Source organism: Mytilus galloprovincialis, chromosome 5, assembly GCF_965363235.1.
Source record: "Mytilus galloprovincialis chromosome 5, xbMytGall1.hap1.1, whole genome shotgun sequence".
NCBI lineage: Eukaryota > Metazoa > Mollusca > Bivalvia > Mytilida > Mytilidae > Mytilus > Mytilus galloprovincialis.
In genome coordinates this window covers 15,649,409-15,793,266 of record NC_134842.1, presented here as the reverse complement: position 1 = coordinate 15,793,266, position 143,858 = coordinate 15,649,409, and the positions used below count along the sequence as shown (strand labels likewise).

Genomic DNA, 143,858 nt, shown 5'->3' with positions numbered 1-143,858 from the left:
AGCGTAATTTATAGGGGACGGAAAAATAACCTCTTTCAATATTCATATTGATTTCAAAATGAAACAAGTAGTTAAGTACATTCATTATTATAATGAAATGACATTGGTACTGTTGTTGTTTTTTTTTTAACATAGACGACAATACAATTAACCGAAAGTATTACTTTATAATGTATGTATCGTGTCTTTTATGTCTTCGCCTTTCTAAAATGCAGTTTCATTTATTGAGCCCTCAGTATCCGTTTTCAAGTTCAAAATAAATACTTGGATTCTTGTAAAATAAATGACTAGTGCATTCGTTTAAAACTTCGTAAATCGGGGGCAATACAATACGGAAGTGCTGAATAGTTGGTGTATAAAACATGATAGTGTATTGTTAATCCATCGATCATTGTGTCTTAATTGGTGTACCTACCTTTAAACTCCGCGACACCAATACATGTTTAGATAATTTTAATTTAGATTGATCGTCTATACCAAATTACTTTAACATCATCTCGTTAAATCCCGGGATACATTTTATTATGGATCACATGTACAATGATGCAGATTTATCATTCCAGTTGATTTTACTAGGTGAATTTTCATATGTCGAAATCGACCCTTTATCTAACATTGTATGTTTTAGCAATCCAAGCTTCATTATAGTATAGAATGTATAATGATATTCAACATTTGACTTTTCTTCTTGCTTCTTCGATAATCAAAAGTATCCTATATTATGGAAAAGTTGCTGTCTGAATATAGTCTATTAAATACATTTATATAGCTGTGTAGTATTTATGATAAAATTTCACTTTATCAAAAATAAAATAACTTTTTAGACTCCTGGAATTTAACAACCTTACCAATAAGCTTTGGAAAAGACATAGTTTTACGGTACTTCATTGAAAACGTAACGGTCGACAATGATTCACACTCAAAAGTACGACAATGGACAGGAGGCCAACACTACGACATGCTTTGTATGGATGGTGAATGCCAAATTCCATATAAATTTGAAATGTTAACACGAAACACCAGTAAATATTTTGAGCTGTTAATTCACAATTTTAGTGAATAAGACTTGGGCTACAAGTACACGTGTTCCTGTGGATGGCATGATTTCACTAAGAATCTTTCAGTCGAACCTAATCATGTAATATGTAAGTTTTTATTGATGCATATAATTTTCTAAGTTTTACAACTTTACATCATTTATTTCTTTCGATTTAATAATAAAGAAATAGCAGGAAAAAGTATAATTTCAAAAATACTGAACAGCGGAATATATAATCGTAAAGTCCATAATCACATGGCAAAATCAAATGACAAAACACATCAAAAACGAATGGACAAGAACTGTTATATTCCTGACTTGATGAACAGTTTGAAATGTGTCATCTAAAACAAGAACAGCGTGAAATTCATCACTCAAAACAGATTTAAACTTTCAAATCATGACAGTGAGGAAAGATAACATACTTAACAATTGGGTTAATGTATTTAAAATTCACAAAACAGAATTATATCTGATCATTCAAGATTTGTCCTTTCTTCCTCAAAGTGTACACAGGTAATAGTTTTCCTGACTAGGTACAGGCATTTTTAAATGTAAAAAATAGTGGATTAAACGTGGTTTTAATAGCGCTAGACCTTTCACTTTCTTGACAGTCTCTTCAAATTCCGTTATATTTACAATGATGCGTGAACTAAAAAGGCTTACTAAATAAAATTAACAAAATATGGATACAGCAGTCATCATCGTGTAACTATGTTAAAAGGAACAATTTAACAGAACACAAAAACATCTATCTACAAGCACTTTCATTAATTCGTGTGTCTGACTTCAGAAAATTGAATACGTTACATATTTTTGTCGTTTATGTTTATACAAACAATTTTGAAATTTCACATGGGCAATGTTAGCATACAGGGTTAATGTATACGCTAGTGTATACGATTATAGATAACTAACTTTAATATGTCCCCACTATTGTCAATAAAGGGTTGTTTTAATTTTAGTGTATTTGTCAAAGTCACACGCATACGCAAAGAAGTTTAGACGCAATAATATTGAGCCGTTTAGTATTGACTTTAGATACACCACGCAACTAAATGGGCATGTCCTATTGTTTAAAAAATTTCATTATCCCATATCTATTTGAAAAATAAATTTGAAGAAATACAATTTATGCTGACTGCTGTTCAATTCCATTGCAGCTTTACCAACTATTACAAAACTAATAAAAAATAAACATGATATCAACAACAACAGCATGGAAATAGAAATTATGCTTGATGAGGTGAACCCTGTTCCAAACTGCTCAGCATGGTTGAGGTGAGGAAAAAAATACTATTTTTGTTTTATTTCAATTGAATTCCGAACAAAAGGTTTCATTTAGCAAAAAAATATAAAAGAAAACAACTGAATATCCTTATTTTAGCAGTAATATTATTCAAACAATATTAATGTGCATTCAAATAGTTCTGATATGTGAGATAAACTGTATGTAAATGCAAATCAAAATTTTCTAAACACATTTGACTTTAAAGATACCTCTTCCTTTTTTTAGGGTCGGTTTATCAATGATACAACTGTTGATGTTATGAAATTGTACACGTATCATAATGATGTTAAAGTAATTTATAATTTTCCTGTGGACAGTGTCGGCTGTGAAGAAAGACTACAAATAGTTTGCAACCTTGTGTATCGTAATGTCACCATTTTTGACGAATACGTAGATATATGTCATGGTAAGCTACATCTAATTTCTTTATATTTGTTTAAATGGATCTTTTCCTTCTGTTGTGTCTTGCATTCATAGTTTTAATATTTTGTAATGATTCATTGCAAAACTTGGGTCGGGCAGCATCCTCCACAAATTAAACTATGGCAAAAGTAATATGCTTTGAAGACAGGACTTTATCATACCGAAACTATAAAACTTGATGAACAGTTTGAAATGTGACACATAAAACAAGAACAGTGTGAAATTCGTCACTCAAAACAGATTTAAACTTTCAAATCATGACAGTCAGGAAAGATAACATACTAAACAATTGTGCTAATGTATTTAAATTTCACAAAACAGATTTATATCTGATAATTCAAGATTCGTCCTATCTTTCTCAAAGGTAATAGTTGTCTTAACCAAAATGAGAGATGTTTGACTGCTTTTTTTCGTACCAACTTTAAACTTTTAATGCAAAGGGTAAATGGTACAGTCAAAAACTAATCATGTGACCGGGCACAAATATTTAACGTGTTATATCCTTCACGTGCACATTATGTGGAACTCGTTTTGCTCGGTTTTAGTTTGTTATCCCGATTTTGTTTTTTGTCCATGGATTTATGAGTTTTGAACAGCGGTATACTACTGTTGCCTTTATTTGCTTAAACTGTTTTGCACATATTCGCATTTAACTGTTTAACTCCTGTTTCGTGTGTTCTATATTTCTTCTTTAAAGTCTTTATACAAAGATCTTTGAACTTTGGAATTCAAAATCGTCATTAACATTTTGTTTTCAATGTTCAGAAAAAATAGAAGGCACGCTGACAATGATTTTGATGATTTGCATATATCTGGCCAAAAGTAAGTTTTAATACATTTTATATCAGTTCCATTCTACATTACAATATGCAAGTGTCTTGTCACTGGAAATTTGCATGATAGAGCAAAATAACCAAGATATACGGCTACCCAGTCACATGGACTCAGTTTTTCTGTTTCCGTTTTTGCACTTGTATCTATCTGATGAGTTAAACATTTTCAACTGATTTTACAGCTTGTTTTTATGTTGTGACTATTTCACCACTGTCTTATTTTAGGTGAGGGTTGCGTTTCCGCTTAAATGTTTAACTCCTCCGTATTATGTATCTGGCTTTCTATAGCAGACTATTTGGTTTTGGTTTTGCATACTGCTGAATGTTGTACGGTGACCTATAATACTGTGGATTCATTTTTTTCGTTGGTACCAATTTTCGTGGTTTGAGGAAAGATTGCATATTCGTGGATATTTCATATCGTGGTTTTGGCAAAGTCTGCATACAATCCTTTAGAACGCTTGTAATTCGTTGAACATTTCAATTCGTGGTTCTCCGGTTCCCACGAAATCCACGAAAACTGTTTTCCAACCAATAATAAAGAATCTACAGTACTTTTTATATGTAATCACACCAATTCTTCTTTTTTATAAGTCATATGTGTTCCGTGGAACTTTAAATTCAATTAATGAATCTATCGTTCTGGTCATTTTATTCGAGGTTTGAAGAACAATTACATTTAACGCATTCTATTTGAAAAAGAGAATTTCTATTTTATTCTCTTTTTTTGGTGGTTTCAAATTCGGTTGACGATGTGAATTGAAATAAACACTTTTTGTCAACAAATCTATAAGTTAATGGAAATGCGCTTACATGATTTTATCAAATTTGAGGAAATCTCCCCACTCAATGAAGAAAACTAGTATTCTTGAATTGAAAAACGTACCAGTGGGGAAAATCCCCACATACACTACACATATAAAACCAATAACATTAGAATGGGGAAATATCCCCACATTCACATCTACAACCAAAAACATCAGAATGCCGAAATTCCCACGATAAGATTATTAATTGGAAAATACAAGCTTTAATATTGCTGACCATCAAATGGGGAAATTTCCCCATAATCTCATTATGTTCAAATCATAGAAAATATTGTTGACTATCAATTGGGGAAATTTCCCCATAATCTCATCATGTTCATATTAGATATCGTTGACTACAAATTGGGGTAATTTCCCCATAATCTCATCATGTTCATATTAGATATTCTTGACTTCAAATTGGGGAAATGTCCCCATAATCTCATACGATTCAAATTTACGGCAAATCAAATAATTGTATGTACTAAAACTGTCATCCAAAGTCGTGAAATTTAGATAGTGTTTAGACAGTTGACTACTTATGAAACAAATGTGTACCAATGAGACAACTCTCCATCCAGGTCCCAATTTGTAAAAAAAACCAACTTTATAGGTATAAAAAGGTCATCAACACGGAGCCTTGGCTCCTACCGAACAGCAAGCTATAAAAGGCCCAAAATGACTAGCGTAAAACCATTAAAACGGGAAAACATAAGGTCTAATCTATATCAAAAACGAGAAACGAGAAACACTTATGAACCACATCAACAAACGACATCTACTGAACATCAGATTCCTGACAAAATGTTTGAATATTTTGTGGTTATCCGTATGAAGAAGGCAGAATGTTTTGAATACAGATTGCTTTTAAACACGAGGAGCTTACTTTAAATCGTCATCATTAGGAACAGACCTCCTTAAAAGAGAGGCAAATGATACCAGAAAAAAATTCAAACTCATAAGTCGAAAATAATCGGACAACGCCATGGTTTAAAAAGAAGACCAACAGACAAACAATAGTAAAAACACAACATAGAAAACCAAAGACAAAGCAGCAAGAACCCACAAAAACACAAGGGATTGTTATATTCTTACGAAATCACAAAAACCACAAAACGCACACAAACAAGGAACTTAAATCTATGGTTGTTTAAAATGTAATAAGCAGACACTACCGACCGCACTACTAAAAAGCAATTCCAATCAATTTGTTATACCAAATATCGATATTTTCAAATTTCAAATAGTTTTCCTGAAGCTGTTGATGTTCAGAAAATATCTATCCTGTATGTAAACGGTGGTTATGTTTTAGTGAATTTATAAAAGTAATTCTGTTAATGATGAAACTCAATAACTTGCACAAGTACATCATCATAAATTTTAATATGCTAGGATTGTGTTTACTAATTACTATAAAAAGTGCTCTATAACACATTGTTACATATTTTAATATTGCAACTATATTGAACAGCTTTATGTGCATAATGTTGTAACACACTTGGCGATTCTACGCACATCTATCTGTTGTTGATGATTTTTGCATACTTTTTCATCTATTTATTTTCGTCGTTGATGTTGTCTCATTGATGGTGTGATAATTACTTCTTATTCTACATACAGTTTGTCATATTAAATTACAAGCACATTCAGACCAAACAAGCTAATTATGTGAATGTTTGTTTTTTTGTCATTAAGATACCATGATAATGTCCCAATATAGATTAAATAACATATATAACCTTGTTCATTCTTGTATACATGTATAAATATATAGGATCATTTGACTGATGTTAAATGTCTTTTGTTCAAGGACAAGGAAATACAGCTTCCTTTTGTTGTTGATATTGTTTATTATATCCTGTTTTGAGAACATTATCAGATGACTTGTGAGTTTCTTGTAAGTTCATATATATATATGAAAGTGTTTTGTTAAACAAAACACCTTCAGCTGAATTCATTTCGATGTCTTTTGTCGTAGATTCTGTAGACCTAACACTCTTACTAAGTTGTCGTCTGCAAATACGACTTTGTAACCTGTAAAATAGAGACTATTCAATCAAAGGGACAGAAAACCAAACACAAATTATGCATATACAATTAGATCAAACATATATACATCTTTCCTTTCATATGATGTTTCCCTAGACTTTATCGAAATGTTGACTCCTTAGTGAGTCTTTTACTTCGAATGATATGTGCATTGTTTCTGTTGATTGGACATGTGATGCTCTGTGTTCTCTCCAGATACGCCAATTTTCTCAGCCAATAAATGCAAACGGTCATTTTTATATAAATTAGACCGCTCTTCGTTTTCCTGTTTGAATTGTTTTACACTAGTAATTTTTTTGGGCCCGTTATAAAAGGTGTCAGACCACCAATTAAAAGTCCCTATCTGTTCAACCAAATTTTGCAATTTTCATAGATTTCTAAATTTTTTATCTTAAGTTTAACCTCTTACAAACCAGGTATGTCCTGAATCGTACAGGTATCACCTTTCTTCATTCCAATTTTCGACATACCTTTAAAGCCATATAAGAAAGAAGAGACCTTCCGAATGGATGTACCACTAAAAATAACCCCTGGTTTTCTTGAAATCTTAAATTAGTATACTATGGAGCGCATTAATCCTCAATTTTTAATTTCAACTCATAGACAAGTAAATTTGGGCTCAAAATGGTCTTAATATATTTCTCTTTCACCAAAAGTTTCATTTCTGCAAATTTGTTGTGTATTTTAAGTAAACAATGACATCAAATGCACTATTTTTTGTTCCGAGTAGGCCTACTTTTACGTTCTAAATTTGAGGGAGTAATTGGTGGTCTGACACCTTATAGCTTGCTGCTTGGTATGAGCCAAAGCTCCGTGTTGAAGGCCATACCTTGACTTATAATTGTTTACTTTTATAAACAAAATTCATGGATGGAGACTTGTCTCATTGGCACACATACAACATCTTCCTGTATCTATGATATAGCCTAGAGTGCACAATGTGGCCTTAAACAACAACAAAAAACTACCTGACAATCAATCAACTCATTACTCATCGTTCTTTTGTAATCTCTCTTTAATGTATATCATGGTTTACCTGATTTAGTTTTTTCTAGGACTGTTGCATTATACCATTTCTTCTCCAGTTTCCAGAAGCCCATTACTTTTTCGTTCATTGCGAAATCCTGAGAAAAAAATTAAACAATGTAATCTTCTTTAGAATTTCACCTCTGTTTGAATGCTGCTTTTAATTTTATTAAAATGATATGTTTTAAACTAAATAGGAATACAAAGATGTGGTATGATTTCTAGTGACAATATCACATAGACGTAAATTGATTTGGATGTAAGCAGCTATATTTTACTGTACAATATTCAACAATAAGCAATCATATGCCGTAGTGTAAGCTTAAAAAATACGATTGAACATAATGTCAAACAAGAATGTGTCCATAGTACACGGATGCCCCACTCGCACTATCATTTTCTATGTTCAGTGGATCGTGAAATTGTGGTCAAAACTTAAAATGAAGCGAACGGACGTACGGACGAACGGAGGCACAGACCAGAAAACATAATGCCCTCTACTATTGTAGGTGGGGCATACAAATTTAAACGTGAATATCAACGGCCGATAAATAGAAATGCTTCATAGATCACAAACAGCAACCAAAACGACCACTAAATTACTGATTTGGGACAGACATTTAACATGTACAAATGTGGCCCAATTTAACGTCATGTAAAAAACAAACAAATATTTCAATTAAGTGTGAAATCATTCCAGCAATGACACATTACTGGAAATAATTATTAGATTATTTTTGACATGTTTGAAGTTCACAAAAAATGCAAATGTATCATGATGTTCCAGGTTTACACCCCCTCCCCACCTTTTCCGCGAACTGGATCCCAACCGGTTTTCCAAAGAAAGCTGAATTATAACACAACGTGCAAATCTGAACTTAAAAATAATATAAATATATGTTTTTGTTTTAGGTGCTCGTTGATATTTTGCGGAAAAGACAGAAATATAACGGTTGATAGCTTAAAACTACATTGCATACACATGTTATATATTTCACTGATTCACTTTGCCCAATTCATTACAATTTTGTAATCTAAGTTTCAGTAAATTATTTCATAATCCACGACATGGGACTAGCAGAAACAAATAAAACATACTCATACTTCATACTCACATTTGTTACTTCCAATGATCTGATGTTTATCTGATTCTCAGGTATCTTCATTTCCTTTGAAAATAATTGAGTTTGTAAATCAAAGTAATCAGTGTTTTGTTTAATTGACTAACCACACATACTGAAAAGTCTCGTCCGATTCACTAATCACTGATTTCATGTGGAAAATATTAAAGAATAAGCTCTAACTACAAGTATCGCATAAACTTGACATTTTAAAATATGATGACAATGAGCATGATGAGGTGAAGGTCAGATAAATCCTGTCAGACAGATATATACACAGAGTTCGAGTCAGCCTTATCCGGCCATCTTTTAAAAATCAAATATCTCGAAATGAGCTCCATGACATTTCAATGTATTTAGCTTATTTTGAGGCTTATCTAATGCTCTTCCGGGTAATAGTAACAATCTTAAATTCTTGCTTGATTTAATTTCACCTAAGTTCATCCTCAACTTACCTCGTTTGCATGTAAAGTTCTTGACTCGAGCTCAATTGTCATCTCTGTTTCCTATCAAAATAATATTTTGTTTTGATAAAAACTGTCACATTTTTACAAATAAAATAATATTTTGAGGTTCAATTTATCATATTAAAAAGGTTAACCGCACAATCAGCAGTAAGCATACACTGCAAACTGCTCAGAGTCTGAATTGACCAGTTTTTGTGCTCGACCAGTAAAATCGAACACACATTTTACTCGACTAGTCTCGACATTGTCTCGACTGTACTTAACTGTACTTTAGTGTACTCGACTATGTCTGGACTTTACTTAATTAGTCTGATTCAGTACTTGATGATCTTTGTGTAGTCTGAAATGGTCTTGACCAATGCTCGACCTGTCTCGACCTGTCTTGACTAGTCTCGACCTGTCTCGACTAGTCTTGACCTTCAAATTTAGTTTTGACTGGTGTAAATTAGCCCATCTAACTAAATTAGATATTGATCTTACAAAATTCAAGCTTATTAGGTAGTTTATTTTATTGCTGTGAAATGAAAGAATTTAATTTTACAATAGGTAAAAATTAAAATTATTATATAAATTCAGATAGGCATCTTTAATTTTTTTTATAACTTTTTCAAATCAACTTGGATTTTCATCAAACTATGTAGCTATCTTAGATATATATTAAGCTTACTAAATCCCAGGTCATTTTATTTTTTCTTGTATTGCTGTCAAATTCAAGAATTAAATTAATCTATTTATTTTTTATCTATTTGTGTTACTAAGGAAGCTACCATTTAATTTCTACATGTTCAATGACTAACAACATGAACAAAAGTCTTACCACGGATATGATTCCACGCCTTTAAGAAGGTTGATCTTGAAAATAAAGTCCCTTTGAACTGGTCTTTAAATAAGGATTTCTGTGTATCGAAATCTTTAAGCTGAACACTCTCCATCCACTCCTAAAACCTGAAATATTCAAATAAGTCAACGAAATGTATTGCTTGACCCTTATAGGTGTAATTTTGCAATACAGATTAGTATTAACAAAAACCATAAAGCCTTGAACCTGATCGCGTTCAGTTATATTTAGAAAAAAATATATGCTTTGCGAATTGATGTATATCATGTATTTAAGACGCCAAAATCTAGGACGCAATTACATCGGACATTTTAAGGGCAAACGTATTTACCCATTTCAAGGCAAATATTTGTAGTCAAATATAGTTAAAAGTACAATTGCATCAATGCCAATTTTACAACAACATAAATGAATTAATATCTTCCTTTTCTTAAAAATTGTATCACCTTTTAAATTTTTCTAGCTATTGTAGTTTTCAAGATTATAGGAAAAGTTAGCTTACTACCAGTTTAATGCTTTGAACTCTGGTGGATAGCTTTCGCATTCGCATTTCCTTAAAAACGTAAAATATTGGTAAAACTCATCCTGTTACTGATAATTTGAGTATTTGTAACTTATGTGCAAATTGCGTATTGTTGATCATTTCTTGCTACATCTATTTTAGATGTTAAAATAATTGGCTATAACGCAAAAGTCATTATTATAGATCATGTATATAGTGCTATAACTAAACTTCTAGATTTGATCTTTTCGGTAATGCATATATTGTCTTCATTATTATTTTTAATGTATCTTTTATAGTTACTGTAGACTATTTTGAAACAAAATGAAACTAGAGGCTCTAAAGAGCCTGTGTCGCTCACCTTGGTCTATGTGAATATTAAACAAAGGAAGCAGATGGATTCATGACAAAAATGTGTTTTGGTGATGGAAATGTGATTGTACATCTTACTTTACTGAACATTCTTGCTGCTTACAATTATCTCTATCTATAATGAACTTGGTCTAGTAGTTTCAGTGGAAAATGTTAGTAAAAATTTTCAAATGACTACTAAGGACAATAACTCCTTAGGGGGTCGATTGACCATTTCGTTCATGTTGACTTATTTGTAAATCTTACTATGCTGAACATTATTGCTGTTTACAGTTTATCTTTATCTATAATAATATTCAAGATAATAACCAAAAACAGCAAAATTTCCTTAAAATTACCAATTCAGGGGCAGCAACCCAACAAAGGATTGTCCGATTCATCTGAAAATTTCAGGGCAGATAGATCTTGTCCTGATAAACAGATTAATTTTGCTCTAAATGCTTTGGTTTTTTGAGTTATAAGCCAAAAACTGCATTTTACCCCTATGTTCTATTTTTAGTCATGGTGGCCATCTCGGTTGGTTGGCCGGGTCACCGGACACGTTTTAAAACTAGATACCCCAATGATGATTGTCGCCAAGTTTGGTTTAATTTGGCCCAGAAGTTTCAGAGGAGAAGATTTTTGTAAAAGTTAACGACGACGGACGACGGACGCAAAGTGATGGGTAAAGCTCACTTGGCCCTTTGGGCCAGGTGATCTAAAAAAGAAAACCTGTTAAATTCGTCAATTAAGAAAAATAAAATTTCTCGTTAACACATGACCAGTACTGAACCATTTCCGGTCATTATCGCACCCTGGTGGATAATGACGTTTAAAGTCTTTAACATTTCTAAAACAATAACTGAAACCAAGCAAAATGTACTTTCTTGAAAGTGAATTTTAATGAACTGTTGAAATTATAAGATTTATTGATTACTTGTTGGTGTTTAATGCAACTTTCATCACTTTTGGCTATAATATTATAGTGGATGTCAGCTTTTGATTGCCCAAACGCTAAAAATAATTGTCAATCAAAACTACAAAATGTATTGAAAAATGTAATTTTAAATTAGAAAAATGTGAAATTATAAAAAAAAATCGTTCTCATTTTTTTCTGCATTGGCATAAGCCAAGACTAAGTTAACTTAAGCTACAGTACCTTTTAAAAAAAATCCTAATCCTCCAGGTATGATATATTTTATTTTTCCCCATTTGAAACGTCCAAGCACAAGATAAAAATCACCACTGTTTAATACAATGTCCCAACTTGCCATAATGAATATCCTACCAATGAGTGTTTAATTAATAATATGTTCCCACTAATTTATACTTCTCACCCTAGCCTGCATGTCAATCACAGTAAAAATTTGACCCTTCTCTTGAAAACAGCCGGTATTTGACACGCCCACATCGGTCTAGATGTGTACTTTGAAATAATCGTCGATTTTATAATTCCACCATGGTTTTCCTAATTTAAAATGTGTTCTTTTTATTTCTTTCAATGCTTATGATATCCGATGCCGTATTTAGCGACAGCGAAGATGAGACAGAAAAGGGACAGGTATGTATAATTTTATTTCAACTTATTTTCAAATTAAAATCGTTATCATGGCGAATGTACGCATAATATGATATACACTTCATGAAAAAAAGCAATAAAGGTTACGTTCAAGTGCGTAAAACAAGTATTACCATTCCTTAAAACCACAAAGGAATTTCCAATATTGCAAACGTGTATTTTCAGCACATTTTTCATTCCACGCATGTATCTATTTTCTCCCCGAGTGTGATAGATATATGATATATGTACATTGTCGGAAAATATACAACTTATGTGTATGAGCATTCGAAACATGACGAAAAACTAACTTCGCCGAGCTTTTCTCAGACTCGTAGCAAGTACTTATATTTGTTTTCTCCGAAAATAAACGTATATTATTTTTATCCTGAAATTTACACCATTCACTTGAAATTTTAGTTGTATAAAATCTAAAAAATTTGTCCCTTATTTTTCAAAGAATTTGACATGTAGCTTAACGCGGACCCCAAAAATTAACTGTTACGTAAAAAAAGGAATATCCGCATTACCGCTCGTTCAATATGGAAGTCGGACAACAGAACATTAATTTGAACAAGTAGAAATAAAGCAACAACAAAAATATTAGTGTACCTGTTGTTTGTACAATAGTTGGCTGATTGCAGGATAAAGGAAATATAATATAAGCGAATATACAAACACCGTTTAACTTTATTTAAAAACGTTGATCGATTAACTGATAATTGCATGCTTAACGTTTAGTTGCATGTTTTTGAAATACAAAAAAGTAGCAGTTTATACTGTATAGCTGTCCATTATTAAGTATCCTTCAAGGCAACGTATTTATTCGTATACTAGATAACATTTTACAAATAGAACTAGACAGATGCATCTTATACTAGATAAGGGATCCTCCATTTGATTTTTATGGGGGGAGGGGGGGGGGGGGTGCTAGGATGAAATTTGAAAAAAATAGGCAAGACAGGAGTTTTGAGTTAAAAAAAAAAAGGCAGGATGAGACACTTGCAAAAAAGTCAGGATGACAATTTATGTAAAAAAAGTCAGGATAAACTAAGAAAAAAAAAAGCAGGACCGGATAAAGTGAAAAATAAAAAGGCAGGAGAGATTAAAACTAAAAAAAAATGCAGGACAAGATTTTTCATCCTAGCCCCCTCCCCCCCCCCCCATAAAAATCAAATGGTAGCTCCCTAACATTGTACAAATATAACTAGACAGATGCATCCTGATACCTCTGCACGCAGAATACATATGTATAGTATGTGATTCTAGTACTGTCAACGGTACAGAACATTTTCTTTTTTCCCATTGCAATGAATAAAGACGATAGAATGTCTATGTTGTCTAAAATTGCTAAATTGCAAAAGTTACTGACAGGGCTTTCAATAATGGCTAAAGTCATCACAAAATAATTTTGCTATCTAAGAGCATAAAACGTGTGTACATTTAGAATATATCATCTTTTAAATGCGTATATCTTAAAAAGTCAAATATAGCACATGAAGTTGACTAAAGTTCTTAAGCGTGATAAAGATATTTATTATGCTAATGTTTTTAAATTGGAAAGGTAGCAATGTTGATACGAAACTCTACTAGTACTGCCAAGCTTATGTTTGTAATGTTCATGTAACCCCGATTTAAACTTCTCATGGGCGGATCCAGCCATTTTAAATAGGGGGGTTCATGACCCACGACAAAAAAAAGGGGGGGGGGTCCAACGTCATGTCCCAATTCAAATGCATTGATCGTCCAAAAAAAGGGGGTTCAAACCTTGGATCCACCACTGCTTCTCTTCTCTTCTATTCTATTCTATTTATTCGATAGGACACATTTCCACACATTTAAAACTTGACGGTGACACCGTCAAGTTTTAAATGTGTCTAATGTAATTTAATTTTGTTTTAATCTTTAATGAGGTCTTAAATTATTGATGTTATTGCATTTGTCTATCGGTTGTCCTTAATTTGCACACAGCAACAGTTAAAATAAAAATAAGAATGGTTATGAATAAAGGAGGAATAAAGGTAAAACAATTAGACTGCCAAAATCATCCGTGAGCTAATATAAAAAAAAAAGGGCATTGACAATTTGGCGGGAAATCATTCTCTCTATATTTTTCATACATTTAACATTTGCACCTTTTTTCTTACAAAAACTTTTAAAAAAATAACAAGGATTTTATTAGATTTTTAAATAGAACTTTGTGTAATAACATTATGAAAATATATAAAAGTAGGGGTTAGCGGGCAAAATATTTTGGGAAAGTACATAAAAAAACCCAGAGGATTCCGAATATCTTGCAAAAATCCTAAAAACAACATGAATAAACATCCTAAGACGCTTAAAAAACGTTTTACTCACTTACAATGTACAAACGATTTTTATGAATTAATGTATAAATACGAATAAGCATAGAGTATTACATGGTATTCATTTGTTCCGCTCTTTAACGAATGGCCAGTTTAGGTGCATGTACAATGAACCTATCTGGTTTTCCAGATTTTTGTATACTACATGTAGTATACATAATTGTTTATTTATGATTACGATAAAATAGCTTGTGTTGTATCATAATATGTTTACTGTCTCAGACGCGAGATGTGGTAATGTTGTTATAATTTTTACTACAAACTTGAGTTTTCATCGCAGATAAAGATCAGTAATTTTACATAAAATTTTACAATGATTCGTTCGTTCATTAGAAACTATATTATCTCTGACATATATCAATACAATAACTAGTAATCGACTTGTCAATTGGTTTTACATTTTACATCATCTGAAAGGTGTATGCACTAAACCACTTCTTTATTCAGCTACACAAGAAAGATCCCATGTGGTTTGATTCTTCAACTGCCCGGAAACGTTTAATATTAAATGATATCCGTGTTATAAAATGAATGAAAGCTAGTGTATATATGAGTGGTTTACTATTTTCGACTTTAAAACTATTTCCATTAAACAACCATCTATGATGCATAATACATGTAATACTGTACTAGCTATCAAACACATACAAAACAAAAGCGTAAGAAAACTAACTATTATTTACGGTATTAAACTTTTTTCAGAGAAATTTTATCTATATAATATCATGGTAAAACAGCATAATTACTTTTTGGGATGTTTTATAGTAATTAGTCTAGATCTGATGTGTGACATGGCACAGTATTTAAAAAAAAAATGAACAGAACGACTGATGAAGATATTACATGTAAAGAATACTTATATGACGACATGTTTTTTTTTCATAACTATTACTTTTATGTATGCACGTTTTTTAAAATTAGTGTTATAAAATAGTTATTCTAAGTTAAATGTTGTTTGGTTTGTTTTTTTTTTTTTGCGTAGATTTAACATAACAAATCACTGCATTGTGTGCAAAGTGGCGCAACAGCATTACAATAAAGCGGTCGTAAGGATTTACAGGCTACCCGTAAGTCTTTAACAATGAGAAAAAAATATCACATACTATACTCATGGTCGATTCAACAAAACTTAATCTTCTTTTCTGTATTTTGAAAATATATATATTGAATAAAATTAAGGGATATCGAGATGAAAAATATGATCGAATGGAGCTATAGATTGTTTAAAAATAATTTAGATTTAAAAACTCGTTGGAAACGCTTTATAATTACTTCATTCAAAAAACAAATGCATACATTTTACGAACTGGACTCGACGATCTTTCAAATCGTTCCCTCAAGATACTATGTTGTTCCCACAAGATAAATATCTCGTTTCCTAAAGATGATATGTCGTTCCCTCAAGATGTTATGTTGTTCCCCCAAGATAGTCATCTTGTTCCCTCAAGATGATATGTCGTTCCCTCAAGAGATCATGTCGTTCCCTCAAGATATTATGTCTTTCCCTCAAGAAACGATGTTTTCCCCTCAAGATGATATGTCGTTCCCTCAAGATGCTATGTTGTTCCCTCAAGATAGTTATCTCGTTCCTTCAACATAGCAATATCAATACAATGTTAAAACTATGTTGAGGGAACAACATAGTATTTTGAGGAAACGACATAATAACATGAGGAAACGACATAACATCTTGAGGGAACAACATAGTATCTTGAGGGAACGACATAGCATCTTGAGGGAACAACATAACATCTTGAAGGAACAACATAGTATCTTGAGGGAACGACATAACATCTTGAGGTAACAACATAGTATCCTGAGGGAACGACATAGCATCTTGAGGGAACAACATACCATCTTGAAGGAACGACATAGTATCTTGAGGGAACGACATAATATCTTGAGGAAACGACATATTATCTTGAGGGAACGAGATAACTATCTTGTGGGAACGACATAGTATCTTAAGTGAACGACATAGCATCTTGAGGGAACGAGATAGCTACATTGTATCTTGTGGGAAGGACATATCATCTTGAAGGAACGACATAGTATCATGAGGGAACAACATATTTTTTTTTTCTTTCATGTTCGCATTCTGCCACCGTAGTTTCATGACCAAACTTCAATCTGAATGTTTTTTTTAATTGATATACATATTTAGACTAACTTAAAGACCTTATTGCTAAACAATTGATAATTCAATAAAAGGCTATTGTTACAGTTTTCAGTCATGATTTACCTCAAAATTTAGTGAGTCAGGGGCCTGGTTTTCGAAAGTATCTTATGACTAAGACATGTCTTATGATGGTCTTATGACATGTCATAGTCGTAAGATATGTTTTCGAAAGTGTCCTAAGTTACGAATTGTCATAACTTTTGTGGTAAACTTAAGACCCCTCGCGACATGACTTATGATGGTCTTATGATTGTAAACTAAAATTTTAATTACTTTTCATGTTTAATTTCATGTTAATTGCAATAAAAATATTTGTTGTGTATCTCAGTTAGCTTAATAGTAAGGATTTTATTTTTCTCAACTACGTGAACTAAAATTTGAATCTCCTGCGACATATAATTTTGAATTCTTTTCTAATAGTCATGGTTTTGTATAATACATATACATATTACTTAGTTCCTAGTATAGTTAATAGAACCATATCAACGTATGTGCACGGGCATTTCGATAAGCGGGTACTCGATGTACCGAATCTAAAAAGTATTCACATTTAAAAAAAAGTATGATTATACACGAAAACGAAGTTCAAGTTTATTATTTATCACAAACTAATTTTTAACAAATTTTCAAGTCAAATATCAATTCCTTTTTATATAAAATTTCTTGTCCATTATATGAAAGAAATAAACTATTCGTAAATATTAATATGTTCATACTTTTCATTTTAATTTTTATATTTATCACTTTTTAATCATTACTTAAAATATTAGAAAATATTGTTCACTTATGACAGTCATAAGAGCACCAAAGCTACGACTCTCTTAAGACAGCTTTGATTTACATCCTATGACATATCATACGATAGTCATACGATGATCATAAAATATGTCCTAAGATATATCTTATGACATATCTTATGATACTTTCGAAAACCAGGCCCCAGGACTCTAAATTTTTGTTGAATAATAAATGTTTGAATACAATATATATATTTCTATCTTTATAAGCATCTTTTCGTGCTTTTAGTTTGTTAAAGGAGAAATAGTGAACAAAATTAATAAGAACAAATAACACATTATACGTTTTTAGTAAGTTTAGGTAATTTTTTTTAACATTATACTTTTGTAAACTCCATGGTATATAATGCTACTTTGATAAAATATAATCTCCAAAGTCATGAAATAGTAAATACAGAAATGGTTTGATCCTTTTGGTAATTCGGTATTTTACAGATAAATGCATGGATTCAATTTTACAGTCATCATTACGCTTTCAAAATGCTAGCAGAAATTACTATTCCGTTGAAGCCTTTGCGATTTTCTTTTATTTTCAAGCGTCATAAGTTTATTTGTCTCTATAGATTTGACCACAATGTTTATCTAGAAACAATATTTAACTTATTAAAACTGCAAGTATTCTGCATGTATGATTTATTTCTCATGCCATAGTTTATTAATTTAGAAATATTTACATAGCCATGCAGTAGTGAACAGACAATTTGTGTAGTAATCAATCCTCCTGAGAAAATAAAATGACCAACGATTGCATGATAGTTATAAAGTAATGTACGAGATAACTAATGACCGCAAAATCTGAAGTTTATCCCAACAAATTCCCATCTGCTAATTCCTCAATGTCTTGTTTCATGATTTACATGAACGATCAGATTCAGTATAATTATTTCCGGAGTTACTAACATGACTGACATGTTTAACCCCGCCACATTATTTATGTGTGTGCCTGTCCCAAGTCAGGAGCCTGTAATTCAGTGGTTGTCGTTTGTTTATGTGTTACATATTTGTTTTCATTAATTTTTTGACATAAATAAGGCCGTTAGTTTTCTCGTTTGAATTGTTTTACATTGTCTTATCGGGGCCTTTTATAGCTGACTATACGGTATGGGCTTTGTTCATTGTTGAAGGCCGTACGGTGACCTATAGTTGTTAATGTTTGTGTCATTTTGGTATTTTGTGGATAGTTGTGTCATTGGTAATCATACCACATCTTCTTTTTTATATTCTCACTAAACATGCTCAGTATACAATATATGTTATTTCAATTGAACACAACACTACTGCACAAAAACAAATGCAAAATAAAACCGCGAAGAGCCTTAGGCCGCCATCATCGTCATTGTGTTTAACTAAAATATTTAAGTTATAATATGAAATCTACTTCAACATAATATGCTACGAAATGAGGCCTGTATGGTTTATTGCATAGGGCTACGTAACGTTTTCCCTTGACCTAAAATTATCCAGTTATGCAGGGTTCTGTTCGAAGAATGAAACCAAAGTACTGAAATACTGAAAATCGGATGACCGCAAGTTCTTGTGAATGGTCCGAGAAGCACTTGTCTCAGAAAAAAACCCATATCTATACCTGAAAATGAGGTTTTATGTGCAGAAATAATTTTTTTCTTGGACAAGTTCGTGCGTAGATAAATTAATGTCAGGGAATTCATCCTCACCGTAATGACTATTATATTGAAGTACGTGATACAAATCCGTATAATTACTCAGGTATATTATTGTTATATAGTATATTAATACTTGTATATTACAGTTACGTGTATTTTCATTGTATATCATTCTATTCTTCTATATTAATAATAGTGCAGTGCTAGTGCATGGTTGAGTTATCGTTGCTTAAGATTGCAAACGTTCTTGAGATATTCTACCGCATGTGTGTGCATATTTATTTTGAATGATTTTTCACTAAATGTTTATACGTATAACAAAACATTTTAATATTATTAATTTATCTTTTTAAAAAAAGTATGTGATGAGTATTCATTGAAGAAATGGATTTTTAACAAGCGATAAGGAATATAAGTTTGCACTTGATGATGTCTTCATCATGTTTATAGATCGGTTCAAAAAACCAAAACGAATATTACGTAATGGAAATCTAGGCGATAGCAATACACCGGAATGCCCTCATCCGCTGTAAAAATTGATAATTTACAACACCTGGCATTCTTGACCTTGAAATACATTTTAAAGAAACTATATCTATACACACAGAAATACAAAAGTAGCTGTCAATCACAGCATGTATTCCGAGGATTTATTATAGGTGAAGCAATACGGCAAATAAGAAATATAAGTGGCCATAACAAATCAATAAACGATGTAACTAATGTCAAAGTGAAATTATTAGATAGGGGTTATTATAACGTCTAAATATGTGAAATAAAATTGAGAATGGAAATGGGGAATGTGTCAAAGAGACAACAACCCGACCAAATAAAAAAACAACAGCAGTAGGTCACCAACAGGTCTTCAATGTAGCGAGAAATTACCGCACCCGGAGGCGTCCTTCAGCTGGCCCCTAAACAAATATATGCTAGTTCAGTGATAATGAACGCCATACTAATTTCCAAATTGTACACAAGAAACTAAAATTAAAATAATACAAGACTAACAAAGGCCAGAGGCTCCTGACTTGGGACAGGCGCAAAAATGCGGCGGGGTTAAACATGTTTGTATTTATATTGATGCTTTTTATCAATTGACGTAGTGAATTATTACAACAAAACAAATCGAAACAAAAAAAAAATATTCGGTTTTAATGATCTTTAAAAACTAAATATAACCCATATACATGTATACGTAAGATTAAGAAAAGTAAGTACTAAGTAAGTAAATTTTGTTTAGGGTCGGCTTATATATACACAATAACAAAACATGAGCTCTGACTACTGATGCTAAATTTGGTTGATTATGATATAGGGAATTACTGAAGCAGGACCGGAGCGGGCCCCCTCTTAGGCAGTCAGTGGGCCCCGGCTTGTGAAAAATTCCGAATCTGCCACTGATCAATGGTATAGTGTTTCATGTATACAAACCTTTGGATATGGTAATTAGGTGCAAATGTCAAAATAATCGGATTTATATCATCTATGACTAGCATCAGTGGAAATACTACATTAGAATAATAGAGATTAATTAGTTTGACAAATAGCTAATGCATTTACAAGTCGACTGTGGTTTAACCGCATGAAAAATAAATACTGGCATCTGATTTGTTTCAGATACTTCTGATATTATCAAGCAGGTGATAATATGAACCCATAATTGATATTTGAATTTATCAACTATTATATATCATGTAGCAAGAAATTTTAACCTATTCCAGCGGCCCATTCCTGTCACTCATTGCATAGTAAGTGCCCCCTCTCCACCCCCGAGTAAACTTAAAGCATATCTTACGATATCATTTTATTAATGATTTTATATTAGACATTGAACATTCATTTTTTGTGGAGGTGGAGGCGGCAAGAACTTTTTAAATAATTATTGTGGGTTCCCATTGAAAATAACAGGATTTAAAAACAAAATTGTTCATATTGAGATAAAAATCGAATGTCGAAAAAAATGATAGTCCGAGAATCAAAAATTCCTTAACACGCATGATAGTAACTACTTTCACAACGAGAGGATTTCCCTCAATAATCGTGGTTAATCCTTTAATAACAGATAGAAACTATTCCAATCAAAATGTACAAATGCATTAATTATTTTGTTTATATAAAAGCTTTAAGAAGTAGGCACTTCACATCGGTGTTAATATTTACGCACCCAGTGGCAAGTTGTCATAAATCACGCACTATGAAGCTGGGGTTATAAAACGATTTTTTTTTGGCACAGACATTTTATGAAGATAATATGGTATTCAAAATTAAAACTATGATTAATTTAATTGATCGATGTGTGCAGCCGATATGTTTTATTACTAGATGCTTCGTTGCATTGTCATAAAAGGAAAATTAACATAGTTTACTCAGACCTAATAGGCCTCAAAAGAATTTTCTACTTTTTGCGTGATACTTTTTTTATTGCATAATTGATAGGCATGGGATATACTTTTATTAAGTACAAATTGCGTTAAAAAAAGCAACAGCAACCTATATTTTTTTTTTTACTAAAACATACTACAATTTTCTTTAATACGGTTTCGTTCTTAAAATCAACATTCAAAGGCTGCCTAAGACATGTACTAAAAAAAAATGGCGATGGTCAGTTTATTTTGCTGTTGAGCATAGTTTACAAAGTCATTGCATATCGGTTTTCTTTAATAAAATAAAATAAATATATTTAGGCTAGTGAACAGGATAAAGAAGAAAAAACGGATTACTTTTGAAAAGTCACAAAATACATTCTCATGTTGTACCGTTGTACCACTGTCCCAGGTTAAAGGAGGATTATGATCCCGCGAACATGATTACCCCCCCCCCCCCCCGCCCCCCATTATGTATGTATGTGCCTGTTCCATGTCAGGAGCCTGTAATTCAGTGGTTGTCGTCTTTTTATGGGTTACATATTTGTTTTTATGAATTATGACATGTGAGAAGCAAAATGTATGTTTAACACGCATATTCATTAGAATATTTTTTGTATGGAGCGCGAGAGGGTCAAAAAGCGGAATTGAGTATTGTGTTATTCAAAATCAATTTCTCGACCATGCTTTCATGGCATCACTTAAGTATTGGCAGGCACACCAGCAGCTGCCCTTAGTCAATGCACTACTGTTGTGGCCACAAAAAACTTGTCCCGTGTTGACGTAAAGCGAATGTAGCGCTCCTCCCTTGACGATGGTTGTTTTTGGTCTACGACATATTGACCTATCCAGTGCTGTTTGTTGATAACTGTTTTTAGTCTATAAACTGTTGACTTATGCACATTAAATCGATCCACTACGTCAGTAACACTCATGCAAGCATCAACCATTCCAAGAGCCATCTGACGGTCATTTTCGGAGAGGCCTGGTTGACGCCCCATGCAATTTTTTCAAACGTTTGTGTGTTTTTCTTACCAATGGTGTGTTTCTGAACGTTAGTGCAAAAACAAATTAAATTTCGTCTTAAAAGTACAGGTACAGAAGGTAAAACATCAATTACACGCGTAAAGCTAAAACGGCGCAAAATCAATCACCTGGAAAAAAGTACGACTGCTTAAAAATACAGGTAATACTAAGGATTATATCAATGATGTTTATTAAAAAAAAATCCAGAAACAACCAAAAAAAAATTTAAAAAAAAGTGTTGCTAAACTTTAATGGCTCAGTATAGGTTAATTTAATTATTAAGGAATTGTTTAATCTTGTCATTGTTTTAATGTCATTTACAATGATTATTTTATTTGACGACACATTTGTTCTGCTATTTTACACACGATTATCTCTGCCTTTGCCTTTACTTGTATTGAGTTATTTGAAATAGAAAAGCATGTATTTCATAATCATAAATGATAAATTTATAGAAACCACCATTGCAGAGTGCTGGAATGTGACAAGAGTTCAATGCCACCAAATATTACAATTATAGATCACCACACAGCCTTCAACAATGAGTAAAATCAATGTCCATAATCAGCTATAAATATTACAAAACAACAATGCAAATATAGAAAAATTCAAACTAGAAAATTTCAAATAGCCCTCAGTAGAAATGATCCGAAATAGTGCGATACACAGATTATCAGTTTTGTGCATACATAATTATATTGACTGAAAAGATTCACATTATGACTGACTAAATTATGCTATTACTAGATAGTAATATCTATTCAACCGATTATCTTTACTTTTCCACTTTAAGGATGAACTACATATTTAAAAGTTCATGGTTAATCATGAAGAGACATAAAAAAAGAAATATCATTTTTTTTTGTTATCTGTTAGAAGTCAAGCCTACTAAAATGGTACAGCCTCGGTGGTTTAGTATTCTTATAGAATATTTTGCATTATAATTGAATATAAAATCTATGAAAAATTTATATGTGTTTACATGCATACGTATGTGTTTAAGTCGACTTCTGCGGGTGTCTGGGACATTCTTAATACAATGTATCTTGATATACAAAAAGCAACATGGATTTCAACCAATATTTTGTCTTTTCATAATTAATATCGAAGTTTAATTCGGTTATGTTACAAATATAGCATATACCATACCACATCAAGAAGGGGGAAAACATTACAACTACGATGACAAAACAACTAAAAGCAACACGGTAGGGAGGAATAACACATATTGGTGTGTATGTTTATTGGACATACTGTACTTGCTAAGGCAGTATTATATACTTGCAATTATTTTAGTCAGCTACAGCTATTTAGTGGACAACAAACTCCTGTTTTGACACATCAAGTAATGAATGAGCAAGATAAATAAAATAACATGTTTAAGGTTTGAATTATAATTTTTGCAGGGTGGAACGTTGCCTCCAGTATTGTATATTCAAGCGGACAACTGCTGGCGGGAAAACAAAAATAAATATGTTTTATCGTTTTGTGAGTTACTGGTGCACATGAAAGTATTTCAAGAGGTAGACATTTGATATCTTATAGCCCACAGTAATCATACTACTGTTAGATAATAGAATTCCTATCTAAAAAAATTCAGGGAATACAATCATGACAATGGACACACGTATTTTTATGCCCCACCTACGATAGTAGAAGGGCATTATGTTTTCTGGTCTGTGCGTCCGTTCGTCCGTTCGTCTGTTCGTCCGTCCGTTCGTCCGTCTGTCCCGCTTCAGGTTAAAGTTTTTGGTCAAGGTAGTTTTTGATGAAGTTGAAGTCCAATCAACTTCAAACTTAGTACACATGTTCCCTATGATATAATCTTTCTAATTTTAATGCCAAATTAGAGTTTTTATCCCAATGTCACGGTCCACTGAACATAGAAAATGAAAGTGCGAGTGGGGCATTCGTGTACTGAGGACACATTCTTGTTCCTACTGAATTGATCGGTGATTCCTCCTACCATTGTTATAAGGGTCGTATCATTATGTATTAACATGAATAACTGTATCCAAATGAACATGATGAATAAGATATAATAAAGAGAGAAAATATACCGACGGAGAATCATAATGAAAAGTCGATTAAAATAAATCATCTCAATATTCAACAGTAAAACAACTAAGACAAACCATTACATAAAAATATAAAGTAACTCCAATACCACCGGAAAACTCGGTTAACAGCTCCTCGAGGGACACCCGTCGTATTTTTAGACTAACTGAATTCATGATATGGAACACCGTCCCTGAAATAATGTATCAAGTGTAATATATAAATACTCCACATACATCCACTATCATGACTGTCGCAATATTGCTTCAGAGAAATGTCAAAACAATTAGCAAACGAATGCACATACAAGAATCGTAATGCGGACAGTTTTAAAATATAAATCAATATAAAATTTGATAGAATTTTTTATGAAAATATTTTTTTTTGCAGGTTCACCTTTCTTTTCTGTATGTTGGACACACACATGAGGATATTGACGCCGGTTTTCAGCAAAATAGTAGATTCCCTCCGTCGAAATGACGCAGAAAAAATCCCTGAGCTTTTGGATCTCTTACCAAATCCAAGCAACTTAATTTGGCAATACGATATTAGGAACTGGCTTCAACCATTTATTGCTGATGTACGGAAACATATCAAGCCATTACATTATAGATTTACAATGGATGAAGTATCTAATAAGATTAAACTGTGTTACAAATCCAATCATGCGGGGCCTTGGAAGATTTCAACAAGTGGAATGTTCATGTTTAACGATAAAGGTGAAGTAGAATTGCCAAAGGGTGTACCAAAAGTATCCACGCCAGTTTTTGACAAAATATTTATCGAAAAAATTGAAAGTGGAATTAATGACTGGAAATGTCTCTTCACGGATCAAATGTCAAACGCGTTGTCTTTGCTTGCTAATATCACTGAGAAAACTAAATATTTATCTTCTTTTCAAATTAAATATTTTTCATTTGAGCAAAACATCTGGACGTTTTATTAGCAAACTCAACTCGAAATCGGTAATTGACTACTTTATAATATTTATTTGTTTTTCTTTAATCATCAACTAACAACATTTAAGGTCGAAATCAATCGTTGTTGTTTCATGTATTTTCAGGAAATACGAAGAACATGACAACTAGATGCACCATATATAGCTCATATGTATATGGCTATATATGTCAAAAGAAACAGATATTTTATTCTATAATACAGGAACTAATAGAACTCATTTTCTTTTTTGATTTGATTTGTTATATACATGAGGTATCATATTTGTTGTGGCTATTTTACCTAGCAGTTGAACAACATATGGTTTCAACAGCAACAGAACAATTATGTTTTATTCAAAATAATGTGCATGCTTTAATATGTAATTTTCAAGAGTTTAAATTTTCTACTTGTGCTGTACTGACATTACACAGTTTGTAATTATGTTTTCTCTTGAAAAAACATTGATTTCTATCTCGTTTACTTTCCTTTAATTTGATGGATACACGAATACGTGGTAGCGTGATCACCCCGAGTGCGAGAGGTCGTAGTTTGGAACCAAGCTGGATGAAAACGGAGACTTTAGAATTTGTATTTGTTGCTTCTCCGCTTAGCACGCAGCATGAAGGAGTTTGATCAAAGGATTGATTGGCTCGAAGTGATAATGCTATGTCCGTTTCGGTGAACTGTTATCTTATGAACAACGTGACGGTTGTCACATGTGAAGCAGTATTTTCTTCCCTTTCGGAGTTGCCGAGATCACCCCAAGCTTTTGGTGGGATGCGTGTTGCTTGTAGGTTTTAATTTCTTTGACGTTTCTTCCTCACTATTGTTTGTCTTTTCTTTTGTAGCCATGGCGTTAGTTTACTTTCGATTTATGAGTTTGAATGTCCCTCTGGTATCTTTTACTCCTCCTTTATGAATTAGCTTGTTGAAAATCCGACTCTGCGTGTGGTTCAATTGAAAAGTAAAGTTATTTTTCATGTTACATTAACTTGTTCTTGTCCTGAATATGCATATTTATTTCCCACTGGACAGTGCGAATCACCAAGATTCATCTTTTATTTCGTATTTGAATGTTTCAAAGTCATTTAAAGTCTTGCACATGTACATTAGTTAGTGTTAATTATGACCTTCAAATCTAAGGCCCGCTATCTAACTTTGCAAAAAAAATTTAAAGCAGTATTTTCATTAGCTTGACTTGTTTGCAATATAAAAAAAAATCAGTCGAAAAGTGCATTGAGAATCACACTGCTTTTCCAAGCTTCACCTGATAAATGTTCGTCATTTTTATATTCAAGATTGACATATTTAGACGGAAAGTAAATCTTTGCAAAATGCTGTAGAAATGGATAAATACACATAATGGGGACATTTCCCCATTCCATGTATATTTTTTATTTCTTCGACATAGAAAATGACCAATTACACAGCTTGTTTTAAAGATTATTTTCATGTGGGGAAATTTCCCCAATATTGTTAAGTGTTCACGTATGTGTTGTCTTCCTGTATGGATGTTTTCCCACTACTTGTAATTTAATGGGGAAATTTCCCCATTTCGTATTCTTTTATCACCATATTGAAAGTCATATTTAATTTGGGGATATTTCCCCACTTTATTCATGATGTTAATTACAGTTACTTACACATACTTCTCAAACTTATAATTATATTTGAAGAAAAGTGTGGATATTTCCCCATTCTGAAGGTCTTTTTTCTGGGGATATTTCCCCAGTCTAAAGGTCATTTTATTCCGGGGATATTTCCCCATTTTCATTTATTTTTAAATTCATTATGATAATAGATGAGGAAAATTTCAATGAGTTTCATCATTCTTTGTTGCTGCATGAATATAAAGTTAACATCAGGTGTAAATCTGGATAAATTTTCACTAATTTTTAGCAACTGAATCGCCTCGCTTCTTCAAATAAAGAAGTTTTTTACAATAAACGTTGACAATCTTTTTGTTTACCGAATTTGAAACCACACTAAAAAGAGAATAAAATAGATTTTCCCTTTTTCAAATAGAACGCGTTATTTGTATTAAATGGTATTTCCTCAAACATTTACTTGAATGTTTGTAATTGGTACAGTTTGATAGAACCAGATACAATTTGAACTCATTATGTTTCAATTTCTTATGACAGGACACGAGCTACTGTTTGGTAGACGGTGCTGGACCAATGGAAAGACGACACAAAGTGCGAATATCAAGCAAGATCCCTTAATAACTGCAGACGAAAGTAAAAAAGAATATGACACGTCATCAATATTAAATGTGCAGTCGCAGCGTTTTCCAATATATTTTCGATGTCACTGCTTGCGTTATTACGAGACAGATACACTGAGTTCCTCGAAAATGTCATTTACAACCGAAGACCTCTGGATAACCGGTGTTACGCATTGATATACAATAGCAGGAGATTTTTGTAAAAGGAGTAGGTTCGGTAAGGCCCATTTTTGGCCCAAAAATATAACAGTTTTACAAAATTGTTAAAATGTAAACTTTTAGTTATTTATTGGACAGTTGAATGCTTCTGCTACATAAATATGGGCTGTTTTTGACAATACAATGCACATATATCGGGTTGTAGCACTATTAAGTCATGCTAAATTACTGAAATCTTCAAAATTCTATCATTTTAGTAAAATTTTAGACGGTTTCCGTGTAAAACGAAAGTGGCCGCATTCGTGTTCATCCTTAATATTGCAATGTAAGTTGTATTTTATGATAATACATAACATATATAAAGGTTGTGGATGAACACGGATGCGGCCACTTTCATTTTTGACAAAAACAATCTGAAAAGTGACGATTTTTGGCATATTTGAGAGATTTTTCATATTTTAGCTTCAATCGGATCGTTTTTAATGACTTAATCAGTTAAAATCTTTCACATAAACTAATTGAATCAAGTAAAATAGACACTTAAGTGTTTAAAAAGTGGTCAAAATCTTTCTTCAGATGAAACTGAAATTTGAGGCCAAAATGAGTCCTTACCGGACCTACTCCTTTCTGCTTAAATGAAATGTCACTATTGTCATGGCAAACGACCATTCATTATGTACACATCAGCGTACAATTTTATGATTCTCATAATAAAAATAAAATCAAAACGACACTACACAATGGTAAGGAACTATTTTTATGTTTGTTCATTTATAAACTTTTTTTTTATAAGTCTTCCTTTATTTTTTCATTTTTTTTTTATTAGGGCAGAAGTAAAAAATCGGCAAGTGACTTAAATGTAAGAACAGGTAGTACAGAGAAAAAAAACCAGTTATTAATGCATTTGATTAAATTAAAATCAAGAAATCTATATGAAAGGAATACTAATTTCCATAAATATTGACCTGTTGTTGCAACAGCATCGTATTATTATACTGTTCATTTATCGCCGTTTTAGATGCACTTTATTGAACAACCCTCGTCAGTATTACATCTTATTTATTCAATTCCACACAAAGTTCATATATTTTGTGTAAGGGATCTAAGTAAAACTTTATGTTAAAGTCACATCCTTTAAAAGGAACTAGAAGCAGAGTTTGATAATGTAAATGATACAGCATTGGTATAAAAAACCCACATAAAAACATTTTCAACATACAAGATCATACGTTCGAAAGTTTACTAATATTCATATTACTACTTTTGTTATAAATACATTCACTACTGTACTATTCTATTTTGACGTATCATTCATTTAACGATATCATTTGTAAATATTTCCTATTCAGCACGTATCATTTCATATTTCAATCTGTAGCTAAACGTGTTATAAGTGTAAATGTTTATGAATATAACGTAAGATGTTAGAATGATCATGTTATAAATCATGTGAGAATATTATTTATTGTTTATGTGTTTATCGTAGTGTTATTGTCCAAATGAATGTAATAAATACAAACGAAAGCTTTTGGCCAATGCTTATATTAGGCGCCATTTACAATCTTTTGCGCACATCAGTTTGATAAGACGAATATATAATCTTAAATGTGTATGATTTTGTTATTGCTCAATATTTTTGTTTATATAGCAATTGTTCAATTTTCTTTAATCCGAATTATTTATGCTGAGTAACCAGATATTTCTTTCGTATGTAATGTAGTTAAAGTCTTAAACTTTATCAATTTTGCGCATCTAACTTGCTTTTCTGCATTTGAAACATTTGAAACTAGGGATGCATACAAGCGTAGGAACTTAAGTTGAAATATAACATACTGGAAACTAAAACAGAATAGCTCCTTTTTCCTAGTGTTGCAACTACATTCCAGTGCCATCTTCTCGATTGTGACCTACTGAATTGGATTTATTACCGGTTTTGTACTAATATAAGCATAACGAAGCATGCCACATGTGCAACATGATCTGATTGTCCTTCTAGAGCACCTGAGATCACCCGAAGGTTTGTGTTAGATTCGTGGTGCTCAGTCTTAAGATGTCTATTAAGTGTGTTGGGTACTACTGTTTGTATGTTGGTCTTTGTCTGTTTTATCAATGGTGTTGTCAGTTTATAAATGAGTTTGAATATCTTTTTACAATCTTTCGCCTCCTTTTTACTGATGATTGTTAGTTTAATGATCAATCAATGGGAAATGTTAGTGAATGAAAATAAGTTATAAACATGTTCAGTAATAGAGTTATGTCTCTCAAACTGGTGATACCTTCTGGAACACCCTTCCACAAGCAATGGTATTGACCCAGTTCTATTCAACAAAAATAAATACTTTATAAATGTAGCGCCTTTGAAGCCATTTCCTGGATTTCCTTCTTTAGGAACGCTCAGACCCATATACTAGCAAACTAGTTATTTATAAAACGATAGAAATGTTAGGAGTAACATAATTTAGGAACTCTCAGACCCCAATACTAGCAAACTAGTGATGTATAAGACGATAGAAATGTTAGGAGTTACATAATATAGAGGGCTCGCAAAAAAAATACCCATAGTTAACCAAGGTCAGCTTCGTCATTGGTAACTAGTAAAGTGTGTTTAAGATATTGTGTATCTGCACAGGTATATAACATGCAACCTGTGATGTGTGATTACTGTTTTGTTTACATTTATTAAATAGACGCATTTATACCATTAAAATGAGTGCAATAACACACAAATAAAAAGACGACAGTCCATATACACAACAGTAAAGGCGTAAGATGCAAAAGACAATGAATTGTTCATTTTTATTGGGTTAGGTATACAAATGCAGTAAAGAGTTCTTGTCACACAATCGCCCTCTGTTCCTATTGACATTGCATTTCAGTTTGTGTATTGTTGCTGATCCTGTATGAACGAGAAAGTAGGCTTAATGAAATGTGCACAGATGACAATGGTTATGTTCCAAATGTCGATGTCACAGTCCTGTTCTATTCCCCCATGTGTTTAACTATTAGCTTCCACCTTCTTTAATAAATAAAATAACATACTCTCATAACTTAATTGGAACAATATAATGCAAACACAATATTATCCACTGGAGGTCACTTTTATAACAAACAAAAAACCAGCTGGGTGTGATTCCGTCATTAAAATGTTGATACGGTCATCATAAATATGTATTTGTTTCTTTATTCATGAGAGACACATTTTCTTTGTGTTAGATCTGAATACATAAGAAATTATTAGTCGTCTGATCTTACAATTCACTATTTGTATGCATTTGGTTATTCTGATTTTATAATTGTTTCTTGTAATAGTTAACTTTATTGATTGTGGCTTCCTTGTTTTAACTAGAATATAACCTTTTTTAATATTAAGTGTTTATGTGTAATATTATTGAACTTTTTTTTTATGAATATATACTTTAGAACACATGCTACCTTGATATTCTATAATCCGTACTTTATCTGTATTTTTAAGAAAACGGAACTGGCAGATGACAACCCGACTATCGTCTTCTAAATGTAAAATAATTGTATCCACAACTTCACGTATGGAGCTATAACATTAACATTATCGTAACGATGTAATAAGGAAAAGGGGTATTTGCGAAAAATGTTAGTATTGAAATCAGATTTCACACGCATATCGTGCTGGAAATTTGACTATCTTCATCTTAATAGTTGTAGTTAGATAAACACATGTTAAACAAATATCTATAGAATAGTAGTATATAATTTATTTAAAACGATAAAAAGTTTTTTAGACAAATTTGTACACAAAATATCGGGTTCGTTACACCTGTTTTGTTTATGCTATAATTAGAGCATTTGCATTTGCAATTTGTAGCTGTTCAAGACAACACGTGTTTAATGATACAAAATCCACAAAAACCCATAGATAATTGTTGTTGAGGTCAATAAAGGTCTACATGTAGTATTAGGTCACTTCAAGATTGGCAACTGGATGGTGATTTCCCTATTTCCTATCGTTTATGTTCGTAATATCAACTTATATGCACGGATATCAAATCAATGAACAACATTTTAATGCATTGAATCGTACTAACTAGTCTTAAAACTATCGTAAAACGCACATATATTAACTACATGTACTAGAGGAAGAGAATGATAGCTTTGTAACGCAACTCCTCTGAAACAATACTAAATTGGTAATATTTGTGATATGACGTAGGAATGCAGTGTTTTGTATTCCTAAAAGTTTTTGAAAAAATCCTTTTCACAATTTCTTTTTTCAGAAAATATCCCTATTCGAAGATCGTTATCGATCCATGTCTTAAACGCTTTCGCCCATACGCAGTCGACATACTGCATGCGAAATTCATTTTTCTTTCTTTCAACACTTCCCCAATAGTATCGCGATTTCGCGGGCATCTTCTAGTAATAATAATACTAATACAGGAATTCGCTACGGGTTGTGCGTGTTTTAAACTGCAGATAGTTATTTGTATGGATAGTTGATGCTGTAGTACATTTACTCTGATAAAAGAAAACGAACTAGCAGCTTCGTTAGTTTTATTTTTTCTTCAGGAGGTTGCCGTTTGTTGTATATAATAACTGTTTTTGTTTATTGTTTGATGCATAAATCAGTTTCCTTGTTTTCTTGTTGTTTTTTTTTATTTGTGCAATATCCTATATAAATCCACTTAGCAGTTGCATGACGTGCGCAAAGGGAAGACATAATTAAAATATCCTGGTAATTACCATAGGTCATAGTACAGCATTCAACAATGATTTAACAAATAAACAAACATATAGTCAGTTATACAAGGCTGCGAAATGACTAACATGAAACAATTCAAACGAGTTCTTATTAAAAATACGAAATTCAATGCAGAAGAGCTAAAGTTAAATACTTTCAAAGAAAATCCTATCTTGCAAAGTTGAAACATTTCATTTTCAGTAAATACAAATTAGCCATTTGTAATTGTGTTGGCTCTGCTAAGAAAAACTGATGGATCTCCTATTGAAAATATATGGGAGTAATAATTGATGCATGCAATATATCGGCGGCGAAAAATTATGACTAATATCTTTATAAATAAGTTGATTTTATAAAATGTATGGGTAATAATTTTCCTCTACCTTATAATTTGGATAAAAAAATCGGTTAAGGTCTTTACATCAAAGGCATAATTGAGATGTAGTGTGAGAAATAGGTCATTTGTATTTAAAACATTTTTAAAGGACATCTTAACTAGATAATTGTTGTATTATCTGTCGTTAAGATAGTATTTAGTGCAGATGATTTAAATTTGATTTTTGTAGGCCATTTGATATAAAAAAAATAATGCACGGGTGATTTATCTCGTTTATCATCAATTGAAGTAAACTAAAAATTATATTTTATTTATTCAGTATTACAATTCATAACATTATCATGATTATTTATTTGACTAATACAAGAACATGTATATTTTGCAATATTTGTTTTAGTATAAATCAGATCATCGAAATCTTACGTTATTAATTATTGATTGTAAAGTTTGCAATTAGAATAAAGTTAAACAAAGTATATATGTATATTGTTAATGCAGTCTATAATAAATTGAAGTCTTAATCACAACCTTATTTGGTAAAAAAGTGTAATATATAATTTGGCAACACACCACATGTATACAATGAAAGTAAGATAATAACTCCCATATAGAAAAATTACCCCCTGTATGTCCTTTTGTTTGTCATATTGTTCATAACTCAAATCCAAGCATATGTTGGATTTTCAAATGCTTAAGTTATAGCGGTAATGAGAAAGATGTGTCCAGAAAAGCGACGTGAACCAACGATATATAGGAATTCGTCATTTCATCTATGTCAATAGACCTTGTAAAATAAAGAAAACCCCATCATTACATGTAGGTGACGCAAAAGAACTATATGATATTAAGACCCATAAAAACCAAACAAAAACACAGTTAAAGTCTTTTCTAAATTACATTTTCAGTCCGTTAAATAATTTATTTATCACACACAAACTGTTTCACACCCTGCAACCGATCACTGCTATCTTGTTTCAAGCTCGATAGCTATGACTATGCACAGTTTTATACTGAGAGAGCTTTTCAGACAGTCAGTTTGTATTTTCATGTGTTTTACTTTTTTACACAACTTAGACTGGTGATTCAGTTAGTTTTTATACGTGTTTTTTACGATTATCAATGTAGGATTTTCTAGTATTAAGTCTTAAAAAGAATGATAAATTTATTGGTTTTTTTTCAAATTGATAAAATTATTATTGGTATACCGATTTTCACAAGTTATAAATTGATTGAAAGAAAAAAAAATGGGTTGAAACCTAAAACTTTGGGAAACACATCAACTATAAGAGGAAAACAACGGAACAACTAAATCACTGAGGTGCAAAAAATAAACCAACGGCAACATAAATAGACATGGACTATTTGATAACTATATCAGTAAAACACGTCCTTTTGCTCTAGTGAATTTATGAAAAACGGTTATAGTTGTGATATATGTATGATGACTTGTAATTTTCTGTGCTAATAATTTTCTAAGATAAACCATGTACTGTCGTTTAAAAGACGAATAACTTTGTATGTATTTCCTAACATTAAATACCTTGTAAAATATCCTACTCCAGGTTGTTTAGTTTAGTTTTGTTTAGTATTTGTTTAGCATTGATGATCTATGGCAGCATAATACACATCAAAGGTATCAGGATTATAATTTATTACGCCAGACGCGCGTTTCGTCTATATAAAACTCATTAGTCATGTTAGTGACGCTCATATCAAAATATTTATAAAGCCAAACAAGTACAAAGTTGCCACTGCAGAAAAATTAACTCCACAATGGCCCTGTGATTTATCGGATAAAAAAGAGTGAACAAGGTGCAACAATTAAAGGGATCTTTTTAAATCTGGTATAAAACATTAAAATAACACAGGTTTATTTCTTCATTCAAAAAGATCAATCAGGGTCCATTGCATTGTTAATGTCATTGGGTACAATAATGACTCAAACACATTTAAGATAATACATGACAAAATTAAAACGTTGTATAAATTTCTATCGTCTAAAGCAGTCTACTGGACATACTTTCATTAGACAAAATAAAACCCTATTAATCTGTACTGTGAAATGACTACTTTCATGTATAGGAGGTATAGTATTTGTAGCTCTTTTCTTACATATACATAGATAAATAAGGAGATGCGGTATGAGTTCCAATGAGAAAAATATCCATGTATAAAAAGTTATCAATTATAGGCCAAAGTACGACTTTCAACAACAAGACAAAAAGGGTCAAATAGACATGAAATACATATGTTATAAATTTTGTGCTAACGACAAAAATACTGTACTCAGAGGAAAATTCGAAAAGGAAAGTACCTAATCAAATGGAAAAATCAAAAGCTACAACACATCAAACGAATAGATAACAACTGTTATATTCCTGACTTGGTACAGACATTTTCTTATGTATGAAAATGTCGGATTAAACCTGATTTTGAAGCTACATGAAGCTAACCCTCTCACTAGTATGACAGTCGCGTCAAATTCAATTATATTGACAACGATATTTGAACAAAACAAACAGACATAATAGGTTAAAATGCAAAAAAATAGGGACACAATAGTCAACATTGTTGTATAATCTTTATCACTATAAAAATATGTAACATAGAAGCACAAAACAGCTTATAGACAAAACATGTTTGCAAAATAAAGACAAAAAATATGCAAATTTACCATAGCACAATAACGGGGTGTTAAAAAAAGGCTTATAAACAATGCATATTAGCAAAAATGATAGACAAGAATACATTTTTGTTTTACAATTATATTTAAGCACAACAACGGGATGTATAATTACAGAGCTAAGGCACATGTAGCGAAGTTACACAAAAAAGCATATATATAGAAAAATCATAATAGCAAAATTGATAAACATAAAGACGAGATTTATCATAGACCAATGACACAATGACGGGATGTATAATTAAAAGGCACGTCAAATGGATATCAATGAAAACAGACTAAACAGTAAAAGAAACATTTAAGACAATTGAAAGAATATTGTAACACGATATCAAAATGATAAACAACGTCAATACCCAGAATCTATATAAAATTCAAGACCATCGTGTATTATTTCTGAAGTTGATACGGAATATCTATCAACAAGGTCTTGGTCTATTACATACCCCTGGTTCATCATCTTTTTGTGCAAACACTGGTGACGATTTAAAAATTTCTTACTTACCGAAGTGATTTTCAGTGACAACACCGATTAACATATGCATTGTTTTAAGAGTACTAGAATGCATTTTCAAAGGTATGTTAATTGAAAGTGATCTGGCTATTTAGATGCAGACTAACAAATGAATAAACCATGTGGTATAAGTCATAATTATCCGAAAAAAGTTATGTCATTAAATGCTGCGTAAATTTGAAAGTTTGTTCAATTAATACGCATAGTTTGTAAATTTGTTTACACAAATACATATTAAAGGGGCCTGCTATTCGTGGCACTTAAAGACTGTTCATTTTAAGTTGTCAAAAAATCAAAGGTGACTGTGTACATCGTTTTAATGTACGACAGGTATTTCATCACAAATACGTTGTATTTAAAATAGACTGAAACGATATTAAAGGGATTTTGGATGTCCAGCATTGGAACAAAACTTGATTTTCTATTCCTAGCTCAAAATGAGCTCATAAACACCATTGAATAATCGACTTTGTACCTTACAAGGAATGTTTTACTGAGATTACAAGAACAAATTGACATTTATTTTTTTGATGACCATTGGGGCATTTTGTATGGACTTCCCTCTTTTAAAATTAACTTTGACGTTTGGTAATTTAGTTTTATTGTTCTTTACATTTTATGGCAAATCGTCTACACGTTTGTATTACATACACGTGTGATTATTCGAATGTGTACCCGAATTCAGAATTTTATTAAGAATTGAATTAAGGCCTTATCAGTTACGAAATATATTACAAAAAATGGGTTAAAAAATCCTTTCGTTTTAAAGCTGTGTTATCTTAAAAAAGGTATTCAGTAATTGAATATATGTTTTGTGATTATAATATAAACCTGTAAATATCAAACTTAAATATTTCGAGAAGTCAATGTATTCAAAGATATATGTTCCTTGACAAAGTACGATAGTGCATATCATAAAAGACACCGTGTTGAACTTTAAAAGAAAACAAAAGGATCGTTTTTGCATTGCATGCCCTTTAAACGTTATTTGTTCAACACCTGGATCTAATTATGGTTTAGTTTTCTATGTTGTGTCATGTGTACTATTGTTTGATTTTGTTTTTGTTTTTTTTTATTTTTAGCCAAGGCGTTGTCAGTTTATTTTCGATTTATAACGTTGACTGTCCCTCTAGTATCTTTCGTCCCTCTTTTAAACCAGAATGATGGTGTATATTGGCATTGCTATATCCCTAATGCTATATAACTTCACTACAGATGAGTCGTATGAAGACAAAAGATGCGTCTGAGGAACCAATTTATCAACTTGGTGTTCTTGATGATTTTTGTGTACTCAAAGGGTCGACACTACTCCTGCTAGACGTTTTGTCCTCAAGGGATCACCATCTTAAGATACTTGCTTATCTAAATAAGATACCTATATCATTGTGTTTAAAGAATCACTTTACGTTCAGTTTTATTGATCATAAAATAAGGTGTCCCAATTTTAGGAGTTGAAGGAATATTTGTACAATTATACTATTGTTTTACTACTCATTGGATGTCTTGTTTTTCTTATAATTATATCGATGTTCATATGTTTGAAAGGAAGGAAGTCTTATATTAATAATGTTTTCTCTCAATTCGATCCTCACAACATTATATAAGATAAAGGTAATTTCCCTTCAACTGAATACAACTGTTTGTCAAATTAAACACTTTACGAAATTTCAACTTGAACTTTTTCGTGGAATTTTTTATTGCATTTAACTGATCGATATATGGAGTACTCTATTCAAAGCTTTCCACAAGATTATATGATTCAATTAAGGAAAGTTTGCAGGTATATGAAATCAAAATTTCGTATACAAAAATATATTTAATAATAAATATTTTATGAATATAAAAGAAAGCAAAACGTTGCAAAAAGACTTTAGAATTTGGTGCGCTGCAAGTGTTTCTACTTGATTCAAATCTAACTACGAATGCTGCAAAACACACACTGCGTCGAATAGAAATATATATTATACACATCCAGGGCAGGTGACAAGAACTTGATAGGAATGTAATGCATTTCAAGACATTTAAACTCAAGTGTTAGGTTTTTATAATATATCACCGTTACAGACTGCAAAGAGATTGATCAACCTAAAATAAGTTTGAAAATGTATTTTATTGAAACAAAAGGCAAAATGTCTATCCGCTGAAGCTCAATTATATCAATGCTCATGCTACTATATTGAACTTAAGTTAGGAGCTATAACAACGATGTTTATTTTTTAAGCTCTCAAATATTTCGTTAACTAGAGCCTTGTTAAAAGATGTCATAATTACCTTGAGATATTTTCTTTCGTTATTATACCACAAACATCTTATTTGTAAATATGTCTTCTCATTGAAATATTACTACCTTATGACTTACTTTGATTTTGCAGAAAGTTTTCATTTAAATTTCTTGTCTCACTTGACAAAGGTTGAAAGGATTCACATTTATAACATTCAATTTTATTTAAAACATTTTTTTGTAAATCTAAAACATACAAATGAGGCATTTGTAACTGTGTATTCTACATGTATTTCAAGTTACTAAGCAATGGTTAATCAATTTGGACTGATTGACTCTAATATATGTACAAACATGTGATTTTTCGTTAGTATTTTCGTAGTATTGTGACGGGAAAAAAATGATCATTACCTACATTTATATTAAATCTTGGTTTTCTGAAAGTACAATATTCAGATGATTTTTAAATAGATATTTTTAATCCTTTCATTATATGATAGTAAACATTAGTCATGTATTCGTATATTTGTGCTGGGCTGTGCAAATCAGTACATTTAAAACTGTTTTTAAATTGTAAGTAAGGATCTGTGATCCAAAACGATTTGTGCTTAATATGTAGTTTACGTTATCACTGATAAATTTACTAATATGAGTCGTCTTTTTGAGAAGGTCCGAAAGGACAGGAGTTGTATCGAATTAAATTTATTATTTGCACCCTGGAAATTGTTTTAATCATTGAAGACGAATTGAATAATGATAACAGTATTATATTGTTTTTATATTATTTTGTTTATAAAATTGTTTTTGATCAATATGTTTTAAAATAATTCTTTAATACTAAAGGTCAACCAGTGCTTATTAAATACATTATAATGATATAAATTTTTATAACTCCGTTTTAAACTGTGAGTAATGACAATTAATAAAAAGTGTTCACCAAAAAAAAAAGGAAAACAAGAATTGAGGGTTATCCCGGAGCTTCTGATCGGTTGTAAGTGTTGGTTATTTAACGAGTCCTGCTTTCTTCATTTGACTGTTTTTATTCTTATTTGCCATTAGTTTAGTTAGTTTGCCTTTACTTCCCTCATTTCGGATCAATCTTGAAGATATTTTGATAGTACATTTTTTTTTCTGCTTTTAATTTGGCCTTGTTTTGAATTTGTCAGGAAATCATTTCTTAATTATTATCTTGCAAAGTTTAGTAAATACAAATTTGCCATTTGTAATTGTGTTGGCTCTGCAAAATAGGAACTGATAGATCTCCTATTGAAAATATATGGGACTAATAATTGATGCATGCAATATATCGGCGGCGAAAAATGATGACTTATATCTTTAAAAATACGTTGCGATAATAAATGTACGAGTAATACTCTTAATCTTGATAAAAATAAATCGGTAAAGGTCTTGACATCTTAGATATAATCGAGATGTGTAAAACAGTGCATTTTTATTTAACACATTTTTAAAGGACATGTGTAATAGATAATCATTGTATTATCTTTCGTTTAAATGGGTATTTAGAGAAGATGATCTATATTTTATTTATGATTGATTTATTGTGATAAAAAAAAATCACCCATGGGTCATTTGTATCTTTTATCACAAATGAAATAAACTAACAACCCTATTTTATATATTCGGTATTCCAACTTATAACAAATATCTACTCGTTAAACACAATCATGTTGGTCAATATTTAGTTTAGCATCAAACAGATCATTGAACTCTTACGTTACCATGTATCGATTTTCAGGTTTGTTATCAAATTGAAGTTAAAACATTTGTATATTGTTTTGGCAGACTATAGTAAATGAACATCTGAATAAAAAAAAAGTATACAAAGATCTAATTTAGCAACCCCTAATATCAAACTAAGGTTGTAAATTCCATTTAGCAATAAAAACACAGGTGCAAGATTTAAAAGGACAAAAAGTGTGATCCAATTATTATATTGCACTTGTTACCACATGTTTTATATACTTATAGTTGTTTCTTTACAGATGTTGGCAGTAAAGACCCGAGTCCAATCGTTTAAATGTGTTATTGTATAAAATTAGACGATATGTAATTTCCATTATAACATGTTTTTTACATCCTCATTCAGTATGACTAACAATATTGCAGACTAACGGCGACAGAAACTGTTAACTACGATTACTTATAGTCCATCGTCCAATTTGTGCAGAAAAGTTCATTTCATAGAAAAAAACTTTACACAAATAGATTGTACGATGCATGATGCAAGCTTAACATATCTGCACTAAAATAAAGTATATTTTAGAGGATGTGGTCGAGTACTTGTAAAACCCAACATTAACAAAAGCCACGAATTACAAATCTGAGAGTAATCGCAGTCACTGACAACTAGTTCGAAGTCAATAACATCTTATTAAAGAAATTATTCATCGAAGACCATTTTACAAATCAATACACATCAAACAGCAAATGTATTAAAAATTTCGGATCCTAAACAGTCAGAGAAAACATGTATTTAATATTTTCTACTGAAGGTCGATGGTTTTCTGTTGGTAATCCGGCCACCTACACCAATAAAACATGCCGCCACAGGTAGCACAGTAGTGTAAAAATTAGCGTTACAAACTAACCAATCAATTGATCAATATATTTAATATTCATCAATAAAACTTATATCGAACTAATCAGTGAAGTTAAGACTTTCTAGTTTAGTGTGGTAGAAGTGTTTTTGTAAACGTATCATCTCATTGAAACATTACTACCTTATAATTAACTAATCAGAAAATTGTAATTAATCAAACCCAAATAAATACCTTGTAGATAGTTACAATATTGATTTATTCTTTTTCTTTTTATTTTTAAAAGCCAACTTCAAATTACCGATTGGGTTTAATAATATTTACCGATTGACAGAGGAAGCAAAATATAACCTATTGATTCCTAGTGCAACCAGTACTTTCCTTTAAAACAATCCTATAGTACTTGAACTGTCAACATGTAGAAATATCAAGCAAATATGTTTTTTATCGGTATTATTGAAATAAGGTAAAACCAAGAGAGTAATTATGATCATAAGTTCAAGAAATTATTCCATGGCATACATATTATAAAATCAGCCTAATCAAATAACAGACATGTCACGCAATTAAAATAATTTTATCATTATGTTACTTACGCTTGACCATATAAGTATATATACTATTCTGTTAAAGTTACAAACACGCATAGAACAAAACACAAAGAGACATGTGTAAAAGCACTATTCAATTGTATAATATTGCAAAATAAGTGGACTAAATGTTTTGTAATTCAAGAAATAAAAACAAATGAAAAGTCTATATTTTCAAGTGCCGGAATAAAATTCTAGAAGGGTCTTTGGTATATTGGTCCCTTGAATTGTACATTTTAACATGTTTAATTGATCGAGTAAAGTAAAAAAAAGTTATTTAGACGTATTACTTGTAAACAAAACTGCATCTGCATGAACGAATAAGTATAAGTAAATACTACAGTTTTCTATGATTCAAACAACCACTGTAATGAAAACCTATTGGTGACCTTCTGTTGTTTACCACTCTTTAGTTGGATTTTTGTCTCTGTGACACATTCTTCATATCCATTCTCTATTTTTACTTCTGCATCATATATTTTACCAAAAAAATAGGGAATTTTTGCAAAACGCCTCGTTTTCAAAAATATTGCGTTTTTTTTTCTATTCAACAAGCAGTTTTTGAAAGAAAAACATCTTTCTAGGAACAGCCAAAATTGTTAGGTGTTGTAAACGGTTATATAAGTTTACTTGACAGAAAACAAAAAAAAATCAAAAGTTACACCGATACTCGATAAAAGTACCACAGTCACATCGATATCAATGTAAATATATCTTGCCCCTCTGCACATAATTTATGTACTAGTATATCCTTTTATATGTGTCATTATAATTTGTTTTAGAAAACCAGTAGAAAGCCAAGGCAGATCATTTGTAGAAACCTTTCTATAATTTACTATTTTGCAGTTTTTTTTTGTGCATTCAAAATAGACAGTATACGATTTGTTCACGGGAGGCCGTAATAGATAGTTCACCTTTACATTTGCTACTGGGTGCACGACCTTGACAGAATGATTTATTACTTCATTCATAGGAATTTTCGTATTGTCTTTACGTCATAAAATATTTCATCGTCTCGTCCTTTTTATAGTGATATGATATACAACATATCTTAAGCAAATATTTGCAATTCAGCATGTAGATCTTGTAATAGAGATACAGTGATTTGTTAATAAAGTATACATTTCCCTTCAAAGCTAAACATACTTTTATCAGTAGTATAATTATTCTGAGAAGCATTTAATGAGTTGTTTAACGTTTTCCTCTTGTAGAAAATTGATATAGAAGAAAAAAGCTCACGGAATAATTCATATTTAAATATTGTGAAATAAAATCTGTGGTGATTCATTTTATTATTTTAACTACACAGTGCGTTCGTCTTCTTTGCAAATAGTTGAAATGTTCTAAATGCTTTAAAAGGGATTAATGGCAAAGACCTGTAAGAAAACATGCAATTTTAGTTCTTTTTCACTATCAATAAAACATGTAATACAACGCATTCTCAAATATCTTTGAATTGCTAGCAGTAAACTATGTTTAAACTAAACTCGTACTCAGAAATCGAAAGTGAAGACTAATTGAAAAAATATGTTTATGACAGCTAAGATAACATTCCGTTTATGAACATGTTATAAAATATAAATGAGCCTAAATTTTAGAAAACAGATTGGCTCATAACTATCTTAGCAATGCCTGTCTATTGAACGTGAAAAAAAGTTAACCATATATACCAAACATACAGTAAACATGTTGCAATCCTATATCGCGATGTCTAAACATTGACAAACATTTTCTATGCAGAAAGAACCTTTACAACCAAAGAGATTGTTCAATTTATATTTTAAACTATTGTGAACTTTTCTTTTCTCCTTCGATCTAACTGCATGTTGAGTACTAGTGCACATATCCAACTGCAATATTCGATTTCATCTGCAAGAAAAATGTTCAACCATGGTTGTGCCTTCGACTTCTTTCGGAAAGTATATTATGATTGAACGTTTTGAAAAGTCATAGACACAAATGATAAGTAATATGTTTCTCGTTTCGTCGGTAGAATGAAGACCTCAATTTCGGTATCCAATCATTGTACTTATCATCCATGCTTACCATGACTTTGACAACATTATGGATGCAACTAAAGGAACAGAAACTGTTTCCTCTTGAAATTACTGCTTTTTTATGGATTTATATTTCCTCATCTTATTATTTGACAGTGAATTGTGTTATCAATTATTTCATATTTGTGCATGGAAAGGTTGCATCCACTTTAATGTTATTCATATTTTATTTCCCTGTTGATTAAACAAATCTGGAAGGCTCTTTAGCATCTTATGATAATATTTACTATCAAATAGTCACCACAATAACAGCTATTTCGTTTAGACCTTATTGATATATTTGTAAATGATAAAATTGAATAACAGTTTAATATAAAAATGATATAAATGCATTTGGAATACACTAATCAAGTACCAATTAGCCAAGTTAGGTCCGCAGCAGAGAGGTTCATTGACTTCTTCTGCTAAAATGCTTCTGTCCCTATTTGAATAATAAATTAGTCATCACTAAAATGTAAGACATAATAAACGTCAGTCCAGAAACTATTTCTAATGTATAATATGTATCACTCATTAGTTTAAGCACAGATACATATTTTAGGTCACCTACTGCGTGTAGGTGATCGTAAAATTAAATTGACATTAAAATAGATGGTGTGCGTCAGTTAATTTTTGTTTGCCTTCTCTGTCGGAAACGCCAAAGACGGTCTTGTACAATGTATTTAAGGTTTATGGATAACTTCTTCACAAAATTGCAGAGTTTTCTGATACAAAACATGAATTTTTCATTGATAATATCTTGCATTTATACGTAATGTCTAACGGTCACGTTATTTTGTCATTTTAGCATTATTTTAAACATTGCAATTAAGCGCGATGTTTGGCTAGCCATAAAACAATTTACTATACCAATATGGCGGCTGTTATCGAATAGTAATATTCTATGTACGTTACATTGGCGTTTGATTTTATTTCACTTTAGAGGATTTGTCGTTTTGCTGTTTTTCTCTAAAAGTTGAATTGTTTCCTCTGGTCTAATTAGTTACCCGGATTTGTTTTCTCTAAATTGATTTATGAATTTTGAACAGCGGTATACTTCTGTTGTCTTTTTGTTTAGCATACTCGCACATACAAATCATTATTTAAGTTACAAAGGCAGATATTGCAGACAAAAAGTTACCTTTGACGTCTTCGTGAGGAATACAAAGCTGACAAAGGAACATCCGACCAACTGATTGAAATATAAATCATTAATAGAAAATATAAACTAACGTAACGACATGAAGTGACACTAATATTTCATTTTTCATTTGGAATAAGTTCTTTTGATTCACATTTATTAGTTAAAATTTGATTTAAAACCTATTTTGCAATCATATGATTTTAAAATGAACATAATAATTTGATTCTTTAAAGTCTATAATATACAAATGAGGCATTTGTAACTATGTAGGTAACATGAATTTCAAGTAACAGAGCAATGGTTTAATCAAATTGAACTAATTGATTTCAATATATGTACATGCATCCAAATATTCGTTATTTTTTTGTGACAGAAAATGAATGTCTAATATCTAGATTAAAACTTGGTTTTCCGAAAGGACAATATTGAGATTAATTTTTTTTAAGTAGCATTTATTCTTTCAATGATATGATTAGTCATGTATACGTATGTAGATATGTCTGCCGTATTGTGCACTTACAAATGTAGTTCATATCGAACTGTTTTTTTTGTAAATTTTAAGTAAGGACCTGTGATCAAAAGGATTAGTGCTTGATATGTAGTTTAAATAAGGATTTGTATAGGTTTTGATATGAGTCATCTTTTATAAGTAGGTCAGAAAAGAGAATCGAATAAAATTCAATATTTGCATCCTAAAAATTCTTAATCACTGATGGCGAATGGAATAATGATAATAGTACCACGTTTCCTTTTTTTGAGATTTTTTTTATTTATAAAGATTTCCAATAAACATGAGATTATACTTATAAAATATGAGACGCATTCATTCTTGAATACTTAAGATCAACCATTGTTTATACAATACATTAGAATGATGTAAATTTTAGAACTCGGGTACAAACTGTGAGTAACACATGACAATTCAAATAAAGTGTTGATGGTAATTCCAGAGCCTCTGAGTTCAATCCCAATAATAAGTTTTGCATGATTTCGTTTTTTTTGCATTTTTCTTGTTTTTTTTTTTTGGGGGGGGGGGGGGGGGGAGGGGTGTGTTTTCGTTTTGTTTTTTTGTTTTTTTGGATGATCGGTTAAGTAAGCTACTTCTCTTATTTAGGATGAATCTTGGAGTTCGGATATATTGATATAACATTGTTTTCTAATTTTTGTTTCACAATTGTTTTGAATTTGTCAAGACATAATTCTTTTATTGCCATTTTCATGTATTTTATCTTGTATCATATATTTGATTAATATTATTTTTTTCTTACAAGTATTACGCTATTCACACAATCTGTTTCCTTGCTGGTCAAACTAGACTTTCTTATATATTTTAGTAATTTAGACGGTGTATTCGGCAACGTGCTTATTCCGTGTTATAAGCCACTATCCTCTGTATTACTTTATTTTATTTGTACTTAGATGTAGTCCTCTTCGTGGTGAACTGCCAGTACTATAACTTCTGTGAAAATAAAGGCTACCACGTGATACTTCTAAAACTATACCACCAAAATGTATTATACGGTAGCAAAGGCAGTGGATTATTTTGAAAATTTACTGCTAAAAGTTAAATGCAAATATTTCAAGTTAGTTCACATAAACATGATAAAAGACATCTTTTGTTGTCAATTTAAATTATCTCCTTACAAACACCAGAAGATCCATGCCTTGCTTAGTTTTTATTGCACGGAATTATCTAATTCATTTGAACTGATAAAACTATTGTTTTGTTTAGCAATATTAAATATATGCACTTATAGAGGGTTAATATAACAAACAGTGTGTTTGAACATTAATCAGATTTTGACTGATAAAGATATGAATGTTGAACGTATCAAATTTAAAGTTTTTTCAATAATATTAAGTTGAATCAGTGTGTGAAGTAAATAATGAACATACTTATGATAAATCAAGTGCGAAATAAAAGTGAATACACTATGGAAATATACAAAATATATGTCATTGGACATAACGAAATAAAAAGAAATGATGACTCTGTAAAAACAGAACGAATATCAACTATTTAATAAAACCAAGGTAAAAGTGAACTAATAATATTAACGATACCAATTTTTCTTCAACAGATGCGCGTTTCGACAACACATGTCTCTTCAGTGATGCTCGTGGCCAAAACATGTAAAATCCAAAGCTTATATAAAAGATGAAGAGCTATAATCCAAAAGTTCCAAAAAGTATAGCCAAATCCGTGAAAGGAATCAGAGCTTTGCATGAGGGAGATACATTCCTTAATTTATAATAATTTTTAACGTTTTGCAACAGCAAATGTAATAACACAAAAAATCCGTATTTTCATGCCAGTACTGGCTACTGGGATGGTGATACCCTCGGGGACAAACAGTCCACCAGCAGAGGCATCGACCCAATGGAAGTGATAACATTAACGGTACCAATTTTTCCGCACCAGATGCGGGGATTCACATTTTGCATTATTGATATTGATCAAACCTGGGCTTTGGAATTTTACGTTTGGCGAACTTGCAAAGTCTGTTGACGAGACTTTTGAAATATTTGGGAAGGGAGGGGGAGGCTGTTTATTTGTTTTCTTGTCTTTATCATTACATGAACAGTAAATTGTACAAACGAAAAATAAAAAGTTTAAACTTAAAATTAACGACTGAATTCATAGGGAAACATACACGTGGTCAATAAATGTACTAATAAATTGTAATATTTTAAAACTGAATCAATTGTGACAGCAAATCGCAAACAATCTAGTTTCAAGCATAAAATCAGTATTGCTGTGTGGTTTGTTAACACATCAAATTAACCAAAACTAAGTACATTCATGTTTATTAGTTGTTTAGATTTATTTTCAATTAAAGTTTGATCTGAAATAGTCATTGCAATATTAAAAACTTTCTAATTTGTCAGTATTCCAGTCAATTTTCAATTAGTTACTATGAAATCATCCCTTGGTTATTTTAACGGACGACATGTCACCAATTATTTGACCGTTATAAAATGTCTTTTCATAGATGACAATGAGTATGTTCCAATTATCGGAACTACAATTCCTTCCACTCTCGCCTGAATGTGACATACCGAGTTATTCTGCTCACCTGGTTTTTACATACATAAATAGCATAATGGGTGTCACATGTGGAGCGGAATATCTTTAACATTACTGAGCACCTGAGATCCTTCTATTTGTTTATGCTCATTCTATGTTATTTTTGTCACTATTGATTGTCGATGATCTAAGTGCGTAGACTCACCGTCGTGTGGACTGACCTTGAACGCGTCTCTGTAGCCGGAACTATGGATGAATAACATTAGTACATTAAAGTTTTAACTTGAAAAAAATCAGAAACTATTGGAATTAACATAGAAAGAAAAGCTAGGCAGAATGAGATCGTAAGCCATGTAAGAGAAACATCTGTGAGACAATCTCAAACAGCAAATTTGAACCTGCAGGTTATAGGTTTTTTTCATTGGTACAAAAAAAGTATTCATAGATAATTGTGGAAACCCAAAGATGCCTTAAAATGCTGAACGATAGATGAGGTGAGTTTGGTAAGGTTGTTTTTCAACGTGAAATATAATACATGCATCATTGATATTGCTAGAAAAAATCCATCAAAAACGTAAAGCTAGTCTGTAATTAACTTTACTGTTCTAATTTTACTACTTCAGATGGGCATTACGATAATAAATGTCTCTCTATTGATGCCCGAGGCAAACTATTTGAAAATCCTAGAAACAAATTGAAAGATACAAGCTTAAAAGGACAAAATGTAAAGCCTAATTCAGGCACGGAATCAGACATTTGCTTATAGGGAAATATATTTTAGAAAGTATATCAATCAGGCAAACACTAGTATGGATATTTCATATTTCTGTCACCCGCATTTAGATAAAAAAAAAACATAACTTATAAAAATACAAGATGCCACCGAAATGCAAGCGAATTTAATTTTTCTTGATATGATCGTTACGCAAAAGATAGATAAATGGCAATGTATTCTTAAAGTCATCACCCTGCAGAGCATTGTTTTTTTTATCATGTTTTAAAACATATAACCCAAGCTGATAACATTTTTCAAGGAAAAACAAATTATATGTAAATAAGTAGACAAATAAGTTTTCGAATCAGAGGTTGCATGCAAAACAATGAATAGATTATCTAAAATAAACCACCAGTTGATTGCATTTATAAATTAGTAGTGAAATCATAAACACATAACAAAGTATTTTGACTTTGATTTTGTGTCTGACAAAAAAAATGATCAAATTAAGTATATTTTTTATCTAGTTACGTTACTTGTTGCGGAACACTTGTCTACATTATTTATTAACTATCACTTGCTCATCTTCCGTGAGAAATGTTGCATTCTATTCTGTAATACGTATGACCTTAAAATATTTAAAAAATAAATGCAGTGATGCATGTTTAAAACTGATAGCTATATGAACTTCGACATGAAAAGATGTCACCGTCTGATAACGAATATGTCGGTGTATTATATGCATGAGCCTTTATTCAAAGAAATTGTGAATTTTCAAATTAGTCATAGTCAAAATTAAAGAAAAAAGTGTCATATTTTGTAAATATAACATTGTACATCTTCATTTATAGAATATCACTAGATTAAACGGAAGGTGCTTTCACACCAGTATATGTGCTGTGGTAATGTATTTATTAGTATGTATAAGATAATCATTGTTAAAAAACAAAAATCACACTCAAGATAAATACAGTTGTTAGTGTGGATTGAATTCTCATATATAGTTTTTTCTCTCTACCGTATTCATTTCTGTTTTTTCTATATTATTTTTTTAGGAAGGCGTCGAAATTTTGATAGTATTTAAATAGTTCTTGATCTATTAGTATTGCTTACACTTAAAACGTTATAAAGATGACTTCTACAAATATAGTTTGCTGATGAATTTAAAACGCTGAAATCACGCATTACAATTGCATTGATATTCTAACGATTGTTTATTTGCAAGTGATTTGACAAAGTTCGGTTGTATAATCCTGTTTTCTACATAAATTAAGCCTTACCGCCATGAAATTTAAGAGGTTATTAAAGGTGATGTTAAACACTCACAATAAAAAGGATTACATTTGGAACCATAATATAATTTGTACAGAATGCCAGTAGCACTTAATGTATGTTATTGATACTTTCATCAAAGTGATAAATTTCCTACCCAACCTTATGCTATAAAAAGAGAGGGTTGCCTGAATTGTCTATTTACCAAGATATAAACCTAAAATAAAATAGTAATGTGCCATAACGAGATGAAATGAATAATCAGTAACATAGAACTGTATATGTTCTTTGGAAAATACAATTTATATTAGATTTCAATATGATCAACACGACGATTAGATGACATATTAAAAGCATCAAAAAATGAAATTAATATAGGCGAATGGGCCTTTTTATATAGGAAAGCAGGAGATAACATTAATTCACACAAAACTTAATACCGGAACAATTTGCAAAAATTCAACACTTTATTTAAACATAAATCACTGTCTTATTTGTGATGTTATCAGTTAGTTGTGGCTTGAGTATCTGTTTAATGTCATATTTGGTAAGAATTAATTAAATATCAAATGAGACATCGGTTAACCAAACCGCAATCTATATCTATAAAAAAGCTATCAGTATATATGTAAGTAGAAATTTAACGCTATCATACCCATTTAAATGAATTGATATAACTTTAAAATAGGTGTATAATTCACGGTAAAAGATATATTGTCAATCTTTAAAATCGTTTTAAGTCACAGACGGGACAGTTATTTGTTTTTGTGGTTTCTTTTTTTTTATAAATAAGATCAAGGTTACAGGGCTACATGTAAAACAAATAACAGGTGCGCCAATAATTTAGGTCAAATATGAATGAGATTGTTTTTTGTTTTTTTTTTAAATTTTAAACGTATGTGGTTTTTTTTCTGTAATTATGATAGACGGATAAATATTTCAACACTTGTTATGATTCTTTATGACATTACAAAGGCAATCATATTTTTGTCATGTTATTTTCAAACGATTGTCTTTTAAGCCTAAAAAAGGTGCACATTATAGTATCGAATTTGCAATGTTAATGCGTTATAGCAGTATCGTAAGGAGTAAAACAGGTGCTATATTTAAATTGAATCTTTAAAGTTCTCTCTTTCCAATTATCATACCTGTTTTTAGGTAGACATGAAAAAAATGGTGAAGTCCCTGTACGAGCTTACGTCATTGTATAAAAATAGAAAATTATGATATTTAATATTTACGTCCATGTCGCATCCTCATTTAGTTAACATAGATTATTAAAGATGCATGGAGACAAACATCATTATAACCTTCTCTTCGATAATAATTGGTAGTTTTATTAAACGTTAATTCGTATGCAGAACATATATTAACGAAGGTAAGTCTAAAGATAACTGCAATTGAGGATTTTTGATGCAAACTTAGGCAGTTCTACTAAATAAAACTATCGTTCTAAGGGGCACACAGTTTTATATATGTACAATGTACCTCAAAAACGTTCATAATATCCGCATGTAATATGTCGACATCTCCATAAAATAGGCATGTTTACTCATCGATTAAAACGACGATTTCCTGAGAAGAAAAACAAAACAATGAAAGAGTGTTTGTTTTCTTTTTTATATATTTTCTACGTTAACGTTTCCTCTTGTTTTTTGTTTATTATTATAATTTTAGTCAAATAGCCAGTAATTAAATCTTTAAATTACATTGTTAACGTGAATAACAAGAGCAACGAGACAAAAACATTAAACATTAAAACTTCATATATCATTTACAATTGTACCAAATCATCTTGGTTTGTATTAATTTTCTTTTAATGATGACGATTGGTAAGCTCATACTATTTAACACGTCGTACTGTTGGCGGTTTATACATGTACTGAACCGTAGTATATGATTGAATATGTTAACAAACCGTAAGCTTGAACTAGTGCATGAAATACTTTTGATTTTTAACCAAAAGCAAATGGTTTTAATAGCGCCTGGTGAAAGTTGTGGTTATATTATAGTTTAAATGTTTTGACGGGTTAATTTATGACCAAACCACTAGTATTGAAACACTTTAAAAAAAAGTACAAAGGTATATATTTATAGCGTTGGTACCCCTTTAAATTTACTAATCGAAATTAAAGAATTAAAGTATGATTGAAGGCTTGATTTTAATACTATTGATAGGGTTTACTGACAAATCAAGTTGTAAGACGGTGACAGGATAGTGCTTTCTTTTGTTTGTGGTTTGATTTCCAACATAATCAATTGAATAAATGTATCAAATTGTGGGTGAACCCAAAATAAAAATAATGAATAAGATCGTTATCTGGAAAATATTAGAGGTTATCTAGATAAGTGTTGTTGTTTTGTTTTGTTCTAAAACACATGTAAAATCATAGACAACAAACTTCAAAAAGATATTTTATTGTTAGGTAAGTTAGCTCTTTTCATGAAAGTGACAAGATAGTGTTTTCTTTTGTTTGTGGTTTGATTTGCAACATTATGAATTGAATTTATGTAATAGATATAAGGGTGTGTGTTCATGTATAGTTAATTTTGATAGAGCGATCGAATATCAATCGTACTGTTATGATCTTATTTAAATACTTAAACAATAAAAAAAATCATTTTGTCAAAAACAGATTGTTGAACATATCACGCATCTATATTCAACAAATTCTACTTTTTTTCTAGATTGTTTTAACGACCATATGAATAGAATGTTGGTTCACGTTGTTATGATTGTATTAGTTGCTGGTAAAGCATCTACGTCTGGTAAGTGTTTCATTAATATTTACACATATAAAAAACGACGATATTCCACGATGCTGAGTGGTTTTGTTTAAATACGGTTCCTTAACAACACAAGCGTCACCTGGAAGAGACACACAAATCAAACCAAGTTCATTATTTCAATAAGTTGAGTACATACGTTAGCATAATGAAATGATCTTGTGATTGTTTCATATAAAGTCGACGCCAATATAAAGAATTATAACAGGAAGAACTACTTCCACATATAGGTAAACGGCATGAAATGTCTTAGCCATGCCAAACTATAGACTCATATTTTGAAGTGTACGTATTGTTTCATAATGCATTTCCTTTTACCACTACGACACCAATACAGGTTTTGATAACATCATTTCAAATCATTTATTTTCTATAAAATTTTCTTTGAATCCGCCTTTTTAAATGTCACTCTTCTATTGTTTCTAAAATATAAGTTAACAATAAAGTGTAACATATTTGAGAAAAGTCGTTTTCCGAATATAGTCAGTTTATTATTCTAATGCATACATGTATATACTTTTAAACAGTTGTAATTAAAAATTGCTTTTAGGTACATGGAAACTGACTAACACTAGAGTAACATTTGGAAAAGATGTTTATCTGATGTGCCTTCTTGATGAAGTGGAATGTAATACTTCCAAACAAGAACCAGACCCAAGAGGTTGGACAGGGGGTCCACAATACCAATTACTGTGTATGGACGGTGATTGTCGAAACTCATCTAAGTATGAAATGGTTACACAAAGTACCAGTCTAAATTTTGGATTATTGATACACAATTTTAGTGAATCAGATTTAAACCACTCATACACGTGTTCCTGTGGATTCAATGATTTCCATGGAAATCTTTCTATTGAACCAAAACAAGTTATGTGTAAGTACTTGTTAAGTAATAAAAATGTATATCAGTTCGAGGTTTTTTTACGTAAAATACATGTAAGGGGACGACCATTTGATATTCTGGGGGTGGGGGTGGGGGGGGGGCAGGAGGATTTGTGTTTGATCGGTTATTTTTTTTTGTAAACTAAGAGGACAGATTTTTTTTTTTTTAAACCCATGATCAAGTTCATAACAAAATTACTATGCAACACTAACAGAATACAGAAGGGCAATCGATGAAAAAGACAAATAAATAAGAAACATTGATCCGGAAAAATCAGGGCTATAAGTCTGGGGGAAAACAGAACTTTCTTCTTGCAAGCCGTGAACACAATTTGATATGGAGACAAGCGTTTGGTTTTGAAATTTCCTACATGTAGGTACGGCCCAGGTAAAATAAAAGTGAGGTAAGGTTTCCTGAAACAATATTCCTCAAGTTTAATGAAACCAATTTTCAGACATTTCAAGTATATTTAAATAATATTTAAACTTTTGTTTTTAAAAAATTCGGGAAGTGTTTCCCGATTTTTTTTGGGGAAAAAGATGAATTTATGAAGAATCTGGTGCCATCTCATACTTTAGATTAGACCTGCTGAGGTATTTATTTTCAATACATAGCAAGTCAGGTAATTTATTTTCAAACTACCACAGAACAAACCATTTATTTTTGTGAGTTATTTATTTTCAATATCCTCATGCCCCCTCCCCTTCCCCAGAATATCAAATGGTCGTTCCCTAAGCAGGAAGTCAAAAACTTAAGTTTAACAGTATAGCTAACAAACTCTAAAGAATATATCAAATATCGTTAGAAAGATTCGTGGTATACCGCCATCTTGAATCGACAATTCGACAAAATCGGTCTAGTTATTTGAAGACAGACTTGCAATTTATTGGTTAGACTGTGTAACGCTAAACAGAAAGCTTAGTGATTTCTTGTATAACTCAAAATATGTAAACAAATTTCAAATTTTATGTTTTTAGAATGTGTTTTTTTTCTTCAAATAGACCATTTAAAGATAGATCATTTTTTTTAGTAAATATATACTGGACTGATAGGATTTTTTTTGTTTTTTTATCGTAGCACGGACATAAGTTCGGTGACACCATTTTTATTTATATTTTCTTAGTATAAATAACATATTAACATGCTTATAAAACCTATATTCTCACAATCTATTTCAAATTTCTACTTCATAGAATTTTTTTTATGCACACAAATGTGTTTTTTCTTCTGAAGAAACAAACCAAATTTATACAATTTTCAACGACTCATAGCTTGGACAATAGCACGGTGACCCATACTTTTTATCATATATTTGAAAAATGCATTGTAAAAACGTCATTTTGGCAAAGTATTAGACAATTCTATCTCAAAAAATATATATACCTATGATCTACCTTAAGTATAATTCATTTTAATCATTTGACAACGTCATACACAAGAGACAAAGATTAAGCGCGATAATAATGAGTCCTATGGTATTAATTCTAGACACATCTATCAAGAAAATGGGCATTTCTCGATCGTTGGTTAAATATGTTGATTACCCCATATGAAATACTTGTTTTCATGTATTGAATTTAAAGAAATACCATTTATATTTACTACTTTTTATTTCTGTTGCAGCGTTACAATCTATTACTAAAACAATAAAAGATAAAAACAATATCAACAACGACAACATGGCAATAGAAATAATGCTTCACAAGGTGAACCCTGTTCCAAACTGCTCAGCATTGCTTAAGGTGAGAAGGCATAACTACTTTATGTTTTTATTTCATTTCAAATGCATTCCAAAAAACTGATTTCACAAGTAAAAGATATATATCACAATCACTTGCATTGCCTTATTTGGAGATACATCTTATTAACAATAATAATGTGTATTTAAATAGTTCTGATACGTTAGATACACTGTATGCACAGGAAAAAATTGAAGAGACCTCCTCTTTTTTTGCAGGGTCGGTTTATCAATAATGCAACTGTTACTGTTATGAAATGGTACACGTATTACAACGATGTTAAGGTGGTTTATGATTTTCCTGTAGACAGTGTCGGTTGTGAAGGTAGACTGCAAATACTTTGCAACCTTGTGTATAGTAATGTCACAATTTTTGACGAATACATAGATACATGTCAAGGTAAGCTTAATTTAATTTCTACAGTTTTCTAATTCGATGTTTTCCTTCTATTATGTCTTGAATAGGATCGTGATGGTTCATATTTTGTAAAGATTCAGTGTGAAACTGAGGTGTAGCAAGTATCGTCCAAACACTAACTTCAGCAAAAAGTAATCTGCTTTGTAAAACAGGACTTGATCATTTCTACATGTATACTATTCTTTTTTTTGAAGGATGGTGTGAATTCACATACAACAGTGAGGAAAGATATCATACTCAAAATTTGTGTTAATGTATCTAAATTTAAGATAGGTGTCGAGTGCACCTGCAAAAGGGGGGTTCGAACTCACAACCTCATTGTTAGCCAGTGATTACTGTAGTAGAACTACATAGACCACTTGGCAAACGAGACCCCTAACGCGTGTATGAAAAAGTCTTATTTCGTTTGTTCTATATTGAAATAAAACTCTTTTTTTATGTTTATTCTATTTTTGTTTCTAATTTTTAGAAAACAAATTGAGCATGCGGACAATGGTTTTACCAGCCATCGGGTGTTGTGTGTTTGTTATGATTTTGTTGATTTGCATATATTTGGTTAAAAGTAAGTTTTAAAGTACTTTTTATATTTCGATATCGTTCGAATCTTACCTCACAATGAAAAATATAACACGTGTCTTGTCTCTCGAAATTCTCATGAAAAGCAAAATTGCCACATCATAATTGTTCCGTGAATTTTGATTTAAATGTCTTTACTATATATTGATTCTTATATGAATTACAGAGTTTTCTGTCTAAATTATTAATATCAAAACAGAAGCAATATAAGATTGTCAATGAATTAAATGCATAAAATTCATCAACGACTTTAGGTTAATACATTCATAAACAATATCAAAATATCAAAAAAAAAAAAAGACTCAAATAAGAAAACAAAATAATAAAATGATATCTAACACTTTGCCGTCGAATGTCTTAAGTGTGTGTAGATTGTATGCATGCTGCATCGTTTACAGCTCTTTTTGGTAAAAACAAAAGCTGTTTTTTTCTGGATAGCGCTATTTTGATTTGTATAAACTGGACAGTAAAATTTGCATTGTATGTATTTACTCCATGCCAAGAGTCCAAATGAGTACTTGTTTTAATCGTGAAGTGAAATGATATCGGCGTCATTCGAATATATGATAAAAACGATTAAAAGTTGAGATGTAAATTCAATTACTGAATCTATCGTTCTGGTCATTGTATTAGTTGAATATTTTCTTGAATAATTACTTGAAAGTTAAAACACTAAAATGTTTACAATTTTTGCAGTTTGATAAAAGTAATTACTTAAATAATTTGAATTCATTCATTTTTCTCGTCCTCAGGAAATGACACGATGTACCATTTGGCAGATAATGTTTGACCAATGAAAAGACGAAACAAAGTGCAATAACCAATCAAGATCAATCAATAATTGCAGACGATAATAATCATGAAACTGAAAAATCACTACACCAAATGTCAATATATTGTTGGTATCGGGACGTTTATCCGTACATTTCCGATTACACAATGCTTGCTTTATAACGTCACAGTAACACTGACTTATTCAATTATGATATTTACGATCGATAACTCCAGCCAACCAGTGTATAGCATTGACAAAATAGAACAGGAGATTAGTTTATTTGTTACAACAAAACATTAAGCAAATAAATACAGTTGTATCGCTAAATTAAATTTCGGCTAGTAAGTATAATCAAATATCATTTTTGTATATATCATTTAGCTAATTTAATTGACTTTTTTTTGTATTTTAAATTTTTTATGCAGACCAAAGAAAAACAAATTGTCAAGTGCCTTTATTTCTCTATTAAAGGTAAAAAATGTAGGTTAAAGACAAATACAGTTATTATGCATGGGATTGAATTAAAACAAAGCAATTTTTATGAAAGGAAATACATTAATTTCTATCAATATTGATTTGCGTTGGCCATGTTTGCAGCAGTATCATATAATGTATACTGTTTATTGAGCATCATTTCGGATACATTCCATAACACGCTAAAACAGAGTTAGCATCACAACTCATTTGTAGAATTTCACATAAGTTCAATCTTTTTTGTGCAAAAGATTTTAGTATTAATTTACCGAATTTTACAGCTAACATAGTCTTTATCAGGAACTAGAGGCAGAGCTAGGTAATATATAAGGAACAGCATTCCATTGGTATATCAAACAAATAAAAACATTTTCTAAATAGTTACATGATCATACTTTCGGATGAATACTCCGATTCAAAGTAAGTTTAGCACTTTTGTTAATAATATATTCACTGCTTTACTACGCTATTTTGACATACCATTTCCTTGCTTGATATCATCTGTAAATATTTCCTACTAGCAAGTATCATTTTATATTTCAATGTGCAGCTAAACGTGTTATAAGTGTAAATGTTTGGGAATATAACGTAAGATGTTCGAATGATTATGCTATAAATCATGTGCGACTATTATTTATTGTATATGTGTTTATGTAGTGTTATTGTCCAAATGCATGCAATCAATAAAAATGAAAGCGTTTGGCCAATGCTTGGGCGTCATTTACAATCTTTTGTGCACATCAGTTTGATAAGACGAACATATAATTTTCAATGTGTATGATTTTGTTATTGCTCAATGTTTTTGTTAACCTGTTTTAAATAAATGCTTTAAAAAACCTGTTGTTTAATTTGCTTTAAACTGATTTATATTGACCGAGTTACCATTTCATACGTAAATAAACCAATTCCAGATATTTTGTCGTTTGTACTAGATACTTATTTCGTTGTCTAATGAAGTTAAACTGAACGGAAATAAAGTCTTAAACTGTAATTTGCTTTTCTGCTTTTCAAACATTTGGAAACCAGGGAGTATACATGAGTATGAACTTAAGGTGAAATATGACATAATAGAACTAAATTAGAATAGACTCCTTTTCCTAGTGTCGCACAAAAATCCAGCCCCCTCTACCCGAATTTGACCTTCTGAATTGTACTTATGGTCGGGATTTTACTATCGTAAGAATTACGAAGAATGTCACATGTAGAAACTGTTCTGTTTATTCTACCGGAGCACCTTAGATCCCCCGAAGTTTTTGGTCGGGTTCGTGGTGCTCAGTCTTACGTTTTTCTATTTAGTGTGTAGTATATTATTTTTTAGGTATGTTGGTCTTTATTTGTTTTAGCTATGGTGTGGTCAGTTTGTTGATGAGTTTAAATATCCTTTTGCTATCTGTTGCCTCCATTTGACTGATGATTGAAAATCTTAGTTTCTCTTTAATTTATTGATCAGTCAATGGGATTTTTAGAGATTGAAAATAAGATATAAATCATTCAGTACAAGAGCTGTGACTCTTAAAGTGATGATATCTTCAACTAGTAATGTAATCGACCAAGTTCTAATCAAACAAAAATAAATACTTGATAAATGTCATGCGTTTGGGGCCCTTTTCTGGATTGTCCTTCGTCAGGAACATTCAGACCCAAACATAACCAAACTAAATGTAAAAAACGATAGAAATGTTAGGTACTACATTATATAGAGGGACTTACTTAGAGGGAATAGCAACCATAGTTATCTAAGGTAAGCTCCGTCAGTTGTAATTAGAATAGTGGGTTTAAGATATTTTGTATCTGCAGAAGCATACAACATGCATCCTGCGATCTGTGATTACTGTGTTGTTTACATTTATTTAAACGACCACGATAATGAGTCCAATAACAGAAAAAAAAGAAGAAAAAACGACAGTCCATAAACACATCACATAAAGCGTAAGCTGCAAAAGACAATTGTTATTTGTTGTTGTTTTAGGTATAGACTTGCAGTGATAAGTTCTTATCACTCAACTGCCTCCTGTTCCTGTCATTGCATTTCATTTTCCCATGATACGTGACGTTGATGATCCTGTTTGAACGAGACAATAGGCTTATCGACATTTTCACAGATGACAACGGTCATGTTCCAAATGACGATGTACCAATCTGTATTTTCCCCCGAGTTTGGTGACTATTATGACATAATAGAACTAAATTAGAATAGTCTCCTTTTCCTAGTGTCGTACACAAATCCAGCCCCCTCTCCCCGAATGTGACCTTCTGAATTGTACTTATGGTTGGGTTTATTAAATTAGCAAAATAGCAAAGTTTCTAAATTATTAACATCTATTTTATCAGCAATCAAAGACGGGCTTCAAAGTTATTGTGAAACTGCCGATTCTAGAGGTGACGTGAATCAGATGTGGATACTTAAAAATTCCAAAGATCTTTTAGAGTACACACACTCTAACTCTCTTTCATCTTGTAACAGTATTAAAACATTTGACTTTTCTACTCTTTACACAAGTATTCCACATTCCAAACTAAAAGACAAATTGAAAGAGTTGGTATTACTTTGCTTCATAAAAAAGAATGGCCAACGTAGATACAAGTATCTTGTCTTAGGGAGGGATCAATCATACTTTGTTAAGAATCATTCTGATTCAAACAAAATATTCTCTGAAACCGATTTTATCAAGATGCTTGATTTCTTGATTGACAACATATTTGTAACGTTGGGAGGACGTGTTTTTCAACAGACTGTCGGCATCCCAATGGGAACAAACTGTGTCTCTCTACTTGCCGACTTGTTTCTTTATTATTATGAGGCTGACTTCATGCAGGAACTTCTTAGGAAGAAAAATAACAAATTAGCAATATCCTTTAATTCTACTTTCCGCTATATAGATGACGTTCTTTCACTAAACAATTCAAAATTTGGTGACTATGTGGAACGCATCTATCCCATCGAATTGGAGATAAAGGATACAACAGATACAGTTAAGTCGGCTTCGTATCTTGACTTACATCTAGAAATTGACAATGAGGGTCGGTTGAAAACAAAACTTTACGACAAAAGGGATGATTTCAGCTTTACAATTGTGAACTTTCCATTTCTAAGTAGCAACATTCCAGCAGCACCTTCATACGGGGTATATATCTCCCAATTGATACGATATTCCCGTGCTTGCATTTCCTATCATAATTTTCTTGATAGAGGGTTACTGCTCACAAGGAAGCTATTAAACCAAGAGTTCCAAATGGTGAAGTTGAAACCATCCCTTCGTAAATTTTACGGACGCCATCACGAGTTGGTTGACCGTTATGGAATAACCGTTTCACAAATGATATCGGATATGTTCCTTACGTCGTCACTACAATCCCCTTCCCTTTCATGAATGTGAACTACCGAGTTAGCCTATTTACCGGATTTGTAATCACATAAGCAACACGACGGCTGCCACATGTGGAGCAGGATCTGCTTACTCTTCCGGAGCACCTGAGATCACCTCTAGTTTTTGGTGGGGTTTGTGTTGTCTATTTTTTAGTTTTCTATGTTGTGTCATGTCTACTATTGTTTTTCTGTTTGTCTTTTTCATTTTTAGCCATGGCGTTGTCAGTTTGTTTTAGATTTATGAGTTTGACTGTCCCTTTGGTATCTTTCGTCCCTCTTTTAGCTTCCACCTTATTTAATAAAACATATGTTCTCGTCTCTCAATTGGTTCAATGCAAACACAATATTATTAACGGGAAATGCTGTGGTGTGATTCTGTCACTAAATAGGTGATACGGTCAGCATCAATATGTATTTGTCTTATTATTCACAAGAGACACGTTGTCGTTGTGTTTGATCTAGATAAGAAGATATAATAATAGTCGTTTGATCTTACAATTCATATAAAGTGTGCATTAGGTAATCTGATTTTATAAGTGTTTCTGAATATGGTTTATAGTTTTGAGGTGTAACAATTTTTTTTTATATACATATATACTTTAGAACACATTTGCTATACTCCTTGCTTTATCTGTATTCTAAGGAAAACGAAACTGGCAGATGAGAGCCCAACTGCCACCTTCTATACATAAAAGAAAAGTATCCACAGCTTCACGTATGGAACTTTAACATCTCACTATCATACTGATATAATTAGGGAAAGGGGTATTTGCTAAAAATGTTAGTCTTGAAATCAGATTTCACAAGCAGATCGTGCTGGAAATTTGACTATCTCCCTCTTAACTGTTATAGTTAGATAAACACCTGTCAAAAAATATCTATAGAATAATAGTACCTAATTTATTTAAAACGATTGAAAAGTCTTTTCAGACAAACTTTTAGACGAAATATCGGGTAGGTTATATCTGTGTTATTTTTTTTATAATTAGAGCAGATGTATTTGCAAATTGTAACTATTCAAGACAACACATGTTAAATGATAACAAATCAACAAAAATCCATAGAAAATTGTGTTGACGTCAGTAACGGTCTACATGTAGTATTAGGTCAAGGTCAAGATTTGAAAGGTGAAATTTGGAGGTGATTTCCCACTTTCTATCTTTGATGTTCGTAATATCAACTAATGTGCACGTATATCAAATCTACAAAAACCATCCACATACTTTGAAATGTTATTCACTGTTGTTTAAACGGCCATAAAACTCACAGATATTAACTAATTATGGGATACGCCACGGGCACGAGTTTTAAACTGCAAATAATTATTTGTATGGATAGTAAATAATAATGTATATACTCAGATAAAAAAAAAAAACACGTTAGTTTTGCCTTCAGATGTTTATCAAAATTGTCTTTGCTTAATGTTTTATGCATAAATCAGACTGCTAATTTTCTCGTTTGAATTGTTTTTATATTTGTTCCTTCTGAGTCCTTCAAAGTGTGTAAATGTTTTGCGCATTGACCTATTGCCTCTCAATATAATTTACGTCATTTGGTGTCTGGTGGAGAGTTTTCTCATTTGCAAGCATACCAAATTTTCTTATTTGTATTATATCCTATAGATGAAACAGACACACTTGTATTTAACAGTTGCACAACAGACGGACGACCGACGAGAGTAAAGTGAAGACAAAATGAGACAAATATTCAATAAATACAAATTGTCCTGGTACAACCCATGGCCTGGGTCACCGTTCATCATTCAACAATGATTAAAAAAATATTGTCAGTTATGTAAAATGATGTAAGGCCGCGGAATGACTAACATGAAACAATTTGAACGATTCCTTATTAAGAATACGATTGTTGAAGGGATAAACGTATAAACCATGTTCAAAATACTTATTTTGCAGTCCCAGCTCTGTTAATTACAACTGGAGGATCTCATATTGACAAATATCAGACTTATTATTGATGCATGCAATATACCGGGGGGGGGGGGAGGGGGGAAGAATTATGACTTATATCTTTATAAAAACGTTGAGATACTAAATGTATGAGTAAAAATATGCCCCTATTTCTTATGATATTTATACAAATAAATCAACAAAGGTCTTGATACCAAAGTCTTAATCAAGATGTATTGTGTGATACAGGTCATTTTTATTAAAAACATTTTTAAAGGACATGCTTACAAGATAATTGTTGTATAATCTGTCGTTAAAAATAAGCATTTAGTTCAGGTGATCTAAGTTGGTTTTATTTGGTCAATTGATAAAACAAAACATCCACGGGTCACGTATCTCTTTTATTATCAATGAAATAAACTTACAACCCTATATATTTTGAATATTCAGTATTTCAATTTATATCATTATCTATTTGTTCAACTTAATATTGGTCAATATTTGTTTTAGCATAAACCAAATCATTGAACTCTTACGTTATCATTTATTGATTGTAAAGTCTGCAAATAAAATAAAGTTAAATAAGTCCTGCATGTCCTTTTGTTTTTCATATTGTTCATAACTTAAATTCCAGCAAATGTTTGCCTGAATAAAAAAATCATTACACAACGACATGAAGTGACGCAAAAGAACTATATCATATTAAATGGGCACTAGCTGTCAAATCATGTCACCGATTTGACTCAAAATGTCATATTTGTCTTAAAACAATGTTAAATATTTATCCAAATTATGAAATGTATAAAAAAAAACAGTTTATAGGGCATGGGCATGATAATATATAGCTCCGTTTCGTGTGCATGTAGTCTAGACGCCATCTAATTAACTGTCGAGTTGACCTCCAGAATACCACCGATGCCCATATAAGCGATATAAAAACATAAATATAGATATAAAAAATAGCAGAACTCGTGGAACTGGATTCCTCTAGGTCTATTTAATTTCATTTATAGATTTAAAATATATGTTAATCATCAGTTTTTTCTGCATAATAATGATTTGATTTGAGGATGGAATCAGTCGATCAAATTATTTACTTTTGTTTCACTTTCAATGTTGACATTCTGTTCCTTCGAATAATCAAACACGTACAAAATTAATGCATTATTTATCTCGTTGAAGTCGAATTATTCACTTGCAAGTGAACAATTCATCATCAATGTTTTTTAACTTATGTTGACATTACAAAAGTAGACCATACTGACTGTTAAAAGCTAATTATCATTCCCATATGTCACTTTTATTAATGTTTGGACACAAGACATCATATTTTATATTGGTTATGTATCTCGTAGCTAGTGCACCTTTAAGACCCCCTCCCCAAAAACCCTATTACAAACAAACACTCAATGTATTTTCAAAATTAGATTTCAGTCTGTTTAATTATTTTCATATCACTCACAATAGTTTTCGCATCATGCAACTGATACTTGTCATCTTGTTTCAAACTCAACAGCTATGACCTTGCATAGTTATATACTGAGACAGCTTTTTTGAAAGTCAGTTTGCATTTTTATTTCATGTGTTTGACTTTTTCACGCATCATAGACAGGTGAATCAGTTAAAGTTTTCTTGGCAAGTGGTATTTGTGTTTTTTACACTTTTTCCATGTTACATGTTCTTGTATTTAGTCTTAATCATTTGTTAATAAGAATAATCTATGGATTGCTTTTCAAATAAATAAAGGCAACAATGGTATACCGATGTTCAAAAGTTATAAATCGATTGAGAGAACACAAATCCTGGTTACAAAATAAAACTTGTGGGAAATACATCGACTAGAAGAGGAAAACAACGGCACAACTGAATCTCTGAATAAACAAACACCAACATACAAAGACACGCACTATTTGATAACAATATCAATAAAACACGTCCATTTGTGCTCTAGTGAATATATAAACCAACATAAATATTTGTGATACATGCATGATAACGTGTATTTTCATTAGGTCATAGATTTCTAAGATATTCCAGCACGGTGACTATATACTGTCGTTTTAAAAGACAATTCACTTGGTATTTTATTTCTGATCATTGCATACATTGTAAAATATTCATTTTTTAGGCATAACAGTTCAAGTCTAGTCTACGGGTTAGTTTGTGTTGTTGTCTTATTAATTTAGCATGGAAAATTTTTGACGACATAATACAGATAAAATTATATGCTGTACAGTCATAAACCATATACAAATTTACTAAACCCTTTCTCAATGAAAAATGATTAACTTCGCAATGGCCCTGTGATTTTGGGGATTAAGAAAGAGTAAACAAGGTGCAACAATTAAAGGGATCTTCAAAAATCTGGCATCAAAGATTAGGAAGACACATATTTATTTCTTCATACAAAAAGATCAATCCGGATCCTTTTCATTGTTATGTTTATGTCATTGGGTAAAATTATGAATTGACTGAAACAAATTCCGGTTAGTGTACGACAAAAAAGATTGTATAAATTTCATTCGTCTAAAGACCTCTTCTAAGCATACTTCTTAATTGTCATAATCAGATTATCATTTAATATTTATTCTTCAAGATTTAAAAGTAGTTTTATATTTGTCAGTGAACAATATTATTCAAATTAATTGTTCTTAATTGATATGTCTATACTTGTCAATTCAATTGTGTATAAATACTTGTGTATAATTTTTATATGGGAGATTTGGACTCAGGACTTTACACTTAACACAGTCCATCTGTAATAAAAGTACTAGTGTTCCATGCTGAATTATTGGTTTATTCATCGCTAGTTCCAGAGTCTCAGTAGTTAGTTTTCCCCAGAACTTTATTATTCAGAGTTCTCATTGCTATTCAGAGCAATCGTTCGTTGTGTGATCAAGTGCATCACACAGTTTCAGTAACAAGAGGCTATTCAGTCAGGCTCTTGTTACACAACCCGAGAAGTCACCAGGTTTCCCCGGTGACAGATTTTCCTTGGTCACACATGCAAAATTCATTGCCAAACGCAATATTGTGTCAACCAAGCGTACAGTATAAAAAGGTTTAATGACAACGAAGCGTACACAACATAAAAATAAAGACACGTTAAAACGTGTACTTTTCTGTTTCTAGACACAACATAAATTACGATATTAATAAGTGTGTTAATTTTAAACTATGAAGTTTTCAAAAATGTATGATTTAAAAGCTATGAGGTACGAGAAACATTAATTTTTGAATATTTCAAAAATACCAAGCACGTTTTATCATTGATATCGTTGTGCGTTTTTTAATGTTTGTATATAAAGAGATCACATATCTGAAAAACCTTTTATTAACTAATGAGTATTATGGCAAAGAATATATTGGAGCAAAATATCCGAAGAATAGATATTGGATTTTCTTTAAAATAAAAGTATTATATTTTAACTGTCTGAACTCAGTGTTACACGGTGTGTTCGATTCGAACGCATCAACGTCCGGTTTCTTTGTATCGGGGTTATACAGTGTGTAGATGTTTTTACAAGAAATGATTATATCTCGATTTAAACGGTTTAGAAGGTTAGTTTACTTGGTAAGTTTACAAAAGTAATATTATTGAATATTGCATATATTTAATCCTAGTGTCTATGATTAGTTTATTTATATGTTCAAACGTCTTTGCAGTGTTTAAATGGATACTTTATTCATCATTTTAGTTGTTCGTCTACTTACTTTTGCTAACTACTTTCATTTACTAGGAAAATACGAACCTACCGGATAAGATTATTTACCGGATTTGTTATCACATAAGCAACACGACGGGTGCCGCATGTGGAGCAGGATCTGCTTACCCTTCCGGAGCACCTGATATCACCCCTAGTTTTTTTGGTGGGGTTCGTGTTGTTTATTCTTTAGTGTTCTATGTTGTGTCGTGTGTGCTGTTATTTGTTTGTCTTTTTCATTTTTAGCCACGGCGTTGTCAGTTTGTTTTATAGTTTGACTGTCCCTTTGGTATCTTTGGTCCCTCTTCTAAGAAACTATGAATTTTAAAAAAATCTTTGCTTGTATTTCATATTGTGACTGTTAAACAATGATAGGCCATTTGATATTGATGTTTATGATTTGAGGTAATGCTTTATAAGACCATTTGTTTAAAATTAATTAAAGTAAGTATTTTGCAAAACCGATTTAACTGCGAATTTCGCCAATTTAAACATTTAGGAATTCAGAGTGAGCATATATATAAAAAAAAGATGTTGTATCATTGCCTATGAGACAACTCTCCACAAGATACCAAGTGACACATAAGTTAACAACTATATGTCATCAAACGGCCTTCAACAATTATCAAATTTCATACCGCATAGCCAGTTATAAAAGGACCCGAAATGTCCAATGTAAAACAATTCAAACAAAAATAAACGGCTTAATTTATGTACAAAAAATTATGTAAAACATCAACAAACGACAGCCACTGAATTACAGAATCATACGGTTATCAGATTATATAATTTGATAAGAATATTGTGTTAAAAGCTACGGAACAGTCAACATGCAGAATACAAAAAGGAATCGGATTGATTTTAGCTCTAGTGAAGGAAAATAATGTTCTATTTATTTAAGTTCCCAGGCCTCTTTAAACTAAGATACATCAGTATTTTTTTTCCACTTTGTGAAAGGACATTTTGTTTTACACCCACTTATCTTACGGCACCATGTAATATATAACAATACCTTTAAAGTTTTTAATTGCATTTATTAGGTCTTTCCACTTCTCGTGGAAAGACCTTTTTTTTTCTTTTCTGATTATTATTTTTTTTCCCTGCCGTCTGAGATGCTTTTTTGACTTACACCATATCGAATGAATTTTTGGCCAATGATGTTGCACAGTAATAGGTTTTTTTTTTAAAACTCACCCTGTTTGACCGAACACTTATTCTTATAGGAGTTATCTCCCCACGTCCCCTTTTTCTTGTTATCGCTATACCTCTAAAACCGTAAAAGATTTTAGCAAACAGTTTTCACCAAATTGTTCGTCTACTTTCAAAAATGATTTGGTTAATTCTGACTTGAGTGATCGGGGAAGACATCTTAGGGAAATTATTTCCCTTTGAAAATTTAAGATAGGCGATTTATTGGATACATTCATACGTTATAAGTCATAGAGGTCTACAGTCTTTTGATATGAAGTCTTTGGTCCATTGGAAGGAAATTGAGGTCAAGGTCAAAGGACAAGGTCGTGTAATAAATTTTGAATTTTGCTTGTCATCGTTATTCCAAAGAAACTATGACAGTAAATCATATAATGTGTTTGCCAAGTAACTGTTTACAAAATGGCGCAACTTCAACCTATTTAAGTCGAAGAGTTTTGGTTTACCCTTATAGGAATTTTCTCCCCTTTTGTATTTGAAATCAGTATTTCTCCACAACCATATTAGTGATTGACCTGGGGTCTTTTGATTTGAGATCACTGACCTATGACCTCAACATTGAGGTCAAGGTCAAAGGTCAATTTGACGTTCTAGATTTTGTTCTTTGATAAATAACCTCATCATAGATACCAGGATTAAATTTAGTATATACGCCAGAAGCGAGTTTCGTCTACAAAAGACTCATCAGTAACACTCGAATCCAAAAACGTTAAAAAAAGCCAAATAAAGTACGAAATTGACGAGCATGGAGAACAAACATTCCTAAAAGTTTTGCCAAATACAGTTTAGGTAATCTATGCCTGAGGTAGTAAAGCCTTAGTATTTCAAAAAATTCAAAAACTTGTAAACAGTAAATTTAAAAATATAACAATATCAATGACAATTCATGTCATCACAAAAAGTGCTGACTACTGGGCTTGTGATACCTTTGGGGAAATAACTCTCCACCTGCATTGGCATCGACCCAGTGGTTGTAAATAAACTCATCATAGATACCAGGATTAAATTTAGTGTATACGCCAGACGCACGTTTCATTTACAAAAGACTCAGCAGTGACGCTCGAATCCAAAAAAGTTTAAAAGGCCAAATAAAGTACGAAGTTGACGACCATTGAGAACAAAAATTCCTAAAAGTTTTGCCAAATACAGCTAAGGTAATCTATGCCTGAGGTAGAAAAGCCTTAGTATTTCAAACAATTAAAAAATTTGTAAACAGTAAATTTATAAATATAACAATATCAATGACAATTCATGTCAGCACAAAAAAAATGACTACTGGGCTTGTAATACCATCGGGGAAATAAATCTCCACCTGCATTGGCATCGACCCAGTGGTTGTAAATAAACTCATCATAGATACCAGGATTAAATATAGTGTATACGCCAGACGCACGTTTAATCTACAAAAGACTCATCAGTGACGTTCGAATCCAAAAAAGTTTAAATGGCCAAATAATGTACGAAGTTGACGAGCATTGAGAACAAACATTCCTAAAAGTTTTGCTAAATACAGATAAGGTAATCTATGCCTGAGGTAGAAAAGCCTTAGTATTTCAAAAAATTCAAAAATTTGTAAACAGTGAATTTATAAATATAACAATATCAATGACAATTCACGTCAGCACAAAAAGTGCTGACTACTGGGCTTGTGATACCAGCAGGGAAATAAATCTCCACCAGCAGTGGCATCGACCTAGTGGTTGTAAATAAACTCATAATAGATCTCAGAATTGAATTTAGTATATTCACCAGACGCGCGTTTCGTCTACAAAAGATTCATCAATGACGCTCGAATCCAAAAAAGTTAAAAAGGCCAAATAAAGTACGAAATTGACGACCATTGAGAACAAAAATTCCTAAAAGTTTTGCCAAATACAGCTAAGGTAACCTATGCCTGAGGTAGAAAAGCCTTAGTATTCCAAAAAAAAAATCAAAAATTTGTAAACAGTAAATTTATAAATATAACAATATCAATGACAATTCATGTTATCACAAAAAGTGCTAAATTCTTTCTGGTTCATTATAAAACAATTAAGTCTTCTGCATTAACCTATTAATTTTATTTCTTTTATATCAGTTCGATTTACCACATTACATCAACACAGAGTAAACGTTTTTTTAAAATGTCATTCTTATTATCGAGGTGGAAAGACCTTCAATTGTTCTCCATGTTCTCTGAAGAATTGGTTTTTAATACTGTTGTAATAAGGTTGATAATGCAGTCATCCTGATACATAGTTCATTATTAATAATGAAAATTAAAAGATGTAATATCATATATGAATTGAGTTTTAGATAATTCCGATAATAATTTAAAGTATTTATGTTAGAAGCATTCTGTACGCCTCTACTAAGTATAACAATATGTCATGAGCGATTCACAAATATATCTTGCATGCATTAAGTCATTTAGCGGAGTATTAGGACATAATAAGATTTCAATTGCAGAAGGTGATAATTGTATTTGATACAATAATTTTTTGTATTGACTGTGTAAATGAAAGGACATTTGGTTTTACATCCACATATCTAACGACACTATGTAATACAATCCTTATATATCATGGTGGTCTTTTTCAATACAAAATAAACGGCGGATGTAGCATTATTCTTCACTTCCAACTTTTAGATAAACAGTTTTTAGCGTAATTTATATTAAGTCGTAATATTTAACAAATGATTTGAAACTAAATACATCATTGATTTCGTTTAAACGTATTTATTTATGTTGGATTGAGAAACATGTTATTGCAAATTAAATTAATCCCTTTCCACTTTGCAGATGCGAGTGCTGCCTTGTAGCGGCATTAGCCTGCTTGTTTTTCGAAATTTACAAGGGTGTATTTTACGTGCAAGATATATGACTCTCTCGTAACACAGGTCAGTCGTTTATCGTCCCCTTTCGACTAGCATCGTTTCCTCAAGACAATACTCACAAATGGTGTCAAGATAGAACCGAAAATTAAGCCCCAGAATTTTTCTCTTTGGAACAGAGATCGAAACCAGGAACCCTTGTGTTAGTAGTCCGATGCACTAACCACTACACCACGGCTCTCATATTATCTTTTTAGATGAATTAACACCTGTGGATCATTGTATATCATATTTATTTAAGACTAATTGAATAAAAAAAAATACGTCTTTGAACAAATAACAATATATTTGCACAAACAGCAGAAAATTTAAAGTACCTTTTTGAATATGTTGAATGACCTAATATGTCTTTCAAATATTTGTATAATTAATGATTAAAGATAGATGGTCCATTAGACCTTTTCTAACATTATTTACTGTTAACAGAAAAGATTTTTTTTTGAAGTAAGTGAAATGAAATATTTTTCGATGCATGATAATGATAAAAAAAAAAGAGTAATAGAACATCAAGTTATAGGCATATAAATACGGTTAAATGCAGGTAATGCCGTTACTATGTTATGTTTTGCTATGTAAAACAATGACACATCAAAAAGTATCATGTGCTATTTAGTAATAGCTTCGATCCCTCTTTTTTAACCAGATTCAGTAAAAAATCATGTCTTCCAATTCATATCAAGACTTCAACTATGATTTTTTTTAATTAAATGAATTTACAGCAAACATTATCTAAAGGAGTTTATGTTTTGAAACAATTAGTTTAGGAAAGACATGTCCAAGAAATAGAAATTATAGGTACATGTAAATGATTTAATTTTGACCCCATGCATCTCTAAATCTAGCACATCAATGTATTTTTTATATAACATATATGCTTGTATGCACGTTTTCGTAAAATAATCATCGTGAGATCAAATCTATATCGTATTCCCTTAGGAAAATAATACTGACGGGGATTTTATCACCTTACTCTCACGATCGTGCGAAATATCAGACCGGGTTAACATATGAACGCCGTATTCCTTTTTTTCCGTTTATAAGTTTTCTCACAGATTTTAGCTTAATCATAATCTTGTATTTTATTAGATTGAAAAAGGAGTTAAAACGGTCAAACATTTAAAGGGATTCTTCATTATTTAGCAAAAGATATTGAAAGAAAATGGGTTTATATCTTTATACAAAAGGACCCACCCGGTTCCTTAACAGTTTTTATGTTATTGGGTACAAGCATATATTAAAAGAATTGGCCATCAGATACGCTCAACCGAAAAACATATTATATGGTAGTACCAGGGATGGCTATTGGCTGATTTTATCTCGAGGCGGTATCGCTCTGTTACCTATAGCTATTGCAAGCTATTTTTTTTTTTACAAACAATGTTATCATTTGGCATCCCATTTGTTATAAAACATAAATTATGACGATTGTAATAGAACTGTTTTAACCGGAAATCAATGTTTAGTTTCATCTTAATAGATAGAAAAAAGATAATACATCCGGTAGATTCAATGTTAAAAATGTATTCTTTGTCATATCTGATAGACAACCATTCAATCGAAATTGTATTAACCTTTGACAGTCGTTCCTCTATTACCATGCTCCTTTAATTTACAAATCAAGCAAGACTTTAATATATTGTTTATTTAAAAACTTCTGGAAAAATGTACAATCAGTTAAAGTTTATAAAATGATTCAAAATTTGTAGCTAATAGTCGACAATGTAAACAGCAGTACAAGTTACGAGATGGAATTTTAATTAACCAATATAATTATATAGTAATAAGTAATGTTGCTTTGGACCTTCGGAGAGTTGTCTCATTGACACTCATGTCTCATCTTTTCATATCTTATTCATACAGGAAATAGAAATTAATCTCCATAAATATCTTACAGTACGAAATAAAAATTTAAAGCTCCCATATTCACTTAATTGAATTGGTTGTCAGAATATATTGGAGACAATAGACAATAGACAATATTTATTAGTATAAACACATTTACATTTAATAATTATAGTTTATAGTATTGACACAATTAACTTACAAAAGTTAAACTGACTATAATTACATTAGAGTAACAGTATGTACAAGAAAACAAATGACCTATAAATATGTGCGTTCATCAGGGCTCACCTTATTAATGTTCATGAACAAAAAACAAAAACAAAATAAGGATACATATTAAAAGACATCAAATAAAAATATACAGATAATCTCAATAAAAACAATCATTAATATACTTTATGGTGATTTTTATAATGACTGACAGACTGCGTTTTAAAAGTGCGATCAGATGCATCAGTGTCATAGCTGACTGCAATTTAATAAACTATATCTTGTCTATATACATCTACGGTTATAGGTTGATATTATAAATTATAACCTTTGTATGACGTCGATACGAGGTTATATCGACCTAAGAGAAGCATATTGACTGAGGATGAAGTCCGAGGTCGATATGCTTCTCTAGGTCGATATAACATCGTATTGACCTCAACCAAAGGCTACAATTGTTATATTATTAATCAACAACTATTGCATGAACAATATAAATTTGGGGATTTTTAGAATGTATTTTAAGTAACATGCTGTATACCCTGTTCAATATGCTGATTTGACCTACGAAAAACTAAAAACAACAGTTTTGGCGTGCAAACTGAGTAAATGCAAATGTTCATGTGATCAAGTTTTAACGAATCACAATTCCTTAAAAATATTCGATTAATTATAGTTTTTAGTTATAGACATGCTTGTTTTTACTTTTAGTTTTCTGTTGTTGGATAGATTGGTTCTAGGTAACAATGACAAAAACATGGGTATGACCAAAGTTTAGGTCAAACATGAATCATATTATGATTGATTAAAAAGGTTAAATATATATATTATTCTGGTTTAGAGGTGTACTCGTTAACGTTATTATGTTATATCATTTATTACAAGCATTACATTCCAGAAAGATGTAAGTTCTTTTTCATTTATAGTCATATAAAGGAATAATATAGGGTTATTTCATGAATATTGGGGAATATTGTCTCGAGTAGAATTTTATATATGTTCTACGAGGGATAATATTCCCCGATATTCATGCAATAACCCTTTTATTGTATAGTAATATAATATTTGAAAGTACAAATGTGTTTAAACTAAGATTTTGTCGTCGATCACGTCATGAATTTTGAAAATTTATTGCACTAGTGCAATATTGGAATTCTTGGTTACTTTCTGTGGAAATATTATATTGCAATACAATAATAAGTATATTATACTACTTCCTGGTAATATAGAGTGCATTTTTGTTCAGCCACCTGCCTCCCAGACAGTTAGTTTCAAGTGTTAACGGGAATACTCAGTTTGCATTTAGAGCAACTACAGAAATGGTAAGATGTGAATTTCTTTCACATCAAAACCAATGACATATTCTCAAGATAGCAAAATATTGTTTTTTTTATTATTTGTGTGTATATTGTACTGAAAGGTACTAAGGGTTGTGATTATCGTTAGCAATGATTAAAGATTAGATCAAAGGACAGGTGAATTAAATATGATTTTTGATAAGACTACCGTCGAAAAATTGACCAATAGTAATGCTGTGTTTATAAGAACCTTGTGTTCTTTTCGATTATCAGTAGTTAACACGGTGTAACTTTTTAAGGGATTCTTGAATATTTTGCATAAAATATCTAGAGGAAATGGGTATATTTTTTATACAAAAGGACCCACACGGTTCCCTTACAGTTTTTATGTCATTTGGTACAATTGTGAAAGGAATTGGGCCTACTTTTATCAGACACGCTTAAAATAAAATATAAATGAAATTATCAGGGATGCGTATTGGTTAATTTTATGCAGAGGCGGTATCGCTCTGTTACACATTGAAAGCTACTTTCTTACAAATACACAATCAAGAAACAAACACTTCACAGGTTTCAACTGCTTATCGTGGGTAACACGACTTTAAGTATGCATCGTTTTTAGAATATGTTATTTCAGAAGGTAGGTATATTTAAAATGATTTGACTATTTAGGTGCAGGATATCAATAAGACATGCAATGAATTATCCACAATAAATGGAAAATCAGTAACTTCATGATATTTGTTACGTAAGTTTTAAAGTATTTGCACCTTGCACATATTTTGAAAATGGAAGTACCGTATGGAAGTACCAATGATGTACATGACGATTTGAAGATGAAGGTAAATTGTTTAGCGTTCGGTTCTACTGTTTGCGTATAAATATTTTACATGAAATTTAACAATACATTTAAAATGTATATTTCCGATTTCGATTGGTCATTTACAAATTGACCTTGTGTCAAACGTTTAATAAAAAAAATCAACAAAAAGTTCGTTTTTGTAATGTAGTCCCTTTAAACGCTGTTTATTAATCACCTGTATCTAGATGTTGTTTGGATGTCATTTAATTTAAATATTTTATTCAATTCACACATCTTTTAGTCAAACTGCAGTTTATATACATAAACAGCTAAAAGTATGTACAACATGTAAGAAATAATTAAAGCTCTCATATGACCTGAACGTATATCTGTATAGCGTATTGTTAAAGAATAAATATTGACATGTTCGATGTCAATGACAAGATTGCAATGTCTCCCGTCCTATGCTTTTAATCCATATTTGCTGTCTAAAATTTGATAAATGTAAACAAAGATATGTGTTGTCAAAGTGCGCCTGTAATGAATCATAAATGGCACTGTTTATATAATGGGATTGTAATAAAATTAAAACGAATCAATCAAATATGATGAACTTTTTAAGATTCTACGTTTTGAACCTGGTCTATTTTGTTTAGAGATGTGTATATAGGGTCAGAAATAAGAAAGTTTTTTGTTATTCCTGCTGTTCGTTCATAACGTTTTCCACTTCTCCAAATAATGTGTCTAGTTATTCATTTACTTTTGGGATCATATTTTGCTACCAAGGGCATTACCTAGTCTATACGTTTTTTTTATAACTTTGAAAATATTTTGAAAATGTTTTTGCATTACTACTTTTATAGCTTTCATGAATCGGATTATATTTTTACATTAAAAGATTGCACATTATTATTAGTTTGTTCTTTTCTTCTTATCGAATCACAATGTTAGAATCCCAATGCAAACTAATGCATGTAGTAGAATTAATGTTTCACTGATGTTCGTGTCTTATTCTCGGGATAGTGATCAAGTCTCTGACAAAGGCTTAAATGATTTAATTTAGAAATGCAAAACATTTCGGACTTCTTTTTGGACAAAAATGATTAATTACCGTATATCGTTTGATTCCTTCAATAGATTTGTTTTTGATTGTTCACTTTAGCTAGAGAAATGCGAAATTTGAACATGAGTAAATTTCCGTTATATTATTACGTCTCAAAATATTATATTATTCTCTGCTAAATCAGTTGTCTAAATTGAATTGATCTACAGAAAGTGTACTTTTTTTATCAAGATCTCTGTTTTCACAATTATTAAATTAACTAATCATGTATAGGCTATTCTGTTTTAGAACACAATAATCAGGAACACGATCAATAATGTTAATTAGCAACAATCTTTTGTTTATCATGATTATTGTCAAAACCTAAACATTTTGCATAAAATATAAAAGTTATATCTTCACAGATATTTGCATAGTCACATATGCTTGATAAATGTTTTCTTATACATCATGAAAATAACACTAAACATTTATGCATTACAAATACGCATTGTAATACATTTACTTTTCCTGAAATTCAACAAGACACTTCGAGGTAATCCTTTTGCAGGATAAACAAGAAATAATGTTTGATCCGTATGTATTCAGCTACCTTTTCCTCATGACTTCAGTGCTGAATACATTTTATAAAAAAATCGCCGAATAATTCGCGCAATAAAACATCATACTATTTCAACCATTCGGTGAACGTAGGAAGGAAGTGACGATTTACATAAAAGCACGAATGATGTTCAATACAACCATCATTATTGACGGAAATGCAAAATAGCGAAATAAAAGGGGGGCTTTTATGTGTAAAACAGTTTGAAGGACTTGTATTTTTCAAAATAGTCATCGATTAATTATCAGTCAATCAAATTCTTGTTTTTTACCTCTGTGATTTTAAATTGCAGTAGGTATTTGCATGAACTTGCGCAATAATTGGAAATTAAACCAAGTGAACATTAAACTGTCCAGAATCGCAAATTAAACAGTTTTATGCAAACAAATGTGTTTTAAAATTAAACATTTTATCATCAAATTATGTAAAAAGTGTAAGCGATATACGGTATCAAAATCGTATCGTCAGTATATACTTTTTGTAATATAATGACATTAAAATATTAGAAATTAGATGCATGGGTGCATGTTACAAATGATATATGACATCCATACGTTAAGAGAATATATTTTAATTGTGGATAGGTCGGGGAATTATGCATGAGGCTTTATACAGGGAAGTTGTAAATTCCCAATTCGTCACAGTGCTATAATTTACGGAGAATATTTTCATGATTTGTAAAAATATCTCACATCCTCATTTGTATAATGTTTGCCAGATAAAGACGGACGGAGTATAATTTATTGCTAGATAAAGACGGACGGTGTATAATTCATTGCTAGATAAAGACAGAGGGCCCTTTCAGTGTATAGTCTGTGGTAATGTAATACTTACTAGTATTTAAAAGTGTTTTGAATTTTCCGCGGAGTTAAGCATCCTTGTGATTTTATCTGTGTGTACCAAGTAATGATATTATTTTTTTATAATTTCTTCTTGAATATCAAACTTATCATAAGACTCAGTCTTCATAAGGATACATTAGTACATTAGAGTTGAAATTCCAATCGTATGTTTGGAGCTTTTGTTTCCCCTTTGGTCGACATATATAGCAACGATTCTCATTCTTGTTTTATATCGACTTTTGTAAAATTGAGATCAGTAGTATAATATTTAAATATTGGCAGATAAGAATAAGGTATATGATAGTTTATAGGACAACAACGACCAGAGATTAAAAGCTGTGTCTATTTTAATATCATTTTACTTTACTTTCCGCTTTACAGATGATGTTTTCTCCTTAAATCATTAAAACTTTGGTGGCTGTGTTGAATTCGTCTATCCTATTGAACTAGAGATACAGAATATGACAGATACTGTTAAGTCTGCCCCATATCTTGGTTTACGTCTAGAAATTGACAATGAGGGTGGGTTGAAACAAAACTTTACGACAAAAGAGATGATAATAGCTTCCCAGTTGTGTGAACTTTTTATTTCTATGTAGCAACATTCCAGCAGCGCCTGCATACGGAGTTTATATCTCCCATATGATACTATATTTCCAGATTTGTATATCCTATCATAAATTACTTGATAGAGGATTTATGCAAACATTGTAGCTATTAAACCAAAAGTTCCAAATGGTGAAGTTGAAATCATTTCTTCGTTAATATTATGGACGCAGTCACGAGTTGATTGACCGTTACGGAATGTTATTTTCACAGATGATACATGTGTTGTTTGCCTTATGTCGTTACTACAATCCCTTTCCCTGTCCATGAATGTGGATTAACGAATATTACTATTTGACTGGTTTGTAAAAACATGAGCAACACGACGGGTGCCATACATGGCGCAGGATCTGTATATCTTTCAGGAACATCTGAGATAATCCCCAATTTTTATTGGAGTTGTTGTTATCTGGTATTAATTTTCTATGTTGTGTCTTGCTAACTGCTGGTTTTCTGTATGTCTTTATTTCTTTTTTTAATCATAGCGTAGTCAATTTATTTTTGATATATGAGTTTGAATGTCCCTCAGATATGTTGCACCCTTCTTTCGTACCTTTTCTAAAAGCTTTCCAAGAATTGCAAATTATTGAATTGAGTTCCTCATGAATTGTATGTATCGAGCAAACGATTGTAAACGAGCCCGAAAAATCCGCAACATTTTGCCTATACGTTTGGTGTTCCTCTTATTATATCGCTTATATCATTTTGAATTTGAGTATGATGATAACGATATAAATTCTAATTGTTAGTTAATATAGTCTATAATACTGTGCAGATCGTAAGTACAAACTGTTTATCTTTAAACAAAAGAAAAAAGATTTCAGGTGCTGAATATATGTACATGAAGCTGTATCAAGCATATAATACAACTATTTTAACCGGAAATCCAATTTTCTTTATAAAAAAATATAGAAGAACGGAAATACATCCGATTAGTTTACAGTGTTATCAATTATTGTATGCCATATTTGATAGACCCCTTCAATCGAGATTGTATTCACCGTTTATTATTATCAATTTGCGTCTTCATTTAGAGATCAATTTATCTTTAATACTGTTAATTTATAAATTTCTAGGAACATGTAATTTTTTTTTATAGAGTTATTGGGTGAATATTTTCGCTTTTTAAATGATGCGAAATTCGTGGCTAATGGTGGAAAATGAAATTAGTATTATTAGTGACGAGATTAAAAAACCTTGATAATTGATCAATATTATTATATTTAGATAAGAAGTTGTGTTACTCTACGTGACATCCGAAAAATTGTCTCATTGGTACCTTCTTTTTTAATATCCAAAATTTAATAAGCAAATAGCAATCTATCTCCCTAAATATCTTACAGTACGCTATAAAAATATTAAGCTGTCATACTCACTTAACTGTATAGGTAGATTACTGATACAGCTTTATTGTAATATTTTTAAGTCATAGACAAGCTAGTGCTTACTTTTAGTTTTTATGTCGTTGGATATATTGGTTCAAGGTTACAATAACAAATACACAGGTGTTAATACAATTTGGGTCACACATGAATGAGATAATTATTGTTTAAATACATTAAAGATCATCATGTTATGGGGCTGTTTTTGTTCGATAATCATAATGGACTGATAACATATCAATTGCAACAAAAACTATTACTTTTGATGACAGCAAAAAAAGCATATCACAAAATCGATCTGTTTTGTTTAAACAAAAATGTCTTTCAAATCGGAACAATTTAAACATCATTGTTCTGACTTTGGCAGAAGTATATCTTTAACAGTTTATTTATGAGTGTATCACATTACAATTGAATCTTTAAATACCTCTTTATATTATATTGCACTACATAGAATACGAATGATTCCATACCTTTATATAGAATGATAAAAATATGTGAAACCCCGATCGGTCGTCATTTAATAAAACAATTTAAAAAAAAATGAGAATTTGCATTTACATTCATTTCGCATCCTTATTACGTTCAAAAGAGAATATTAAAGATACACGGAGGCAGAAATCATCGATATAAACTGGTCTTCGACAAGATATTACCAGATTCAGATAACAAGACTAGTCTTTATGGTACATTTAATGCAGAACATATAATTTCGAGGGTATGCTATAGTATAAACATGATAAACCTACTCTTTAACTTATTCAAGATAAATGATGCAAATATACAATGTAAGTAGATCCTGTAAATGAAAATATTAATAACTATCAACATATATTTTCCTCGAATACGTTTATATTGAGCATCCGGTTTCAATTTTCCTTGACATTTTGCATTTTTGATATTTTACTTTTATTATACTAGGCAGATGACACAAAGGAACATGCATTGTTTTCTTCTACTTTGCTATCGATTTTCACCAAGAGTTTAAGAGGTACTTTGGTTTGTTTTTTTTTTTTTTGCTTTTTATAATTGTATTGCTTTAACCATATGTTTTTGTCATTGTTTCAATATTCAAATAGGGAGCACTTATTACATTAATTATTGTTCTTAATAAAAAAAAATAAAACGCTTCCGTTATCGTTTTGTCAACAAAACAGATTAATATTACATTGTAAGAGGTTAAGATTGATGTTATTTTTAAATTTTATAACTTGACAAACCGCAAACTTTAAAAAAGTTCTTGGAAGTATAAGTTAGTTTAATTAGGAGTATTTGGTTTATTTAGCGCCTAGTTAATGTTTAATTTAAATATTTTGTTAGGTTACTTTATAATCAAAACGTAACTGCAATACTTTCAAAACTAAATGTACAACACATCTTTATATATCTAATAGTTAACATTAATAGTTTTTGGAACCTTTATTTAATAACCGATATAAATGTCAGAGTAGTAATATGATTTGAAGTTAAAGTTAAGACTTCTGATTGATATACAAAAAGAAATTGTGGTATCATTTAAATACAATATAAATGTTAGATCTATGTCTTTACTCTCATGACTAAACAAAGTGACAAGATAGTGTTTTTTTTTATTTTCAACAAAGTACGCTAACCTATAGAAACAAATATACGGGTGGGCTTACACCGGACAAAAATAAGCAAATTTTAGTCGTGAACAAGATAAAAGGATAACTAGACCAGTAGTATTGTTTTTGTAATATTGATAGACCGATCGAGTAATAATTGTACTATTGAAATATCATTCAATTCCGGAAAGGCAATGCAAATCATTTTGATAATCAATGACCTTCTGTTATGAAAATTCATCGAAGTTTCACATTCACATCAAAAAGATGTCCATCGTTGAAGATTGCGTTTGGTGAATGGTGTGTTTCGATAATCGAATGTTGTGATTTTTACCATTTTGTTAAATAATCCCCAATTTGTAACAGTGGACCTGTCATTAGTTTAATGTCGTATTTTTTTAAGACCGAATTGTATGAAATTTGACATCTGTTAAACCATAAAATACATTGGTTAAATGCAAACAGTGCACAAGTAGCAATTGAAAACGTTCATATCCATTTAATATATGACTTGGAACACGGGAACGTATAGGTTACAGTAAGAGGTAGATTTATGATGACAATTTAAACATCATTTTATTTTTTACAGTCTTTGTCATTTTCATTTTATTTGCTCCACAGAAATTATATCAGTTTAACACTTTCAAAACACGGGAGTGATCATAATCTAGTTTAATATGAATCCCATTGTTATTGTGGAAAGGTTATCTATGTTTGGATTTTTAATTGTAGTATATCGATATAATATCAATTGTGACAATTCCTATTACCTTGTATTATTACTTTTGAACAAAATCTCTTAAATGTCTAAACATTTACGCACACGTTTGGGGTTATTATTCTATTTGTACTCAAAATGGCAGTTTCCTTAATTATCTATGTTTGGATTTCTAATTGTAGTATATCGATATAATATCAATTGTGACAATTCCTATTACCTTGTATTATTACTTTTGAACAAAATCTCTTAAATGTCTAAACATTTACGCACACGTTTGGGGTTATTATTCTATTTGTACTCAAAATGGCAGTTTCCTTAATTTCCTTTGTTTATTAGGAGGACTATAGAATCACATCTTAAATGAGGTTTAACATCTGAATGTAAAGAAAAATCAAATAAATTTGACATATTTTAAAGAAGCAAAAAGTTTGTATATCATTGTATTGACTTGCTCCCCGACCATTTGTTTTAAAAGTAGTAAATGGAACAGGTTAGACATTTAAATTGAATCTGTAAAGACCTATATGCAACTTTAAACTGCACTTGAACAAGACAACATAGATATTGAAATGTCCCGGGTACGATCCTTCGTCATTGTATAAAAATAGAAATTTATAGTATTTATTATTTAGATTATATTATATCCTCATTTAGGTTACAAAGTATAGTGCACTCAGAAATACAAAAATCATCGTTACATACTGTTTATTGCCACTTCATTTATAGCTACATTTAGGAAGAGCTCAGTCCACATTTGATGCAGAACATATAATATTGCAGGTAAGATTTGAACTAACTGAATTAAGATGCAAACCCGAGTATTATATACAAAACCTTTAATTATTACACAAATGTTTCTCGAAATTGAAAACATATATTATATGAGACGGAACTTTGGAGAAAAATTCCAAAACTATTTTGCTTTTTTTATGTGAGCATGTAAAAATTCATATAGGGTATACTTAGTGCACTGTTGAATTAATTGAACCCCTTTTAAGACACTTCTGTTGTGTCGAATATTCAAGGAATGCTTTGTAATAGTTCATTGTCAGTATGAAAAACAATAGCAAAGAAACATACAAAATGAGTATTAATTAACGGCTCAGTAACATAATAATGCGCTTATCTTTCAGTCACCACAATTGGTGCTGATCGTCTTAATCAAGATGTTGTACATTTTTTTTATTTGTAAATTTCAGCGAAGTGAATAATTTTATAATTTGACAAACCACAATTAGTAAATATATATTGTTAATTTGTGGTTATTTGGTTGAATTATCGCCGGTAGAATTTTGCGATCACGGTAAACTTTAAATGTTTCAGCTGGTTAATTATTGACCAAAACGTAATTGATATACTTTGAAAAAAGAATGTAATACATTTATTACTGGTGCCCTTTAACAGAGCGAACTTTAAGAATCGATAAATTTAAAGTTTAAGTTAAGCCTACTGATCAGTATTTACTTTGATAGCTAACAAGTGACAAGATTTCTCACCTTTTTGATTTGCTTTATAGTTCACTGACTTAAAGTAAAAAGTATTCGGGTATGCCCACACCTAAAAAACAAGAACATGAATGTAATTTTAATAGCCATCAAAAGGTAACAGGTTAAAAACTATTTTTATATGCCAGACGCGCGCTACGTCCACACAAAACTATTCTCAGATGTAAAAAGTTTGAAAGCCAAAACAACTACGAAGGTGAAGATCGCCGAAGAACAAAAGTTCCAAAAAGTTGTGAGGCCAGGGTGATCCGCCTTGGACAAAAACATCATTTTTGATAACATTATTGTTTTTTCTAGAATATTGTTAAAACCATTCAGTATGAAAATAATGTTGATTAACATTGTTATGATGATATTCGCTGTGGATAAAGTATCTCCGTCAGGTAAGAAGAGAGTAAAATCTTAAAATTTATGAACTGACTTTTTATCGCATTAAACATGGTGATCTTACAACATGAATCTCTGTGCATGTTACACCTTCCTTTTCCCTCTACAACACCAATCAAGGTTTTTGCAATTTCCGATTCAAATAAATTTTCTATACCAAGTAAATAAGGTATTTTTAAGTTATCACCAGAAAAAATTCAACCTCTTGTATAATTTTTTGATGAACAGTCATATATTTCATCATAGTAACAAATGTATCTACATGTAATTATATCTAACAACAAACTTATCCTCTTAATTTAAAAAAAAATAGTAAAAGGTATCACATATTTGGGAAAAAGTAGTTTTCCGAAATGTTGTCACAATCATAGTCTTGTTCATAGTTATAATCAACATCTGTTTTATCAAAATTTAATTTGCTTCCAGCTTCGTGGAAACTAACAACCTTGCCCGTTAGCTTTGGAAAAGACGTTATTTTGTGGTGCTCCATGGGTGAGAAAAAGGAAAACAAGTTTTCAAAACAAAGAACAGATCTTCGACAGTGGACAGGAGGCCAACAATACGATTTGCTTTGTATGGATAATAAATGCCTAAATCCATTTAAGTATGAAATGTTAACACGAAATAACACTCAAGATTTTGGGTTATTAATTCATAATTTAAGTGAATCAGATTTGGATTGTCAATACACGTGTTCATGTGGATTTTCTGATTTCACTAAGAATCTATCTGTGGAACCAAAACATGTTATGTGTAAGTACTTGTAAAACATGTATAGAACTTTTAATTGAGTTGCATACCATCCTATATTTGTAACAAAAGAGACCGGAAATACGAAAAAAACACAACCACAGTATACCAAATCAAACATTATGACATAGAAAAAATATTTAAAAGAATATGTTAATTCCATTTTTCAAAGGTTTTATGAGTTTCATGGAAAAGACAAATAAAAGACAAAATGGTTTAGCACAATTTGTTAACCCGTATAGTATTGACGTCAAAGACATTTACCAATTAAATGACCATTTCGCATTATTTGAATAGTTTTATTTTTGTATGCGAATTATCATGGACATTATTTGAATGTAAAGATATAAAATTGATGTTGTTATTTGTTTATTTCCTTATAGCTCTACCAGCAAATGAAACATCAACAACATTTGGAAAAAATATCAGCAATGACAAAATGGAGATAGAAATTATGCTTTATAAGGTGAACCCTGTTCCGCATTGTTCAGCACTATTTAAGGTGAGAAGGCGGACTTCTTAACTCTATTATTTATCTCAATTAGATAGCAAAAAAACTGTTTTCATTGAGCAGAAAAATAACATAGAAACAAAACATTACCGTACATGTTCCATTAATTCTAATGAAGAAATCTTATATTGTGTTTAAATAATAAGTGAGATATTTACAAAATCGTGCATAAAATGAAATATTATGAGTGGAAACCTCATTCAAGACGGATGTTGTTTTTTTTTTTTTTTTTTGCAGGGTCAGTTTATCAATGAGACAACCGTTACTGTTATGAAATGGTACAAATATTATTACGATGTTAAAGTGATTTATAGTTTTGCTGTTGACGATGTCGATTGTGAAGGTAGACTGCAAATACTGTGCAACCTTGTGTATCGTAATGTTACCATTTTTGACGAATACATGGATATATGTCAGGGTAAGTTGTTACTTTTTTTGTCTGATTTGGTGTTTTTATTCTAGTTTGTCTTGCATTTCACAGTTATCATAAGTCATAATGTCAGTGCAAAAATTGTTAAATTGCGCGATTTACTTGTATCTAGGTTAAGCTTTAATATCATGTTATAAGTCGCAAAAGGTTTTTCTCCAGTTGCAAATTATATAAATTCAAAACTTTAAACTTCAAAAATAATTGAAGAAGACAAAATAATATGTGAACGTAGCATTTACAAGTGCTTTGTAATTTGAGTTTTAAATTGTTCTCACTATTGATGGCTTTTTAACTGGGAAATATTATGTTAATTTCATGTTGTTTGTTTTATTGAAGAAGAAGCAAGCATGCTGACAATGACTTTACTAGTCATCGGATTTTCAGGATGTGTTATAATATTGTCTATTTGCATATGGTTGACTAAAAGTAAGTTTAATAATTTATTTCATTGAGATACTCTCATGGCAGTAAGTAAAATTGTTACGGCCAGAAATCGCCTTTAAATTGTAGCCAACAAAAGACACAAATCAATAATAAAATTTAACAATATTTATTATACAAAAGTTTACAAGAAGTATTACACAAATATTACTGTTAACTTAACTGTCAAAATATAAGTCCAATCTTTTATCTTTATCTGTATCCGGATATCTTTCGGAATCCAATCTGAATATTACGGTCACAATCCAGTATGATGTTGTTTGTAAAATAAAAGTGTCAATCCAAAGGCTATGAATATTAATGTCTATCGATGTCTAAGTCCAAATCCAAGAGTGAGCCTTTAACTTTAGTGTCTGCATATATATATAATTGTCAAGGAAAATTCTAGAACAATCTATACTGGAACATCCTAGAAAGTTAAATGGAAGTTTCTAGTAAAATGTAGAAGTTTATATAACGCATCGTTTATTAGGATCATTCTGGAAAGTTCCAATCATTCTGTAAATGTTCCAGAGATTTCTAAACTGCACAATTCTAAAATTATTCTGTAAACAACTATCAGGCCACACAATACAAATCAGGCCAACATAAATAAATACAATAATTACAATATCATAACACCTCCCCCCTTAAAAGAAGTTTTAGTGTAACAAAAACTTATCATGAATAAAATGAACAAAAATACATAGTATATACAAAGTGTTTTAATAAGCTCTAGATAAAGCATCTGCTATTACATTATCTTTACCCTTAATATGTTTTACAATTACATCATATTCCTGTAACAATAAACTCCACCTAGTCAACCTCTGATTCTTGTTTCTCATTTTATGTATGAAGGTGAGAGGATTATGATCAGTACAAACAAGAACAGGATATACAGTGGGATTCAAATATACATCAAAATGTTGAAGTGCTGACAACATTGCAAAACACTCTTTTTCAATAGTTGAATAATTTTTCTGATGTTTATCTAATTTCTTGGAAAAATATGATATAGGTTTCTCAACATAATCATCTGTCTCTTGGTATAAAACAGCTCCAATTCCTACATCGCTTGCATCAACGGCAAGTTTAAATTGTTTTTCAAAGTCTGGAGTAATCAGAACTGGACTATTAATTAAAAGTGATTTGCTATTTTCAAAAGCGTTTTGACAATTTTCACTCCAGATAAATTTAGAATCTTTTCGTAAAAGATGAGTCAGTGGTTGAACCACAGTAGCAAAATTTGAACAAAATTTTCTGTAAAATCCAATCATGCCTAAATATCTCATAAGTTGTTTTCTATTTGTAGGAGGAGGAAATTTGGAAATAGCTTCCACTTTAGCCATAATAGGTTTCACTTGACCTTGGCCAACTGTATGCCCTAAATAATCAACAGTGGCCTGACAAAATTCACTTTTACCAAGATTAACAGTCAAATTTGATTGTGACAATCTATCAAAAGTATCATACAAATGTGTTAAGTGCTGTTCCATGCTATCACTACATACAATTCGATCATCAATATAAGCATAACAACAGTTCAAATCTTTTATAACATTATTGATCATTCTTTGAAATGTAGCTGGTGCACTTTTCATGCCAAATGGCATTACAGTATATTGAAATAAGCCATCTGGTGTAACAAAAGCTGATATTTCACGAGCTCTCTGTGTCAATGGAACTTGCCAATAACCTTTCAACAAATCAAATTTGCTCACAAATTTTGCTTGACCAATGTTGTCAATACAATCGTCTATCCGTGGAATCGGATAGGAATCAGATTTTGAGACTGAATTTACTTTTCTGAAATCAGTCACGAAACGAAAGGTTTTATCTGGTTTTGGCACAAGGAGACAAGGAGAGCTCCATTCACTGTTACTCGGCTCAATAATATCATTGTCAAGCATATATTTAATTTCTTTTCTCATAGCTTCAAGTTTGAGTGGATTGAGCCGGTAAGGATGTTGCTTAATTGGAGAAGCATCTCCTACATCAACATCATGACAAACAGCAGTGGTTTTGTGTGGCACATCTGGAAAAAGATTTTTAAAAGAAAATACCAAAGTTTTTATTTCTTCTCTACAATCAAAAGACAGATGTGCAAGTTTTGAGTCTAAATTTGACAAAATTTCTGAATTTTTCAATCTAACTGTCTCTTCGATAGTTTTAGAACTAAAAGGTGGTTCAACTACATCTGGTTTGTCATGATGGTTCTCAAATTTAACCATGCCTAAAGTGGCAACTGGTTTACTATCACATTCATTAGTACGCTCAAAATATGGTTTTAACATATTAATATGACACACTCTGTTTTGTTTACGCCGACCTGGAGTTTTTACAATTTTATTCAAATCATTGATTTTACTCTCTATTGTATAAGGACCACAATATTTAGCCTGTAAAGGATGTCCAGGGACTGGCGAAAATACAAGTACCTTATCACCAGGCTCAAAAACTCTATCCCTGGCATCTTTATCATACCAAATTTTCATCTTGTTCTGTACATTTTTTAAGTTTTTCTGAGCAATTTGACATGCAGTATACAATTTTTCTTTAAATCTAGATACATAGTCTAAAAGATTCAAGTCAGTATGTTCAGTAAGCCACTTTTCCTTAATCAATTTTAACGGTCCCCTTACAGTATGGCCAAATACCAACTCAAAGGGACTAAATCCAAGGGATTCTTGAACAGCCTCTCGAACTGCAAAAAGTAGAAAGTGAACTCCATCATCCCAGTCTCTGTCAAATTGAAGACAAAAAGTTCTAATCATGTTCTTAATGTTTGATGAAAACGTTCTAAGGCACCTTGAGATTCTGGATGGTACGCACTTGATCTATACTGAGCAATCCCTAACTGGTACACGACTTGTTGAAATAGACCTGACATGAAATTTGATCCCTGGTCGGACTGTATAGACTTAGGAAGTCCTACCAACGTAAAAAAATTGATAAGAGCTTTGACAATAGTAGGTGTCTTGATATTTCTTAGCGGAATAGCCTCAGGAAAGCGTGTGGATGTACACATGATTGTCAATAAATACGCATTTCCAGTTTTGGTCTTTGGTAAAGGTCCAACGCAGTCAATTAGAACTCTGCTGAAAGGTTCGTCAAAGGCTGGAATAGGCAGAAGTGGTGCTGGTGGTATTTTCTGGTTAGACTTACCAACAACCTGGCATATATGGCATGATTTGCAGTATTCTGCGACATCATTTCGAAGTCTGGGCCAGTAGAAATGCTGCAAGATCTTAAGGCAAGTCTTCCTTATACCTAAGTGTCCAGCAAAGGGGGTGTCATGGGCAAGACCAATAATTTCTTGCCTATAAACTTTAGGCACCACCACTTGGTATACCACTCTCCATTCCTCCTCTGGGGTAGCATCAGGAGGCCTCCACTTCCTCATTAAAATGCCGTCCTGATGGTAATAGCATTCTGCAACTTTGTCTGCTTCCTCCTGTGGTTGAGCCCGCTGGTTAAGCTGAAGAACCTCAAGGTCTTTATGTTGTTCTTCAAATAAATTCTTTCGGTCTAATGAATGGCTGTTTACGTTTGGCCATGGCATAATAACATTCTTGTTAACACTAGGTGGTCTTATTATGGCCTTTTCTGAGCTACCAGGACCTTCAATGTCAGCTAGGAAAGTGTCAGAAAGGTCCATGTAATCAAACTGGTCTTCTTGCAAATTCTCATCTTGTTGTTTTCTAGCCATCGCCCTAGTAACAACACAAGCTGGATACAATTCAGCATCATCTGCAGGTGATTTAACATCCACCACTGGTTCACTGGTAACAATTGGTTCAGCAACCACTTTCTTCCTAGCTAGATCATTTCCTAGCAATAATGTAACACCCTCAACAGGAAGATTAGGACGAACACCCACAATAACTGGTTCAGTTATCAAATCTGACTTCAGATAAATACGATGAAGAGGAACATCTATACAACCCAACTCTACCCCTTGTAACAAAACGGAGGCACCAACAGAAGTCTTCTCGGACAAAGGCAACACACCTTCTAACAATAAAGACTGAGAAGCTCCAGTGTCCCGTAAAATCTTAATAGGCTAAAGAGTGGTATCATCAACAATAGAAATAAACCCATCAGACATAAAGGGTTTATATTCCTCCATGTAATCACAAAAACTGGACTTAAAAGCCTGACTCGCAGGACATTCCAACGTACTGGTAATATAAGGTGTCGTACAAGCACTGGACTTCGGCTTATCATCTCGTTCATTCTTCTTCTGGAGTCTAAAACAATCAGCCATCAGGTGACCATTTTTCTTACAATAAGCACAAATCAGTGACTTCTTCTCAAAAGTATCAAATTTTGGACTAGACATATTATAACTGGACTGACTCTTATTCTGTGCAACCGGCTTACTATCAGTACGCTCAGTGCTTTGATTTTTGTAATTTCCACTTGAAGTATTAACATTTTGACCCTTGAAACTTCTTTTATGTGAAAGGGTATAATTATCTGAAATTACAGCTGCATCATGTATTGTCCCAACAGTTTTGTCGTCTAAATGTGTTTTTAAGTCTAAATGAACACATTGTTTGAACTCTTCTAATAACATCAATTGTCTTAGGTTATCAAAATTGTTATCTGTTTTCTTTGAAGTAAGCCATTTATCAAATAGATCTTCTTTTTCCCGAGCAAATTCCACATAGGTTTGCGAATCAAACTTTTTATAAGATCTAAATTTCTGTCTATATGCTTCTGGTACTAGCTCATAAGCTTTCAAAACTTCCTGTTTTACCGTGTCATAATCAGAACTTTTTTCTGATGGAAGTGCAGAGTATATTTCGGCGGCCTTACCCTCAAAAACACTTTGTAGCATCGTAGTCCAATACGGCATTGGCCATTTCAAATTATTAGCAATTTTCTCAAACTGTGGAAAATATTTATCGACTGTTTTTTCACAAAATTTGGGAACCAAACGTATATTTTTTGCTGCATCAAAATAATCTGATTTCGACTGGACTTTAGTGTTATTTTCTTCTTTGCCAATTTCAATTTTTATTTTTTCCATCTCTAGCCTTTCCCTCATTTCAAGTTCTGCCTGTTTTAATTTAAGTTCATCTTGTTTTATTTTAAGTTCATCTTGTTTTTTCTCCATCTCCAACCTTTCCTTCATTTCCAATTCTTTTAATTTAAATTCATCTTCTTTTTCTTTCTTTTCCATTTCTAACCTTTCCTTCATTTCCAGTTCTGCTTGTTTTAATTTAAATTCATGTTCTAATTCAAGCTGTTTTAATTTAAAGGCATCAACATTTTCGACCTTAAGTTCAAGAGCCTCTTCACCTAAAATTTCTGCGTCAACTAATTTGTCTATAACAAAAATTTTTATAATTTGTTTTCTCAAAGATACTTTAAAAACTAAATTGAGATGTTTAGCAAGCAACACTAATTCCTCTTTCTTTAAATTATCAAAACTCTCCAGGTCTGGCGTTTTCAAAAATTTACCGGCATCAAATGCCATTTTGTAGAATTTTGTTGGCTAGTTCTTATAAAAATACTGAATAAATTTTGAAAAATATATTTTCAGTATCCCGGACGAGCCCCCAATTTCTGTTACGGCCAGAAATCGCCTTTAAATTGTAGCCAACAAAAGACACAAATCAATAATAAAATTTAACAATATTTATTATACAAAAGTTTACAAGAAGTATTACACAAATATTACTGTTAACTTAACTGTCAAAATATGAGTCCAATCTTTTATCTTTATCTGTATCCGGATATCTTTCGGAATCCAATCTGAATATTACGGTCACAATCCAGTATGATGTTGTTTGTAAAATAAAAGTGTCAATCCAAAGGCTATGAATATTAATGTCTATCGATGTCTAAGTCCAAATCCAAGAGTGAGCCTTTAACTTTAGTGTCTGCATATATATATAATTGTCAAGGAAAATTCTAGAACAATCTATACTGGAACATCCTAGAAAGTTACAATGGAAGTTTCTAGTAAAATGTAGAAGTTTATATAACGCATCGTTTATTAGGATCATTCTGGAAAGTTGCAATCATTCTGTAAATGTTCCAGAGATTTCTAAACTGCACAATTCTAAAATTATTCTGTAAACAACTATCAGGCCACACAATACAAATCAGGCCAACATAAATAAATACAATAATTACAATATCATAACAAAATACAATGTGAACTAAGTCACAATGGACACCAGCATTAATATTTTGTAAGATGGACGCGTGTTTCGTCAACATAAGACTTATCAGTGACGCTCAAATAATAAAAAAAAACTGAACAAAGTATACAATTGCAAAGCATTTATAATCGAAATTCCGAAAGGATTTACAAAAACAGACCGGGTTATATTTTGTTTGGATATCAATCTATAGTATTTCGAGAAAAAAAAATTGTAAGCGATTAATTTACAAGTATGCCATAATTGTAATAACTCATGGCAACAGAGTTGTGCTGAATAATAGACAGGTAATACTGCCGGAGGCGAAACCTCTTCATCTAATAGAATAAAAATTTGGAACGCCAGATGTCTGTTTTTTTTTACCAAAGACTTGACACTGATGCTTGAATAGAAATGTAAAGAAGGCCAAATAAATCGTAGTATCAAGTCGACATCTCCTTTTGGGTTAAAAAATACTTCTAAATGTTTTTTTATTGCACATTTGTGCCTGATGTCAGCATAATTAATTGCTTTTTTAAATCTCGTGAGGTAATTGAAAATAGCGTCCAATGTACAATGATGTTTATATGTTCAAAACGACCAAAAGTTAATCGTAGAATTCGATAACTCTATCGTACCGTAATGGTCAATTAACTATTTATTTTTTTTTTTTTAAATCGTACCAAAATATATTTCTTTTAACAATTATTAATTAAATTTTGAAAATGTTTGGACTTCATTGGTATAAAGTTTGATAAAAAAAAACATATACATTAACAGTATAACTTCAATATATTTCTTTTTCTTTCGAAAGGACGTAAGGATCGGTTTGGTGTGCGATGTTGGACCAAAGAAAAAAAGACACAAGTGGAAAAGATAAATGTCAATCAAGTGCAATTACTTACTCCTTCAGAAAAATACCAACAGGAAAAGGAAACATCAACAATGATGAAAATCTAGTCAATATTTGTTTGTTCTGATGAACATTTTACAGTACGATTCCTATGTTGCAATGCTGATTGGTTCATCAATTGTGTCATATACGCATATTCACGTTGATCCTACAGGATAAACTCATTTATAACTTAGGGAATCGAGATATACGTATTGATTGAAACAACATGTGTTGTCCACTTATAAGATAGAAATATACTGCTTATTAAAGCATGACTGTGCTTGTTTGTTTCAGCAGAAGTCATTTAAGTCAGGGTAAAGCATCCATCAATATGGATCAAGGTAGTTAATATTAGTTTAAGAATATGCTATGAATGAATATCATCAATAAATAAGTAGAATTCTATTTTGTGTCTATTGTCAAAAATCTTTTCACTAATATGCTATTTTATTTGATTGACAACGAGTTTTTTTGTTTTGTAACGACTTTGACTACCACGAAGGTCTTGCTCGATCCGTTGATCCATGAGCATATAATTCCATTAAGTGAAATCATCTGTAAACATTTACTATTCATCTCCGGCAAGTTTTATTTCATATTTCAAGGTGCAGCTAAACGTGTTATGATTGATGTAGATGAAGGAAAGTGTTAGGATTATTGAAATAATCATGTATAAATGTCATAGTCTATTTTATTGATGAATATAACAGTTTGATGTCATGAATGCATTTTGTTAAATCCCAACCTTTTGACAGTTGACGATTACAAAAGACGTAATTTAAAAGCTGATGAACATGCGTGTACAAGTATCAGTTTTCAAGAACGACATATGATTTTGAACGTGTAAAGTGCTGTCTACGATTATGTTACTGCTCAATGTTTTTCAAAATATGTTTTTATTAAAGCTTTTCGAGAATAACTATTGCTTGTTGGAATATTTTATATTAATTCTTTGTAGATACAAAATATTATTTGGAGTAGTGGAGACTAAGACAAACAGCAGCGACAGGACATACAGCAGTACCGGGTGATTTACTGTCTTATTCAGAAAACATTCGTGTCTGTTGAATTTTTAAATAGAAAGGAATAATAACATAAAAAAATCCATGTGTCTGAAGGGCTTTTTCGGATTTCAAACATTTCCCAACCAAAGACAAACATATAATACTAACTTCCAGACATGTGGACTTCCAGGATTAAATTAATCAATGTGTGTGTTTGTCGTTTGCTTGGAGTGATTGCAATTTGATATAAATCAACCCAGAATTAAATAGTATCAAAATCAAGATGAATAAGTTTTATACCAGAGCAATGACTTTAAAGCTGACGATAGCCTAATACTAACCGCTCATTAGCTGTGGTTTCGAGTAAGTTTAAGTAAACAGAAATTACACTTTGTCTTGTTTATGAAGCGTCTTACAGTGACTGTCTTTGGAAAAAAAAATAGGCCAAATATGAAAAATAAATATTGTTACGATACCTGTTAGTTAGGTTCACGTATCTTTCAATTGGTAATTGCAAACATAATACGGATAGCTTTACGAAAAAGCCACAAAATGCAGGGGCTGGAAACAGACTGTACATTGGTTATACAGTAAGCATCGATACATATTCATCACCTCACAGAAGAGAGATTGTCCCTGTCTTAGAAGTGCAGACATGAAAATAGCTCTCTGATTCTGCATTTACTCTTTGCTTTAAACCGTGCCTTATCTATATTTTTAAGCAAACATCTAATTATTTTGTTTGATATGATTTGCTAGACATATGATGACAAGTTTAAGTTGCTGATTGGAGGGAAATGGATATTTTGTAGTCTTGATATCAGATTTCACACGCACAACGTTCTTGAATATGGACTACCTCTTTATTAACTACAAAACACGAGTACATAGTGTATTTAAAAATAATTAAAAATCAAACATATTCAAAGTAACTCTTTGAAAGAAATATTGGTTAGTTATATATATGTTCCAGACCGTATGAGTATTTGAACCGTACGCGTACGGTCTGGACCGTATGCGTACTTTTTCAAAATACGCATACCGTTGGACCGTACGCGTACGGTCTGACTTATATTAAGAAGCTGGTCAAGTTTATTTGATACAAATGTATATGGCAGATCAACACAACTTATATCTGAAATTGATATAAAAAGTTCAATAGTAATTGAAATAAAAACTTTTCATATTATAACTATTTAAAAAAATCACGCTTATTCAATCAGTTAATCTCCTGTATTTAGCATGTCAGTAATTTATTAATAGCAGCCCAGTATTCTCATTGATATTATCGGAAGTAAACATAGAGTGGGAGAACAATAGTTTTAGAATATTTAGGAACTTTACAAAAAAATGCATATGCAAAGGAACATTCATGAACAAAACATGTTAATGTAAAAAAAATATGACGTTCTCTGTGGAAACCAGTGTCACCTATCGGATAAACAGATATTTAATTTCAATTGTTCGCTTATTCACTTTTTCCATCCAACTGTAATTATAACAATTTGTATAACGAAAAATAAAGATTTTGATAAATGTTTGTTTGAATTTAACCCATATGATCCAAAAACATGTATGGTCAGCTGGACCGTACGCGTATGGTCCGACCGTACGAGTATACGTATACGGTCCGGACCGTACGCGTACGGTCCAAATACTCGTATGGTCTGGAACATCTACATCATTTTTGTATATGAGACACCACTGAAGAAGGTTATTTCCATGTTCCATGTTTCACTAGCAATTATTTTTTATTCAGGCATCTTTTTTTGAAAATTTTAAATTTCAGTATTAACTAGAGTATATAATACACCAACTGCACGCAACTAAACATTCTTTTTAATATTGCTTCTAATGAAAAATTAATATTCAAAGGGTCAACCCCAAAACAAATCGTATTGTCCCCTGTTATTTTCTGAAAATTAAATCATGCAAAGTATCAGATTTTCCAAAAATCTAATAGATTATAAAAAAACTTCTCCATTACAGGTCTGATTGTGTTATAACTAAAGCATGCCAGACAATTTGCATTTTAAGGGTCTTTCAAATGTTATCCCAAGGGGTGGTTTCCTTCCAGTCACCGCTGTTTTTTTTTTTCACCTGTGGACACATTAGAAATACCAAACATTTATTTATTGTTATGCAACGTGAAGAGCATCATTTCCTGAATGAATGACTCCAAATGTTAAGGTATATAGCAGCCAGTTAGAAAAATCTGAACTCCCCAAAGTTCAGAATTTGGAGAAAAATAATGTTGTTGTCTTCTCCTGTTACAACGATTTTGTGTTCATTCTGAGAATATTTCATTGTCAGCACTATAACAGTACATGTGTTTTAATAGTATCTTTTCAAGGTGATGTAGATAGAAGTAAACTTCTACACAATTCGAGTAAAGGAACAAAAAATACTGCGTAATACCTTTCTGTTACGTTGTTATGTTACCTGATAAAAAGTAACAGAATAAACATAATCAGTAACAGTTCAAGACAATTTCACTGATGAATCTATTATATGCCAACCATTTCATTTAATATAAGTTATTATTACCATATTAAAAAAAATTCAAAATAATATACAGTATATTGAATGAAAAAATAGTGTTTTTTAGCTTTTGATAACAGTAGAGAACATTGTGCAATTATAGTATACTAGGTAGTAACAGAAAGGAATTTATTTTAATATTTTCATTACCTAGGTAGATTGTTCATCTTTCAAATGCAGTTTCAAAGGAAAAATGACATTGTTTGCTGTTATCTTCCAATTGTGACCAATTTGAAATGATGTATTTTTCTTAAACTATAAAATAAAGCGTTTTTTTTAAACCAAAATCTTTTCTGTTACCAACTCTGTCCTGTTACCGTTGTCTTGGTACTCACGATTATTTCATGTTACCGACATATCTGACTATATTTTAGTATAGTTGTAAACCTTTTGTATTGCAAATGCTAAAATCAATAATTGGTATTTGATAAACTTTTTCAGGATATATATATAATTAGTAAACCACAAATAGTGTCTTAAACTTATTCCTTATTCCCATTTGAAACCTTTTAAAATTGATTCACTTTAGTAACAGTAAAGTACTGGATTTGTTTGTACCATTTTTAAAATTGCCATTGTTACCTCATTTAACTATTGTGTACATTACAGACAACAGTTCCTGTATCCTCATTGTGTGTTCTTCGATTTGTGCTATTAAAATACTGGGTCTAAAGACATTTTTTTTTTTTTCTTATTACCAAAAATTAGACTTTTTCAGATATTTTCTCATATGTAATAATTAGAGCAGGTGCAAAGTGTTAAATTCACGTTAATATTCAAGACAGTACATGTTAAATGATAGAAAATCCACAAAAACACATAGATAATTTTTATGACGTCAGTATTGGTCTACATGTAGTATTAGGTCAGGTTTAAAATTTGAAACTGCAGGTGATTTCCCCATTTCCTATAGTTTTTGTTCGTAATATCAACTAACATACGCGTGTATACAATCTATGCAAAACATTACAGAACATTGAAATGTTTCTCACTAGTGTTGTAACGGTAATAAAAGCACAAATACATACAAATTGTTGGATACGGGTTGTGCGTGTTTCAAACTGCAAATAGGTTTTTGAATGTGTAAGAAGTAAATACTGCTTTATATAGTCAGATGAAAAAAATACGAATTGGCAGTTTTGTTTGGCGTTTTTTTTTCTTCACAGGCTGTCGATTGAAGATGTATATTGTATTTGGTTTTTGCTTATTGTTTGATGCAAGTTTAAGTTTTCTCGTTTAAGTTGTTTTTATATTTGGTATTTCAGAGCCTTTCATAGCTGATTTATGTATATGTTTCGCTCATTGACCTACTGTTAGCGCTGCTCACTATAATTTACGTCAGTTGGTCTCTTGTGGAGAAATGTCTCAAAGATTACAAAGTCAATTGTCCTGGTAAAAGTAATATATCACAGTTCAGCATTCAACAATTATTAGAAAACAATTAGCCAGATATCTAAGGCTACGAAATACATACAGGAGACAAATCAAATGATTTCGTAAAAAGAAAACGAATGTGGTAGGGCTAAACTAAATACCTCCTTAAAATGAATTTATTTTGTAATCCTATCAGGTGTATCATGCTTGGTTGAAATGGGCAATAAATACAAAATTCATGTAGGCACTTGTAATTGTGTAGGCTCTGATAATCTTAAATATAGGAGCTCCAATTTGAATACATAAGACTAATAACTAGTGCATGTAATATATCGGCGGCGAAAATTATAACTAATTTCTTTAAAAATACACAGAGATAATAAAAATATGAGTATTTCCTCCTAATAATCTTTATTTTGATAATAATAAATAGGTTAAGATCTTGACATATGTTTTGAATTTTAGTTATGAACAATATGACACACAAAAAAACATACAGGAGGTCATTTTACTATAAGAAAATTATTATCTTACTTTCATTGTATACATTTCGTGTGTTGCCGAATTATTTATAGCACTTTTTAATGTAAAATGTGTGATTCAGACGTACATTTACTATAGATTGCATTAACAAAATACATGTATACATGTGTTAAACTTTATTTTATTTGCAAACTTTACAATCAATATATCATAACATAAGAGTTCAATGATCTGGTTTATACTACTACAAAGTACAAATATTGAAAAATATACATATACTTGTGTTACAAGTATATTATGTTATAAACTGGAATACTGACTAAATGAAATAAGGTTGTAAATTGATTTCATTGATGATAAAAGAGGCAAATAACCCTAGGATTTTTTGTTTTATCAATGGCCGACCTAAACTAAATGAGATCACCTGCACTAAATAATACCCCTTTTAACGACAGATAATATAACAATCCTTTAGTAAACAATGATTAAAATTTTGTAAATACAAATGACCTGTTTCACACACTGCATCTAGATATAGATAAGTTGATACTGTAAAAACTAGATAGTGACAAAATGTTGTTTTCATTTGTTTACTGTTTTGATTAGCATATAAGTTACAAAGCGGGAATGCACAAAGTTTTCTAAATAGGCTGATTTAAAAACCATGTCATTTCACTAGGATGGTTTTATATATTACCATTGCTGTGTTCGTAATGCTATATATCCTCGTAATATTTGATTTGACTTTGCAACTGATGCGAGCGCGACAGATGAGTTGTGTGAAGACAAAACATGCGTCTGGAGTACTGATTTATAAACTTGGTTTCCGTGATGAGTTTGTGTATAAAAAGGGTCGACACTACCGTTGCTGTACGTTTTATCTCTGAGGGATCACCGTCCAGAGATATTTGCTTGTTTATATGTGATACATTGTACATATATCAATGTGTTAAGTGAATTAATATACATTCAGTTTTATTAATTTTATAATAAGTTGTCCTAGTTTAATGAGCAAAAAGAAGTATATTGACGATTATTCTATTGTTCTGCTATCCTTTGGATGTCTTGTGTTTTTTATTATATATATTATTGATGTTCATTTTTTTTAAAAGAAGTAGGTCGTATATTATTATATTTGAAAAACATTCTTTTCACAGTTCGATCCTTACATCATTATGTAAGATAAAGGTAATTTCCCTTAAATTGAAATTCCCATGAATACAACTTGATTGTCGAATTAAACACTTAGCGAAATTTCAACTTAAACTTTTTTGTGGAATACTTTCATGCATATAACTCATCGATATACATGTATCGAGTACACAGTGCAAAACTTTCCACCGAAGTATATGATCTAATGAAGGAAATAGTGAAAAACACACACTGATTCGGATAGAAATAGATAGTATACACATGCAGGTATATAAGTACTTGATATGAATGTAATGCATTTCAAGACCTTCAAATTCAAATGTTAGGTTTTTTTAATAAATCAGTTTGAACGATGTTACAGATTACATAGAGTGTTTTCAACCTAAAATAAGTTTGAAGATATATTCTAATTACTAACATAAAGCAATTATATCCGCGGCAGCACTTTTATATAAATGCTAAGGATACTATATTGAAATAAAGACACGTTATGAGCTATATCAACGACATATACTATTCGTAAATGGTTTCGAAAAGAGACACATATCTTTACAATAAGCCTCATTTATTTTTATTTATTTAGCGCCCAAACATTTTGGTGTCCATATTATTTTTAAAAGATGTCGCAATTTCCTTGAGATATTTTCATTCGTTTTGATACCGCAAACATCTTCTTTGTGAACCTGTCATCTCATTGAAACATTACTACCTTATAACTTACTTTGATTTTGCAAAAAGTTTTAATTTATCAAACTCAATAAATACCTTGTAGGTAATAACACTATTGATTTATTCTTTTATGTTTTCTGTTTAAAGGCCAACTTAAAATTACCGAATGGGTTTAATAAATTACCGATTGTCAGAGGAAGCAAACTATAACCTAGTGATTCCTAGTGAAACCAGTATTTTGCTTTAAAACAATCCGACAGTACATGAACTGTCAACATTCAGAAATATCAAGTAAATATGTTTTTATCGGGATTATTGAAATAAGGTAAAACCAAGAAAGTAATTATGATCATAAGTTCAAGAAAGTATGTCATGGCATACATATTATAAAATCAGCCTAATCAAATAACAGACATGTCACGCAATTAAAGCAATTTGATCATTATGTAACTTACGATTGGTCATATAAGGATATATACTATTCTATCTAAGTTACAAACACGCATAGAACAAAAAACCAAGAGAAATGTAAGCCAATGTAACATGTTTAAAAGCACTATTTAATTTTAGAATCTTGAAAAATAAGTGGACTACATTTTTTGTAAATAAAGAAATAAAAACAAATTAAAAGTCGATATTATTAAAGTTCAGGAATAACATTTTAGATATCGGCAAGACAGATCCTAGAAGGGTCTTTGATATGATGATCTCTTGAATTGAACACTTTAATGTGTCGAGTAAAGTAAATCATTGCAATTTTTTAACAAGTATTAAAGAAGGTAATGTAAACAAATTACTAGAAAACAAAACTGCACCTGCATGAAAGAATAAGTTAACAATTTTACAAAATACTACAGTTTTCTATGATGCAAACAACCACTTTAATGAAAACCTATTGGTGACCTTCTGCTGTTTACCACTCTTTAGTTGGATTGTTGTCTGTTTGACACATTCTTAATTTCCATTTTCAATTTTTACTTCTGACATCATATATTTTACAAACATTTTATGAATTTTTGGCAAAACGTCTCGTTTTCGAGTATATTGCTTTTCCTTCTATTCAGCAAGCAGTTATTGAAAGCAAATACATCTTTCTAGGAACAGCCACCACTGTTAGGTGTTGTAAACGATTATATTAGTTCAGTTTATAGAGAAAAAAATCAAAAGTTACACCGATACTCGATAAAAATATCACAAACACCACGCTAGCATCATGACCAACTTAAACATATATTGACACTCTACACAAAATTTATTTATATCATTTTATATGCGTCATTAACAAAGCTTTTTAGAGAACTAGCTGAAAGCAAAATCAGATCATTTGTAGAAACCTTTCTAGTTGCGAAATATTTACTATTTTGCAGTTTGTTATAATTACTGTGTTCAAAATAGACAGCATACGATTATAGATCTTCAAATGTGCACGGGAGAAAGCGTAAGAGATCGTTTACCTTTACATTTGCTGTTGGGTTCACGACCTTGACAGAAGAATTTATTACTTCATTCATCGGAATTTCCTTATCGTATTTACGTCATAAAACACTTCATCGTATCGTCCTTTTAATTTTTTTAACATTGATATGATATTTGACATGTCTGAAGCAAATATTTGCATTTAAGCATAGAACAGCTACATGTAGAGCTTGTATGAAGAATAGAGAAAAACTCTCCTGTTCGCATATTATACAGTTCCCCTCAAAGCTAAACATACACTTATCAGTAATTTACCTAGTTTGAGAAGCATTTGATGAGCTGTCTATCGTTTTTCTGATGAAGAAAATTTATATAGAAACAAACTCACAAAACAATTCATATCTAATAACATGGAAATACAACTACAGATTTATTCTTCCTCTTGGGAATGTTTTGAAATGTTTTAAATGCTTTGAAACGGAAAAAAGGATTACGGATTAATGCAAAAGACCTGTAAGAAAAAAATTCAATTTAAGTTCGTTTTCTCTATCAATAAAACGTGTAATACAACGCATTCTTACATCCCTTTAAAATGCTAACAGTAAACTCGTATGCAGATATCGAAAGGTAAAGACTATTTGACAAAATATGTTTAGGTCATTTAAGATAAATTCTGTTGATGAACATGTTATAACCAGGAGCCAAAATTTTAGAAAACAGATTGGCTCTTTTCATAACCATGTTAGCAATACCTGTGTATTGAACTTGATCAAAACGTTAACCAAATACATATTTACCAAAGTACAGTAAACATGTTGTAATCCTATATCGCGATATCTAAACATTGACAGATGTTCTAAGCAGAACGGACCTTTTCAACACAGGAAAACAATCAACTTATCTTTTAAACTGTTGTGAACTTTCATTTCTCTTTAGATCGAAATGAGTAGTAGTGCACATCTTCAACTTGCTGCAATATTCAATTTCATCTGCAAGACAAAGGTGCAACCATGGTTGTTCCTTCGACTTGTTACCGAAAACAAGTTTCAATTAAACGGTTTGAAAAGTCATAGCCACATATGATAAGTAATTTGTTTCACTTTTCGTTGGTAGAATAGAGTCCTCAATTTTGGTATCCCATCATGGGGCTTATCACCAATTTTGCCGTGACTTTGACCATATCATTGATGCATCTGGAAGAACAGAAACTGTTTACTGTTGAAATTTCCGGTTTCATCATCTTATTATTTGACAATGTTTGACAGAGCATTGTTTTATCAACTATTTCATTTTTGTCCATGAAAAAATTTACATCCATCTTAATGTTTTTCTCATTTTAATGCCATGTAAATTAAACAAATTTGGAAGGCTCTTTAGCATCTTAGCATCTTAGGATCTTATTTATTATTAAATAGTCACCACAATTACGGCTATTTCGTTTAAACCTTATTGTTATATTTGTAAATGATAAAAATTGAATAACAGTTGTTTATTTATAAAATGAAAAAAAAATGCATTTGGAATACACCAACCAAATAAAAATCAGTCATTGACTTTTTCTGCTAAAATACTTCTGCCTCTTTTTGAATCTTAAAACATATAAAACAAAAACATATAGTCAGTTATACAAGGCTGCGAAATGACTAATATGAAACAATTCAAACGATTTTTTATTAAAAATACAAATGCAGAAGAGCTAAACGTAAATACTTTCAAAGAAAATCATATCTTGCAAAGTTGAAACAGTACATGCTCAGTAAATACAAATTAGGCATTTGTTACTACTATGACTCTGAGAATCATAACTAAAGAAGGTCCAATTGAAACATATAAGACTAATTATTAATGCAAGCATATATCGGCGGCGAAAAATTACGACTAATGTGTTTATAAATAAGTTGATATTACGAAATGTATGAGTAGTAATTTTACTCTACCTTATAATTTTGTTAAAACTAATCGGTTAAGGTCTTTACATTAAAGGCATAATTTAGATATAGTGTGAGAAACAGGTCATTTGTATTCAAAACATTTTAAAAGGACTTGTTTACTAGATAGTTATTGTATTGTCTGTCGTTAAAATAGTTTTTAGTGCAGATGATCTAAATTTGATTTTAGTAGGACATTTGATAAAAAAAAATCATGTACGGGTTATTTATCTCTTTTATCATCAATAAACTAAACTAAAAACCATATTTTTCTTATTCAGTATTACAATTCATAACATAATCTATTTGTTCAGCCCAAGTACACATATATTGGTCAATATTTTGTATAGCATAAATCAGTTCATTGAACTCTTACGTTATCATTTATTGGTTGTAAATTTAGTAAATAAAATAAAGTTAAACACCGTATACATGTATATTGTTAATGCAGTCTATGATGAATGAAAGGCTAAATCACAATTTATTTTCTATAAACAAAGCTCAATATATAATTTGGCAAAACACCACATGTATACAATGAAACTAAATCAAAAGCTCGAATACATCGAACGAATAGATAACAACTGTCATATTCCTGACTGACTACAGGCATTTTCTAATGTAAAAAATGTTGGATTAAACCTGGTTCTAAAGCTAGCTAACCCTCTCACTTGTATGACAGTCGCATCAAATTCAATTATATTGACAACGATGTTTGAACAAAACAAACAGACATAGTAGGTTAAAATTCCAAAAATAGCTACAAAGTAGTCAACATTGTGTTATAATCTTAATCACTATAACAAACAAATATGTAACAAAGAAGCACAAAACAGCATATAGACAATGAAAGTCGGTTGAAAACAAAACTTTATGACAAATGAGATGATTTCATCTTTCCACTTGTGAACTTTCCATTTCTATGTAGCAACATTCCAGCAGCGCCTGCATACGGAGTATATATCACAATTGATACGATATTCCCGGACTTGTATTTCCTATCATGATTTCCTTGATAGAGGATTACTACTCACAACAAAGCTATTAAACCAAGAGTTCTAAATAGTGAATTCGAAGTTGAAATCATCCCTTCGTAAATTCTACGGACGCCATCACGAGTTGGTTTACCGTTACGGAATAACCGTTTCACAGATAGGTCGTATATTAATAAATTTGAAAACATTTTTCTCACAGTTTGATCTTTACAAGCATTATGTAAGATAAAAGTAGATTCCCTTAAATTGAAATTCCAATGAATACAACTTGATTGTCAAATAAAACACTTTGCCTAATTTCAACTTGAATGTTATTATTAGAGAAACAGATTGTTACACAGTGACGCGTGGATTATCGGATTTATCCAATCAAGATAGTTAAAAAAATCAATTTCCTCGGCGAGGACTTTGAAATTTATAATGTAACTATCGAGATTGGATAAATCCGATAATCCACGCGTCACTGTGTAACAATCTGTTTCTTAATGATTAACAGAAGAATTTTTTTCTTTTCTAAACAAAAATCCCCTTGGAGTTCCTTCCACTTTCCACAAAGTTGTCAATTTCATTAACACCTGTTAGAAAATTTTGGAGCTGTGAAAGGTTATGACCCTTTGACTCAGTCAATCAGCTTCTATCACCAACAACCACATGTTGATTAAATTTTTGTATACAATTGGTTCGGAAAGGGATATATGTCCATATAATTAGAGAAAAAAGATTTATTTAATATTAAACATTTCATGAATACACAAAAATCAAGCAAATATTGCAAACAGACATATGGTCTGTCATATGGTCGGGTTGTTTTCTCTTTGACACATTCCCCATTTCCATTCCCAATTTTATGATATTATTTTGGCGCTCGAGGTATTTATTCTTGATTCAATCATAATAGGAAATACTGAAAAAAATATGCCCTCTATCGTATACAAATCGACAGTATACACATGTACAAGTACTTGATAAATATGTTTGCATTTCAAGACATTCAAATACAAAAGAAAAGAAACATTTGGTCGTTATGTTTGGTTTTTATAATAAATCAGTTTGAACACCGTTACAGACTGCACAGATCTTATAAAGCATAAAATATGTATGAAGATGTATTTTTATATATTATCATAAGTCGATTTCTATTATAGGCAGCACAATTATATGAATGCAAGTGATACTTTATTGACATTTAGACACGTAATGAGCTTTACCAACGCCATATACTATTCGATAATGTTTTCATATATCTTTACAATAGCCCCATTTGTGTTTAATTTTTAGCTCTCAAACATTTTGTTGTCTAGAGTCTTATTAAAAGATGTCACAATCCCCTTGATATATTTTCATTCGTTATTATACCACAATAATCTTATTTGCAAATATGTCTTCTCATTGAAATAATACTACCTTATAACTTATTTTAAGTTTGCAGACAGTTTTAATTTATCAAACTCAGTAAATGTCTTGTAGGTAATTACAATATTATTTTTTTTTACGTTTTATGTTTACAAGCCAACTTTGAATTACCGATTGGGTTTAATAGTATTAACCGATTGACAGAGGAAACAAAATATAGTGTAGTGATTCCTAGTGCAACCAGTATTTTGCTCTAAAAAATCCTACATTACACGAACTGTCAACATTCAGATATATCTAGTGAATCAGTTTTTGAAATCGGGAATATTAAAATATGGTAAAACCAACAAAGTAATTATGATCATTGGCTGTAGAAATTATTACATGACATGCATATAAAATCAGACTAATCACTAACAGACATGTCACGCAATTAAAGCAATGGTATCATTATGTAACTTATGCTTCTGTATATAAGTATGTAGACTAGCTCAGTAAAATCTATAACTGTTATATAAACAAATATCATAGAGACATTGAAACCAAACTAAAAGCACAATTAAATGGTATAATACTGCAAATTAAGTCAAATAAATAAATGGGTTAAACACATGAAACGTAAATATTATTTTAGTTTAGAAATAACATTTCCGACATTAACAAGACAGATATAGGAAGGTGTTTGTTTGGAGATCTGGTTGCTCATTCTTTGTCTCTGTTGTGTTTTGTTACATATTGTTTGTTTGTTGGTCTTTTTGAAGCCACGGCGTTGTCAATTTATTTTCGACTTATGAGTTTGACAAAATGTGTCAATGTCCTGCTGCTATATTTCGGCTTTCATTTGAAGAGCTATATTGTTTTGAAAACTTTTAAATATAGACAACTCTCCGATGAAATGATTGTGTATGAGTGCAGTACAGAGAAAAGAAAATGGAGGAGTGACACCCGAGACGGATAAAGGTACCACAAAATCACGATATCAACTAAACATAAACATATCTCGACACTCTGAACACAATTTTTTCTATCATCTCTTTACGCATCACTATAAAAGATAATTAGAGAACTAGTTGACTGCTAAAACAGATCAGTTGTAGAAAACTTATATGTTGCCGAGATAAATTACTATTTAGCAATTTTGTAGTGTATATAAAGTAGCCGGTCTAAAATCATAGATCTTCAAATCTTCATGGGAGGCCATACGAGATAGTTACAAATACACTTTTTGTGGAGTATATGGCTTTGAAAGAAAAAGGAGTAGGTCCGGTAAGGACCGACTTTGGCCTCATATTTCAGGTTCATCTGACGAGAGATTTTGACCACTTTTTAAACACTTAAGTGTCTATTTTATTTGAATTAATTAGTTTATGTGAAAGATTTTAACAGATTTAGTCATTAAAAACGATCCGATTGAAGCTCAAATATGAAAAATCTACCCACTATGCCGAAAAATGTCACTTTTCAGATGGTTTTTGGTAAAAATGGAAGTGGCCGCATCCGTGTTCATCCTCAACCTTTATTTATGTTATGTATTATCATAAAATACAACTTACATTTCAATATTAAGGATGAACACGAATGCGGCCACTTTCGTTTTACACGAAAATCGTCTAAAATTTAACTAAAATGCTAGAATTATGAAGATTTTAGTAATTTAGCATGACTTAATGGTGCTAGTACCGGATATATGTGCACTGTATTGTCAAAAACAGCCAATGTTTATGTAGCAGAAGCATTCTACTGTCCAATAAATAACTAAAGGTTTACATTTTTTAACTGCTATATTTTGGGGCCAAAAAGGGTCTTACTGAACCTACTCCTTTACTTCTTTTTTCATAGGAATTCCAGTGTTGTAATTACGTCATACAACTCTTTAACATATCGTCCTTTTAACTTTGATATGCTATATGTCTTAAGCAAACATTTGTATTTCAGCATAGAACAGATACATGTACAGCTTGTATGGAGAATAAAGAAAACCCCAGAAGTCGATTTCACAAAAAAACTTACAACTAAGATTAATCGTAAGTATACTGATCTGTTCATGTCTTAAGACCAATCTTAATTTTTAAGGTGTACAGTTCCCGTCAAAGTTAAACATACACAATAATGTTATACTGTCATGGAAACAGATAATATGTTATATGCTTCTCTTTTCGTTGTTAGATAGAAATCCTGAATTTAGGTATCCCATTTTGCAGCTTATGTTCAATGTTTTGCAGTGTCCTTGACAAAATAATTGATCCAACTAGATGAACGGAAAATTATTTTTCTTAAATTTCCGGTTTTTTACAGATTTTATGTTTCTTCGAAGTAATTTTTTTCACAGTGCATCGTCTTATCAACTCTCTCATTTTTTTGTTTATGGAAACGTTTTTTTAAATCAAGTTTCTCATCCACCTTGATATCTTTCAGTGTGCTCCCATGTTAATTATAAGAAAACAAATTGGAATGTACGTTTCATTTTAGTAACTCTGTTAGGATATTATTGACTATCAAATAGTCACCATAGTGACGACTATTTCATTTAATTCCTGTTGATCCTTTTGTAAATGATAAAATAAAGCAACGTTAGTTCATTTAAAGAACATCGCGGGATGGTGATCGTAAAATGAAAAAAAAAAACAACAGTTAACAAATAGCGTGTTCCGGATTTACCTTTTTTTGACTTCGCTATCAAGAACGCTAAATATGGTCTTAAACACAGATTAAGTTTATTTTATAACATTTCTTGCAGTGTTTTCTAATACGAAAGAAACATGAATCTATAATATAATGGATAATTATTGCACACACACAAGATAGATTTAGATTTAAAGGCAGAATATTTAACATGTGACTACTTCATGAGCAAAAGAAAATTGACATAAGAAAATCTGACCAACCGATTAAAATGAATAATTAAGTGAAAAAAAATACCTAACGACACGATATGAAATAGCACTGAAATTGCTTGTCTGACTTGGAAAAGGTTCTACTAATTCACATATATAAGTTTTAATTTGATTTAAAACCTATTTTGCAATCATATGATTTTAAAATGTACCTATTAAGTTTGATTCTTTCAAATCTCAAATAAACAAATGAGGCATGAATTCTAAGTTACATAGCTATGGTTAATCAAACTGGACTGATTGACTCTTTTTTATGTACAAACATGTAATTTTTTCGTAAAGTATTGTTTCAGAAAAACATTATTAATAGCTACATTTATATTAAATCTTGATTTTCTGAAAGTACAATATTCGGATGTTTTTTAAATAGATTTTTTTCTTTTCATTATATGATAGTAAACATTAGTCATGTATTCACATATAGATATTTGTGCTGGGCTGTGCAAATCAGTTCATTTAAAACTGTTTTTAAAGTTTAAGTAAGGATCTGTGCTCCAAATCGTTTGGTGCTTATTAAAATTTAGATTAACATTTATAAAGGTACTAATATGAGTCATTGTTTTAAGTAGGTTAGGAAAGAAAGGGGTCGTATCGAATTAAATTTGATATTTGCACCCTTGAAATTTTTAATCACTGGTTGCATATTTAAGTAAAGATAATAGTAACACATTTTTTATTATATTTAGATTTCTTTTTTCAAATTGTGTCCAATAAATATGAAATGATACTTACAAAATATAAGGCACACTGTTTGAAACATATACATTAGAAGGATATATTTTTTTGTTTCTCCAGTATTAACCACGAGTAACGCATGACAGTCCAAAAGAATGAAGTGTTTACCAAAAAAAAATTTAAACAATAATTGAGTCTCTGAGTTCAATCTCGGGTGAGTTTAGATTGCATTATTCCTGCCGCCTTCTTACTTTTACTGGGTTTTTTTCCGATCAATTCAATACGGTTGTATGAACTTCCCTCATGTTGGATAAATCTTGGAGTTCGAAGACTTTGGTAATTCTTTTTTTTCTGCTTTCTGTTTGACCATGTAACTAATTTGTCAGTAACTTTTTTTTAATTTTTATTAGTATTTTATTTAATTTTTTATATAGTATCTTGCATTTGGTTAATACTAGTTTCTTCCTACCAGTGAAACGCTATCGGCAAAATCTGTTTCTTAATATATTTTCTTATATAAATTTTATGCATTTTAGATTGCATTCTGCAACGTGCTTATTTCGTGTAATTTTGATTTTGTATTCCTTTTATGCAATGCAAGTTCTAGTAAAAAAAGTATGACTTTTTTTTATGTACTAAGCGATAATCTTCTCTGTTATTCTATTTGTATTGTACATGGTCCTCATCGTGGTCAACTGTCAGTGCTATTACTTTTATTTAAAATATAGGTTTCTACGTGAGACTGCCAAAACCACATCACCTAAAAATTTCAGGTTAAGCATACTACTTGCCTGTTTTGTAGGAATTTATAAAAGAAAAAGTTTTGCAGAAAAATTAAATGGTACTAAATGCAGTGTATCAACTTGGAAATTTAGTGCTAATAGTTAAATTTAAATATTTTAAGTTAGTTCACATAAAATACATCTTTTCGTTGTCTATTTAAATGATATCCTTACAAACACCAGAATATCTATGCCTTGCTTAGTTTTTGTTGCACGGAAGCATCTAATTCATTTCAACTGATAATAGTATTGTATTTTTTTACAATATTAAATACATGCACTTATAGAGGATTAATATAACAAACAATCTGTTAGAACATTACTCAGATATTGACTGATAAAGATATCACGTATTAAATTTAAAGTTTTTAAATAATATTAAGTTGAATCAGTGTGTTCAGTAAAGAATAAACATACTTATAATAAACTAAGTGCAAACTATACAAAATATATGTCGATGGACATAATAAAATAAAAAAAACGACGACTTTTCAAAAAACAGAACGAATCTCAAATATTTAATAAATGTACAAGTGAACTAAATTTCGCATTATTAATATTGATCAAACCTGGGTATGGATTTATGAAATTTTACGTTTGTTAAACTTGCAAAGTTTGTTGACGAGACTTTTGATTTTAGAGGGGAGGGGGAGGCTGTCCAGTTTTTGTCTTGTCCCTATCATTAGATGAACAGTAAATTGTACAAACGAAAAATAAAAAGTTTAAAGTTACAATTAACGACTGAACTCAAAGGGTAACGTATACGTGGTCAGTCATTGTGCTTATACATTGGCATTATTTTAAAACTTAATCAATTATGACAGCAAAGCGCAAATACTTTTGTTTCAAACATAAAATCAGTATTGCTGTGTGGTTAGTTAAAACATCCAATTAACCAAAACTAAGTACATTCATGTTCATTAGTTGTTCAGGTTTATTTCCAATTAAAGTTTCTAAAGTTCTAAAACAGCCATTGTAATATTAAAAACAGAACTGTCATTTGTCAGTATTTCAGTTATTTTTCAAGAAGTGACTATACAATTATCCCTCGGTAAATTCAACGGGCAATATGTCACCAATTAATTGACCTTCATCGAATAACTTTTCACAGATGACAACGAGTGTATTCCAGTTGTCGGAATAACAATTCCTTCCACTTTCCCCTAAAAATGGCATACCGAGTTTTTCTTCTTACCTGGTTTTTCTTTACATGAACGGCTTGTAGATTGGTGCAGCATGTGGAGCGGAATCTCTTACCATTATTGAGCACCTGAGATCCTTCGGTGTTTTTATGGGGTTCTTGTTGCGCATTCTATTGTTTTTCTTTTACATTATTGATTGTGGATGACCTCAGTGCGTCGACCTATCATCATGTGATTTTGACCTTGCACGCATATAACTGGCCAGAGCAATGTATGACTTACATCAGTACAATAAGGTTTTAATCAGAGAAGAAATAAAAAAAAACTATCGAAATTAACCTAGAAAGAAAAGCTAGGCAGAATGATCTCGTAAGTCAAACAATTATATATGGAATGAACTCAAACAGCAAAATGCAAACATGCAGGTTGTAGTTTTATTTTTGTATTGGTTAAGTACCAATAAAAGTATACATAGATAATTGTAAAAACCAAACGATGTCCAGCCTTAAAATGCCGAACGATAGATGAGGTGAGTTCGGTTAGCTTTTTTTTTTTAAACATTAAACATAATATATGCATCATTTATATTTCTAGAAAAAGTCCATTAAAAACGTGAAGCTAGTCTGTAATAAAATTTACAGTTCTAATTTTACTACTTCAGATGTGCATTTTCACAATACATGTCTTTCTATTGATACCCGAGGCAAACTATTCAAAATCCTATAATTATTTACAAATTTACAGCCCAATTCACGCAAGGAACCATATGTTTGCTGATAAGAGAGAGACACATTTAAAATGTATGTCAATTAAGCAAAACTATTATACATATTTCATATTTGTGTCATCCGCATTTAAATGAAAAACATAATTTAAAATACAAGATGCCACCGATATACAAGCGACTTTAATTTGTCTTGATATGATCGTTACACAAAGGACAGATAAATGACAATATATTCCTAAAGTGATAACCCTGCATAAAAGGTATTGTGTTATGTTTTAAAACATATAACCCAATTCGCAAGCTGCTATAATTTCTCTAGCAAAAACAAATTATATATAAGTAAGTAGACAAATATGTTTTCGAATCAGAGGTTACATACAAACAATGAATAGATTATCTAAAATAACCACCAGCTTGCATTTATAAAATTAGTATTGAAATCATAAACACCATACTAATTGTTTGGATTTTGATTATTTGTCTGACAAAAAGAAAAAAGATGATCAAATTAAGTATATTTGTATCTATCGAAATACTTCTCTTCACTAATTATTAACTATCACTTTCTCATCTTTCGTGAGAAAATTTGAAATTCTATTATGTTATATGTATGACGATAAAATATTTAAAACCTTAATGCGTTGATGCATGTTTAAAACTGATATCTATATGAAATCCATATGAAAAGATGTCACCGTCAGATAGTGAATATTTCAGTGTATTATATGCATGAGCCTTTATCTACAGAAGTTGTAAATTTTCAAATTAGTCATAGTCAAAATTTAAGAAAAAAGTGTAATTCTTTGTAAATATTACATTTAATAGAATAGTATTAAATTAAACAGTGCTTTCAAATCAGTATAGGTGTTGTGGTAATGTATTACTTATTATATATAAGCATAGTTATTGTTACAGAATAAAAAAAATCACACACACAATTTAGAAAGTCATTATCGTTATTTGTCTTATTATATGTATCATTTTAATTTCTATTTTTCTATGAAAAAGGCGTTCGACTTTTTGAGTAGTATTTGAATAGTTCTTGATATACTAGTAATGCTTCCACTTTATAATTTATAAATATGACTACCAAAAGTATAATCTGCTGATGAACTTTAGAAGGCGGAAATCACGTACTAGTATTACAATTGCATTGATATCCTAACGATACTTTATTTGCAACATTTAACAAGTTCTTTAAAACAAGTAACATTAATCACTGTCTAATTTGTGACATTATCAACTACCTTGTGACTTGAGTATCTGTTAAATGTCATACTTAGGAAGAAGTAATTGAATATCAAATGAGACATCGGTTAACCCAACCGCAATCTATATCTATATAAAAAAAGCTATCAGTTTATATTCGAGTAGAAATTTAACGCTATCATATTATTTATATGAACTGAAATAACTTTTAAATACGTGTATAATTCACAATTAAAGGTAATTTGTTAATATTTTTATATCAATTTAAGTCACAGACAAGATAATGCATACATTTTGTGTTTTAATTTGTGGTTTATTTTTATTTTTTTTTAAATAGGATCAAGGTTACAGGGCTACATGTAAAACAAATAAAAGGTGCGATCTTAATTTAGGTAAAATATGAATGAGAATGTTGTTTTTATAAACATATATGGTTGTTTCTGAAATTATGATAGACCGATAAATTGCCAATTGCAACAACTTCTATGCTTCTTCAGAACAGTAAAAAAGACAATTAAATTTTTGTTATTTTTTTTTCTTCAAAATATTGTCTTTTAAGTCTTAAAATGTGTGCATCATACTATCGAATTTGTAGCGTGCATGCGTTATAACAGTATCGTAATGAGTGAAAAAAGTGCTATGTTTAAATTAAATCTTTAAAGTTCTCTCTATCCATACATTGTGTGTTTTGTTGTTTATTTCTTTTTCATAAATTGGATCAAGGTGACAGGGCTACATGTAAGACAAATAAAATGCGATCTTAATTAAGGTCAAATATGAATGAGAGTGTTTTTTTTTTAAACGGATATGGTTATTTCTGTAATTACGATAGACCGATAAATTGCCATTTGCAACAATTATTATGATTCTCTAGGACGGTAAAAAAAGCAATCATATTTTTTGTATTTTTCTTTCTCAAAAGATTGTCGTTTAAGTCTCAAAATGTGCGCATTATAGTATCGATTTTGTAGCGTGCATGCGTTATAACAGTATTGTAATGAGATAAACAGGTGCTATGTTTAAATTGAATCTTAAAGTTCTCTCTATCCAATTATCATATTTTACTAGTTCTAACATGAAAGATTGTATACCTGTTTTTAGGTAGACATAAAGATATGGTGAAGTCCCTGTGTGAGCGTACGTCATTGTATAAAAATAGAAAATTATGATATTTGATATTTACGTTCATGTCGCATCCACATTTAGTTTACATGTATTATTGAAGATGCATGGAGACAAACATCATTATATCCTTCTCTTTGATAATAATTGGTAGCTTTATTAATTAAAAGTGCAACGTTAATTATTATGCAGAACATATGTTAACGAAGGTAAGCCTTCAGATAACTGCAATTAAGGAGTTATGATGCAAACTTAAACAGTTCTACTTAAAAAAACTATCGTTTAAAGGAGCACACAGTTTTAAATATGTACAATTTACCTCCAAAACGTTTATAATATCCGCATGTAATTGGTAGACATCTCCACAAAATAGGCAGGTTTATTCATCTATCAAAACGACGGTTTCCTGAGAAAAAAAAACAATGGAAGAGTGTTTGTTTTCTTTTTTTATGTTTTTTATTCTAGTTTTTCCTGTTGTTTTTGTTTGTAACCAGTAATTTAAAAATGTTCATAATACATTGTTTTCGTGAATAACAAGAGCATCAATAAAAACCGAGCTTTACTATAAAAACTTCATATAGCATTGGATCACAAGAGGAAAATGGTTTAATTTACAATCATACCAAAACATCCGGTTTTTTATTATTTTTCTTTTAATGATCAAGATTGTTAAGCTCATCCTATTGAAGATGTCTTTCTGTTGGCGGTTTATACATGTATTACAGCGTAGTATATGATTGAATATTTTTTTTAAATCGCAGGCTTGAACTAGTGCATGAAGTACTTTTGATCTTTAACCGGAAGTAAATTGGTTTAATAGCGCCTGGTGAAAATTGTGGTTTGCTTATCATTTAAATGTTTGACGGGTTAATTTATGACCAAACCACTAGTATTGAAACACGTAAAAAATAAATGTACAAAGGTATAAAAGTATATCTATAGCGCGGGTACCCCTTTAAATTTACTAAACGAAGTTACAAGTTGATCTTTGATTGAAGGCTTGATTTAAGACTATTGATAAAAGGTTTACTGTCATATCAAGTTATAAGACGGTGACAGTATAGTGTTTTCTTTTGTTTGTTCTTTGATTCGTAACATAATCAATTGACTAAACTGTACTCTGAGAAATTGTATCAAATTGTTGGTGAACCCATAATAAAAATAATGAAAGAGATTGTTATTGTGAACATATTAGAGGTTATCTAGATAAGTGTTGTTTTCTTTTATTTTGATAGCAAATGGACAATCCACATATGTCAGATTTAACACAAATGTAATAGCATACAAACTTGAAATTGAAATAATATTATTAGGTCAATTAGCTCTATTCATGAAAATGACAAGATAGTGTTTTCTTTTGTTTGTAGTTTGATTTGTAACCTTATGAATTGCATTTATGTAATAGATATGAGGGTGTGCCCCAAAATTAAACTAATGAATGATATAGTTATCGTGAAAACCAAATTGAAGATTATCTAGATATGTGTTCTTGTGTTGTGTTGTTACTTTTGATAGACCGATAGGGTATCAGTTGTACTGTTATGATACTATTTAAATACAAGAAAGACAATTAAAATCATTTTGAGCAATAAAGATTGCTGAAAATATCACTCAATTATCATTTACGAAATTTTGTTTTTTAGATTGTATAAAGCCCATATGAATTGAATGTTGGTTTGCATTGCTTTCATTATATGAGTTGTGAATAAAACATGTAAAACATCTACGTGTACGTCTGGTAAGAACAATCATATTTTTTTTATGTAATTAAAATGGTGACGATATCGAATGGTGCAGATTGGTTTTGTATTGAAGAAAAAATATTTATGTTAAATTGTATATTTTCATTGCAGCTTTACCAACTATGACAAAACTAATGAAAGATAAAAACTACATCAACAACGACAGCATGGAAATCGAAATTATGCTTGATAAGGTAAACCCTGTTCCAAACTGCACAGCATGGTTCGAGGTGAGAAGGACAAAACTACTGTATAATATTTTTATTATCTCAATTGTATTCAAAAGAAAAGTTTTCTCTCAGCAAAAAAATATAAAAAACAATTGAATTGCTAAATTTTAGCAGTGTTCTTATTTACACATTATTGTGCATTCAAATAGTTCTAATACGTGAGATATACTTTATGTACATGCAAATCAAAATTATCTCAACACATCAGACTTTAAAGAGACCTCCATCGTATTCAGAGACGGTTTATCAATGATGCAACTGTTACGGTTATGAAATGGTACACGTATCATAATGATGTTAAAGTGATTTTTAATGTACCTGTTACTGATGTCAATTGTGAAGGTCGACTGCAAATACTGTGCAACCTTATTTACCGAAATGTTACAATTTTTGACGAACACATAGATATATGTCATGGTAAGCTAAATCTAATTTCTTTATATTTATGCAAATGGATTTGTTCCTTCTGTTGTGTCTTGCATTCATAGTTGTTCATATTTTGTAATGATTCATTGCAAAACTAGGGTGAGGCAAATATTCTCCACACATCAAATTATGGCAAAAGTAATATGCTTTAAAAAAGCCTCCATCATACCGAAACTATGAAACTTGAAGAACAGTTTGAAATCCGTCACATAAAACAAGAACAGTGTCACATAAAACAGATTTAACCTTTTAAATCATGACAGTGAGGAAAGAGAACATACTAAACAATTGTGTTAATGTATTTAAATTTCACAAAACAGAATTATATCTGATCATTCAAGATTTGTCCTTTCTTCCTCAAAGGGTACAAACGTAATATTTTTCTAAAAACAAATTGAGAGATGTTTTACTGTTTTTTTTTTCGTACAACTGTAAATATTTAATGCGAATGGAAAACGGTTATACAATCAAAACCTTAGCATGTTACCTCCCACAAATAGTTTACGTGGTATTTCCTACGCATACACACTATGTCAAACTCACGTTTTGCCAAAACTGTTTTGCACATATTCGCATGTATATGTTTCGTGTGTTCTATAGTTCTTCTGTAAAGTCTTTATACAAAGATCTTTGAACTTTCGAATTCAGAATATTTCTTTTTTATATTCATTAATATTTTGTTTTCAATGTTTAGAAAGAGAAAGAGGCACGCTGGTACATGTAATGATTACAATATCCATCGGATGTGCTGTGTTTGTTATGATTTTGTTTATTGGCATATACTTGGCCAAAAGTAAGTTTTTAATACAGTTGGCTTTATAATATTTTGATATGAGCGTCACTGATGAGTCTTATTGAATCCATCATTGCATCATTGCATTCTTTATCGCATTCATCATTGCATCCACCATTGCATTCAGACGCAGCGTGAATTCTTGTGTTTTGTGTTCAAGGTTTTAAAGAATGACCTTATTTTAAAACTAAATCCATCGGTAAAAGCCTTTTTTTATAAGATAATAGAAGCAGAGCTAGTTAATGTAACAGTAACAGCATTTGCATTACAGAACACATTACAAGTTGTTTCTTAATTATTATTTAAAACTGTTGATGTATATGTCTTTTGGTTTTGTGAGTCTTTGTTTACTCCCTGATTTTGATGGTTATTGTGTTATTTTTCCTAAATACCAGAGCATACCTTCGGAATTTTATAAAATTCAAATTACCACTTTTGATTTTAATTTATTCACTGGTACACTATGCATTTTTGACATACCATTTCAATTTATGATATCATCTGTTAATATTTCATATTCAGCAAGTATTATTTCTTATTTCAACGTGCAGCTAATCGTAAAAAGCTAAACGTGTTATAAATGTTATAAAAAATGTGTGCGAATATAAAGTTAGCTTTTAAGTTGATCATGTTATAAATCATGTGTAAGTATTATTTATTGTATATGTGTATTTGACAGTATTATTGTCCAAATGAACGTAATTAACAAACACGAAAACTTTGCGCCATTTTCTACATTTTCTACATTTGAAAACGCCTGTAACAAGTCAGGAATATGACAGTTCTTGTCCATTCGTTTTTGATGCATTTCGTTATTTGATTTTGCCATGTGATTATGGACTTTCCGAATTGATTTTCCTCTGAGTTCAGTAGTTTTGTGATTTTACTTTTTACCTAGGCGTCATTTGCATTCTGTAGCGCATATCAGTTTGATAAGACAAACATATAATTTTGAATGTGTATGATTGTGTTATTGCTCAAAATTGTTTTTAATCTGTTTAAAATAAATACTAAAAAAAATTACCTATTGTTTAATTTGCTTTAATCTGAATGATTTATACTGCTTTACCACTTCATACATAGAAAAAAAACATTCCCGATCTTTTGTGGTTTGTACAAGGAATTTCTTTCGTGTCTAAAGAAATAAGCGAAAATAAAGTCTTAAACTTTATTAATTTTGCGGATCTTACTTTCTTTTTTGCATTTCAAACATTTTGAAATCAGGGATGCTTACTTGCGTAGGAAATTTAGATGAAATACAGCATAATAGAACTAAAATAGAAAAGCCACCTTTTTCAAATGTTGCAACTACAAATCCAGGGCCCTCTCCCGATTGTGACCTACTGAATTCCACTTATTACTGGTTTTGTTCTAATATAAGCAAAACGAAGGATGCCACATGTGCAACATGATTTGATTTTTCTTCTGGAGCACATGAGATAACTCGAAGGTTTTAATCAGGTACGTGGTGTTCAGTTTAAGTGTTATATTTAGTGTGTTATGTACTATTGCTTGTATATTGGTCTTTATCTGTTTTAGCAATGATGTTGTCAGTTTATCCTTATGCAATCTGTTGGCTGTTTTTGACTGATGATTGTTTAGTTTAATGATCAATCAATGGGGAACTTTAGTGAATGAAAATAAGTAATAAATCATGTTCCTAAACTCTTAAACTAGTGATATCTTCTGGACAAACATTCCACTATCAATGGTATCGACCCCGTTCTAATCAAAGAAAACAAATACTTTATAAATGTAGTGCGTTTGAGGCCAATTTCTGTATTTCCTTCTTTATGAAGAGACCCAAAATATGCAAACTAGTGATGTATAAAACGATAGACATTTTAGGAGTTACATTATATAATGTGCCTTACATAAAAAAAAACACAACCAGAGATAACCAAGGCCAGCTTCATCAGTGGTAACTGGTAAATTACAAATATGAACACGAAAAATCAGGTAGGTAATACCTGTTTTGTTCATGTTATAATTAGAGCAGGTACAGACAAATTGTATTTATTCAAGACAACACATGTTAAATGATACAAAATTCACAAAATCCCAGAGATAATTTGTTGACGTCAGTAAAAGTCGACATGAAGTATTAGGTCATGTTCAAGATTTGAAATTGCAGGTGATTTCCAAAATTTCCTATCATTTGTGTTAGTAATATCAACGAATACATGTAATATGCACTTATATTCAATCGTCGTAAAACCTCCTAATTCATTGAAATGTTCCTCACTAGTGTAGAAGCGTATTACGCACTACTATATATTAACGGTTGGATACAACACGGACACGGGCAGTGCGGGTTTTAAATTGTAAATATTTTTTGCATGGATAGTTAATAATGTAGTAAATAATTTTGTATATACTCCAATAATAAATGATGTTTCTCATAATTGTTTTGGTCTATTTTTTATGCATAAATCAGGCTATTAGTTCCTTCGGAGCCATTTATAGCTAATGTGTGTATATCTTTCGTTTGATCTACTCCTTCTCATTATAGTTTACGTCAGTTGGTCTCTGATGGAGAGTTGTCTCATTGCCATCATACCAAATTTCTTATTTGTATTACATCTTAATACAACAGATGGACAGATGACTGCGTTAGATGGATACAAAATGAGACACTTATTCCAAAAAATACATTTTGTCTGGGTACAAACCATTGATTACAGTACAGCATTCAAAATTGATTAAAAAATATAGTCATTTATATAAGGCTGAGTAATAACTAAAATGAAACAATTCAACCGAATCATTATTAAGAATAAGAAAGATTTAGAGCTAAAATTAAATCTCATTTAAAAAAATACATTTTTTTTTGCAGTCGTATCTTACAGTCTGGTGTTGACATGAATATAAATAATGTGGTCATTTTTATAAATTTCCTCTTCACAAAACTTTGAATTTTTCGAAAAACTTAGGATTTTCTAATCCCAAGCATAGATTACCTTAGCCATATTTGGCACAACCGTTTTGGAATTTTGAATACTCAATGCTCTTCAAATTTGTACTTGTTTGGCTTTATAAATATTTTGATCTGAGCGTCATTGATGACCCCGGTTTTCGTTGTTCGAATATAGTTCCCTTTAATTATAGTGTACTTTTTCTTTATTTTTTTTTATTTTTCTTTCCCATACATTTCTTAGCTTTTCTGGGGTGGAAATGAAAGAAGAGAGCTGAAATAAACTTTTGGATGTTTTATTTTAACTGATTAGGAAAGAGTGATTGGGCCATGTGCAAAAAGGTAATATTTACACGTTTCGGAACATCTCTTGGCTTGCCTATAGGGGTATTGGCCAAATTTGAATGATGTAAACATGCAATGTTTCTGAAAATTGCATATATTTTTGGACTTGTACTGTACATTACACACACACAAAATTAGACAAAAAGAATAGGCAAAATTGTTTTAATACGATAAAACGTTATAAAGAAATGATAGAGGAATTAATTGTGGTCTCGGGCCTAATTATTGATGCATGCAATATATCGCCGGCAAACAAATACGACTTATTAATTTATAAATTATATGATATATTAAATGCATAAGTAATATTCCCCTTTATTATTATAATATTGTTGATATAAATAACTCGGTTGGGGTTTTGACATCAATGAGGTAATCGAGATGTGTGAAAAAGTGCATCTGTATTTAAATCATTTTAAAAGAACATGTTTACAAGACAATGGGTGTATTATCTGTCGTTAAAATTAGCATTTAGATCAGATGATATACGTAAGTTTAAGTACACCATTTGATAAACCAAAAGATCCACCGGTCATTTACCTCTCTTTATCATCATTAAAATAAATTTACAACATTATTTCCTTTTTTAGTATTCAAATTTATCACATAATCTATTTGTTTCACACAATTACATATATTTTGGTCAATATTTGTGTTAACATAAAGCAAACTATTCAACTCTTACGTTATCATGATTTTAAAGTATGTATAATTGTATATTTGCATTTGCCAATGCAGTCCATTTTTAATGTACATCTGAATCACAAATTTTAGATAAAAAAGTATATAATAGATAATTTGACAACACACAAAATATATCATGAAACTTAGATTATATCTCCCACATCATGCATTCTTGTCATTAAGTTCATAACTTTAATGCAAACATTGTTTTTCAAATGTGTAAGAAATTTGAATGATGTAAACATGCAATGTTTCTGAAAATTGCATATATTTTTGGACTTGTACTGTACATTACACACACAAAAAATTATACAAAAAGAATAGGCAAATTGTTTTGAATACGATAAAACGTTATAAAGAAATGATAGAGGAATTCATTGTGGTCTCGGGACTAATTATTGATGCATGCAATATATCGCCGGCAAACAAATACGACTTGTAAATTTATAAATTATATGATATATTAAATGCATAAGTAATATTCCCCTTTATTATTATAATATTGTTGATATAAATAACTCGGTTGGGGTTTTGACATCAAAGAGGTAATCGAGATGTGTGAAAAAGTGCATCTGTATTTAAATTATTTTAAAAGAACATGTTTACAAGACAATGGGTGTATTATCTGTCGTTAAAATTAGCATTTAGATCAGATGATATACGCAAGTTTAAGTACACCATTTGATAAACAAAAAGATCCACCGGTCATTTACCTCTCTTTATCATCATTAAAATAAATTTACGACATTATTTCCTTTTTTAGTATTCAAATTTATCACATAATCTATTTGTTTCACACAATTACATGTATTTTGGTCAATATTTGTTTTAACATAAAGCAAACTATTCAACTCTTACGTTATCATGATTTTAAAGTATGTATAATTGTATATTTGTATTTGCCAATGCAGTCCATTTTTAATGTACATCTGAATCACAAATTTTAGATAAAAAAGTACAAAAGATAATTTGACAACACACACAATATATCATGAAACTGAGATTATATCTTCCACATCATGCATTCTTGTCATTAAGTTCATAACTTTAATGCAAGCATTGTTTTTCAAATGTGTAAGTTTAAGCGTTTTTTATAAAAGTGTATCGATAAAAGCGATATTGACGCATTATATTTATGATTTATTAATTTTTTCTTTGTTGACGGACCTTTTGACTTAAAAAAAAAAACATTAGTAGGCGAATCAACAGAACTATATGATATAACCGCCTTTCCCCAAATAACAGCCATAAAAAAAACATAATTATTTTCTTTTTAAAATTGAAATTTCATGCTGTTGGATTAACTATTTAATTTCACTTTTAGATATGGATGATGTCCTTTCCATGAACAATCCGAACTTTTCTGATTGGGCTCCTTTAATATATCCCATAGAACTATAAATTAAGGAAAAAACAGACACTGCTTCCTCTGTCTCAATTTTTGACTTATATCTCGAATTTTACATCTTAACAACATGTTATGTTGTTCTTTCATTAGTCTTTGTTCTTTTATTAACAGTACGTTTACTGTTACATTGTGCGATATCTTTTCAACGTTGCTCGGTACTTGTCCTGTCAATGTGTTTGTATTATATCTCATTTTTTGCTGGTGTTTTTTGTATATGCGACTTTTGTGGTTCTTATAATCTGACTCTGTACTTTTAAAAATCCAGTCAGTATATTATTGTTTTATAATATGTCATTAAGATATATGTCTATTATGAATTAGAAAATACGTTGCACCACATACGTCAAAATTATTCAATCAGTGGAATGAACTATTTGTGGATTCTTATAAATTCCATAGAACTTTTGGACTATTTTAAATCTCGGTCTATTTCTGAAAATGATTCTTACATTCTTTTGATTTTTTAACCCTGTATGCTAACAGCATGAATAATGCCTATATGAAATTTTAAAATTGTTTGTATAAACATTGAACGACAAAAATATGTGACGTATAAAATTTTCTGACGTCAGACACGCGAATCATGGAATATGTGTGTAGATAGATGTTTTGTGTTTTGTTAAATTGTTCCTTTTAAAATTGTTACACGATGATGACTGCTGTACCCATATTTTTACTATTTTATTTATTATGTCTGTTTAGTTCACGCATCATTGTGAATATAACGGGTTGATGAGACTGTCAACAAAGTGAGAAATGTAGCGCTATAAAACCAGGTTTATAGCTCACTATGCGGTATGGGCTTTGCTCATTGTTGAAGGCCGTACGGTGACCTATAGTTGTTAATGTCTGTGTCATTTTGGTCTTTTGTGGATAGTTGTCTCATTGGCAATCATACCACATCTTCTTTTATTATAATAATCCACCATTTTCTACATTTGAAAATGCCTGTACCAAGTCTGGAATATGACAGTTCTTGTCCTTTCTTTTTTATGTGTTTTGTCCATTGATTTTGCCATGTGATTATAGACTCTCCAATACGATTTTCCTCTGAGTTCAGTATTTTTGTGATTTTACTTTTTTCATTTTACCCATAACAAGTTTAAAATAATGCAACCTATCCTCAGCGGCTTGTTTCAATCTCGACACATTTGGCCATGCACAATTTTATCTTAAGAATACTTTTCAGAAAGACGTTTCCATTTTTGTTTTAATGTGTTTGACTTTTTTTATACAACATGGACAGGTGAACTAGTTGTAAGTTTTTCTTGGCGATCGGTATTTCGTTCTTTTTTTTAACCTTTTTCCATGTACAATTTTCTTGTATTCAATCTATAAAGATAAATCGATTAAGAGAAAAAAATATGGGTTAAAAAATGTGTTTGTGTTTTGTTAAATTGTTCCTTTTAAAATTGTTACACAATGATGACTGCTGTACCCATATTTTGACTATTTTATTTAACGGAATTAGATGAGACTGTCAACAAAGTGAGACGTTTAGCGTTATAAAACCAGGTTTAATCCACCATTTTCTACATTTTAAAATGCCTGTACCAAGTCAGGAATATGGCAGTTCTTGTCCATTCTTTATATGTGTTTTGTCAACTGTATAGAACAACACGAATATCAAAGCCAACAAGCCGTGCTTTACTTTGGAGGTAGTTGCTCGTAATGTGTTCACAGAGAACACCTGTTCGTAGCGTCAAAGAACAAAGCGTAGCACAATTCGTACATAATCATGTTTATCACTTGTATTTTGAAAAAATAAAATTTTAAAAGTTGTAATTTTACTACATCAACAAAATGTTGCATTGATATTTAACATAACAGATAACAAACAGACATTTTAATAAGTAAAACAGAGTATTGTAATTGTAAGCTACAATTAGTAAAAATACATTGTTAATTTTGTACAGAAAATGTTATTTCACAGGGAAATCTAAATATCTGAAGCTGCACTAAGAGACATAATTATCGAATATACACGTGTGCACGCAACGAAAAAAGAAAATAAACCCCAGAAACACGAGATTATGAAACAGAATAAATGATGTATTTTGAAAGTGTTCATGTGTGTAATTTTCATAACTTGTCTATTGTAATGTAATACTATAAGCTATATGCACGACATACATGGACAAAGTTATCTCAACAAAAACTATTTCAATTGTATATTTTTGACAATAAATCTATTTTACTAGATGGTGTTATATACATTGTATAAACATTGCAGTGTTTTAATGCTATATATCTTCGTAAATATGAGGGTCAACTTTGCAACTGATTCAAGCGCCACATATGAGTTGTGGGAATACAAAACATGCGTCTGGAGTACTGATTTATAAGCTTTGTATCCGTAATGATTTTGTGTATAAACAGGGTCGTCTCTGCTGTTTCTGAACGTTTCGTCTGCGAGGGATCACCGTGTATATGTGACACATTGTACTAATAGGTTGCAGTCTTGAAATTGACTGCTCCATAGGCTTACATTCAAAACAGCTGATCTTTGAAAATAAAAAAATAAAAAATGCTACATAAAAAAAAAATTTCATGTTCATATCATGTATGTACTAATGTGAAATTGTGATTTAATCTAAAAAAAAATGGGTTATGCCACGAAGAATAAAACGTTACGTAATCCTGAAGTCAAAACATTGCTTTTCTACTTTCTGTTTGCTGTTTTTACTAGGCCGCACCACTTCCAGTAAACATGATATCCTTCCACTTTCCTGGATTGGTATCCTCCATAAGATGCAAGATTTTTTTTAAAAGTTTATATATATGTTTCAATTCAGCATAAACCTATAATCAAACAGAAAAAAATGAGTTCAGAATTTTTTTTGGAAAAAATGCACTATTTTGTTTCCCTCCATGTTTTGACATGCACCGGAAACTGGAATTGTAATACAAGACTGGTACCAATATCAATGTTTTAAATGAATTTATACATTCCGTTTGATTTATTTCATAATAAGTTGTCCAAGTGTAACGAGCAAACGGTTGAAAAGAAGAAGGTCGAATTTTTAAAAAAATATTTTCACTGTTCGATCCTTAAAACATTATGTAAGATAAAGGTAGTTTTCCTTAAAATGAAATTCCAATGAATATTAATTGTCAAATTAAACACTTTTCGAAATTTTCAACTTTTTGTAGAATTCTTTATTGTATTTAACTAATCGATATATCTAGTACACAATACAAAGCTTTCCACCACAGTATATGATTTAATAAAGGAAACCTTGCAGGTTTATATATTATAAAAACCTTTTCGTATTCAAAGGTATATTATATAGCAAATATATAATGCATACACTAAAAGAAAGCAAAACATTGCAAAAAGACTTCATAATTTGGTGCGCTGGAAGTCTTTTTTCTTGATTCAATCTTTCTACGAATGGTGAAAAACTCACACTGCGTCGGATAGAAATCGACAATATACACATGCAGGTATACTATTTCTCAATAAAAAATGTAATTCATTTCAAGGAAAATACAAAATAAAAGATAAATTTGGTATGTTTTTTTAGGTTTTTAAGTTATATCAGGTTGAACATCGTTACTTGTATTTGTCTGTTGGTCTTTTATTAAGCAATGGAGTTGTCAGATTATTTTTGACTGATGAGTTGAAATGATTGTCTGATAACTTTGTCTCTCTTTTAAAGATTGATTGTAAAGACAATTTTAATATTAAGACAACTCTTGGATACGATTGTGTGCGAGTGCAGTTTAAAGGAAAGAAAATTTATACACGAGTGCCACATGTGGCGCAGAATCTGTTTACCCTTCCGGAGCATCTGAGATCACCCCTAGGTTTTTGGTGGGGTTCGTGTTGTTTATTCTTTAGTTTTCTATGTTGTGTCATGTGTGCAGTTGTTTGTTAGTCTTTTTCATTTTAAGCCATGGCGTTGTCAGTTTGTTTTAGATGACTGTCCCTTTGGTATCTTTCGTCCCTTTTTTTATAAGTGATTCCCGATTAAAGTACCACAACACAAACAACCGTTATCAACTTCAGCATATCTTGACACTCTGAACACAATCCATGTATTTCATTTTAATATGCGTCATTATAAAAGCCAATTAAAGAACTAGTTAAAAGTCCAGACAGATCATTTGTAGAAAACGTACTTGTTGCCAAGATAAAGTACTATTTCACAGTTTGTTTGTGTATTTACATTAGCCAGTGTAAAATCTGGAGATCTTCCCATGTTCACGGGAGGCCTTTAAAGATAGTTACTTTTACACTTTATGTGGAGTGCATGGCCTTGAAAGAAGAATTTACTACTTCATTCATAGGAATTTCCGTAATGTATTTACGTCTAACCACACTTCACCATCGTCTTTTTAACATTTATATGATATATATCATATATTAAGCAAATATTTACACTACATCATAGAACAGCTACATGTGGATCTTTCTGTAGAATTAAGAAAAAGTCCCTTGTTCGTAAAGTGCTTAGTTTCTTTCAACGCTAAACATACACTTATTAATGATTTTGAGAATAAGTATTTGATGAGTTGTTTATAGTTTTCCTTTTGTAGAAAATTGATATTGAAAGAAAAACTCACGGAGTTTATTATACTGAAATGCAATCTGTGTTGATTCATGTCATTCCTAGTTCTTACATTTGCTCTTCTTCAATGCAAATTATATGTAATAAATAGTTCAAAAGAGGCAAAAAAAAAATGTAAGAAAACCTGCAATTTAATCAGCTTATGCTTTTAACTGTTGTGAAATTGTTAATTCTCCTTAGATCAAACTGCATATAGAATGCACATCTCCAACTAATTACAATGGTCATTTGCATCCACGAGAAAGCGCCTTGACATTGGTTTATAACAATATAAACAAAGTTGTTCCTTCGACTAGTTACGGATGACCATATTTTGATTGAACATTTTGAAATGTAAAGGACACAGATGATAAGTAATATGTTTCTCTTTACATTGCCAATTTCGGTATATCTTGACGCGGTTTATCATCAATGTTCTGCCGTGTCTTTGACAATATTATTGATGCAACTGAAGGAACAGAAGTTGTCTACTTTTGTATGAATTTATGTTCATCATACTAATTATTTTAAAGTGCATTGTCTTATCATCTATTTCATTTTGTCTATGGACATTATGTTATAAATCATGTTTTCGCATACATCATTTCGCTGCTATGCTAAGTAAAATAACCTTGAAAGCTTCATTTAATCAACTCTGGTAGGATAATGTTAACTGTTAAATAGTCCCCACAATAACGGTATTTTCATTAAGACACTATTTGTATATTTGTAAAAAATTAAATTGTAGCAAAAGAAGCTTATTTTCAAAATTTCGAAGGCATTTACAATACATCAACCAGGTACACATTATTCAGGTTGCACTGCATAGGGGTTCATAAGCTTCTTCTGATATAAATGCGCGTGTGGTTATTTGAATCCTAAAACAGGCATTACTAGAATGTAAGATACAATAAATGTCAGTCCAGACCATTTTCCAATGTCGGAACATATTAGGTCATTCTCCAAACACATGACTGTGTAAAATATATCATGCAATAATTTAAACACAAATAGACAATTTTGGTCACCTAATGCGTGATACTGATCGTAAAAAAAATAACAGTTAATAATTAAATGGTGCGCAAACAGATTCGCTTATTTTGCCTTCCCTATCTGGAACGCTAAAGATGGTCTTGTTACAAATTTAAGTTTTTTTTTATAATTTTTCTGATACGAATAATAATACTCTGTAATTTTTAACGTGTGTATACTTAAGCATGCTTGTACAACACCATATTGATTTAGATAAAAGGGCAGATATGGGCTGAGAGTAGGTTACATATGACAATTTCGTTTACAAAGGAAAATCCGACCAACCGATTGAAATATGAATAATTAAGTCAAATTGTTAACTAGTGTAACGATACGAAATGACACTTATTTTTCTTGTCTCACTTGGATAAGGAGGTTTCCATTTGTTAGTTTCAATTTGATTAAAAACCTTTTTTGCAATCATATGATTTTAAAATTTACCTATTTCACTTGATTCTTGAAAATCTTAAATATACAAACATTAAAAAATCCGAAAGTTGAACTGTGTGAACGATCGACCAAAGTTCGTTTTCAGAAACAAAGAGGCCATGAAATGTCTATCATCTCTTCATGATAAGTATGTTGTTGTTCCTGCGGACAAAGCTTCAAATAATATTGTCTTTGTATGTAAATAGTATTACTACAAATGTCTTGTAAAAGAATTGGGTATAAAGGAGCACTCAGGTAATCCAACATACGAAGACATATCATTTGACAAGGATGAGATTTTAGCAAATCATAAGTCCTTCATGGCTTCAATAAACATTACTGGGAACACCAAATCGGAGGAGTTACCTTGTTTATAAAATTCCGTACAAACAACGGTATATTGCTGGCTCGTCTTCATGTTCTACTAAAGAATTGTCCATAAGATTGACTAAAATTCTATCCGCAGTTAAAGAGGGTCTTCAGAAATACTGTGAAACTGTTTACTCGCGTAGTGGTATTAACCATATGTGGATTCTTAAAACCTCTAAAGAACTTCTAGACAATTTCAAATCTCGGTCTTTTTCTGAAGTAAGTTCTATCAAAACTTTTCATTTTTCCACCCTGTATACCACCATTCCCCATGTGAAATTGAAAAATCGCCTAAAAGAAATAATCCACAATGCCTTTCAACATAAAAATGGTAGCATACGCTATAAATGTATTACTTTGGAATTTCATAAGGCATATTTCGTTAATAGTGACAAACAAAAAGGTAAAACATGCTACACAAAAGAACAAGTGGTTAGTATGCTGGAGTTTCTTATCGACAACATATTTGTTGAGTTTGAAGGTAGACTTTTTCAACAAATTGTCGGCATTCCTATGGGAACGAACTGCGCGCCTCTCCTTGCTGACCTCTTCTTATTTTCATATGAATCTGAGTTCCTGCAGAAACTTGTCAAAAACAAGAAGATCAAAGAAGCCAGGTTATTTAATTTCACTTTCAGATATATTGATAATGTTCTTTCCATTAACAATCCGAACTTTTCTGATTGGGTTCCATTAATATATCCATCAGAACTAGAAATTAAAGAGACAACAGACACGGCTTCCTCCGCCTCATTTTTAGACTTATACCTCAAATTTGACATACACAGTCATCTTAGTACCAGAATCTATGACAAACGAGACAATTTTGATTTTGAAATTATCAATTCCCCCCACCTTAGTAGCAATATACCAACTTCACCTGCATATTGAATATACATTTCCCAACTTATTCGGTATTCAAGAGCTTGCAGCTCCTACTCAGACTTTGTAAAACGTCACCAATGTCTGAGCAGAAAGTTTATGAACCAGGGGTATGTCAAAGAACGTCTCGTCCTTCTTTTTCTAAAACAAAGTTCATCGGAAGGTACCCAGAACTTGTTGATAAATATTCCGTATCAACTTCACAAATAATACACGATGGTCTTGAAGTATAGCTTTTGCGTACTGACATTGTTTTTCATCTTAATAACGTGTTATATTATTCTTTTATTTGTCTTTATTAATATTACTTTTACTGTTAAGTCTGTTTTTTTAGATGTCCTTTTTGACGTAACTCTGTGCTTATGTATCCCATCATACTTTGAACGACAAAATTATTTTATGATGTGACTCTGTACCTATGTATCTTGTCATACTTTGAATGACAACATTATTTTATTTATTAATAGTACTTTTACTGTTAACCCACTTTGTTTGTGATATACATTTGACGTGACTCTGTACTTATGTATCCCGTCATACTTTGAACCACACTACTATTTTATTTATTATTACAGTATACTGTTTAGTCAGTTTTTGTTATATCTATTTTGCATGACTGTATTTATGCATCCCCTCATACTTTGAACGTCAAAATTATTTCATGTCTACCTGTGCGAATTTCAAACGCGCAATTTTATACCAGTACTCAAAACCCTCCTTCCTTGATGGATGAATGTTACATAGACAAATATAATCGTATAATTTAATCGTATAATATAATCAAAATGAGGATGTTAATTTGATGTATGCCCTTTTTGTGCTTCTTCGTTACATTTGTTGTTTTATAGTGATTAAGATGATAGCACATTGTTGACTGCTGTACCCCTATTTTTGACATTTGTAACTACTAGTATTGTGTCTGTTTGTTTTGTTCACGCATCGGTGACAATATAATGGAATATGATACGACTGTCATACAAGTGAGAGGTTTAGCTAGCTATAAAACCAGGTTCAATCCACCATTTTCTACAATTGAAAATGCCTGTACCAAGTCAGGAATATGACAGTTCTTGTCCGTTTGTTTTTAATGCGTTTTGTTATTTGATTTTGCCATGTGATTATGGACTTTCCGAATTGACTTTCCTCTGAGTTCAGTATTTTTGTGATTTTATTTTTTTCTATCTCTGTTGTGTCGTAGTTCTTTTATATTTGATATGTTTCCCCCCGTTTTAGTTGGTAACCCGGATTTGTTTTTTCTCTATCGATTTATGAATTTTGAACAGCGGTATACTACTGTAACTGTTGCCTTTACCGTTTATGACCCGAACCCATTCCCTTGTGTATAGAGTTATATTCAAATATTTTAGAATAGTCGATATGCTAAGCTCATCATAATTACCAGGATTGAAAGATATTATTTCGTTGTCAATTTAAATTATCTTCTAAAAAACGACGGAAAATACACGTCTCGTTATTTGGTGGTGTATTGAAGTATTTAATGCAGTTGGCTTTACAACAGATAAAAGCATTATAGTTTGTTTACAATATTAGATAACTGCACTTACACTGGGTAAATATTACAAATATTACAAACAGTTTGTGTGAACATAAACAAATACTATAAAGGTGAAGCGGTGTGCCTTTATAGTTTAAAAAACATACTTATGATAAACAAAGTGCAGAGTAAAAGTGTAGATTTCAAAAAAATCAGAAAAGTCAACCAAGTCAATAATAGTTAATAATATTTGAAGATAATACTCTTAAGATGAAAAATCTGCAAGCAGAATAAGTACAAACGTATCACTGAGTGTAGTGTTTCACGACAGTAGGTCCTTCTTATAAGACTCATCAGTTAATGTCGTGAGCAATTCGTGTTTTCTGGATTAACCTACAGTTTACGGATTTATGAAATTTGAAGTTCGGTAAACTTATGAAGGCTATTTTTAGGAACGAGTGCGACTGTCAATGTATTTTCTTTTCTTAATTGCTTCATCGCAGCGGAAACGAATTGTATAAGGAGATACGGACGTGTAAGGTTCAAATCATAAGTTGCATGGAAATCTATATATAGATAATCTAAAATGAAGTACAAGACTGCATTAATAAATTTAGTAGCAAAAACATAAACACTATATATGGATTTAGTTCAAAATTCTCACAAAAAAAAAGTTGATCAAATTCAGTACATATTTTTTTAATTATGTTACTCGTTTCGGGATACTGTCTTTACAGTAATTATCAACTTTGTACATCTTATCTTGAGTAAAAATTCTTGTGTTTTATCCTGTTATATGCATGACTTTTAAATATCAAAATTAAATGCATTGATGCATGTTTAAAACTGACAATACTAATGTCATCCATATAAAAATATGTTATCTTCTGATAGTGAATGGATCGGTGTACTATAGTGCGTGAGACTTTAAATATTGAAGTTGTAAATTTCCAAATTAGTCATAGTTAAAATATAAGAAAAAACTTTTCATTCTTTGTAAACATACCTACATTTAACATCCTCATTGATAAGATTTGTGACTAGATTAAACGGAAGGTGCCACCACATCAGTATATTTGCTGTGGTAATGTATAACTTAGTATATAAAAGCACGATAAGCATAATCATTGTTACAAGTTAGACAAATCACCTACAAGATAAATATAGTCGTTAAAGGAAATCGACTGATAATAAATACATGTAGCTTGTGCTCTATAGCATTAGTATTTCTGTTTTGCCTTTTTAATTATTATTGTTTGCGATGCTGCATTTGCCAGTACATTGTTGCAGTTCGATGATATAATCCAGTTAGCTGCATAAAGGAAGCACTGTCACCATGATACATCAGAGGTTATTGAAGAAGGTGTTTAACACGTACAATTAAACGAATAACAACATTTTTGCATAATAATATAATTTGTACAGACTTTAACCAGCACTCAATGTATGTAATTGATACTTGCAAGTGATAAATTTCCTTTCCAACTTTATTTCCGAAATATGAGTATTGCGTGAAATGTCTTTCTGAAATTTATTTATCAAGATTTAAACAAAACAAAAAAAAAAGAAATAATTTGCCATTTCAAAACAGATGGAATACATAATCATAAACACAATACTGATTTTAGGAGCATACAATTGATAAAGTATTACTTTCATTTTTTTTATATTGTCAACACGACGATAACAATCACATTGCTAAAGCATCAACAAATAAGTTAATATAAGTGAGTGATCTTTTTTTTTTGTGTTCAGGAATGTTGAGAATAGCATCTTCTTACATATTTTAACGAACATATTACAATGTTGGTTATAATTTTATACTAGAACAATCTGCAACATTTAACATTTTATTTAAATATTTATCACTGTCTCATTTGTGACATTGTCACCTAGTTGTGGCGTGAGTATCAGTGTAATGTCATATTTAGTTAGAAATTATTGAATATCAAATAAGACATTAGTTAATGCAACCACAATGTATTACTTTAAAGGCTATCGGTAGAAATTTAACGCTAGCATACCTATTTACATTAGTTGATATAACTGTTAAATACGTGTATAATTCACGGTTATAGGTAGATTATTGATGTCTTTAATATCGTTTTTATTCACAGACAAGATAATGAATATTTGTTTTTGTGGTTTATATTCTATAAATTGGATCAAGGTAACAGTGCTATAACAAATAAAAAGGTGCGCTCATAATTGAGGTCAAATGTGAATGAATGAATGAATGAATAAAATTGGTATTTTGAAAATTACATACGTATATGTTGGTTCTAGATATGGTATTTGATAAACTGATAAAGTGGCCGTGTAAATATAACTATACATGTTTAATCAAATTATTGTTATGTTTTTGTCTATGAAGTGTCAAAATTTGCATATGATATTATTGACCCTGAATTGACAATGGTAATTTAACAGTTTATCAATTAGTGAAACAGATTCAATATTTCAATAATATCTTTAAAGAATTATTAAATTGCACTAGTTCGAACATGAAATATAGAATCTTATTGAACCTTTTTTTTTAAGTCGGCATAAAGATATGGTGAAGCCCCGTTAGTCATTGTATAAAAATAGACAAAAAATATAAAGTTTTATATTTACATGCATGTTGCATCCTCACTTAGTTAACTTGGCACGTTGAAGATATAAGGACACAAAACATATTACAAACTGTTCGTCGGAAATGATAATTAGCTTCATTTATTAAGATTGACTTATAAATTGTATACAGAACATATGATTACAGAGGTAAGCTTTAAACTAACGACAATAAAATGATCATAATGCAAACGTTAGTAGGTCTAATATATGAACATTTTGTTCATTAAATTTTATATATATTCCTCGAAAACATTGATGATATCCGTCTGGGTTTTTGTGGACATCTCAAAAAAATACGCGTGTTTACCTACCTATAAAAAGAAAAATAGTAAGGTATTGTCTGTTAATAATATATGGTGTCCGTGGTTACAGGAGCAATTAAACAGACAAAACACATTTATTTTGTAAGTGGAGGTTGGATACTGCACTGAATAGTACCAACCTTACTTGTCATTTTGGCAAACATTTAGGAATAATTTGTTCTCGATGCACTTCAACTTCGTACTTTTATGGATTTTGGATTCGAACTTAACTGATGAGTCTTTTGAAGATGACATGCTCGTCTGGCGCAAATACAAACTGTTTATCCTGGTATCTATAATGAGTTTATTTTTCCAAAGTGAGGATTGTCTTTCTTACAATCAAAAATTATACCAAATCGTCTGGCTTTTATTTTGTTTTTTTTTATTTTTAAGACTTAGTTTGGGGCAGATCATTCTAGTTAACATGTCGTACTTTTAGGGATTCATACCTGTGCTGAAGCATATCAAATTCTTGTATATCTTGACAAACCGCAAGCGTGAACTACTAAATTTTTTAACCGTTGGCAATTTGTTTAAAAAGCGCTTATTGGAAATTGTGGTTTCATTATCATTTAAATGCTTGTGGAGGTTGATGTATGATTAAACCACTTGACTGCAAACATTTAAAAGAAACAAATGTTCAAAGGTATACATTTATAGCTCGGGTGCCCCTTTAAATTCACTAATCGTTGTTATAAAGTTAATGCATGAGCGAAGGATTGGGTTAAGACTATTGATTTAGGTTTACTGTCATATCAAGTTGTAAGACGGTGACAAGATATTGTTTTCTTTTGTTTGTTGTTTGATTTGTAACATAATCAATTGAATAAATGTATCAAATTGTGGGTGAACCCAAAATAAAAATAATAAATGAGATTGATATAGTGAAAAATTACAGGTTATCTAGATAAGTGTTGTTTTATTTTTTATTTTGTAGCGAAAGGACAATCAAAATCTATCAGATCAAAAATAAAGGTATACACAACAAACATTTCATTGTAATAATAACATTAGATAAATTAGTTCTTTTCATAAAAAGAAAGTGACAAGATAGTGTTTCTTCTTTTGTTTGTGGTTTGATTTTTGATGTGCACCTTTATAAATTGAATTAATGTAACAGATAAACGGGTGTGCCCCAAAATTTAAAAGAAAACATGAATGAGATTGCAATTATGAAAATCAAATAAAGGTCATCTTGATAAGTATTCTGCTTTTGTTTTAATACTTTTGATACAAAGATCGAATATCATTTGCACTATTGTTATAATATTTCAATACAAGAAAAAAAACAATACAAATCATTTTGATATAACAAGAATTGCTAAACATATCACTCAATTATCATTAACGAAATTTGTTTTTTCTTGTAGATTGTATAAAGTCATTATGAATAGAATGTTAGTTTATATTGCTTTCATTGTATTAGTTGTGGGTAAAGCATGTACAGCATCTAATTGTACGTCTGGTAAGAAAATTATATTATATTTTGCATACTTAAAATGATGACTTTATCAAAAGGTGCAGATTGGTTTTGTTTTAGTACGTTCCATCATCAAAATGAGCGTGACCTGTACCATGTGTAAGGGATACGAAACAAAACCACGTTTTTTATTCATATTGGTTTCAAAATGAAATATTTTTTAGATACATCCGTTTTAAGAATGGATTGATGGTGTAATTGTTTTATTTAACGTAGACGAAAATAAAAATGATTATAACCTGTAGAATGACTTAATTAATGAATGGCAATAATTTATTTTGAATTTATTAAACCATAAAATTAATGTTTGACTCTTCACATTTAATAATCCGCGAATTCACAATAAATTATTGCCATTCACTATAAATAAATTATTATCAAAAATAAGGCTCAAAGAACTTTTCAAAGTATTTATATTAACAATAACAACGTACACGCATGTTGGCGTATGAATACACGACGTCAGAGTTGGCGTGTTACCATAATAATAATTTTAACCAGAAGACAGTAAATACACCAAATATATTTATTTACACAATGTAATAAGTAATTTCTGAATAGTTGTTGTATATAACATGATAGTGTATTGTAACTCCATCAATCATTGTGCCGTGATGTACATTCCGTTAACCTCCGTGACACAAACATAAGTTTAAGGTGGTACCTAACACTACAGGGAGGTCACTCTGTAAAATCACCTAAACGTCTTAATCACGTTGTATTGTTAAGGAAATATTAATCTTATCAATGATTAAAATGATCGTTTGTTTAACGACTATATATCAAATCATTTGTTTTCCAAGAAAGTAATTTGATTTTTGACTTTTTATATTTTTTTCAAAGGGTCAAAGTAAATCTTTTGTCAAAATTTTATGAAAATTAAACGAGTCAATTAATTATAGTAAAGGTATTAGGTACCACCTTAAATAATTTTAAATTTTGATTGATTTTCTATACCAATTCAGTGTAAATCAGTCGGACTCGTAAATCCAGGGATAACATTTCTTTTTTATTGCATTCAATATGAAATAGATGTATCTACAACTTTTCAAATTGATTGTACGGGGGAGTTTTTATTATCTAAATTGACCCTTTATTTCATATTGTATGTTATATCAATTCAATGCTTCATTCAAGTATAAAATGTATAATGGTATTCAACGTGTGATCTTCCCTCTTGCGTCTAAATTATTCAAAAGTGTTACATGTTAGAGAAAAGTTGTTGTCTGAATATAGTCAGTGTATTCATGTTATTAAATACATTTATATTCTTGTTTAGAATTTATGATAAAATTCTACTTTATCAAAAATGAAATATTTTTTCAGCCTCATGGAATTTAACAACCTTGCCAGTAAGCTTTGGAAAAGACATGATTTTACGGTGTTTCATAAATAGCACAAAGGTCGACATTGATTCAAACTTGAAAGTACGACAATGGACAGGAGGCCGAAACTACGACATGCTTTGTATGGATGGTGACTGCAAATATCCAAATAAATATGAAATGTTAACGCAAAATACCAGTAATGATTTTGAGTTGTTAATTCACAATATTAGCGAATCAGATTTAAACTACAACTACACGTGTACCTGTGGATTTAATGGTTGCACTAAGAATCTGTCTGTCAAACGAAATCATATTATTTGTAAGTTTTTAATGGTGTATATAATTTTCTGAGTATAACAACATCATGTATTTCTTTCGAGTTAGTACTGTAAGTAAAGGGATTCTAATTTGCATGCATTTGTAAACGTCACACATATAAAACAATAGTTCGACTCAATACTATTGAGCTGTTAGAATGGACTCTAAATATACAAAACAACTATATAGGCCTTTGCCATTGTTGAAATAGTGATTATCCCATATATGTTTTTTTAAATATTGAATTTAGGAAATACAATGAATGTAAATTGTTGTACACATCCCTTTCAGCTTTACCATCTATTACACAACTAATAAAAGATAAAAAGTACATCAACAACGACAGCATGGGAATAGAAATTATGCTAGATAAGGTGAACCCTGTTCCGAGCTGCTCAGCATGGTTTCAGGTGAGTAGGAAAAACTATTTGATACTAATGTTTTTGTATTTCAATTGTATTCCAAAAACAGTTTTCATTCAGTGAAACAATATTTAAAAAACATTGCATTGCCTTATGCTAGCATACATCGTATTAAAATAATATTAATTTATATTTAAATGGTTCTGGTACCTGAGATTTACTGCTTGTACTTTAAAAGATTGTCATATACAATCTGACTATAAAGAGACTTCCTCCTTTTTTCAGGGTCGGTTTATCAATGATGCAACTATTTCTGTAATACAATGGTACACATATCATAATGATGTTAAAGTGATTTACAATTTTCCTGTTGACAGTGTCGGTTGTGAAGGGAGACTGCAGATACTTTGCAACCTTGTGTATCGTAATGTTTCCATTTTTGACGAACACATAGATATATGTCATGGTAAGACACATCTAATGTCTTTATATTTGTTAGAATGTATCTGTTCCTTCTTTTGTGTCTTGCATTCATAGTTGTTCATATTTTGTAATGATTAATTGCAAAACTTTGGCAAAAATAATATGCTTTGAAAACAGGACTTCATCATACAGTTTAAAATCCGTCATATAAAACAGATTGAAACTTTCTGATCATGCCAGTGAGGAGAGAGAGCATACTCAAAATTTGTGTTGATGTATCTTAATTTCACAAAACAAATTAAATCTGAGCATTCAAGATTCTTCCTTTCTACCTCAAAGTGTACACAGGTAATAGTTTTCTAAAAAATAGTTGTGAGATGTTTTACTGATTTTTTACCAGAACCAGCTTTGAACTTTTAATGCAAAGAGTAAATGTTAACACAGTCAAAAACTCAGCATGTAAACGGGCACAAATAGTTATTGTGGTATTTCCTTCATGTGAATATAATGTGGAACTCGCGTTTTGCTAAAATTGTTTTGCAAATATTCGCATATAAAAGTTTAACTCCTGTTTTGTGTGTTCTATATTTCTTCCGTAAAGTCTTTCTCCAAAGGTCTTTGAACTTTGGAATTCAGAATATCTCCTTTTTATCTTCATTAATATTTTGTTTTAAATGTTTAGAAAAAGAAGAAGGCACGCTGGCAATGATTACCATATCCATCGGATGTGCTGTGGTTGTTATGATTTTAATTTGCATAATCTTGGCCAAAAGTAAGTTTTTAATACGGTTGATGTCAGTTCAAATCTTACATTACGATTTAAAATATAGCAACTGTCTAGTCAGTGCATATTTGCATGAAAGAGCATAAAGCCGAGATGTACAGGTACCCATCCAATTCCACTATGTTTCTGCTATGTGTATTTGCATTAGTACCCACTAGATGAGTTGAACTTCGTTCAACTGATTTAAAAGTTCGTCTTATGTTGTACTAATATCACCGCTGTCTCAGTTTAGGAGGGGGTGAGATCCGCTGACATCCTGGAGCCTTCTAGTGCTGACTATGCATAATGGGCTTTCCTTACTGCTGAATGCGGTACAGGGACCTGTAATAGTTGTTATATATGCAATTACAGCAAATGTTCCTTTTTATAAGTCCTAAGTCATGTAAGTGTTGCGTGGTACTTGCTTTCAATGCATTTACTATTCATTGTCTCGAATAATCAATACTGAGCTCTCTGTCTAAAGCGAAACAACAGCAGAATGTCACAGAATGAAATGATTAAAATATGTCAACGAATAGTCTTAATCATTACCTTTTTTATTCTGACATCGGCGATATACGAATATCTCTAAAAACGATTAAAATATGAACTGTAAATGCAATTACTGAATTTATCGTGCTGGTAATTGTATTAAAGGTGTGAAAAAACAATTACATTTATATTAAATGGTTTTTCCTTTTAAAATTTACGTGAAACACTAGAATATTTGCAATTGTTACAGTTATATAAAAACAAGTGCTTAAACAATTTGAATTCATTTGTTCCCCTTTCTTTATGATAGGACGCGAGGTTCTGTTTATTAGACGATGTTGGTCCAATGGAAAGACGAAACAAAGTGCAAATATCAATCAAGATCCCCTATTAAATGGAGACACAAAGAAACAAGAAAAGGAAAGATTACCAATATTAAATGTGTAGTTAATACTTTATTGTTATCGGGACCATTTTGCCGTACATTTTTGATGTCACAATGCTTGTATTAGTACATCACAGTCACAATTAATTCCTCAATGTAGTCATCAACGATGGGTGCAATAATACAAAAGAACAGGCGATTTGTTTATTAATTGAAACAACTTTTTACCATATCAACACTGTACAAATGTATTGCTATGTAAAATGTCTGCTATTAATTAAATCTAATATGATATTCATTATTGTCGCGGAAAATTGTTCATCATTGCATGATTGCATTCCTCATTGCATCCAGCACTGCATGCAGACGTGGCGTTAACTTTTGTGTTTTGTGTTCAAGGTAGTAAAGAATGACCTAATTTTAAAACCAATATAAAAAGAAGATGTGGTATGATTGCCAATGAGACAACTGTCCACAAGAAACCAAAATGACACAGACATAAACAACTATAGGTCACCGTACGGCCTTCAACAATAAACAAAGCCCATACCACATAGTCAGCTATAAAAGACCCCGATAAGACAATGTAAAACAATTAACGAGAAAACTCAAATCCTTCATAGCCTTTATTTTATAAGACAATAGAAGCACAGCTAGTTAATGTAAAAGTAACAGCATTTATTTGCATAATAGAACACATTACAAGTTTTTTTTACAAAATACCAGTTCATACTTTCGAAAAAGTTCAAATTTTTACTTTTGTTTATAATATATTCACTGACACACTATGCATTTTTGACATACCATTTCATTGAATGATATCATTTTTTAATATTTCATATTCAGTATGCCAAGTATTATTTCATATTTCACGTGCAGCTAAACGTTTTATAAATGTTATAAAAATGAGTGTGAATATAAAGTAAGCTTTTAGGTTGATCATGTTGTAAATCATGTGTTAGTATTATTTATTGTATATGTGTATTTCAAAGTGTTATTGTCCTATTGAACGCAATCAACAAACACGAAATCTGTGAGCCATTGCCTAGGCGTCATTAGCATTATGTAGGGCACGTCGGTTTGATAAGACGAACATATAGTTTTGAATGTGTATGATTGTGTTATTGCTCAATATTTTTGTTAATCTGTTTTAAATGAATACTTAACAATACACCAGGCTAGTGTTTAATTTGCTTTAATCTAAATTATTAATACTGAGTGACCATTTAATCTTTAGAAAAATACAAGTCCAGATATTTTGTTGTTTGTACCAGATATTTTATCCGTGTCTAATGAAGTTAAATTTACCGAATAATTTTAAATTTTATCAATTTCGCACGCAAAAAAAATGATGTGGTATGATTGCCAATGAGACAACTCTCCACAAGATACCAAATGACACAGAAATTACCAACTATAGGTTGCCATACGGCCTTCAAAAATGAGCATAGCCCATACAGCATAGTCGGCTAACATGCTTTTCTGCATTCCAAACATTTGAAAATCAGGGATGAATACATGCGTAGGAACTTAAGATGAAATATGACATGATGGAACTTATAAAATAGAGTTTTTTATCCCGATTGTGACCTATTGAATTGGAATTTTACAGGTTTTGTACTAACATAAGCATAACGAAAGTTGCAAAGGTGGAACAGGATCTGCCATTTCTTTCCGGAGCACCTTAGATCACCCAAAGTTTTTGGTCGGGGTTCGTGCTACGTAGTCTTTACTTTTCTACATTGGCTAGAGGCATAGGGGGAGGGTTGAGATCTTATAGACATGTTAAACCCCGCCGCAATTTTGCGCCTGTCCCAAGTCAGGAGCCTCTGGTCTTTGTTAGTCTTGTATGATTTACAATTTTAGTTTCTTGTGCATAATTCTGAGTTGAGTATGACGTCCATTATCACTGTACTAGTATACAAACTTTTTAAGGGGCCAGCTGAAGGACGCCTCCAGGTGCGGGAGTTTCCCTTTATATTGAAGACCCATTGGTGGCCTTTTGTTGTTGTATACTCTATGGTCGAGTTGTTGTCGTTTTGACACATTCCCCATTTCCTTTCTCATTTTTTTTTAGTTTTCAATTAAGTGTGTTGTGTACTGTTGTGTGTATGTTGGTCTTTTTTTTCTGTTTTAACAATAGTGTTGTCCGTTTATTCACGACCTATGACTTTGAATTTCCTTTTTCTTTCCTCAATTTTGTACTGGTTTTGGCTTTCGAACTTTTTTCATCAGAGCGTCACTGGTTAGTCTTGTTTGGACGAAGCGCAAGTCTGGCGTAATAATTTTTAAACCTGGTACCTTCTGTTATCTATTATTTGTGTGTTTCTCTGTCCTATGTGTTTTCCCATTTATTAACTGTAGTCCTGTCATGTAATGTTTAAATATTCTATTTAACATTGCCATAAAAGCGGGAGGTTTGGCATAAACAAAACCAGGTTCAACTCACCATTTTATTCTTAAAATATCAGGAAAATGGCCATTGTTGTAGTATAGTTCGTTTCTGTGTGTGTTACATTTTAATGTTGTGTTTCTATTGTGTCACATAACTTCTTTTATATTTGATGTGTTCCCTCAGTTTTAGTTTTTAACCCGGATTTTTTCTCAGTCGATTTATGAATTTTCAAACACCGGTATATACTACTGTTGCCTTTATTTATGTTCCAATTGCCTACATCATATTCCTGTTCTATTTCCCCGAGTGTGACCTCATAGAATGATATTAATCTCCTAATTTGTACTTGTATAAGCATAAAGATGGATGTAGTGTAATGTTCGAACTGTTTAGAATACTGAATATGACTATTGTAACGAGAACTGTTAGCTTCAATAGTGTTTAATAGAAACATACCTCGTAACTCAATTAATATGTTGCAAACACACCAATTGTAATAGCATCTATATATGGAAGTGCGCTTCTAAAACGAACAACAATCTGCAACCTTAGTGTATGAAATCGTCACTACATGTAATCGCCGTCACGTAAAACTGGCACCATGTTTTTTGTCAAAACAATTTTAAATATCAGCCGCGTTTACTCAAGATGATGTTTTTCATTTAGCGGAAGTAAATTGCTGTCCAAATATCCACTACTGTCCTACCTTTTATTGTGTTTGCACTGTATAATCCTGACCTTCACTTTTTGTAAGATTATTTACATTGTATAACCGCCATCTTGGTTTCTATGGGGTCCCTTATTCCATAACATTTGTTACTCTCCGGTAATATCCTTGTCATTGATGATACAATTTCCCTCGCTGTTTATGTAAAGATGACGAAAAGTTCCGAGAGACACTAGAACAATGGAGAGCACGTGGAACTCCACGGCAACACTTCCGGTAATAACAATGTCGGATTCCACCATACAAAATAATCTATGATTATGTGAAGGTCAGAATTATACAGTGCAAACACAATAAAAGGTAGATGATTTTTGGAATGATATTTGATTCCGCTTATTGAAAAACATGATCTTTTGTAAACGCGGTCGATATTTAAGAAAATTTTTGACAAAAAACATGGTGCCAATTTTAAGTGACGGCGACTATGGGTGGTACGGTCAACATCAGGATGTATTTGTTCAATAATTCACAACAGACAGGTTTTCATTGTCTTAGATCCGAAGACACAAGAATGGTTGTGTGATTCTACAATTCATTCATTGTATGCTTTTCGATATTATGTATTTTTGACTGAATCTGGTTACAGCTAATTTAAGCTTTATTGATTGCCACTTTGATTTCAACTATTATATAACTTTTTCAACGATAAGTCTTCGTGTGTAGTAACAGTGATTTTTTTTTCTTTTAAAAAATATATGCTTTAGAACACATGCTTTCTGGATTTGCTATACTTTATCTGTATATTTCACAAAACAGAACTGTCAGACGACAGGCCGACTGTCGTCGTCGAAATAAAAAGATGTTTTATCCACAACTACACTAATGGAACTATAACATTTTATTATCATACCTGATATATTTTCTAGATTAATATGAAAATAGGTTTTTGCAAAAACAATGCAGTTCCTGAGATCAGATTTCAA

The 143,858-nt window shown here is 31.0% G+C and overlaps 2 protein-coding genes and 2 long non-coding RNA genes across 5 annotated transcripts; all 4 read left to right on the top strand.

The window, feature by feature from the left end:
* The first annotated feature begins 11,363 nt into the window (after positions 1-11,363).
* Positions 11,364-25,983, top strand: LOC143075248 (uncharacterized). Its single transcript, XR_012978269.1, has 3 exons — positions 11,364-12,307; positions 25,106-25,434; positions 25,779-25,983. It is a non-coding gene; the product is annotated as an uncharacterized LOC143075248 (long non-coding RNA).
* A 25,161-nt stretch (positions 25,984-51,144) lies between these two features.
* LOC143075249 (uncharacterized) lies at positions 51,145-140,984 on the top strand. 2 transcript variants are annotated; one of them, XM_076250611.1, is made up of 7 exons: positions 51,145-51,230; positions 52,541-52,621; positions 53,190-53,513; positions 55,146-55,264; positions 138,036-138,216; positions 138,856-138,945; positions 139,739-140,984. In XM_076250611.1, the coding sequence occupies exons 2-7, from the start codon at positions 52,558-52,560 to the stop codon at positions 139,873-139,875; spliced, it is 915 nt and encodes a 304-aa protein (XP_076106726.1). In that variant the 5' UTR covers positions 51,145-51,230; positions 52,541-52,557; the 3' UTR covers positions 139,876-140,984. The 2 variants fall into 2 exon arrangements, with proteins under 2 accessions (XP_076106726.1, XP_076106725.1); XM_076250610.1 differs by lacking the exons at positions 51,145-51,230; positions 52,541-52,621; positions 53,190-53,513; positions 55,146-55,264 and adding exons at positions 133,862-134,107; positions 135,633-135,727; positions 137,069-137,389; positions 137,680-137,798.
* Positions 56,146-57,127, top strand: LOC143075253 (uncharacterized). Its single transcript, XR_012978270.1, has 2 exons — positions 56,146-56,240; positions 57,007-57,127. It is a non-coding gene; the product is annotated as an uncharacterized LOC143075253 (long non-coding RNA).
* On the top strand, positions 82,177-93,361 carry LOC143075250 (uncharacterized). The gene is made up of 7 exons (XM_076250612.1): positions 82,177-82,300; positions 83,323-83,408; positions 83,839-84,165; positions 84,546-84,664; positions 84,911-85,091; positions 85,440-85,529; positions 92,496-93,361. The coding sequence occupies exons 2-7, from the start codon at positions 83,345-83,347 to the stop codon at positions 92,639-92,641; spliced, it is 927 nt and encodes a 308-aa protein (XP_076106727.1). The 5' UTR covers positions 82,177-82,300; positions 83,323-83,344; the 3' UTR covers positions 92,642-93,361.
* Positions 140,985-143,858: the final 2,874 nt, after the last annotated feature.

What these genes read in the sequence shown, in the direction of transcription:
- LOC143075249 (XM_076250610.1), top strand. Translation starts at nt 135,649, where the DNA reads ATGAATAGAATGTTAGTTTATATTGCTTTCATTGTATTAGTTGTGGGT. An exon ending in GCTGCTCAGCATGGTTTCAG is followed by an intron (nt 137,799 to 138,035) that starts GTGAGTAGGAAA and finishes TCCTTTTTTCAG; the next exon opens with GGTCGGTTTATCAATGATGC. An exon ending in ACACATAGATATATGTCATG is followed by an intron (nt 138,217 to 138,855) that starts GTAAGACACATC and finishes TTAAATGTTTAG; the next exon opens with AAAAAGAAGAAGGCACGCTG.
- LOC143075250 (XM_076250612.1), top strand. Translation starts at nt 83,345, where the DNA reads ATGAAAATAATGTTGATTAACATTGTTATGATGATATTCGCTGTGGAT. An exon ending in GGAACCAAAACATGTTATGT is followed by an intron (nt 84,166 to 84,545) that starts GTAAGTACTTGT and finishes ATTTCCTTATAG; the next exon opens with CTCTACCAGCAAATGAAACA. An exon ending in TTGCATATGGTTGACTAAAA is followed by an intron (nt 85,530 to 92,495) that starts GTAAGTTTAATA and finishes TTCTTTCGAAAG; the next exon opens with GACGTAAGGATCGGTTTGGT.